The sequence below is a fragment of the Limanda limanda genome, chromosome 21 (assembly GCF_963576545.1).
Source record: "Limanda limanda chromosome 21, fLimLim1.1, whole genome shotgun sequence".
NCBI classification, from domain to species: domain Eukaryota; kingdom Metazoa; phylum Chordata; class Actinopteri; order Pleuronectiformes; family Pleuronectidae; genus Limanda; species Limanda limanda.
In genome coordinates, this window is record NC_083656.1 from 12,710,828 (window position 1) to 12,827,610 (window position 116,783).

General features: G+C 44.8%; 1 protein-coding gene across 2 annotated transcripts; it reads left to right on the plus strand.

Moving 5' to 3' along the window:
* The first annotated feature begins 35,566 nt into the window (after positions 1-35,566).
* raraa (retinoic acid receptor, alpha a) lies at positions 35,567-111,353 on the plus strand. 2 transcript variants are annotated; one of them, XM_061095109.1, is made up of 8 exons: positions 35,567-35,720; positions 97,497-97,645; positions 104,246-104,387; positions 109,532-109,692; positions 109,781-109,957; positions 110,095-110,299; positions 110,506-110,664; positions 110,915-111,353. In XM_061095109.1, the coding sequence occupies exons 1-8, from the start codon at positions 35,567-35,569 to the stop codon at positions 111,109-111,111; spliced, it is 1,344 nt and encodes a 447-aa protein (XP_060951092.1). In that variant the 3' UTR covers positions 111,112-111,353. The 2 variants fall into 2 exon arrangements, with proteins under 2 accessions (XP_060951092.1, XP_060951091.1); XM_061095108.1 differs by lacking the exon at positions 35,567-35,720 and adding an exon at positions 74,030-75,126.
* The last annotated feature ends 5,430 nt before the right edge of the window (positions 111,354-116,783 follow it).

A 116,783-nucleotide genomic window follows, 5' to 3' on the forward strand; every position in this document is an offset into this window, starting at 1 on the left:
CACCCCCCACCCCCCAACCCCTAACCTGCAGTATGCACAAGCCTGGATGAGCTGATGATGCTATAATGCCAGAGGTGCAGGTAGAGCAGTTTTGATGTGTGTGTATATATATATATATATATATATACAGTATATTTTTATCTTTACTTTTTGGGGGCTTGTTTTTTGTTTCTGACATTACCTCTCTCCTCCAGCGTTGTTTCTGGAAGAGGATGTGTACCCAGTACTTGATGTACTGTCTTCCTCTCTCCCTCCATCCCGAGGGAGTGTCTGTTCCCTTTATATTTCAATGTTTTTTGTCCCCCCCCCCTACTCCCTCCTTGCTCATCGTCTCGTGTTGCATGGCGGTGTCAGATTCAGTTATGTATGCACCCCATGTCTTTGATCCCCCCCGCACACTGTGTTGTGTACATTGCATAACCCCCTGCTGCTAAACCTAGATGTGTACCTCTACTCTACTCTCTCTCTCTCGCTCTCTCTATCTCACACACACTCTCATCCCTCTTTTCTTGACACCCCCTCTTCATCTACCTTTTGCCTGTTGGCAGCAATCCAGGTCATCCATCCATCCCTCTCCCCTTCAAGCTGCCCCCCCCTTCTTCCAATCCCAGAACCTTGAAAGTTTGCTCTCCTACTCTCTCCGTGCATTTGTCTTTTTTCTCGCTATTGCTGCTCCTCTCATTTCCCCTCGCTATTCCTTCCTTCCCATCCTCTCTCTCTCTCCTCTCTCTCGACCCATCTCCCTGCCTCCTCCTGCTCTCTCCACTCTCCCAGTGGTCTCATTAGGCGTGAGGGAGGTTGCCTGGTGTTTGTGTGTGTGTGTGTGAATGTGTGTTCTCTCTTAGGCAAAGTCTCACTTGACTGAGCATGCCACTTGCACTAGCAGAGGTCCAGGCTCCATTATTACCACAAAGCTGTCACAAACAGTATATAAAGTAGCCTCCTGTTGCTGAGTTGTGGCTGAACACAGGGCACTCTCTTAACAACAGTATAGCAGCCACTGTACTGCCCCCCCCGCCCGTCCTATAGCTGCAGAATGTGCGTGTGAAGAATGTAAACAGAACTGTCAGAAATATATGCACAACCGTGACCGGCCATAGTTTTTCCAGCACCTACGGATCCTGACACTGAAAATCACATACCAGACACATCTGTCTCTTCTCTGTAATGACACCCCACCTATGTGGTCCAACCTGTGGGATGTCTGATGCCCCTCTGTCTCCCTCTGTACTGAGTCAGTGAGTGATTATGTGTGTGTGTGTGTGTGTTCGCACAACTGTTTTGCTAGTGTCTAGTTACAGGTATGGGGCCATGCGCAGGAATGAGCCCCCGCGCTGCCTCGCTGGCAGGCCTGACCCCGACAGGTCATCGTCCATTACCACATGAAACCTAAATGTCAAGCAGGCCCCCCACAGCATGGAAATATCCCTTTGTCATGATTGCCCCGATACATAAATATAATGAGTAGTAACAAGGGATTTTTTTTTCTTCTTGCTATTGGCTGACAGAGGTTCACTGGACCCAGCTGTTGGTTAGCAGTTGTTTAGTTTTAGCTTATCTGTGATCAGGCCGAATAACCTTTGGTGCTGATCTGGCCACAGTGACATAGGGCTCAGATGCAGCTGGAAACGTCTTTAGGTTTATTTCATCTGCTGTCTGATGATTATGTTAAACGGCTTAAAACCATAAAAAGGGAAAAATGTAGGTTTCATATCTTACTAGCCCTTCATGGTCTTTGTCTATTGAACTTTTTGTTGCAAGGTCACATCATGAGAGCGACGCATTCATTATTCAAGGATGTGTTATCTTGGAGGTGATTAAGCACGGAAAACATCTTGAATAACTGAACGTTAAACCTCATTTGTTCCCAGTCACCTCGTGCATTAAGTCCTCTCCACCAGGGGAAAGAAAAAGCATTTTTCCTCCTGTGTTAAACAACCTGAATCTCTGTCTACAGTGATGAGTCCTAACCGCTGTTATCAGAAAGAACACTGGCCGACTCCATCACCCGGTCCCCACATTACTGAGCCGCACTCATCCATTTTAATAGATAAAGGACACAGAGACCAAGCACTTGGGTGTGTGTCTCTCTGTGTGTGTGTGTGTGTTATGATAGCTTTTGTAAATGCTACAGTGAGTGTACATACACACACATGCACATACATAAACACACGACTTGTTTACAGGAAGCTGTCAGCCATGTGTCCTTATGATAAATAAACAGGGACGCGTCCCCTTTTTAATGATGGCATCTACAGGCCTGCACGCCGAATATTGACGGAAAGATTGAAAGCGTTCTCAAGGGCCTTTCCAACATGACGTATGGCTCTTGCTCTGTATTTTTTCTCCCCTGCCCTTCATTTTTAAACCCCCACCCCCACCCCCCCACCACCACCACCACGTTCAGCTCTTCTTTTATTTATCTTAAGACGGCGGCTTGCACAGGCGTTTGTTGACATGAGGGATGCTATAAACACATTCATCAAGGGAGACTGCCAATAGGGGAAACATCAGGTTTGTGAATGAAAAGAATGTGATAATAAATGCATAATGCATAACAGAGAAAATTGCCTAACAATGAGTTCCTCGGGGATAGCAGAGGGCATCCACACAGTACAGTGCCGAGAGGGAACAGGTTGTTTGCAAGTTTCGTGCAAACACGAAGCACGGCAGCTCATTGTCTGTGAGCGGTGGCAGCTCAGGATACCACAGCAACAATGCCACCTGCATTAGCAGTCTGCCCGTGCACGGAGGAAGATGCCGCACTCCTGGCTTTGATAAATGTTTCATTGTTTATGCTGTCTCCGTCTCTCTCCTTTCTTCTCTCGTCTGTCTTTCTCTCTCCTCCTCTCCATCCCACATGCACACCGGCGAGTCTGTTCGAGGGACTGGAGACAAGCTTTTTGCCGAGTGTTGTTTCAGTGTTAGTCACCCGTTTGATGTCCGTCTCAGTTGTTGTTCATCGGCCTCCCTGAGCTGAGATCACACGGCGCATTTATTAATCTGCAGGTTCAGACTCACAGCCGAGGGGCCGCCAGCAGCAGGTCCTCCACATGCCTGCTTCTTTTTTTTTTTTTTTTTTTTTTTTACTTAAAAACTGTATGCTACCCCCACTTTTTGACTGTTGGCAATTGACCTACTTTTTTGATCTAAACTTAGCTTCTCTCAACACAGGGCCATGGAGTTTTGCTTGTGAAAAGGAAAGTGGGGGGGGGGGTCAGAGTGTTTTCTGTACTCCACAAAGACACGGGGTTAATTGATGCACGCTGGTGTCACTGTGCTGATTGCTCACTTTTTTGCCTCTTTGGCTTTTTTTCCCAACTACTCTATTATCTTATTGGCTGTATGTGTGGAGGGTCAGGGAGTATTTTTGAGTGTACGTGTGTGGTTGTCTCACAAAAATGAAGAGCTCTCTCTCTACCTAAGGGGGATGGGGTTTGACAGTACTGTAGCGCCCCTAGCCAACCTCCATCCTTCTAACAAAGACCCCACCTCCCCTCCGCACCCACCACCACCACTCCACTGCTGATAAATGTGTTTTTCTTAAAGGAAGGAGGTGGTTGGTCGAGAGGAGTCTCTTTCTGTGTGTGTGTGCGTGCGTGTGCGTGTGTGTGTGTGCGTGCGTGTGTGTGTGCGCGGCTTGCTAATGCAGTGCAGGGCCGACGTGGCGCGACTACAGGCAGGCTGACTCGAAGGCAGGCCCGCAACCTCGACCCCAGCATCATTTGTTTGGACGAGGGCCGTCAGCGCCTGTCGCGCAGCCCATGATGAAGTGTCAGTCGGTAATTGTCCCCACGAAGCATCCACATCTCAGGGGGTGATGGGGGAGGGAGGGAGGCCGGGGAGGCAGGGAGCTGACAGAGAGAGAAATGGCACCCTGGGCTCCTCCTGTTCTCCCTCTTTCTCTCTCCCTCTGTCCTTTTCACTCCCCCCTTTTCTCTCCAGCCTCTCCTTCCAGTCCTCCTTCACCAGCAGCTTATACCGAGGTCTGCCTCAGACCAGTGGCCCCCCCCCCCGTGGAGCTTCAGCTGGGGCCAAGTGGCAACATAATGTGTGGTTGTGCATCTGCTGTACATTTGTGTGTGTGTGTGTATAAAGTTGCTCAGAGCAGGACGGAGTGCCTCTGTGTACGCACATTATCCACAGTGTTTAAACCTTGCGTATGTTCCTTCCTCCATTATCCATGAACCACTCCTCCTCCTCACTCAGCCCTCCATTTTCCTATCTTTATGCTCTCCACATTCCAATTAGCCCGCGTGCCTTGTACTTTAAATGGGCCATTTATTTTGGTAAGCATCCTTTTGAAACCTCTTTGGTCAAAACAGTGGCTGCCTGCGCTTCCCTAACCGTCCAAATACATATATATTTTTTAGCTCTGGTCGTTTTGGTAATTAGATTTAGTTACGGGCTTATATTGATTGAACGGTGTCTCTATGTAATGAAAAGCTTTTACAGGACGCACAGCGGCTATTTATAGTGCGAGCCATAAAGCGCCACCGTACGGCCGGGGCCCTAATGCTCTCCGCCCGGGCTCCTGTACATAAATTGCCAGCGGAGGTTTGACTTCAGAGCCGAATATAAGTGGCTCCATGATGGAGGAGTGGGGGTCGAATAGACAGATAAGACAAGAGAAAGAAGAGATGTAGTCGAAGAAATTAAAGGAAAAGGGATGAAAAAGGGCAGAAGATCCAACATGGAGAAGAAGAAAACAATGAATACTGAAAGGTGGGCAGGGCAGGAAATGGACGTGTGAAAAAAAGGAAACCACCTTGAAATACGAGTCATATAATTCCTTTTTCCTCCATAAAACCCCTCCACCCCTCCCACCACCACCATCTCTTCGGTGATGGGATGAATACTGTAATGCATGCTAGATCACTGATAAGACTGCCTATAGGGGAACGGTGGGGAGGCAAGAACGGCTGAATTGAGGATAGGAGTGTAAAGAAAAATGATGAAATATGGGACAGAAGCAGAAGTAGAGGAATACAAAATGATGTAGAATGACAGAAGAGGGAGACTCCATTGTTTTGGCGTGGGGCTCCCGATGACGCCCCGAGGACAGCAGGTGAATTGGGAGGAGGCAGACGAGGAGGGGGCCTCGCGAGTCTTCGTCCCACTGTCTGTCTGTCTGCTGGTGGCAGGTGGAACACAGCCTGCCACTCCTGCTGTCTAAATGAGGAGCCACGCTTCCATCCCTCCTTCTCACACTCCTCTCTCTCTCTCTCTCTCTCTCTTTCTCTTTAATGGGGCACTGGCCTGAGGCGCTGAAACAGCTCCCTCCGGAGTGGCACACACACAGCATGCACACACACTGATCATACATTACAGACACTACTGGATGCCCTTGCACATGGTGTGATGTGCACATGCACACACATACACACACACACAAGGGAGAAGCAGAAGCAGGGGGAAACCACAGCCCCCCCCCCAAATTATGCCTGAGATGATGAATCTGGCTGGTGATTAGTTAGTTGAGGAGAGAAGCACACTGCTTAGGCCCTTTAATGGGCCATAATTTGGAAGATAACTGTATTGTACTATCTCTCTTGACATTTAAATCTAATCAGACCCTGCTGGTTAGCACTGTGGTCCAAGACGAGGGAGCCAGGGACGGGTGGAAGGCTGCTAGCGGAGAGGGATTGGCCCATGGAAGAGCAAGAGGGAAAACAAGTCCCACACGCGTGCACACGAGCAAGTGCACACACACACACACACACACACGCACGCACGCACACACACACACACACGCACACACACACACCTTCCTGCGTTTCTATTTAATTTATTTTTTATTTACCTACAATCACTTCGTGGAGCCTTAAATTGAGCAGCAGAGGAGCACAACAGATACACACAGACACTCTCATATCACTAGGGAGCCACTCCAAGGCCTCTTGTGCGCTCCTTATTACCACAGATGAGATGTTCAGTTTGATTAACACTTCTCTTTCATCCTCTTCATTAGCAGAGGAGAAGCCACTGCCGCAGCCGCTGCCCATGAAAACGGGGCATGAATTAGAATCCACTTATTCCATACAATGGTGGTTAATGGTGGGGAGTAATAGGAAAAGGGTGTTTCTAATTGTTTCTTTGGACGGTGCCGTGCGTGCTGCAGCAGCTGTTTCCGTACAGCGGACCCAGTCGCTCAAAGCGCCTGAACAAAGGCCAACGCCGGCATTGGAGGGCCCACACGACTCTATTCGATAGAGCTCACTTGCAATAAATGCGTGTGGAGGAGCCAATTTCCTCTGGCAAAGCATCCTGCTGAGTGGAGGAGCTGGGCCCCAGTCAATGAGAACCACCTGGTGCTGAGGGAAGTGATTAGGGTTGGCACCACAGTGAGCAAAGAGCTGTTTTGTTAAGGAGGAATGAGAGGGGGCGCTCACCCGCGTTTGGTCTGTTGGAGAAATATTGACGCAAGTCAGATTGAGATCTGAGACACAGTGTTGTTCTGTTGGTGCTCAATTAGGGGGAATTATTTTGGTTACAACGTGTGTTTTGGGTTCTGACATTTGTCCTGATTGCCGAGTTGGTTGGAGTGCATTGGACATGCCACAACAGTGGGGTTGTGGGTTTACCCCCCACACAGAATACACACATACCAAGCAAGAAGTCTAAGTAGTTCAGCGAGTGGCTAAAACCATGGAGAGGATGAACACCTAACACACACGTCTACTGTTTATAAAAAATGTGTCAGCAAAAGTACAGAGAGTAGTGAACATGGTAAGACGTTCAGTTGCAGAAAGTCCCAAGGAAAATACAAACAGACTCTACTGAACAGTTGAATTCACTGTACTTTATTACACCATGTCACCACGAAATTAAGGCCCTGTCTACACTACTGCAGATATTTTTGTAATGGTTTATCTTTTCGTTTTTATATAGTTTTGTTCATAGTTTTTGTCTGTTACATAATGACTGTACTCACCAAAGTAGCAAGAACATGGCAACAGTGCTACAACAACGTCAGATGATGGTTGCAAAGAAACCAAAAGGACAGTTTGGGTTATAATTTTACTGCTTCCCTTCGTTTCATCATCTGAATAAATTTGATCACCATAGGGGTTTGTTTAAAAGTCAGATAATCATCTGACTGCTTGTGTTTCCTGCTCGGTCTGATTTCTCTTTTAGTGATGTGGCCGCGTTCCCAGATCTCAACAATTAACTCGGTGAGCACAGTTTTGTTATTAGCCATAGAAACAGCGGCCAAAACTATAAAAACGAGACCCAAGTTGTAATAAAGTGGAATTATCCTTTAAATTATACAATAAATTATATTCTAGTGCTGCTCATTTTCTTAGAGACAACCCCCTGGAGCTCCGCCTCTGAGGCGCTGCACTACTCACTTTGATGTTTATTTAATTTATTTGACCTTTTAATTTACCCAGGCATGTCAGATCCTTCTCTGCTACCTAAGCACACACAGTGCCCCCCCCTGTGTGTGCGTGTGTGTGCCGTGGGAGCGTTATCACAGTTGAGTGAATCTTGGCTCGTGGATCGTAGCGCTGATCACATTTGATGATGGAAATGCACACCACAGGGGGTCCTGTATGTGTTTATGTGTTTTTTGAATGGGTGTATGTGTGTGTATACAAATGCAGAGCGATGGCAGCCAGGTGAAGGAGGTCAAGGAGGTGATGGTAGCCCTGGTAGTGTGTCTGGCTGGCATTCATCTATTTCCTCTGCTGGATCTACCATTCTTGTACCACCACCTTCATATCCTTTTATCTTTCTTCATGCATATCATCGTCCATCTCCCATATTCAGATGTTCCATCTTTCTTTCTTTGGAATTTCCATTAGGAGATCTATCTATTGTCTATATCCTAACCCTAACCCTATTTCAATTTTGGCCTACTTGTCTTCTGCTGTCCTCCTATCAGCCTCTGTTCTGTGTCCTCTTTGTTCCCCCCCTCTGTCTGTTTCTCTTTTAATCGCTGTTCATCTCTGTTTCTTGGCATTTAGGGCCTCTAATTGAGCTGGCGTCACTTGAATACTTGGTAAGGCAGGAACGGCAGAGAATCGCATCATTGTTTTCTGTGTCCTGCACTCGGAGAGAGGGCAGGGCTGCTCCCTCTCTCCCTGTGTGTGTTTGTGTGAGCGAGAGAATTCTACTGAGAGGGAAATAGAGAATATAGAAGATAAATATAATTTAAGACCGCAGTTTTATGGAGATGGATTGTATGTTTATGTGTGTATTGCGCGTGCATATTCATTCAAAGATGGCAGTTTTATAGCTTTCATTTTCTTTACTCTACATTTTCACGGAGCTACTCTGTGAACTGAATGCACTTTTGCAGGAACAATACAATCCACTATAACCTTTATGAACAGATTATTGCCATAATAGATCTTAAAGTAGGTTTGGAACATTTTCATATACATTGCTGTTGGGTTATATCGACAGACAATTTAATCTGCCTTAAAAAGTCTTAAATTTGAATATAAATAACATTATCAAAAACATTTCAGTTTCCTCTGTCACACATAAAATAAGTTATATTAAATGAGAAATGTTTAGCACTCCTACAGAGTTTTGTATGTTTAGTTCTCACCACTCGAACAAATATTATTACTCTGTTATAAAACTACATCCAAGACAACATGGAACTGCACTACACTCAGCGATGTCTGAATAGAGATGGAGAATAGGAATTAAAAAAATAAATCAAAATGAATCAAAATCATTCCTCACAACTCACATTCTCCTCCTTCAGGTAATAATTAAAATGTCTGCGTAACATCCCTTGTGAGAAAGTAGATCCGAGAACAAAACCCTGAAGGTACCAACCTCCACTGTTAAATCACCGGCTGTTCCTCCTCTCAGCTGACAAATCATCCCCAACGCTGTTTCCAAAAAGTTGAATGAAGCAATAGTCTGCTTCTTTTCCAAAATGTGTTTGACAGCTACCTCTCTACACTAACAAATCCCAGCACACACACACACACACAAACACACACACACACACACACACACACTGCCGAGTCACTGATCAATCAGGGTGAGGTTGTGGTCTCTGTTTTTTTGATGCAGCACATACTGAAGCCAAAACTTCACTATTCACTTTCTGCCTGCAACGCCTCAGGTTAGTGTGTATGAATGTGTGTATGTACGTGTGTGTGAGAGAGAGAGGGAGAGGGAGAGAGGTTGCTGTACTTGGGGCTCTCAATCTTTCAATGTGTTTGGAGAGGTAGAGGAGGAAAGAAATAGTGTGACTGAGAGAGAGAAAGATGGAGAGAGAGAAATGAGAGAGTTCTCAAGTTGCAAACAGAAAAAGGAGCCACTGCAGGATGCCCTAGAGGCAATTAATGGAGCCAACACACACACACACACGTATTGAGAAAACCTGGTGGAAAAAAACCAACAGAAATATGAAACAGTGACAGCACACGTCAGCACATACAGTAAGAGATAGAGAGCACACGTGCATGTACACGCACGTTCACCCAGCAGTGTGTGTGTGTGTGTGTGTGTACATGTCTTTGTTCTGTCTGGCTGTCCTCTTGGCACGTAAATCATAATGGATCTCATTATCCAGCTGGGTCGCTTGGTGGGGCCTGTCTGGCGGGAGATGATAGCTGGATGGCTGAAGGGCTGCCACCACACACGCACACACACATGCACACACTCAGAGTGCGTGTTATTTAGCTTATATTGCTGTAGGTGAATACACTGCTCATTCTCACTCACAGTACATCAGCAGGCCATACAACTACTACACACTCACGTGCACATTCACATGCACGCCCAACACTCGCAGCCCATCCAGACACAATGGACATTAGTGGCTCAGCTTGCCGTCAGACAGAAGGCGAAGTGATGCAGAGCGGAGGGTGTGACGGATGAAAAATGAAACTTATCGTCTTACTCCCTCGCTCTTGTCACCCCCCTTTATTTCTTTTTTTTTTGCTTTCCTTCTTGCTTACTTTCTTGCTTCCCTCCTTCCTCCCCATCTCCTCTTCGTCACTCGCTCGGAGGACGGCGGCAGATGTTGGTTTGTCCCTGGAGGTGAGCAGGGTTTGTGTGCTGCCATCTTTTTTCCTCCTTATCGCGGCGCAGTCTCCCACACAGGACACCAGCGAGTCATGAATCACTCATTCGGAACGCATCAGTTGTGCGTCTGGGGTAAAAAAAAAGCAAAGTGTTGCCCCAGTAAATCACGTGTGTTGTAAGTGTTGTGCACAAACACACATGCGCGCCGCAGCCGCTTGGTATCCGGGCAGCGCTGGCTCTTACACTGGGAGCACAGGCGGAGCAGTTGGTTGCTCGTAACACGGTTAGGGCCTACACCATTTGTCTGGACATGACCATTACCCAAGCCAATTACTGACTGGTGTACAGGCGACTCGCCAACAGTCTAATGTTTTCCCGTCATGCCTGCCCCCCCCCCCCCCCCCTCCCCTTAACACACACACACAAACAGAAGGGGGGGGTGTAGCGGGGAGAAATGGATAGAGCGGAAGGATGGAGGGCCTGAGGCATAACCCCCCCGCCCCACCTGACTGACTGATACAGCTAATAAACTTTCATTTAAGCTAATGTTTTTTCTGTTTTCTCTCCCCTCCATCCCTCCCGTTCTCTCTCTCCTTCCTCACTTTTCTGTCCCTGCTCTATTTTTACACCTCTAATTCCCACTTTCCTCCCCCCTCAATCTCTCTCTGTATTTCTGTACGTGCACCAGAAGAGGGGCTCGACCGAGCAATCGATGCGGGCGGTCCACCAGCTGAAAGCCCAGTTGGCCAAACGGCATAGCACTCAATCAGTCTGAACAGCAGCACACGGGGCTGCTGGCGACCAACAGAGGTAGATGCACTCTGTGCACACAGCAGCACATCCTGAGCTGAACTCATTTTATATAAACGATGCGCACACCTTGCAGCGGCAGTAAAAGTGATGCACTGTTTTTATAAATCAAAACAAAGCCGACTTAGTCAACAGCAGCACATTAAAGATTCAAACCCATCTGTAAAACAGCGCTGACAGGCGGGAACACTTTGGCTCACGTCTCCTTGCCACTGCCAACACTTCTATCTTTGCATACTGTAGGTGCTGTGCTAATTAAACTTCCAGACAAAGCAACCGCCATGTTTCTCCTCTGTTTTTAGCAGCTGAGTGGTCTTTGTCTGAGACCACAGTGAGCACACGTGTGGGTTTCCCTGCGCTGGTTACGGTGTTGGTACGTGTCGACAGCGGTCACACTCCCTACAACCACACTGCTTCTAATTTCCATGGTTTGGTTGAAGTGTGTTTGCAACCGATGTAGTATGTGTGCTTTCTAGGTTCCGTTGCCTTGTGTGTCTATGCTTTTGTTGGAATACATGTGATGCCTATGTACACCGGTTAAACCCATAAACCGCAAAGTCGTTTTCAGACATGAACTCCTGAAAAATGTCGGGAAAAAAACCGCTGGAGAGATCCCTTGTTTTTGTTTTCAGCACATTAACACCAGCTTTGGCTCTATCGCAACAAGCTCTCAAATGTTGTTATCGCTCTAAGTTGACATCTTTGTCTTCTATATGTATTTCTCTTCTTTTTCATCCTGAGACATTTAATTAAATTGTCATCAACACGCCAGATCGCTCGCTGACAGTTTCCTGCTGTATTGTGGTCTCTCTGACAGGAAAAGTTCCATAAAATTATGTTCTCACGTACATCCCCCACCACAAACTCTGAAAGCGGCTTTTAACAAAATCTTCCATTAAAAATTGTACTACAGTGTTCACAGATGCTGTAAGCTTGTTATTCGTGTGTGGTGTTTCACCCTGCAGGTTCATATATGCTGTTTTTTAACTTTCAAATTATTTATTTTTTGTCAGAAGAGCATCTTAAACCATATCACAATTGATCTTCGACCATAATCTAATAACTATTGGTTCTCCAAGACCTGAGTGTTTAATAACGTGCAGGCGTATCCATTTAGAAAAACAACAACGTCCTAAGTCTCACCAATTTAAATCAACTCATGTGCCACAAGTCAGGATCCATTAAGTCCGATTATGCCGCAGCGGACGGTAAACTGAGGCAAATTAGGGTCATCGTATGGCGTGGCCCGTCTGAGAGGAGAGGTCCCTGTGCACGTGCTCTCTCCAGCAGAAGGACAGCAGAGATGTGTTGTCAGGGAGCGAGTGGCACCAGTGCGGCTGTTAAGTACACTGTCGAGTTCACTCCTGTCAAGAGTCGTAACGTTTGATATGTGAAAGCAGAGTGTTTGAGTGCACAGCAGCCTGGAGTAGAATTGCCTCTTTCCCTCCTTACCCACTGACCTACCGGCGGACGCTCACCCCCGTCACTCTCTGTGCTCTATTCCTTTCCCTGAACTGCTCCTGATGGTGGAAGTGAGAAAATAGAAATGGCACCCTCTGTCCTTTCTGGAGAAGAGAGGAGACGAGATATTTCCCTGTTGTGAAATCGTATGTTTTCTTATGTTAAAAATGTTGCATCCAAGTTTTATTATGCAACCTTCATGTGGTGCCATCCTGGTGAGTCCTCATTCACCCAGAAGTGTTAGGGGCCAATAGAGCTTAACAGTGTGGCTCTGGAAATAGAAATCCTATAGATTTTCTGAATAGAGATATTGATTATTGGCTGTAATGTTGTAACCATTCAGTGTAGAACTACCACAAGCTACGAGACTGTGGATCCATGTTTTGTTCTGTTGTTGAACCCACAAGTCTGTATGTTATCAGCTGTGTTTCAAGAAAAACGAAGAAGGACTGCATTACCCACAATCCTCAGGTGTAGTAGCGACATCTCTGATTGGTTGAACTTGCTGTTACTATGGAAAGGTTCACTACAACCGTGAAAATCATGACATCTATATTATGGTTCATCATTACTGCATTAGGTTACTATACTATACACTTTATGAAACGCTTTTTGCACACATATAAGATACAAACTACAATATATTGCAACACTGTATAAAATTTAAGAAGAAACTCTGGAAGTCGTTGGAAAGGGATAATTTGCAGTGGTTCCTTCACTCTTGAAAGACTTATGTGCACAGTCTTAATTTTCCAATATTTTTTGATCTGAATCAAAAATGTAATGGTCATGAATCATCTTGGAGCTGGTCGTCCTGGTTCCGTGCTCGGAACTCTTTTTATAAGGATTCTTCAGAGATGTCAATGGAGAAAATTAATGGGAAATTTACTTTCGATACCAGAAAAGTGGGCGGTCACTTCTGCACTGGTGTGCTACAGTAGGCGAGGCAGACAGTCTTAGTATTTTTTAATAAGACAGGCAATAACAATAAATCCTACGGGCTAATCACCCACTCACCACTCTTCTTCTCTTCGCACCCCCCAAACCCAGAGCAATGCAGCATTACCCTGCCGCCGCCTTCAATTACGCCATTCATCATGCGTCTTATCTGGCCGCTGCTTTGATTGAGTATGCAATGGGAGGCGTCGCAATCCCCACACTCTCTACACAAACGTGTGTGTGTGTGTGTGTGTGTGTGTGTGTGTTGGGAGCGCTGACAGGAATGGAAAACTGCATTGAGGGAGGGTGGGGGGAGGTGGTGGGCATGTGGCAGTGAGTGCATGTATCGGGATGTATGGGTGTGTGAAGAGAGGTTGAAATACAGAAAGGGTGTTTGTATGTGTGTGTACGTACATGTGTGTGTATGCACGTGTGTGTGTGTGTGTGTGTGTGCAGGCCACATCTACAGGAGTGTATAAATCAAACCAGATGATCGTCCCCGACTCTGATCTGCTCCGTCTCAGCAAGAACCCCCCCTCCCCTCCCCCTCCTACTGTCCCTGTACTTCCTTCCCTCTCCCTCTCCCTCTCCCCCTCTCCCCACCTCTCCTTCTTCTCCTCCTCCTCTGGAACAGATTTGTCTGGGGGCCCCTGTCTAATCTCCAGCAGTGCCGGGTGTTGGGAGACGGGCGACAAATTTTAATAAGCAACTGGGCGCTGTAATTTAGCAGCCTGGGAGGGAGATTAGGCTGATTGATGCCGGGCTTGCCTAATGGTCCAGCCTACGGCTTCTGGCCCAAATTGGTGGTAATGAAAGTTTTGTGCAAATTGAGATGGAGGAAAATAAGGCTTCCTCTCATCCTCCCTCTCAGCCTCTATCTTCATTCATTCTCTGCATTGCTTTCACTGCTTTCCGTCTCCCTGCTCCTTTTCTCCTCTGCTCTCTCAATCTCTCTGACAAGGTGTGTCTTTCTCTCTTTCTCTCTCCATCACATCCTCTTTCTTTCCTCCCCACTCCTTCTGTTCTTCATCTATTTCATGTCCTCTCTTTTATGTAGTTCTCTATTTTCTACATCTCCCATTTTGTATTTCCTTCTTTCTTTCATTTGTTCCAGTTTTTCTCAGGCACTGAGAGTCTGTCAGCCCCTGTTGAATTTAATGGAGTAGGTTATTTACCTTCACCCCACCACCCCTTTCTTGGCCCAGCTTGTAGGAGGTGTGTGTGTGTGTCTGTGTGTGTCTATGTGTGTGTTCAGACGGCGCAGGAGGTGTTTGTGTCTGAGTCACTTCTGTGTTGTCAGGACAAATTAATCTCGATCTACAGAGAGATGGGACGACGGGGCTGATGACTTGTCTCCCTTTACCTCCACCTCTTTTTGCTTGTATTCCTCTGATTCACTCTCACTTTCTCTCTCTCTCTCTGCGTTTTCTCTTCATCTCACCAAATCGTTTTCAGCAAGGCTGCCACTCTGACAAGCTCCGCCTGCCATGTGTTATTAGGCTGTGGAGATTTTCAGGACACCTCAGGATAAAGCAACTGCATGTTGATGTTCAACAGCCTGTCCCACCACTAAACTTTGTATTATTCCGTGCATCTGCTGCTCTCTGTTCCGGTTACAAAGGCCTACTTTGAATGAGAGGATAACATGGCATCAGAAAAAAAGTTCATGTAAAAACACAAACATATATGGAAGGGAGAAGACATTGCATCACAAGATACTGCTACTTATCTTTGTGCTGCACAGCAACGAATGCTCTGCGGCAAAGACGTCAAAATAAAGTCCGTGGAGATTTTTCGCTTGTGGCACTGGAAGCCAAGATTTTTTGAATGAGCAAAGGAGCATCCTTACTGAATTTCCTAATTCCTCTGACCACTGATACGTCAAGAAAGACAAAAACAGACAAAGTAAATCTCATGAGTACTGAACGCAGGGAAGCCAAGAGAGCGACTTTAGGGAACAACAAGATTTAGCTTGTAGAGTGGATAGGGCTGGCAGTCATTCAAAATCCCTTCACCTTGATACTGAATTGAATGATACTATTTTCAATCCCAAATATTTAAAAAATATTCGAAATATAAATCAAAATGATAAAAATACATTGCTTAAGACAGTACATATTTACTCTGGGCGTGACCTGCATGCCTTTGACCTGTTTGGGTAATGTTACGTTAAATAGCCAGCAGTGCTAGATCTTTGTACAAGCATGCTGCATTCTTACTGGCATCCCGTCTCTGATGAGATTTACATGTTACTATTAGCTTTTAAAATTTGGTTGCAAATGACGAGGCATTCAATAGTATCTAAGCTGTTTGGTTGGTGCCATAAAAAGGTTGGTAACTCAGCCATAGGGTTGGGCAATGCTAAGCCAGTGGTAATAGAAGACTACAGCAAATGTAGCATTTGATATTCCAACTATTATAAAATCCCCTGAGAATGGGTTTGATGGTGTAAACTCGAGAGACTTCTGGCCCTCTAGGAGTTCCGCTTATGCATGTACTGAATACGTTTGTGTGTGATGTGTGCACTTGCAGTTTGGCTCATTTGTGTCTCACATTTCCCTGTGTGGGTGCGTAAGTGTGTTAGCCAGCTATCCAGCTCTGATTCCCCAACAACAGAGCGAATGTCTTCCGGCACTTTTCAGTCCCCTTTTCTCTCAACTCCCACACAGCTCTCGACTCATTTTTTTTTTTTTTTTAAAAAGACGATGCTGCCGACTCGTCCTCCTCCTCCCTAGCTGCCACCTTGAGTTATGCACTGATCTATCATTAATAGCTTCATTAACATTTTTATCCCTCTGAGGTGCTGGTGTATATAGTTCAAACCGCTGCACGGATGTTCACATCATTAAACGAGCTGAAATCTTTCTATAACTAAAGCGGAGGTGGATGATAACACCAATACACTTGGACATTTTACAGAATTCTGTGCGTTCACTGTCCTCGAATAAGCATTCCCTCCGCTGTTCCTCCTCAAGGCCTCCTGTGAAGTGTGTTTCCTAACTCATATTGCACAACCTGTGTCCTTTTGCGATATCCTGGACAAGATGTGAACAAGAGGAGCGATTATTTCAAACCCAGTCCGCACTCCTACCGAGGCTGCAGAGAAAACCAAGTACAGAAAACCAGTTTGATGCTCAACAGCAACAATGCAGCAGAGTTGAACAGCCGAGCCTGCAAATGAATGGCGACCGGCTGTGAAGTTTATCTAGGCGAGAGGCGGCCCTTGTTGATTGCTCACCAAAGTGTGTGGTTGAAATCCCAGACAACACAATACAGTCTTGCCACCGGAGTCTCAACAACTGTCGAAATGCAGTTTGGTCGGAAAGCTGGTGTTGGTAATTTTAGATTGGATGTGGCCTCTTTCCTCAGGAGCTGTTAAGGCTTTGTATGGTTCACACTTGACTGGCCAAAGTGGTTTGTCGGAGTTGATTGTTTATTTTTTGGGGGGAAAAGAGAGTGAGAGAGAGAGGGAGGTTTGTATGAACGAGATGGATGACGGAAACATCGAGTGTGGTTTGGACCGTAAACTAGTGGGAATTTTTATTTCCTGGTTTCCCCTTTTTTACAGCTCTTGTTTGCTCAAAATGTCCGGTGGTCAGGCATGCAGTAATTTGGCTCCGTTCAGCATGTTGCACAAGTGTCTCTGCAGGCCAGTGTACCGAGTTGTTTCTGGGAGAGGCAGCAAGACGGGGCCATTTTAATAAATATACCCGAGGGGCAGCAGGAACAATGGATAATGCTTGGCTGCTCCCTCTACTATTTTCTCCTGCCTTTGCCTCACTGGATTTTGATTTCTGCATGGTGCGCTTGAAGGTTCTTAAAGATATGGAGCGATAATAGATAATCTTCCTCCCATGATACAGGCTAGTGGAGGGGCAATAATGCAAGAAACCGAGAGCGTATGAATTGCCTCTGTTTGCTGAATGCTCTCCTCCCACCTCATAGTTATATGGTGGGTGATGCTGTGAGATATTAAATGGGCTGACAGAGTGCCCTGATGTTCAAGTTCCCCTTCATATGATAGTGGGATATGTCTGATGGTATGAGGTGCAGGGAAGGGGGGGTTGTCTGCTCTCCTCGCTGGTGTCGGAGATGTGAAGCATGGGAAGGGGGAAAATGAGGGCTGCATGGTGGAGGAGGGAAGGAGCAGGGCGAGGTGCTGATGGGAAAGAGACAAATGGCGTGCCAGTGTCAGAAGTGGTCATGTGCCGAGGAAAGAGTAGGGGAGAATGAGAGGGAGGATGGAAGGAGGGCTTGACTGATTAACCTGTTTACCTCCCTGAAAATGCTCCAGGCGCCATTCTGATTAAAGTTCAGTCTTTCATCTATCATCGCCGTGGCTGGCTTGAACCTTCAGAGCTGCCGATACCAAACACCGGCAAAACGGTCGCGCCTCCGACCTGAGCCACAACCACAGCACCCTCCCAACAGTAAACCTCATGCTCTCAACCAACACCCTTCATTTGCATCTCATCCTTCTTTCTCATCTCTTGACTTTTCGGAAATCCACCTGCCCATAATTTTTTTTTTTCCTTCTGCCTCACATGCTGAGTTTCTATATATGTATGAGTTTTGCATCGTTTCCTCTCACTCTGCTTCTCAGCTTCTTGCTCTCAAGACTCAGTGGGAACGGTGCTTGTGTGTCTCAGTCTGTTTCCTCCAGTGACGTGCTTTCCCAACTCAAGGCTTTTAGCACCTCCAGCATAATGCGATTACACCCGTTTGGGGATGTGATATTGTCAACGGCTTTCTATAAATATCCCTCCAGTCCAGTTGCAGAGGCACAGCAGCACATGTGAGTGGACTGGAGGCAGCGACGGGCAGAGGCAGCGCTGCACACAATGTTCTGGCCAGTCAAGCACAAATGTTAGCCCTTTTAAAAGCTTTTTGCAACGTCAGAAGTCCAGTGTGTAGGTGTGTGTGGTTGTGCTTGTGTGTGTGTGTGTGTGTGAGTGTGTGTGTGTGTGTGAGGACAGCCATATGGGAAAGTAGAAGACAGGAGTTAGCAATTAGATCCAAAGTGGCGAGTGAATCTGAACAGGTGCAGTGGACAGGCAGGCTTCACTCTTTCTCCTCCAAGATAAACAAAAGCATCAGTTATTCCTTTTAACACTCAAAAGCGACAAAACTGTATTTTCTAAGTTCAAGTGATAAAGCCCTCTAGCATCTGTGGTAATTATGAGTCTCAGGAGAAGAAAAACATCAGTTAACAGTCAGTCTGGGAAGGATAGACATTTCCTGTTTCCCATTATATTGCATGTTTTATTTTAAACCATAACCATGTTTGCTCCCTTATCTAACCAAGTGGATACTATTTGAAACAGGTCCCCTAATTTGTATTAGAGCAAGGGATGCTAATCCTGGAAAAGTCCAGGCTGTACAAAAAATGGTGCAGATACATCCCACCCTTACCTAGCAGCACTCTTGTCAAAGTTACGCCCCCAAACCACATGCATTTCAGCACCAGGCTGAACTGCCTGTCTTGTGGTGCAGAACAGAGTATTAGTTTTGTTTCCATATTGGGCTACGAGTTATTTTTATTGGTTTTTATATTTGCTCCATAATGTAAATGTAAGGGGATGTTAGAAACAGGCCCAGTTTGGTAACAGCCCAATATAATTCAAATTTCACTGGGGTTCTAAAAACCTTTGTGTATGGCTGGGTGTTCTCTCCACCAGTTATCCCCCACCACCTCTCTTGGAAACGTCTGCTGATGTCCACCCTCCTGTTTGAAACTGTGAAATGTTGGCCTTCTCCAATTTCAGCTCCTTCTCTCCAGTGTTGAGCTTCTTGGATCCCTCTCTCTTTTTCCTGCTTCTCAGCGATGGCAGAAAATTAGGTCAATGCTGTGTTTGATCACGCTTTCGCTCATTCCCTCGGAGCCTTCCCCGCATCCCCTACCCAACAATCTTATTTTAAAACTGCCTCTTTGTTTTCTTGCTCATTCTCTCTCTTTTTCCCTAAGCTTTGTCTCATTTTACTTTCCATGTTCTTTCTCTGCTTCTGCCAAGGAAAGTTTACTGAAAACACATGGGCATGGGTCCGCCTCGCCATGCCTCAACACACAAGCCTTCAGTCACGCCAAACAGCTACACAGACCAACTAAAGTCATGCTTCTTGCTCAGTTTTTCTCCAATGCAGAGGTTTTTGTAGTCTGTGCTATAGTGAGGGTTTCTGATAACGAAACCAGTTTCAGAAGTGCCTCTGATTGTGCCAAAAATGTTGGGTTGGGCATTGGTGAATCTACGTATAGGCTACTGATCCGATAGAACGTCATTAAAGTTTCGCCCGGATAAAGGTGCAATTTTCTTTTTACAGAAATCGCTTATTCTTCTCCGCTCCAAAACAGCAGGGTTTAACCTGAGCCAGGCCGTACAACAATGATACCAATCATCATTTCCATACAGGGTTACAGCTGTAAAAATACTTTATATAAGTTGTTATTTTTTAAATGCATTGGTATCTGATCGGTACTCGGTATTGTCCGATTCGTAAAATCCAGGTATTGGAATCAGTATCAGGAAGGGAAAATGGTATCGGAACATCTCTAGCTACAGGGAATAAATTAGTTTCAAATAGTTACCATGGATATGAGATGCATAACTTTGTTGAAGGTTTTGTAATATACAATTTTCTGAAGTGATTTAATAAGTAGGCTGTATAAATGTTATCAATTATATATGGCTTATGATCTGCTGAAAAACCCTGGGATTTTTTTACATGTGTTGTTGTAGATTTCTCTATTTAGCTGTCTATTTTCTCTAACTACCGTGAGCGCACACAAACGTGGCTGTGTCGTGCGTGGCTTTTGTTCCATCCCGAGCCAAAGAGCACATATGTCCACGCGTATCCACATCTGTGTACACAAAATTAGCTTAGAGAGTGCTATTACTGGTCTACGTGGACCCTAACCCCGGGGGCAACTGGAGAGGTTTAGGTGATTTCACTTCAGCCCAGACAGCCTATATGGTGTTATAGCAGCCTGTGATGGACTGATTTAATCCCACTGATGGTGCTCGTAAGACACAGGAAGAGGGATAGACATGCACACACACACACACACACACACACACACACACACACACACACACACACACACACACACACACACACACACACACACACACACACACACACAAATGCACACACAAAGTCACCCTTCAGTCATACATGTGGACATAACAGGGGTTGTGGGCGTGTGAGTGTGTGTGTGTGTGTGTGTGTACGTGCGCGCGGGTGTGTGTGTGTGAGAAAAAGGGAGGTCAGCAGGGCTAACACAGTCCCCTGGCTGTTCTCAAGGTTAATGTGAGACTGACAGCGGCTGCTATTAGCGGCCTTCAGATGGCTTCCACCCCCATCTGCGGAGCTGATTCATCCCGGTGGCAGCGGTGCATTAAGATGTAACAGCTCCACTCTCAGGTGTCACTCACCCCTTTAGACTGTGCCCTTCATCATAATTTTACATTTCCTATTAACTCCTATTGTCTACCGCTGTGCACTAAAAGGATAGGTGCTGTCGTTACCGCCTGACGCTCACGTGTCACTCAACACTTTCTTAATGTCATTATTTCATGTCGCCCCATTGTGTGTTAATTGAAATATCTCAGACATTGTCTATATGGTCCATTAAAGGGACAGGAGCCTTGTTCCTACGTGTCTCCAGTGCTTTGCTCATTCGTTTATATATTCATGGTTTCACTTTCTACTCGCATAAAGTGTAGCTGAGAAGACGGGGGGAAAAATACCATCAAGAAGAATTGCACTCTGGCATGTTGTCGTCTGCACCCAAACCATCTAAACCTCATTTACATTTTAATTCAAAGACATTAAGCAGATGCTCTTATCAAGTGCAGGTTGATGTTTAGTGTCTTGCTCAAGGACGCTTAGGTGAGGAGGGTTGTGCAAGTTAAGTGAAAGCAATCAAACAGAGATGTTGTCTTTTTTCATGCTTAATAGTCAAATTCTATTTGTAGTTTCTATTATAGTCCCCAATTTTTTGTTATTCCATTTGATCTAATGACCAAAGTGGAAGCTTTAGAACAAATTAGGATTCAGCTTTGGTGGGAAAGACAGAGATACTAATTATATTGCATTTAGAAAATAACAATCAACAGCATACAGACCTAACCATTCAATTAATGTATAAACATTATTTAGATGGATTATTGAAAACAACTAGCATCAGCCTCAGCTACCAGTGTAGAACGTAACATGTATAATCAATTACAAGCGTTGCTGACCTTGTTTTCATTATTAACAGTTGCTGTTACATTTTGCATTTTACAAGGATTTAACCGTTTACATGCTTAGGAGATGAACTAATGTTCCAGCAATCTGTGTACATGGAAACATGCATGCCCAGTGTATGTCAGTGGTCACATGATATACGTTTTTTTAGCATGTTAGTATGGGCGGGGATTAAAACTGATACAGAGCCAACATGTTAGTAAGGACAGAGATAATTTAAATCTGGAAAGTTTGGAAATTTGAAAGCATCCTGATAAGCAGGGCTGGCAGAGAGTGGAGATGAGGTGGGTGGGGGGGGGGTGCCTGGGCCCATATGAAGAGTGATGATGTTGTTGACTCACTGTCGGCCGGATGCCAATCAATCAATTAACCAATCAATAGTCATCTGGTGAGCGCCTAAGGACTCAGGGGAAAATCTCCCAGAAACACTCGAATCAATTACTTTCCGCCACAGCCACAGGCTCACACACAGGTGCACGGACCCATACGCACATACTGTATACACATTACTACACTTACCTGGTTTACATAATAAGGCCACTGCCTCCCGCCTTTTCTCCCACATGCCCAAATGCCATGGCCTCAGATTGCAGTGCCTTGGGAAAAAAGAAAAATTAGGAAATTCTCTCTTTCCCCTCGTTCCTAATGCCTCATCCCTTTTTGTCTGCCCCCTCTCTTCTTCTCTGTCTCTCTCCTCATAATGGGCAGCAGCATCACCGGCTGCTGTCAGCAGCTATATCCAGCTACACTATACCACAGTTCATAGATAGGCCTGGCAGCTTATGGAGCCCATGCATTTTTAAATGTAAGTTTTATGACTCCTGGAGAGGAAGTGAGGGAAGAGAGGGAGGAATGTGCTTGATATTTGTTCCTTGAGCTTCTATATAAGAAAGTGTGCCTGGAAAGAGAGAGGGAATATGGAGGACAAGAGCAGTGGAGAAGTTGAGCATCAGTTTAGCTCTTGTTTGCTTTCTCTCTTTTTCTCTGTGGGGCTTTTTTATCTTTTCTTTGCACGGTTTTATTTTTACCTCCTATCTCTCCCTTTACTTAGGTGCAGTACGTAAACACACACACTCACACATACAGGCCTATCTATAAGGTCATTGCGGTCATGAACCCTGTTATTAAGCAGTATATAGCTAAATCCATCCAACTGTTTTTTTCATATTTTGATATTGTCCCGCATGCTTCCAGATGTCAAAAGGGATTTATTTTCATACATATACTGCATGTATGTAGCGTATGCATTAGGCTAATGTGAGTTTTTTAATCTTGCAGCTCTAGATTAGTACAGTGACCTTTGGGAATCTCCAGGCAGCTCAATCTCATACACACACATGTTGTATGCTTACATATGCGTGTGTCCTAGAGAGGTCATAGCATGTTGACCAACAGACTGTAGAGTTCATCTATGTATGGCCTGACCCACAAACCCCTGCCTCCACTCTGGTTCTCACATAAGCACAAACACACATGACTACACACACACATGACTACACACAAACACACACACACACAGCATCAGGCTCTGAGTGATCTCACTGTGCCCCACATTCTGCCTCTGTTGGCGCGCTTGTCTCGCTCATGGCACCAGTGGTGAGCTATGAAGATATGTGTTTCCCCTTCGGGGGGGAGAATGGCATGCAGAGTGTGGCGCAGTTTGCTCGGGGGTGTTAACCACAGACCAGTACACCGCAATGGGCAGCAGCACTATAGGTGATGGCAATTCCATTCCATATTGACATGCGGGTACAATCATTAGTGACGGTTGAATTACTGCACTGTACTGAGATGGGTGTGTTTGATCGCTGACATGTTCTCGTTCACATCGCCACTCTGCTGCAAATGGTGCTAAAGCTGTGACCCTCCGAGTTAAGAAGAAGGGACTGCAGCTTCATTCTGTTGTATTATTCATTGTAAACTGCTGAGTGTGATATAGGTTATAAACATGAAATGTACTGTGAGGCCTACGAGGTGATATAAGGTTAACTGTGCCTGCATATACTACCTGCAATATAGTGGGGACTGCAGTATCAATTTTTAAACAGTGTAGCATAAATATATTTCGTTTCCAAGGGCCCTGCTGCAACTTTTTGTTTTATTCTGCAATACAAATCCTCACTTTGTTTACAGTAAAGTCCTTTATAAGTGATAGCGGGTCATTTAATTTAGAACAAAAGAATTTTAAATTTATTGTTATTATTTTTAATTACAATGATTTAAAAACCTGGCTATATCTTCACATGACTGGTTCCATTTTGCTGGTATTCATTCAGTTGGCCCCAAAGCAATCCAATCTCCAAGTTATTGCAATTACTTACAACATAACTACAACATACATTTTGTGTTGGAAATGGCTGACTGGCTCATGTTCCCAGGTAAAACTACAACACAACTTGAAATCACCTGCCAATCGATGTGGCAGCCAGTCAGGTACATTCATCTACTGTATCCCGCTCATTAGGGCTAGGGGTTGAGGATGAGATAGGATATGTAGGATATTCTGCGCGCTCTGGGTCTAGCCTGGGTTCTCCTCCTGGTTTAGTGTGCCCAGTAAACCTTCAACGTCAGGCGCCTAGGAGGCATCATGACTAGATACTCGGACCACCTCACCTTTCCCTTTCAACGTGCGGGAGCAGCAGTTCTGCTCCAAGTTCCCTCCGAATGTCTGAAGTCCTCAACCACAGAGAGAACTTATTTCGGCCAATTGTATTCGCAATCGCAATTTTCTTTCGGTCACTACCCAGAGCTCATGATCATTGGTGATAGTTGGTTCGTCGACTGACCGATAAATCAAGAAATTTGTCTTGCATCTAAACTCCTTTTTTACCAAATTGATCCTGTACATATTCATCCTCTCATATTTCTGCTGTTTACCTGGTTCATTCATTTCGTAATGAAAGAGAAAACACGTAATTTGTCCATGAGATGTTATCCACTTCTCTGCAGTGGTGTTGAGTAAGAGTCATTATTTGAAAAGCTTATCAAAACATGGATTTCCTGAATTGAATTTTATCTTTTAACATACACCACTTGTGTCGCCCCATGTGTAGTCATGCTGGTCTTTTATTGGTTTGAACAAGGGACAACAGCGCCAAAAGATGTACCAATTGTAAGTCCACCTAGTCACTGTGCTGCTCATAACTGCATGTATTTTTCACATCTTGCCTATTGTAGCTCTAAGCCTATAACAGTATGTTTGCAAAGGTCAAGTTTGAAGAAATGAGCCCCTGGTTTGTTAACGTGGTGTGAGGGGAGTTATCAATTTGTGCAATGGAACCTTTTTATCCAATTGCCTCTGTCAATGAGAAACAAAGATAAAGCTCTGTGAATATGCAGATTTACTCAGTTTTAAACACCCAACGTTTGATCATTCAACTGATTTAGACTTATAAAAACAAGAAGCTGATGAGCCCTCTGGAAATAAAGTGACATTTAGGCTGGTGAGTCAAACTAGCTTTTTGCTACACACACACTTACATGTATACACACAATGGTTAATACAAATACATCCACACTTCCACAATCATGGCTGCAGCAAACAATGAATTCAAATCTAAAGAGGCTCATATGGGTACACACTGCTGCACAGAATAGTTGTCTCACACGTACAAATACACACATTTAACCAGACAAAAATATCCACCCATACATACAGAGGCAAACACTGAAGTATTACTATGTGTGACTGTACTCTTACTGAAATACTGGTATTATCAGCAGGGGCTGCCTGGAGGAACCACACACTGTCCTTGTTAAGACGGCACACCCGCTCAAAGGAGCAGATCTTGTCTGATCCTCTGGCGGGCAAGTGGCGGCATAAACAGGAAGGGGCCCTGCACTTCAGTACGTCATTTGCTCTCGTGTCATTGGATCTTCTGTGTTGAAATGTGCTGAAGTGTTTTGCATAACATTGTTCGCCCGATATCCTGAGTAGGTACACACACACACACACACACACACACACACACACACACACACACACACACACACACACACACACACACACACACACACACACACACACACACACACACACACACACACACACACACACACACACAGTGTGGAGTGCAGCAATTAATAACTATATATTCCATTTATCAGATGCCCTCAATTTTCTCTATCTCTGAATGGGATCTAATTAATTTTATATATATAAACATTATTGACAATGGAGACTGTCCTTCGCTCTCATAGAGATGTTCTACTTCCTGAAGCAGTAGTTGAGGATAAGGCATCAACTAGTCTCAAGAGGAGACTGGCCTGTGTAGAGTATCCATAGTTACGTGTAATTATTAGGTGACCTCCAGCAGCTATAGCTATTATGATGGCTGCACTCCTAAATCTTAACTGTGTTAGTTATTGTAAATATGATGTTGAAGGACGTTAAACCTTTGATTGTACTTATTTGAAACACACACTGGCATCTGGCATGTGCACTTTCTTATTGTGTTATTTTGATTGATCCTGCACCAGTTGGGACTTGGCTCCAGGAGAATTTGGGCAAAATTGGCCTTCAGGACATTGTAATGGACATTTTTACTATTTACAGACAATGATTATCAAGAAAATCATCTGCAAATTAATCATAAGTGAAAATGATTCTTAGTTGCAGCCCCACGTTGTTAAAAATTTGTTTTCATTTTCATAGCAAGGATAATAATAATAGCATACACAGGTCGTAATATTGTGAAAACTAATGAAATATGGAGTTATGCTTGTGTGGTGCTCGTCTGATGATTATCGGGCCACTTCCCTTTAAAGAGAACACAAGTCTTGTCCTTGTGATACTGTAAATTGTCATCCCTGGGCTCTCTTGCTGCCTTTGTGAAAAAACGCATGAACCCACCACGACTGGTTTTTAAAACAAGTCCAAGTAACACATCAAAGAAACTTTATAGCCTGAGGTTTTGTCGGATGAATTATTAAAGTGGGCAAGTGAAAGACCTAAGGAAGCGCGGGATCGTCAGGACAGCACCAGAGGGCTGGTGGAAGGAGCAGAAGCGTAGTGTGTCTGCTGGGGAATGAATAACATGCACTACAGACCCCAGACCGCAGGAGGCATGACTCCTTTACCACCAGGAAACCTCAGGGCTTTCTGCTCTGTGTTCGGTTTGCTGTCACTTTACTTCTCATTTAGTTTGCCTCTTCTCTTCTTCCGAGATTTAGTGTTACCATGTTATTTCCTTCTCGCTCACTGCGTTGTTTCCTTTAGAGTTTTTACCACCCTCTCTCCCAGCATGCTTCTCTTACTCTATAGCCCCCTTTCCACTGGTCAAAAACCCCACCAACACCCATGAACATCTGGCTTTTCTCCGGAATGGGAATGGATACAAACCTTGAAGTTCAAGGTGCGTTATGATGTAAATAGCATAAACAGTCATTAAAGTTTGTTTAGTTATTGTTTTTTAAACCTTTTTTCTTTGTATTGTGCAAGATGCAACCACTGGCAAGACGGCGAGGTGAGAGAGCTTCTCAGTTTCTGGCGAGTTTATGACATCAAACATGACTCACCAAGGGAAAAACAAACAGAAAGGCAAACTTTACTGACAACGGGAATTGAGTCAACCACCTTCATTTAGTGGGTTTACCCCATGTTTAGAAAACATGCTTATAACTGCTAATTTTGTTGTAAAAGAGTTTCTGTATATATCTTTATTGCTTACTTCCAATGTCGCCCAATCCAGAGCATGTTCAGCCTTTAACTCCCTCTCTGCGTTGGCCCTTTTATCTCCTCCCACCCCACCCCTCTCTCTTGGCTGCCTTCCATTTTTTCTTCCCAGCTCTCTTGCTCTCACCTCTCCACTCTCTTCATATTTCATATTAAGCAATCCTTTCCACGGAGCAAGCTGTGTAAACAATAGGGACCCGGCCCTCCATGTTTTCTCAGAACGAGGGGAAAATGCCGGAAAACCTGGATGCAAGGAGCTCGCCACACGCCGTCCACACCGATGATCTATGGCCCTTTGTCTCCACGACCTCCTTTGAGCACGAGTGGGACTTTCTGGGCAGTGTGTTGATTTTTGTGTGTGTGTGGGGCTGAGCGTTAAGCACACAGCGCAGTGTGTCTATGCGGGTGTGGGAGCTTATCTGTTACCATAGCCCCCTGCAAATATTGACCAAACTGAATAGCTACAGTGAGTAGCTCGAAAGCAAATGCAGCATGTCCTGCTCCGCCACATACGCCTGCAGTTTTTTTCAGCAGCGGCATTCTCACCGGAAATAAACTGGCTTGCTTCATGGAGAATTTAGCAAGAACACCCCCTATACCCCCATTACTGATAAATAAAGCAATCTCAGCTGTGCTTCACATTCTGCAGCTGACCCATATTTAGCAGCACTGGCTCATGCTCCTTGTCTATGTATAGGTCTTTAAACGGTCAACCTATGCTGTAGGCAGCCTATTTGTACAGGGATGTTCCTAGAAGCTGCTGGTGTTCCTGTGATTTAACACTCTTCATCTGATACTCTTTATTTAATTGGTGGGTTGGCTGACTTACTTTGGTGGACACGGTTAGCTAAAGTGTGGGTGTGCATCTGTCAGGGGTTTGCTGTGTGTGCGTGTGTGTGTGTTTACGGGACTACACGCATGCATGCAGGTGGGCAGATGGTCCAGTTCTGCACCGACAGCCACAGCAGCGCTCATTTTGTGTGAAGGAAGAAGGCTACCATCTTACCCTGACACACACACCACTCATCCCTGGGTTTATTTTTTGCAGGTGCAGTGCTTGTTGGCATTTGAGATCATTAAAGGCTGACCTTTCTGAGGTGAGGCAGAAATGTCACCTAGCCTTTGCTGACAAGTGGACTCACCCCATAGGGGGCCGTGGCAAAACGGCTGAGGCTTCTCACCTCCCTGGATGTGCACTTAGCACCCTTTAGCCCTCTAGCACCACACTGTCTGGCTGTCATCGAGAAGTAGCTCCCACCTCCGGCGCTCTCACCCGCAATGCCTCAACTCATGAGGAATCTGACCATCTCGAAGCAGCGCATGTGGAAGGAGCACTGAAGTGGAAATATTGTTGGCTCACGTAGTTGCAAGGTTACCTTGCGAGGCAGCTGGATTGTCCGACATTGGCAAGATCATGTGAGAATCATTTCTGTCAGACCAATCAGCAGAACTGTTGACAGCTACGAGTGTGTGATTGGTTAGCCGAACCCAGGACATCGCCGATACATGTTGGACACATGAGTTTGCTGATACACCAGGACAACTACATAACATTTAATCTGGGGAAACTCCTCTAAATGATTTTAGTTATATAATTAATGGGCTACTCGCCTCAGCTAACTAGTACAATCATAACTTTTCAAAGTGTCCCTACCTGCCACCCACACACACACTCTGCTGCACATGTGATATGTTCTTTTGCGAAACTCACCCAATCTGAACTAGTAACTTACAGTAAATGCAGTGTTCTGTAAGTCTCTCCCCAATGGCACATAGATGATATGCACTTGTGGTCCAGGATATGACTTGGACACACACAAGAACACACAAAGGCTGCGTGCGAGGCTGCACACAGCACCCTTTAGCTTAGACACTTGTTGATACACACACAGTATACAAACTTGTGTGTCTCACACATGTACATCACGGCACATAGAACTAGACACACACGTACATCACTGCACATAAAACTACACACACACACACCCACACACTTGCTCTCAAATGTGCAGTATGCACACACTGAAGCGTGCACACATGCTCATTCCCTCTTGCCATGTCCCGTCTCAATTCGGAGGTACAGTATATGTCCACCCACGCTGCTTTGCTCATAAAAATTTGAGTGCATCGTGCTTCAGCGACTTCCATTATATGTACCACTGCAAACCCAGACAGAGCCAGAGTCAGAGCTCACTCTGTGCAGTTAAAGACTGACAAACCACTGCGGGCCAGCAACCTGTGGTCTTACCTGTGGAGAGATGTTTGTACAAATCCATGTGGGTTTTCTGCTCAGGACATTACAGTGAAAGTGTTAAGTCTTCATGTTAAATGGTGAAATACTGTTGCAACACATTGACCATAATCAAATGACAGGTTCAGGAAAGCAATGTTATTCATAAAGTATCATATACAACACAGTAGCACTTGATTTGATGTTGTGTTTATAGTTTTTTTAATATTTGTTAGTGACTACACAATAAAGGGGTGAGAATAATTTTACTGTACCGCCTTGGTTTACACATAACATCCAATAATGCTGTAACATTCAATAACATATCCTTAAAAAACAAACACTGACTGTATTGTTTAAGCAGCTAAGCTTCTCTTATCAGCTGCTAACGGAATCAACAGTCATGCTTTGTGTAGCATTGACATCACCATGTGACTAGTTTTAACTCCTTAGTACTGAGGTGAAGTGCTGCTGCCATGGACCACCAGCTGCACACATCGGTGATATGTAGCGCTGACAGCACCCATGTCAGAGATAATTGATTATATAGGAGAGATATAGATTATAAATCTATGTGTGTGTGTGTGTTGTTTTTATCTCATGCTTTGCGCTGTGCTTTTCTCAAGCTATTGAGAACAAGTGGTGTGTGTTAAACTTTCTGCCACTGACCTCTCTGAAACTTGGACAGTATGTGCACGCACCTGTTAACATGTGCGCACATGTGTGTGAGTTGAACTGCGTGTATCCGTGGTCATGTGTGCGTTTGTGCTTTTTGAACTGTGTGCACATCCAAACATGCACGCCCTTGTCCATTTACGCGCACGCCGGAGCGTCTTGTGTATGCCACGCGTTGTATCTCCCGTCCCCTGTGGCTGCGCTCGCCGCGTTATCTGCCCATCCACCGCGACCTCATGCTGCCATTTGCTGCTTTTCCCGATTATTAATTCAGCGTTTGCTGTCACAATCAATTACCGTCTCTCGTGCCCAGCGACCTCTGACTCTCCCTTCTCTCGGCCCGTTACATGCCAAACACAGAGTTGAGACCAAGTGACCCAGATTGTTTGTTTATTTCTTCCTCCTGCTGTAAGTGATCACATACATTCCCTCAGGAGGTGTCCTCTGTACAGCACCTTGCCTGTTTGCTCCTGAGTATGTTGAAATTAATTTGGCAGATATAGGTTATCTGTATATGGTAAAGGGGACAGATAAAGCTATATAAGTAAAGGCTGTAGAGGAATTGTTAGGAACTCTTTGAAAAGATGTACATTAATGGATCCATTCCTGGCCCCAGGGTCCCTGCAGTGCACTTCTATAGGCTCAGCTATTGCATTACCTCGTCATCTCAGACTCCCGTACTCCATCATGTCTGTTTTTAGACTACGGTCTGTGCATCAAGCCAGCGCACGAGTACATTTTTTAGACGTACATGTATCACAGGCGTTCAGAAAGTGAACATTCATGCATGCCTTACCATCCTCAGTGTTTGTACTCATGCATGTTCATATGAGATGTATCATGTCGGCCTCGACAGCACTCAGGAACATCTATACTACAAGAGAGACCAGCAGCTGCACGTCATTATACACACAACTGCTCCCGTTTCTTCTTCTCCATATCAACGACCTTGTGTGTCAGCCGCACCATATAGAACACATACATCATACAGTGGGAGGCTCCTGCTGCTGAGATTCGAGTGCGCCCTGTCAGAGGAAGTGATGAGAGATTAGTGTGTTTGCGTGAATGCAGTTGTATGTGTGGGTGTGTGCTTCTGCATGTGTTAGGGTGGGTGAAGGACAACAGGAGAGAAGCGATGTGTGCACGATGAAAGATAAAAATTATTAGATGTCTGTTCGTGTGTGTGTCTGTGGGTCTGTGTGCATATGCTTTATATTTATGCACATATAAACACGTGTATGTACAAACTTAAAGTGCGTGTGTGTATGTGTGATAGGACATGTTGCATGTTAACGGTCGTGTGCCAGGATTTCAGCGGACACTGTCCAATGCAGGATCAGAACATCCAGCTGTTTGTGAGAATTGTGATTGGTTTGTGTGCGTTGACAGGAAGGAGGATGTGAAGTGCATGTCAGCAGCTTTACCCAGCTTTGGTGTTGCGTGTGCGATTTTCACAGCAGATTATACTGACCCCCCCAGTTGTGCCTTGATTCCTCATAAAGTGGCGTGTGTCTGATCTTTGTGCCTCCGATGTGAGTGCGTGTGGTTTGTCCGTTACTGCTGGTGAAGGGATTATACAGGTGCTCAGTTGTGTTCTGCTGCTGTCCAGCCTCTGTCGTGTGTGGTTGTGGTTTTGTGTGTGTGTGTGTTCCCCTGTGCATGTGCAAAAAGGACTTCTGTTTGTGTTGGCCTGTCTGAAATGCTTCAGCTGTACCACTCAGACATTGTTTACATCATGCATCAGAAAATGTTTGTCTTTTCCCAGCTGTGGACACTGGGCCTCATTCATGGAAATCTCTGATGCCACAGATTCAACATGAACTCATATATATACTTCTATTGGGATTTTTTGTGGAATTAATCAATATTTACAAAGGTTTAAAGGTACTAAAATAATAAAATGGGTCCACAGATGCAATGTAATGCAGTATACTATAATAAATTAAACAATGTAAAATGTTAAACAATTTAACAATGATGTCAAGCTTGGTTCTGACCTTGGTCCTTACTTTCAGGTTTGAAAACACCCTCAATTTAAATCAAAATGTGAGTTGGAACTTTTCGAACTACCTTTACGTGTCTGCACCTATCCCTCAATAAATATATAAGAAGCTCCAACAATATCCTTCGCTATCTCTGCACTCTTACACAAGTACAAATAATCAGTTATGAAGGTACCACAACAAAGTTACTGCAGGTGTAAGTGCATGGTAATGTGTGATGCTGCTTATCATTCAGAGTAGCCTCTCATGGTGCCCGCACTAGATGCTGTAATGATAACGATGAAGGAAGTGGCCCATTTCCAGCCAGTCAGTCCTCTTGGTGTCCCAGTGAGTGGTATAGTTCCTCATTAAAGACCCAGTTCACCATCTGTAGCCTCTGGCTGGTGCATTAAAATACATTTTATATGGTTTTACATCACTTCGCTTTATATTTTTGACAATGCTAATGCATTTTACATGATCGTGAAAGTGTACAATGTGGAGTGTATCCAGGCTTAGATTCATAACGCTAATGGTTGTGTATTACTCTGTGTTATAGAACCAGAAATATTATTCTTATATATTCTCTTCCACTCTTAACTCTCTTCTGGTTTAATGGGGGGCTGTTCAGGAGAGAGAGAGAGAGAGAGAGAGAGAGAGAGAAGGGAGGGGCTTTAAAAGCAAATAAAACTATACCCAACTCCTGTGAGCTTTAAAAAACGCTAGTAAAGCTTTTGCACTAATACAAACTCGTGCAGCTCTCAGTCCTGATCACCACACACACATGACAGCTCACCGTGACAGGGTGAGGACAGAGCAACAATCAATAAAAACAAGGCGTGTAATAGAAAGCCAAGCCAATAAAATCGGCTCTCCATCTGATTAAGGGACATATCGGGACTCCACATCCACTACCTGCAGTATACACACTCATACATGCACAAACTCACACATCTACTGCAGTTTGGTGCCTCGTTCCCATAAGTAATTACTCATTTCTCTTATGTGCAGGTGTATAGTTACACACATGCACACACATGCTCAGGTCCTGCACTGAGCTCATATGGAATCAGCTTTCAGACAGATACACCCAAAGAATGTCCCTGTAATCAAAGATGGTTATGATGAGCCTGGGCCGCTGCCTAGACAAAGACTCACAACACCAACATTGTTTGTTTAAAGATAACACGGTTTCATTCATAGTTACTAAATGTTTTTTAATACATCAAATGCTCCAGTGAAGATGGTGTTCAGTGACAAATAAGTGTTCTAAAACATTTTTGGGGGATGTATTAGGTTTGTAAAAATGTACAGTTTTTGTTAATATTGCTTTACTGTCATTTAAAATGATTGAGTGTGCCCGAAAAAGCTCATTTTGAAATAACACACGGAAATAGATTTTATTAGCCATCCATTCATTTTATATACAGCATATCCTGTTGTGTCGTAGGTCTCCCATGGCAAGCAACCAAGCAACCAGTCGTGGGAGAAACCCACTCCCAGGATTCTAAAGGATTATAACCAAGAACTTCCTTTTAGTGAGATGACAGTGCCAACCACTGCCCTGTTAGAATCATCTCTAAATTTGAAATTGTTTTGTGTTTTTGCAATATCGACAGACAATATTTATATCACTGCGATAGAGGGTTGCATTTTATTCAGACTTTATATTTAATTTTCATAAATACTATTATTTTTTCATGAAAAAGAAGATTGTCTGGTTTATAGACACAATTGAAGAGTTAAGTTTTCGAAGTTACCACAAACAATGATGCATCGAGAAAGTTATTCCTCTTGGTAACTATTGAGTTGTTTCTCGACAATTATTTCATGACTTTTACTGTTTTTTGGACTTTTTGGACTCCACCACATTATTAAAGCACCAAATGATGCAATATATTTTGTAAGAACGGTGCTCACCTCTCCAGTAGAGTTTCAGAGGAAGAGATAAATTATGCTTTTTTTCCTCTCATTTGTCACCCATCTGCACAATGCTGCCACCAGCGCTCCCTGCTCCCCTGTCATACCCTGATGCTTTATGCACATCAGACAAGTGGGAACAGGCTCACAAACGTATCTGACTTGACCCCTCACTCTTTGCAGGAGTTCATCCATGATGTCCTGGTGTGATTCATGTTAGAGTAGCACATTCCTGAGCAGAAATACTGCTTGTGCAAAAGACACATTCCCCCTGCTTATTCAGCGTGTGTGTGTGTGTGTGTGATGAAATGCTTCTTAGTTTTACTGCTGTGCATTGCATCCACTGACTCATAAAAGGGTCATTACAGTAAAATATAAGTTATTCTCATGTTATGACAAGCTGTTTGGAGACATAGCTCATCTCTTACTGCTGCTTATGTTGCGGTGCTTGTGATGGGCTTTATGATAATTGTGCTCTCAGGGTGTTTGTCAGTGCCCTTGTGTGAGCTCATGCTTTCCCCGATGATCACAGGTCTGTTTGTACATGTCTTGGTCCTAATTTGGAAGTAAACTACGTAGCAGAAATCTCTAGTGGTCCCAGAACGGCGCTTTGGGTCTCACCTCTGGCTCCTGCAACTGGTATAATTAGCAAAGTTTTCTTTTGTGTTGCTCCCTTCATTTATGTTTTGGCTTGTCTCACGCAGTATTTGTGCTCTGTTACCGTTAATGAGCGCACGTATGGGCACACAAAGCGGCGCTGAGACATCACACGCCCGCTGCTCTCCTCACAGTTTTAACACTCCATTAGATAATTAAGGCGGATGGGGTGTTTTTGTAACATTTCTGATGAGACATTACCATTAATTAGCATCAAAAGACAAGCGCTGCTTTGCTCAAGTGCTTAAGTACAAAGGGCAAATGATCTCTTTACCTTGTCACTGCAGCCACCAAGATGATCTCTCTCTTTCTCTCTCCCTCTGTGTTTTTCCATAGGCAGAGGCTGTGCAACTGCAAAGAGGAAGCCCGTCCAAAGAGGAGAGCTTTGTTTTGGCATCATGTGATCTGCGCATTCCCGAGCACAACTGCAGTGGAAGAGTAAACCTACGCTCCCGTGGAAGCAGCGCAACCACTAGCGCCCTTATCACCACTATCACCCCGCCTCACTGCAGTCATCAAAGTCACCTGTTCCTGACTCAACTTGCCTCCTGTCTCTTTCTGCTCCTTCATCTTGAAGATAAGGAATGGCCGTGTTACTTTCCAGCCTCCCCAACGCCTCTCGCAAATAAGGCTTTTCAGTTTGTTTCACAATACCAGAGAAAGGAAGGATAAAAACTCTCTACAGTCCCCTTTTATACCTCTACCCCGGATCTCTTTTTATCTTTGTGTCCTGAGTAACTCAAGCCTGAACACACACAAATCGGCAGGATTTTAAGGACCAGTTTCCAATCCATAAGGGGATTTTTACAAACTTCATCTGACAAGTCTTTTGGAATATCTACTCATGCCGCCTCCCTATGGGGGATTAAATCTGTCCAGGAATCCACACTGACTCCTCTTTGGTGCTATTAGCTCTTGTTAAGGTGGTTTTTCAGTGAAGTCTGTTTGTGACTGGGGGTGGACTGAGCCATCATGGCTGGGAAGGGCAACCCGCTGCCGGGCCCCCACCTCAACGGCTTCCCTATGCCCACCTACTCCTACTTCTTCCCCCATATGTTGGGGAGCCTATCGCCTCCAGCCATGCCAGGACTGTCCCTCAGTGGGTACAGCACCCCTTCGCCAGCCAGTAAGTAAACTATGCCTTTTCCCTTTTATTTCTGGTTCATGTTCATGCTGTCGTTATTGTGCAGGTTGGCTTACTTTCCCTTGTGTGTGTCCTCGTTTGCTCGTGAAGCTGTGCCTCACTGTTTCCTGCATAACTCCCTAACAATGAGTGTGCCCATATATATGCGTGAGAGTCTGCTTGTAAAAAGACACTTTCATCTCATCCTGTTTGGATCATTCCTAAGTAAAAATGTGTCTGTGGTAACAGAGAGTGGGACACGCACACGCACATCGCCTCCAGCGCTAGCCTTAATTTATACGCCCACACACATCAACACACACATAAACCCTCAGAAACATCACAAGCAAATGAGGCAGGACAGCCAGAAAGGAGCATTGTTTATCTGGGTAACACAAATTTGGCAAGAGTTGTAAAAATAAATCTCACAAATGCCATCTCTGCAACCGACCTTCATGGTGCAAGTCCTTTACATAATCAATCAAAAAGTCACTTGCAAACTTTCTTATTTTGTAAAGGATAAAGAAGCTGCTCTGTAATTTATTATTTATACTCGAGAACATTTGTTTAACCATGAACGGTGGTGGAAGAAGAATTCAAATCATTTGCTCAGGTAAAAACACCCGAACCAGTAGTATTTATTAAGCACAATGGCCCTTTGCAGTGTTATAAATGGAAAAGAATAGCACACATTATTTCTATTAATGATGTAATGATGTATGAGCATTATCTTTATATTATGGCAGGTGGAGCTTTGTAATGAGCAATTGTATCAACCTTATTGTATAGTGTACATGGTGCAGCATAGCAATATAAGTATACCCTTTGCATTATAAGAAAATGTTTAAATAATTGTTGAGTCTTGATGAATAATAATTTTCATACCATGAAACACAGACTAAGAGATTACGTGATACTTCTTTCACCACAGCAGATCATTGAGCAACACACTGAATTTAAATTTGAAACAGAAATGATTGAAGCATTTGTATTGGAAATAATCGTAATACTCTGCCAGATCTTAATGTATAGAAATAATTTTTGTGCTGTCTACAAACTTTAAAGTTGAAACTCTGCAAAGCAACTCTTAATTATAGATGACACGTTTATCGGTTTAATAATTAAATCATGCAATTGGAACTCTAGTGGAGTGGAAGTATGAATTAATCCAGTTTAATATGAAATGCGCCACTGACTGCAGATCAGAATCCCATAAGAGCTTTGAAACTCTTCCGCTGGTACAATCCCTGCCTCTCACAGCACACTGAGTAACACCGACAAACAGGCAGATAATCAATTAAACGGCACTGGCAGCAGCAGAAATATGAACTAAGGGAATGCAGTTAGTGGTGCAGATGTACAATCAGGTGGTGTGTATTGGCGTGGACAGGCCTGGCAGACCGCTGCCGCACTCTCACAGGTTCAGAGGGGGTCAGTGTATTGACTTTCTATCTGCTGGAGTTTGTGTTGGCAGCCAACATGGAGGGAAGTGAAGAACAGTTAGGGCCCAGCCCAGTCACTCCCACTTCCCCAATAGCATATACCCCGCCTCACTCACAAAGACTGGAATTCCCATCAGGTTCCTCTTTTTACACTGCTGCGAGCGTGTGTGCTTCTGTTTATGTCTCTGTGTGTGGTTCGTGTGTGTGTGCGTGTGCGTGTGTTTGTGTGTGTGTGAGTGTTCACTCTCCCAGTGTTTGCCATGCAGGGCGGCAAGGTTCCTTCCCTCTTGCCTGGACAAACATTTCCTGTCTGTAAACATTGGAGAGGCATGGACACCACAGCTTCCTGACGAGCACGACAACAAACACACACACACAAACTCATGCTGGCTCATTTTATCTTACTCCTGCTCCTCCTCGCATGCAGATAACTGCAAACATAACTCACACATGGTCTCTCTCACACACACACACACACACACACACACACACACACACACACACACACACACACACACACACACACACACACACACACACACACACACACACACATATAGCAACAGAACCACATGTGTCTTCCTTCCCTCACTTACACTCCCTGTGACACAGACACACTACTTTCCCCACTTTCTCTTCCTCCTCTACCTATCCACTTCTCTGGCAGATCATTTCTCTCACCCTCCCTCTTGCTCAAACACCTCTTCTTTTTTTCTATTTCGCTCACATTTTCACACACTCACACTTGAAGCCAAGCCATTACCGACTCCGGTCAATGCCGAGCAGTGACGAAAGAGAGAAAGACAGAGAGTGAGTGCTGAGGGAGGGGGGAGAAGAGAGAGAGGGAAAGAGAGAGAGAGAGAGGTAATCTGTTTGTGTGGAGCTTACAGAATGTCAGATTGGAAGCAAGAAAGCCAAGTGTTTGTCTGGAGGAATTTCAGTTCAGGCCAAATCCACACGACTACCTGTTTGTGTGTTTGTGTGGAATTTGTGTTTGTGCAGATAGTTGATGTAGCTTGACCTTGCGATTGTTGATTTTTCCTGCTATTGTCCAGAATAATAGTTTTGTCCTCGCTATTATGACTTTTCACTGGTCATGTTGTAGATGCTGTGCAGTGCAGTTACGATGTTACAAGTTACCATGCACTGTCACTCCGAACAATGCTTGTCCGGTTTGTGAAAACCAACATTTATCATTTATTTATTTGAATCAGGGGAGAGAACCAAATGAGAATGATTAATTAAAATGAAATTAAAGTCACGAGCTTGGGATCTGAAGCAGACTTCCATGGAGCCTATAGACACTGGTGGTGGTGATGAGGAGGATTGGAGCACGTAGTTGGGAAGACTCATGAAGGCTTCTGATGTGATGGTTGAAAGGAGATGACCGGTTGTCTAGAGTTGAGGTGGTTCAGGGGTGGAGGTGGAGGTGGAGGTGGGTCACCTGGTGATCGATGTAATGAGTCTAAATGACAATTAATGTGAATGAGCAGCGTTTCTGTTGATGCTTGCTATGAGCTAGAAGTATAATGGATAATGTAAACAGTCATAGAGTTTAGATGCTTTTTTCTGTCTTCTTTTCCATCTGGTCTCTCACTCATCTTCCTCCAATGTGTTCTCAAAGTCCTCCACCTCTTCTTCCTCAGCTTCTTTTAGCAAATCACAATAGACCAATTATTTGGACCATGCAGAGAGCAGAAGGTTAATGTCAGCCTCTCACACACTCTTTATGTGTGTGTGTGTGTGTGTGTGTGTGTGTGTGTGTGTGTGTGTGTGTGTGTGTGTGTGTGTGTGTGTGTGTCTCCAGCTAGAGACTCCTGGGTTATGTCTTCACGTCACATTATCTGGAAATCATCAGGTTAGGTTATGCACCAGAGCAGATCGGTTTCAGATATTGATATTACATTTATTGCCTGAAGCTTTATTAGTTAACTGAATATTATCACTATCGATTGATCACACGCACACACATACAACGCTGCTGCATTGAACAAATATCCACATCCAACAACATGGGCTCATTACGCCCACACAGATATGCACACATTTCATTAGCGTTTTTGATTAAATCCTTGACGCCACACGCCTGTATGAATACAAAACTGTCTTCCCATAGCAGCCTAACTATTGATCCTGTTATTATCACTAAAGCCCTCTGCTGTCTGTCACCAGCTTGAACATGGTGCTATTACATTAGCATGGTGTTATGAGGGATCATAATGAATGGAGCCAGCTTGCTACCTGCTGCCACAGCGGACTAATTGGCTTTTCCCCACAGAGCGCTCTTGTTTCCGCAGCCACAGTAATTGCTTGGTACAGGAGCGTTTCCTACTGTGGCTAACACACATAAGCACCATCGCCTTTGACTTATTAGGGGGCACAAAATGGCATTTATGAATGTACTTTTGGACCAGTAGGAGAGATATGAAAGGATATGTTCAGACCTCAAGGAAGCTTGTGTGTGTGTGTGTCACCTATCCCGTATCCCATTAAGCAGCCGGTGGTGGAAAGCATTGACCACGGGTAAATATGGATATGGTAATGTTGGCCAAAGTGTGTGTTTGTCAGCGTGTGTGCGCTGGTTTCTGGACAGACAGGTGGTTCCTCTCTGCCCCGGTGGTCTGCAGGAATCAAGGGAGCATGTCAGTACACTCCATGGGTGGCAAAAACACACACACACACACACACTCTGACTTACTTTAACATACACACACAAGGCTCGTGGATAAGGATAATGAGTTGAGGAACTCTTGCGATGTGCTTCCCTTTGGCAGCAATCCAAAGTGTGTGTGAATACCACGCAGGCATGCACTCTATTGACTGAGGCAATTTTTTTCAATCAGGCTACCAGGTACCAGCCGTTTAGCCACTTCAGAAGGACGCACACACACACTCACACGGAAAACAGCACCTCTGGGGAGCTGCTTGTCATTATTGGAAAGTCATTTGAGGGGTGCCGATACTCTTGATGGTGGGGACGCAGGCTTATTAAACATGGCGTGTAAAACACATCTAGCATGGCAGCGTAGCACTCATTCACCCGAGCTTAATGACCTTGTTAATTAACTGCAGAGCACTGGGAGGCTGAGAAATGAGCACAAGGACTGTCCTATTCTTACATTTTCAAAGAAGTAATTGTCTCTGATGCTACTTTGAGATAATTGCCACATCACAAGTAGCTGAAGTAGTTGTATCCTTTGTGCTGAACCAGATAAGAAATAAGTTAGTTTCAAAAGGTTTAATGCATGTCTTAATTGTAACAAATCAAAACATAAAGGCTACAACTTTCTCCACCGACCAATTAGATAATTCTGTTCCTGTTTCTCTGAAAGCAGACAAAAACATGAATAGTCTTTTGATGTTTTTTTAAATTAATTTATCAAGAATAACTTGATTATTATAACCATATTTTCATTATTACTGAATTATTGTAGATATGTTAGAGAAATGTGTGTACATTAATGCACTGCACATGTAACTGCAGCATCAACCAACAGGAAAATACAGCAATAAGGCAAATAAGTGAATTCATAACAAATTATTAATTTAACAACGTTAAGACAAAGTTTGCATTTTAAAGCACAGCTGACGTGTGCATAAAGGCCACATTGCTCAAAACTAATGTAATTGTAGAGGACACAAAGCTGAGGCAGGAAAACACACTCCATCTTGTGCAGATATTGAAAAAAAGATGTAGATGCTATGAATGCTATACCAAACTGAATTAGACAATAACTCAGTGCTGCTCTAATCAATACTGATGCTCTAGTAATTACAAACTAGGTTATGCTCCTGGCCTCACGTCTTACTGGCAGGAACAGTCCACACGGATACACCAGTGTCACTATACATTATGTGGAGCTGGTTTATGTGTACATCTGATTGTGAGGGGCCAAGATGGGGATTCTGTTGTGGATCAAAGTGTGTATGTGTAGGAACACGCCTGGCAGAGAGAAGAAATAGGGTGAAAGCAAAGGGGTGAACAGAAATATCAGAGAGGCCGACAGAGAAGCAGGGAAATAGAGATGCAAGCCTTTCTGTGCAGATGTGACAGAATAGAGAGCCCTGGGCAAACACACACACACACACACACACACACACACACACACACACACACACACACACACACACACACACACACACACACACACACACACACACACACACACACACACACACACACACACACACAGGCTTTGGCAAGACCCGTGTCCTGTGCCAGCCTCATGTGCCAGCAAGCTTTGCCAAGAGGGGCTCCCTCAAGAAAACACATCACCTTCTCCACCGGCCCTCTGGTCTTCCCCCGTATCTATCCCTCCTCACCCCCTTCTCTTTTGGCCTCTATTTTTCTCTTGTTCTCTCCCCCTCATTTCTTCAGCTCCAGTCTTCTTCCCTCCCGAGTATTTTTCCTCTTTTCTTGCCACATTCATCCACACTTAGCTTTCTTTCATCTCGTAAGCTCAGATAACGTAGGCCAGTCTTATATTTTCAGCACCTGAAAGTGTCTAAATGAATAAAAGAAATGAATTGAAGTGTTAGCACACAAGGGTTCTGTGTGATGTAAAAGTCGTCATCAGAGTATGTACATCATCTGAGTTTTTCCAGGTAGTCTGGCTTTCTCTTAAGACTTACAGATTTGTGTTTTAGGTTAATTGGAGACCATCGGTAGGAATGTGAGAGTGAATGGTTGTTTGTTTCTGTATGTCAGCCCTGCGTTACACGGTCAACCTATCCAGGATGTAATGGATCGGTGCAAGGGCTCTAGCTGTCACTCTCCCTTCCAATTAGTTCTCCACGCAGACACCGGTTCCACGACAAGGGTTCTAGCTGCACATGAGTTGAAAAACAAAAATGGATGCTAAAACTCAAGTGAATCCATGTGAGGACATCTTGTACTACGCCCAACACTTCATCTTTAATAGAATATAAAAACATCAATGTATTGGCTTATGCATTGGTTTTAGGCTGTGCATTGATTGCCATTTGACTTGATTCATAGTGCGTATGCCTAGAATATGTACTGTACAATAGACTGTGAACTACTCCACATGTGGAACGTGGACTCAAGTGGAGTCTAACACATACAACTTTGTGTCTATGATGTCAGCAGCTGTTCGTTTACATGTCTGCAATGGAGTATAACCCAGGGCTCCCCACCTCTCTCTCTCATTTACTATGATCCCTCTTTCTTCCCACCCTCCCCTTCTCCACCTTAGGACTTGACAGAGCTATCATTACCCTGCCACCTATTTACTCGCAGCCTGTTATTTTCCATTTGCTTTGAGGAGACCCAGGGCCAAATCGCTGCCCAGAATACTAGATCCTTGCCACAGGATTTATCCCAGAGTGGCTTGGCAAGTGTGGTCCACTATCCCTACAACCCCCAACCCCCTTTTTTCTCATCCCCCCTCTCTCTCTCTCTCTCTCACTCTCACTGCCTGTCTTTCTTTCTATAGGTTTTTTCCCTTCCATGGCTGCTTATGCAAATACTGTCCTTCCTTTTTAAAGAGCTGTCTACTCATAATCCGATGGATGGCTCCATTTTCAGAGTGATACACACACACACACACACACATACACACACGCAAAGAAAGGCAGATTGCACCACTCGCTCTATTAGAAATACAAGGACACACCCTATCTCTCATGAACATTCACACCAACTGGCACATACATGCACACATGCGTATAGTTACACACACACGCGCTGACAGGCGAGCACAGAGAGAAACCCTCCTCTGCAGCATGGGTGTTATGTTTCGAGCGGCGAGCGCTTTAAGCTGTAGTCGGGCCATAACAGCTTCACAACTAGCAGACTGTCGCCAGCAGCCATGCAGCACTCAGTTGGGTAAACACTGGCATAATCTAAATCTCTCTCTCTGATGTGCCAGCGTATCTCTATTTCGGCTCTCTTCAAAGGCCCCGCAAGGAAGTCAAGACAAGGGTAAAACGATAAGAAACCCCCCCCCCCCTTTTTTCCCCCCTCTCTCTTTCTCTATGGCTTTCCTATCCTTTGCTTCAACCCACTCTCGCACTGACCCTCTTCTCCTCCCTTTTATCTCTTTTATTCCCGCCCCAAAACACACACACACATACACACACACACACACACTCACACAGGCGTACACGCACACATGCATACACACAAATATATCTATCTTCTTATGCCCTTTTTGCAGCACCCATTGCACACAGCCATAATTCACACTGCCGCATACATTCAAATGTCAATGGCTCTCTCACAGGCATCATTCCTCTATTGTCCTTTGATAAGCAGCAGGAATGACAGCATCTGTAAAATATAGGCCAGTTACCTAATGGAAGGAGATGAAGGAGGGAAGGAAAGGAGGGAGCGGAGGAAAGTTTCTCGGAGGTTATGCAGTTTTGCCCTGCACAGCTCAAGAGAGTGATTGAATTATCAAGCAGAGCTTTGCTTGTTGTCCGAGGGGGTTTCAGAGGAAAAGCCCTTTTCTCTGCGGCTAATGTGCTTTTTCAGCCTAGCACAATGGCTAGCTGTGTTGCGCAAAGGGGCTAAGAGAGCTCTGTTCAGCCAAGGCTTATGGGGCCACCAGCTCTCTTTTGGCAACTCTCTAAGGGGCCCCTGGTTACACTTAACCTCAGGCTTGTTAGCTAGCATTAGCACATAGCCACCTTTGAGTGCAAATATAATGCACTTGAGGCAGCATGAGCACATTGCAGGGCGAAGCGTACCACTTAACCAATGCAAAATGAATTGTGCTGTGTTTAGATCCTCCTTAGTATTCCGGTGACTGGAGACCACACACGCATGTAAAGCTGTGGAACCTTCTGAATCAGTCTGGTGTACTCATTACTCTTTTCAGTTTAGGTACAGCTTTGTTATGGCACCTTTTTTCTCATCCTAATGCTCATGCTGCCTTTTCCCGTCTGAATGTGAAGTATCATATCAAGTTGAGTAGGGAACTCTTCGAAACAAAGTGCTTCAAATAAAGGAACCCTCAAGGCAAATTAAATGTCATCTCTAGGAACATTTCTCATTCATTGTTAAGAAAAGACATCACTTTCCTCATACTGTACATCCCTGCACCTCCTCTTTTCAGTCTGAAACCCTCTGTTCTAGCTCCTGTCTCTGTAAGCCCCCCCCAACCTCTGTTCCTATTGGCCAGCTGGCCCACTCTGGAGGGATTGGTCAACAGCTTCCAGTGCGTGTAGGAAATGTTGGGGGGAGAGCCAGACTAGCTGCCAGGCGTACATTATGGAAATGTTGGGCATTATGATGTCATGTGACATCACACTGGTGCAGACGTATTGGTCAGACTTTGGACGAGGGGTCTTAGGAGCTTCAGGAGCAGTGTATTCTGGGTATTGCTTTAGAGTTTTACATGAACAAAAACCTATAAAACACAAAAGGAAAGATAAACTGAAAGAAAGTCTCATTTAATGTGCTGTGTAAATACAGTTGGTGAATTCAGTTTATTTTACTTAAATAAAGAAAATCTAATGAATGTGCCAGAAATTAATAGATATTTGTTTCTGTTGTTTTTACTTTGATCAACATGGACACATGTGCTCCAGATGGGATTCAAATCACCAATCAACACTTGCAATATTAAAATCAACGAGCTTTCCCCTGCATTAATAAATCCCATGTGAATAGTGTTTCATCTGCGAATGTGCTGCGTGAAACACAAATGTGGGGTCTAATTTCTTATATTATATGAGGTCCACAGATGATTCTGGTTTCATTATACTGAGCAAAATATGACTTAACTTTTCCACTCTTTTCCCTTTGAGTTATCAAGTGTATGTGTCGACAGCCTGACATTCCTGGAAATCAATTTCTGGGCTTCAAAACATTAACTGCAGCCTCATTTTCTCTCTCTTTGGTCTTGACTTTGCATGCTCTCTTTTCACTCTGTGGCCTTCTCTCCTTTTGTGTTAACCTGTGTGAATTGGTGTGAAGATGCAACTAAAGCCTGGACTGACACTCTCGACATCTCATTTTCATACTTGACTTTGCATTCACACAAGCACAACACAGCAGGAGGTTCTCTGCACAGACGCAAAAAATCCTCTACATTATTCAGACGAGAGGTGACGCAGCCGGTTGCAGCAGGCAGTGGCAGAAAGTGACGTATTAATTCCGCTGCTGAGATCACATGATCAGGTTTAGAACCGTATTCAACCCCCTCACTCGCTGGCTTTGTTCACACATCAAATTCTCCTGACTTTCTATAGACCCTATACCAGGGGGCCAGGCAGAGAAAATCGGTAGAAACATACACATTCAGGAAGTATGAGTGTGATTAGTGACACATCTTTACTCTCCATTTGAAAATTGCCTTTGAAACAACTGGTGTGCATTATGCCTTGATTAGTGCCCTAATTTGGCCTGTCCCATGCAACAAACAGATGTTCACACACTCTCACAGTCGCAGCAGCTACAGAACTGTGTGCCAGGAGCACGCTGTTACTCTGGAGTTTTTAGTCCTCTGCTGTTTTTTTTAACTGTCACTGTCATAACCTAATTATTCTGAGCTATATAACAAAAAATGAAGTGACCATGACATACCTCTTCAGTGGTAGCCTCCCTGCCATGGATTATGTCTAGATTATCGTCTGTTTTTAACCCAGTGTTATATTAGATGTATTAGACTGTGAGTGATTTTCAGTGTAGCTCTCGCACACAAACTGTTGATGGTTGTGAAACTGATCCGATCCGCTGGAGCTGCCTCGGAATTCCTCAGACATTGACAGAGGTTGATCGCTGACTACCAAACATTTTCTTTGTCCACTAAAACAGACAAACATGCGGTACTACTCAATAACAGATTGTCCAAATTGGAATTGCTGCAGACAACCAGCCCGTGGTTTTTCGCATATCTCGTCTTCCTCCTGGCTGTCGAAGCTTACACAATACCCATTGACGAAGCACCAGCACTGCATAGTTACACAACAACCGCAACAAGCCTTTTGATCAGCCGCTTGTTTTGTGTACACTGTGCGCTGAAGAAAAACCATAAACAAGGTATTCAAGGAAAGCTGCGGTTTGTCATCGGAAACGTTCTTCTGAGGGTGAGGAGAGGCCAGACCAGCCGCACTGTCAGGGGTCATCATGCTTCAAATGAAACGCTTGTTGGACGGTTCCAACAGCATCGGAAACCTCTTCCCCTTGAAAGAGGAGGAAACAGTGTCTCAATGTGTGCTCAAGTCGCCAATTTTAAATGATTATTGCTTCACACCACCTTCAAATGTGACTGTTTGCAAAAGCCATGAAGTCATTATCGTTTACCAAACTTATTTGGGAGAGAACAGATTATCTTTAAAGTTTTGATCCAAGCTCTCTTATAAACATGCATGCTTTCCAGCAAAATTTGGCTCTGGCTAATGCTACACTAAAATAAATCACTTATTCTTCACTGCTCTAAACAGTACCGTACTGACTAGAGACAGTGCAGCGTAAATGCTGTTGTGGAGCCGTGAAGAAATTAAATTATTTATGGGAAAAGAAAAATGCTGTTTGGGTGAAAATATACTTTAAAGAAATGGTATCAGATTGATGCATAGATTTGCGTACTCCCCTGCATTTAGGGCAGTGTCAGAGGCCTCTCCGGTGCTGGTATCAGTATCATAACATCTCTACTTAAAATCTGACAATAGAAATGATGGCTAGAATAAAAAAAAGGTCCAATTTGTGTTAAGTGAGCACTTGCTCTCAGGCTCTGACTCACACATACTCATGTCTGTGAGTCTGTGGTGTGAGACAGTATTTAAAAGAGGACATGTGAAAGGTGACTGATCACAGAGAAAGTCACAGACCGACACCGCATACCTAAGGTCAAACTCAAGACCTGCCTCTCTGACCCTGAGCCCCCTCTAATCGTTCATTCTTTGAAAGAAAGAGACAGGACTGAAGATGCGGTTAAAAGGAGGGAGAGAAAGATCAAGCGCGAATGAGGGAAGTAAATGGCCCCTGCAGGCATCCTAAATCACAGCAGGCCCAGACACAGCCTTCACCGAAGAATCAGTAGCAGATTCACATGTTACACAAATGACCACGGACTTTACTCAAATACCTCCAGCAAGATGCCGGGGAGCGGGGGTAGCTTTTAGTTTTTTTATCTTTCTTTATTCAAAAAATCCACACAATCCTGAATGCTTCTGTTTCTTTGATGTGTGTCTGCATGCAATTGTGCAAATGCCGCTCTAAATGATGTCAGCTGACTTGTTTATGCCCCAGACTGTACGTTAAATGTCTGTGTTTACTGTTAACACAGAGAAGAGGAGGAACAGAGGGAGGCAGAGGTCAGGCTGTGGCGGAGATGGGATCTCGCTGATTCAATATTTACTCATCAAACAGAACTATTTCCTGTAAGCACTTGGCCAAACTCTTGCTCTCAGCACCTCAGATCTCAATCCACCTTTGGTTTTATCCCACTCAGGTCGTCTTTCCGGCCGGTCTTAGACTTTCAAAGTACTTGTTTTCCCTTTCCCCAGCCTACGTATCTTCTTTCTCCTCTCCATCTCCCCCCACTGTAAGCCCTTCATCTTTCTCTTCCTTTATATTTTTCATTCTTTCCGTCTTTCCATCTCCGTCCCCACCATCCAAAAGAGCAGCATCCATCTTTCCACCCACCCGCCCACCCATCCAGCCAGGCATTCCTAGAGGCTGTGAGATTCAAATAGGGACGATAGCTGAGCTGTGTACACAGTGTGTGAGGGAGTTGGTTTGCCTTAAGTCTTTTACCAACTGAGGTTGTCATGGGTGTGTGCAGAACAAGTGTGTTTTAGCATTTGTCCCGGAAAAGTCCACACCTTTTAAAGTTTGTTTGCAGTTTTTTTAATCTTTGAGGTTTGGTTGTTAAACAAAAGTGGTATATACTGTATTTCTGTGTGCATGTGCTACAGTTGTGAACAGAGCAAAGCCAGTAAGTGCATGTTTCTGGACTGCATTAGATGTTTTTTTTTGCTGGGAAGACAAGTATATGGCCTCTCGGCTCCTCCCCCGCCCAGTGCTGAAAAAAGAAAGCCCTCAGTCCTGGCAGATGTGTTGTCAAAGCCAGCGCCTCTCAGGCCTTTGAAAAATAGCCTTTATGTCAAAACCAGATCACTTGGACAGAAGGTGCACATGGAAAGTAGTGGAAGAGCTCCAGGGGAAAACGTTTTGAGGGGAATATTTTAAGTCTTTATCATGAAGGTAGTCGTCTGTCTGTCGACACGTTTGCTCTGGCTGCTCGTACTGTATGCCCAGAAGCTGACGTAGTTTTCCCTTTTGGTGCTTTGTGTGCGCGTGTCTGTGCACGGGCATGCACATCTGTCCATTTCTTACTTTGTGTGTTTGGCTCCGGACTGAAAAAACCATCCTGCCCAAAGTTGAGCCATGTTGCTGTAGCTGAATAGACTCGTCGAATAGGCCTCGAACGAGAAGGAGCGTCCTTGGACATTCATTTAGAGACCTCTTCCATTTTTCTCTCCATAAACAGTGCTGTTGTTGTTGTCTCTGAGGTCAAGAGCTCTTACTGCTCTTAGCACTCGCTTCCTTTATTTTCTCTCATGTTAATGGTCGGCCTGTGGAGATGGGGAATTAATTGTATGGACAAAATGTAATACTGGCACTAATAAGTACTCTTTATATAGCAAAAGCAATTTTGTATTGCTCAACTATAGTGACTGGAAACAGGGGTAATCACCTGAGCTTAGTTTATGCTCGCCGTTCCTACTTGTACACAGCAGCCCGCACAATTTACATTATTTCCCCTAGTGCGCTGTGTCGTTTTGGATGGTTATGTACTTTGCAACTTTTTTTAACCTTGGCGTATACAGCTCCATTAGCGCAACATGGATGGAGCTGGAATCTGCAAACAGGTCTTTGGAGCATAGAGACTCTGCAATTTCTCCTGGAGGAAGATTGCAGAGACTCTCGATAAAGACAAGGGTAATTTGAAAAAAAAACACTTCAACTGGTTTGTCAAGGCAACAAGCTGGTGCCAAGACTTTTCTGTTTGTGTTTCCTCTTCTTTGCCTTTTGCCGTTGGTGTGGTTTATTTTTTCTCAGCGGCGAAACCTATCATTTAGAAAAAGACTGCACCTAGCGCGAGTATGAAAAGGAGAGGCCTTATGTCGTCATCACTGTTGGCGCGTGCAATGACCAATATATCAAGCATATGGACGGCTTCAGCCTCGGTACAGAGTTAACAAAGTCCACCTATTAGAACCAGAAGTTCACTAATTAATGTTTTATACTCATAGCACTTAGCATCTCATATATCTAACCATCTGCTGACAGTAGCTTCATATTTACCAAACAGACATGAGACTGATATTAATCCTCTCTTCCAACTCTCTGTGAGACAACAAATAAGCATATTTTCCAAAATGTTAAATTATCCCTTTAATCGAACGTAGCAATGAGTCATGTTCCTCTTTTCTCTTTTCAGTTAAGTTATGAGTTGGTCTTGTTGCCATGACAAGAATTTGATTGTGGGTTTGTTTGTATCGTTTTTCTGCCTCCATCCGTAGCTGTTTTATTTGCCGGAGCGACCACATGCAAAGGGCTTCACAGGGCTTTGACTTTGGTCAGGAGCACCTCAGGTGTTGAGTTTCAGGACTTTGAGAAGGCAATGGAATGACTGCTTACACACAGACACACACAGACACACACACACACTGAGGGACGTTCGCTCCTCCCCTCGCAGACTTCAAAGCTAGCTGTCCCTTGAGAAACTTCAAACGCTGGGGAGGCCATTAAAAGACAAAAATTATTTTCTGTAAGGTCGTGATTTATTTGATTGAAAAATGAAACCACTAACCCAACAGACATTATTTTTCCTTCCCAGAGCCTGCTTTACCAGGCACAAACTAAATTGCTACCAGGTGGGAATCCTCTTAAGAGCAGAGAGGCTCTGCTTGAGGAGCCGGAGCTTTTTTGCTTGCTCTTGTCTTCCAGCCTCTCCTTAAATATATAGCCCTTTATCCCTTTATTTAGTCTCTTTGCCTCTCCATTTTTCATTAGGATGTCATTCCCTCATAACTGAATACAGCTGATTCAAACTGAATTTACAAACACACAGGAACTTGTTCGTTTTAAGCTCTTTTGTATGGTGTCGCGTGAGTGAAGTCTTGGCCTGCACTGCTTGCAACAGCCCCCCGCGACCATCAGTCAATGGAGGAAAGATAAAAGAGGTGGAGCAGGAGTGTGCTGAGTGTGTTTGAGAGAAATGGGGCGGCTGTGAAATTCGAGTGAGAGAGCAGCGGACTTGATGGAGTGCGTGTTGTGAGACAGGTGAAAAGTTTGAGGGACTGAATTAAGAGAGTGGATGGGTATGGAGTGTCCTCTCAAGGAGAAGAAAAGAGTTGGGAGGAAAGAGCACTTGAAAGAGATTAGAGATTGATGGAGACAGGGATGCAGAGCGAAAGGAAAAAAGTAGATGATAATAGGCTCAGAATGATGAAATAGAATCCTTGCTAACTGAATGTTAATAGTCACTTATATAATAATAAAGGCTGGAAAGTATGGCTTTGGAACAACACTTGAAATAAATACAACATTTGTTACTCACAAGGACGTGTCTTTGTCACAAGCAAATGTGTGTTTTGCTCCTCTCTGAAGACTTTGAAGGCAACTGTGTTTCTAACATTTACTTCATGTTCTGCTAACGTTCTGTACACCTGCTTAAGGCTCATTTATCCTGTACTAAAAGTGATATGTCTGCCAACATACGTCCATGTGTCCTTTAAGTTGGGCAGTGTAGAGGTGAGAGTTTCTGCCAACAACAAATGAAGGTGGAGGTGTTTGTGATGTGGTCTGTTTTATATGAGCATAATTGTGTGTCTGATGTAACAAGGCACAAAGAAGAAGAAGACATTGAACCAGCGAGAGGAATGTAGGATCCGGCAAGACACTGCACTAGGTTGTGCAGTCTTGTGATAAATATATCTAAAGTACAGTAAGTATATGGTATGCAACCTTGGATATACAACATGTATTTTTGAAAAAAGAAGCATATGCTCTATGCAGAACAATAGGTTATTGATTCCTTTAGTGGTTAGTCTTTCTGTGAATGTAGCCTTGGGTTTATTTATCTGCGTGTTTGAAAAGGGGGGAAAAAATCTCTCTCACATCTTAAAGGCCCATATTATACCAGCTTTCTTGCGGTTTGAGCGCACTGGCCTCTCATCACATGAATCACTTATTTCCAGTGTGCTGCTGAGTCTATTTCATTCTTCCATGTGGATGTTCCCACTGTTTGCCTATGAGTGCGCCTGTGCGTTCCCTAGGTTTGTGTGCGTGCGCCCCACTGATGAAATTGCGTCCCCCTCCTCCCACTTCTCCTCCTCCTAATGTTATCTCACTTCCTCTGGGCCCCCCGACAAACCCACCAAACAGGGAGAAAATAGAGCGCTTTATTGGTGCGCCTGTCAGGACTCCCCCTGGATTTATGGCCAACAGACAGCGTTTATCACTCAGTGGAGAGAGGCGGAGTAAAAAGGGGCGTGAGCGGGAGAAGAAAAAACTGGGTAAAGCAGCAGAGTACTCATATCAGACATTTGCATAGAGTCCTGCTCAAACTGAGTGGAACCAGCTCTGGGAATGGATCATTAAAACATTACACTGTTGCTGTTACACATCTTGAACACATTCGCAGGACAAACCAATGCCACTGGAGATGTTTGTTGAATCTATTATGTCAACTGTTCACCATTGTTGAAAAGTAATTGCACATTTTTGCTTGTTTGCAAAAGACAAAGCCAGGGGAATAAACATGATCTCTGTTGCTTTGATTTATCAATAACTGAAAGTGCTAACAGAGATGGGATTCATGACGTTTTTAATTAGCATCTGTTGGGACTTATGATTGTATCTGCAAGACTTTTGTCCACTTCACTTTGTGTTTACATCTCCACTCTGTTCCTGGATGTCCTCGCAAATGGCTTGGGACGTTACTGAGTTCCAACCGCAGTAAATCACCTCTGTAAATAACTTTGAGCTGTGCTGTGACGTTGTGTATATAAATTTTATTGAAACAAATTCTCCAAACCAGACTGAAATGATCATGTACTCAGAACTCTGGGATACATTAGGTGCTCAGAAGAAGTGCTACCGCATCTATGTCTTTCATGCCAACAAAATCCGCAGTTTAGTGTCTTTATTTTCACTTTTTTTTATTATGTTAGTCCTCTGTTGGTTAGTTCTTATATTGAGGATGTTGCTCATGATCCAGTAAGAGCTGGTATTCATTGGAAATATGTGCTAACTGCATAGCAAGCTGCTGCTGACTCCTACGCTTCGATTGCAGATTTAGATGATTGTCTCTGTAATCTATCTTGTGGCAACTGTGGTCACCCAATTTGTTGTTATCTAGGGACTGTCCCCATGCTGTGTTCCTTTTTTAGAGATATATTTTAGGCATTCCACCTTTATTGATTGGATAGTAAGAGTGAAATGGGGAGAGCGAGCGAGAAAGACATGGCAAAGGGCCGGCAATAATTATTGCATGGCACATGTAAAGAATGGGTTTCAGAGTGTAGTGGTACTGCTGTAGCATTTTATATTCTAATATATTGTAGTAAAATTTCCCAATTTTCTGGTTTGTATGCTTCTTATTTGTGTTTTATTTTTCTATTCATTATTATTCTGAGGTCTGTCTGTATATTTTTGCATTCTTATTTGAAGCCACTGTAACAAATCCTAATTCCCCCCCAGGGATCAATAAAATACTTGGTTTCAGATTCTGTCACATATCAGTACCAATATCCATCCTGCTAAGCATAACAACACCATATCTGCTCAGTGCAGAAGGCACATCATGTTTTAACTATCCATGCACCTTGAAATATGCCAGGTAACAACACCTAATGGCACATAAGCATCAGTGAACCTGTCACCCTTCCAGTCTGTGCTACAACTACAACTAGCAAATGAGAGAAAGCAGAAATGACAGATAAGAGTCCATGGCGGCAACACAGCGATCAACCAGAATGACTCGCTCTGACATTGTAGAGAAGCCGAGATCTTATTGGCAGAAACTATTTCTAAAAGAGTCTCTGGAGAGGAGTTCACATCCCTTCATCTTCTACCTCCCTCCACCGTCTCTCACCATCCTCTTTCTCTGTCTACCGAGAGGATGAATTAGGGATGATGGAGCCTCTGCACAGGCTTTTAGTGAAGGGGAAAGGATGAGGGAGGGAGGGAGGGAGGGGGAGAAGTGGGTTAACAGAGTCATTAACACATGATGATTTAACTGGTTTGATTTAGTGCTGCGTTCTGCTTTTCTGGCATCTTACACCATCCTCACGTGGATTGGAGAGGAAAGAATTTTCTTTTCCCTCACAACATCCTTCCTTCGTGCCCCTGAGGAGTTCCCCTGTGTGCACTTATGCAGCTTCTCCTCGCTCACCTTCTCTCTTGCTCCTCTTCTCTTTTAGCATCTTCTTCATCTCACACAACTCCTCCATTTCATCATGCACCCCCCACACACCTTTTAAGCAGACTCTCATTTTCTCCGTCTCCTCCCCTGTGTTCCCGTGTATTAAGATTTAATGCCTCCAAACAAGCTTTCTGTGTCGTCCCACTGAGAGTGTCAGCAGGGGCGCTCTGTTCCCCCTTCTGTCTCTGCTGTGAGAATCACTCTGAAAGCTGCTTAGGGACACAAACTCACTCACAGGGCACTTGTGTTGTTGGCATGAACATATGCACTCTCAGTCATACATGCATTCAACCCCGCTGACTTCAGAGGGCTGTTTTCCTGCATACTGCGTCTGAGAGAGGTGTCATGAAGCGTCTGACCAGGCCTCCTTTCCGGTGTGTGTGTGTGTGTGTCTGTGTGTGTGACCAATCAACTACCCCATGGTTCCCCTCTCTATAGGCGGTGGGACTCCCTGCCTGATGATCAGGAATTAGATCATGTAGTCTCATGATTGGATCTGAGCTTTGATACATACACATACACCTGCAAACACACACACAAACACACACACAGGCTTGACACTCCTGCTGCCTTAGCAAGAACTCGAAAGCCCCCTTTCCACTGGTAACACCCACTACAAAGCCACAAACAATTGTGTACTTTTTTTCTTTTACGATCTTGGCTACAACATGCAACAGGACATAGAATAACACGAATAACAGAAAGGCAAAATCCTCTATGGGCAATGAGAAAGGAGTCAATCATCTGTTTTTATCAGGTTTATCCACGTTTAAAACCCTTGCGTATACTTGCTAATTTTGGTGGAAAAGAAATAAAAGTCTTTGCCATGTATTTCCACGTGCTGCCATGACTACCTGCTGTTTCTCCATGAGTTCCAAACCCCACACATACTGCTGCCCCATCACCACTTGCTCACATGCAAAAAAGACAAGAACTAGGGCAGGAGGTGTAGCGCTAATCTCCCCCTACATCTCCTCTTTCTCTCTCTTTGCTTATTCTTTTTTTTTTTCCCTTTTTAGTCTTTTTTCTTCCCCAAAGCCCTTAATCAGAGGGACCCCCATCCCTCCGTGTACCACCCGCGGGGCGTCCCTATTCACCAACCTGGTGAATAATTAATGCCGGCAGGGCAAGTTGATTAAAATAACACATCAGGTCTCCTTCATTCAGAAGAGGCATGGCTCCTCTGTGATGTTGCCACTGGTTTGGGCAAAGTCACAGCAGAGGGGAGAGTTATTCTTCATATTCATTTTGATTAAGATTTTATGGGGTTAAGACCATATGTGGGCCCTTGTGATTTTCATATGGTGGTTTGGGCATCTTGGTCTAGAGTTTCCCATCTTAACCGTTTGCCTCTTTTTTTTATCCTTTAAATATGTTTATTGAAAGTTATGAGCTCAGAAATGTGCTGAGAGAAACATTTTAAAGTTGAAAACTTTTCTAATTAGAATGGCACTTCGAGCACATACCTCTGCTACAAGGCTGAACAACCCTGCACAGTAACGGCCTAGATCTTATATTAGAAATGTGAAATTCAAAAGAAAGTGGTCTGATAACCTAAATGATTTACAGAGTCGTATATCTCCCTTCTCTTCCTCCTCCTCCCTCACTGTCTCCGCCTGTGTTATTCCTCTCTTCGTAATGTTCTAAATTGAAGCAGATGGCATTCATGGGTGACACATGATGTAAGTTCATGTTGGCTAATTATGTCTTTGCTGTGCCATTGGCCTGCCTGCTTTGATTCCTCTCTCTCTGACAGCTGTACAGATGTTCGCTCACCAGTGTCTGTTAGAGCTGATTTACAACAAATATGAAATATGGAGGAAGGGCAATTGCGCATATGTGGGTGTGTGTACAGCTTTAATAAGGCACATTCCTTTTTTGGAATACTGTCTCATACAGGCAGAGGGTGTGTGTGTGCGTGTGTGTGTGTGCGTGTGCGTGTTTGAGTGTGCGTGTGCGTGTTTGAGTGTGCGTGTTCGTGTGTGTTATATTGTTGAGTGGATGCTCAAGTGAACTTGTTTACGATTCTTTGGTGCTGTGAACTGTGAGAGGCTGACTGACTGACCAAACACTCCTAATTATACGCTCACACACACACATACACGCACGCACTTACGCATGCACACATGAACACTTGTGGATGCACTGACACATCAGTGCATCCACTGGGGGTCATTGTTTCCCATAGCTCCTGCTCAGACTGATCTCTGCTGTTGTTCTGGTGTGTGTTTGTGTGTGTGTGCCCCTGTGTGCCTGTGTGCGTGGTCCACACCAGCATCAGTGCCCACCAGTCTCACACTGTTCACCCGCACCGATTACCACCTATTATTAATACATAACAACACACGAGGCTGTGAAAGGTCTGAATAAAAGAGCGACATGAGGTCACTTTTTTCTTTTAATGATTTATTCATTTTTGACCTTGTTTTCCCGAAAAGCACATTCTGATTCTGAGCATCTCTACTGTTTTTATTCACAGCGGTGCTTCACTTCAATGCTTTTTTTCCAGATCATTCTCCTTCATCTGTGTGTTTTCTCTCATTGAGATGCACCATCTGCTCTGATCTCTTTCGTTCGTTACCTCTGCCTCACTCTTTCAAGTTTCTCTCTTTTGTTCCTCTACTTTTGTCTAGTTAGCCCTCTTTTTCAGAATGGGAATTCTACTGGCTTTGACTGCCTTTAAAGTTTCTTCTATAGATACACGTTATATGATTTAAGCTTGTTATGAGACCTCCCAATAATCTTATATTGTATCTTATTGTCTTTCATTGGGGTTAAATACGCTCTGTGTAAGTGGCAGTTCCTGGTTTATATAATGCTGCTTCACTGCTACTAAGAGTTACCTGTGAGTTGGACGTTCGTACCACCTGTTAATGGTATTACCATCTGACCTTTGACCCCTCACAGCTAGTTGGCTAAGTAGAGCGCAAGCACATGATGGCTAGCGGATTAATTCTTGATCACTGGATGTACTAAAGCTTGTTTGGTCAAGAAACTAACCCTGCAAAGGCATTGGTCATATAGAGTGCAAAGGCAGGCACACACAAACATGCACCCCCCTCCTCTTCCTCCTCGCTCTCACTCTCTTTCTCTCTTTTTCTCTTTCTCACTCACACACACACACATACACACACAGACACACAAATAGCCAGCCAGGAAGCAAACTGACACCAAGTGACCGTGCGTTGTTTTTACTGTCAGCCTTCTCTGGATTGCAGCTCAGACAGCCCTCCTCCCCATCCTTCTCTCTCTCTCTTTTCATCTCTCACCTTCTCCCTTGCTCCCTCTCTCTCTTATCACAAAGAGCGGCTGCTTTACGAGGGTCTGGCTGCAGTAAAAGCCAAGGGTTGTAGGGGGGCACAGAAGGCTGTCAGAGAGGATGTAAATTACACAAATAAAACTCCACACTGGCACTAAGCTTCCCCCAGGAGAGACAGACAGAGAGAGGGAAGGGGGGATGTGGAAACAAGAGATATTTACTATAACTTCAGAGAGGAAAGGGCGGGGGGTGTCAGACAGAAGGAGGGGAGGAAGAAAATAGAATGAGAGGGTATGCACAGAAGAGGTGGTATGAGTTAAGAGAATCAAGGAGGAAGCAATGGTATCACAGAAAGATTCGATCTGATTGTAGAAAGGAAAAGAGATGGAAAAAAACATGATTCAGCAATTCAATATTACTGTCAGAGCCCTGTGCATGTGTCTCACTTGCACAATCGCACGTAACTATGGCACCTGTCTTCCTTTCCCGCTCTCTATAACCTCCTCCCATCCTTCCTTCAGCTTCCCTCCCTTCCGTCTTAAGGGGTTTGACTCATCTCCTTGTTGGGGCACCTTTTATGCAATGAGGGCGTCGTCGCCTGCATTGTAGATCTACTGTTTTTTACACACAACATGTTCCTCCAACGCAACAGCAGCTGTCACCAAAGTGAGGATGTGACGTGTGAGGTTGAGTAGGAAACCACAGGGCATGCATTGTGATGTAGGCATCATTTGGTAGCTTGGCAACATTAACAGTGAGAGGAAACCTGACTTGAACCAGGACTTCCTCTGTCCCAATGTAGGAGAGCACCCACACACCCACACACCCACACACCCACACACACACACACACACACACACACACACACACACACACACACACACACACACACACACACAGAGAATGTCACTTTTAGTCAGGCTCTTATTTTGTAGAGCATGGTCTAGTGGGAACGCTATTGCTACCAACTGCCCATTTAGTTGATAATTGTATTGTATATATTTTTACAACAAATATAACATTTGTATTGGTGTTAAATTTGACAATGGTCACTTTTTAGTTAAGCATCTTTTCCTTCGTCATCTTTGCTACGTGATCAGAACTTTAATACTTTAATACCTCATCAATGAACATAAATTGTGCCTAAGCCAAGTCCGGTAGATTTTCATTGATAAAAAAAAGAATGTGGACGTACATTATAGAATATATTGTCTGTTAAGCTAAGATACATGCAGAAGAAATCTTCTTTTGTTCGCCACTCAGTCAGTGTAACCAGCAAAAAAGGGAGAAATGAGCGGCAGCTGGCTCCTCTCACACTGTGTGCCCAGGCCCCTGGCTGCTGCACCATGCACGATAAGCTGCAGGACTACAGCCGTGTGACCAGTAAACCTCATGGCAGCTCAGCATAGTGGCAGACGGCAAAGCGGTTAAGTTGATTATATAGAGTTGTACATTTCCTCGGGGAACTAAGGGAGGAAGAGATCAATTGGAGGGGGGGAAATCGATATAGTGTAAGATATGCACAGACGGGCACAAGAGAGGAGTGGGAAATTATGTGTAGCGACAGTCAGAAGAGTTTACGACAAATATATAGAAGGAGGACAGTCTGGTAGAGAGAAGTAGAAAAAGAATTAACAGCAGTCCAGATATGAGTCAGTACATTTTTGTTAAGTAAAAATCTGGATAGATGAAGGAAATGTGCGAATTAGCCAACACAAACCAGCCTGTCTTTACACCAGGCAACAATACCTGATCTGAAGGGCCCATGTCTGAGCAAGTAGTTTTAGTAAAAGCTTTCCATAAGTAACAAATATTTTGACGAGCTGTTTTCTCTGATAAATACATGCTGCGTTGTCTGGATGACAAATTGACACACCAGTCTTAATTCCCTATACTTTTGACTTCTTGATCATCAATAACTTCACTTTGATGTTCAGGAAAATGGTCTCTTGTTAGGACCCATTATACCTCAACTCTCTGCTCTGTTCTGTTTTTGGAATTAAATGCTTACTTCCTTGAAAACGAATGCTGCCAAGTTGTTTTCTTTTTCGATTCACTCTAATAGCTTTTGTTACCATGCCAGCAATGGTCTTTTACAGGAAATGATTTGGTGTTTTTTTCCCGTCTTTTTGATTTTTCTACATCTAAAACCATTGATGGACACTCTAATCTGACTGATCTTCAGACATTGAAGGACATGCTGGTGTCAACCTTAGCTTTGGGGACGGCTGTAGCCTCTAGTGACGCATCTGCTTCTAAAAAGGAAAACAAAAAACTCTCTATGCACAACATCTGTTATGTCAACCAATAAGAGTATAATACAAACATTAGATTTCAAAAGTGCACAGATTTTTGTTCATGATATTTTTAGTTTTCGAACCCTGTCCATTGGTTTGTTTGTTTGTTTGTCAGCAGGATGACACAAACACTACAAAAGGATTTCCAGGACAGGAAGGATGGGATATTACATTCAGATACCACACAGGATTTTAACCTTGGCCCAATTTATCTTTCATAAAAAAGAGTATTTTATGAATGTTAAATGATGAATCCTATATGTTAGGGTTCATAAGGGACAATTGTATGAGGGCTCCCAAACTTAAAACAACTTTTTATGTATATAATAAAGTGAATAATAGTAATAATTTTACACTTTAACAGTAAAACTGTCGATTTATGAAGAACCACATTTTTTCACCGGGTGAAACAGGCTGCTGGGCCATTGTTGCTGCATGTGTGTGTGTCAGCCATATTGTGTGGCTCTGCTTTGGGACAACAGACATGCCCTGGATGATGTGTCCCACTCAGCTGTTTTGCCAGACTACTGGGTTGTTGGAACACACACCCACACCCCCACACCCCCACACACACACAGACACACACACACACAGACACACACACACACACACACACACACACACACACACACACACACACACACACACACACACACACACACACAGGGAAAGCGAGAGAGAGAAAAAAGGGTGGTTTCCATTGTTGTTACTTTGCTGGAATAATCTTGCACCTGCATGTTGCTGATGGTGGGGTTTGCAGCACGTATCTGTGTGACAGTGGTGGACTGTAACAAAGAGCCTTGTGTGGCTTGATGGCTGCCATTATTCTCATTGAGTTGCCAGCTCGTTTTTAGGAACTGTAAATCTGTTATTAGTTTTGAATTAAAATACCAAACAAGTGAAATATTCTTTCAAATTCTTCTGCTTGAGAAAAGCATGTTGTAAATATACGTGTTGATCTTCTGGTAATGGGTCGGAGCAGTTAGCTTCTAATTCACATCATCAATTGTTTGCACACATCTATTGACTCAACCTCCTTAATTAGCCTGAGTCTATCTTGACTCACGTGGAGCGGACTGTCTGTTTACAACCTGTGTGCGCCTGGGTCTGACTCAGTTTGTGTGTGTGTTGTTGTGTGTATGACGCTCATTAGGTAGCATTTGCATGGTCCTAACTATGGGTGTAACATGCACATGGACTCTGGCTAACTGCCTGGGTTTGACCATTGAGCCCTCGGGGGTAGTCTAGCAACTCCCTCAGCAGCTCCAGGCCTGCAGGGCATCGAACGTGTGGGAGTGGTGCATGAGAGACAAACAGAGGTAGAGAGAGTGTTTTGTGTACAAGCTGGCTGCGTCTTCGCCTGATCATAGGAAACTGCAATAAAGTGTTGCACATGCAAATATATGTAAATCCACTGCACACATATTACTGTAATAAAGACACCGTGTGAAAGTTTGTACGTGTGCCGCGCACGCTTCTTTGTGCTTTAAAACTTGTGTATATGTTGTTTTTATTTAGCCTCCATTTGTGTGTATTTGAATGCTGCTCCATACTTGGTGTTGTTTAATCTGAATTTTTTGGGGGGAAACAGCTGAATGTCGGCAGATCCATTATCCTCTATCTGAACTCCCCACAGCAGATAAAGATAAAGAGAGAGAGGGAGAGTGGATGAGCCTGGTTGAGTAGATGGATGGATTAATGTCAGTGTCTTGTCGCACACTCTTGTGTTGCTCTCTGTAATTCATGAATTATTCACCCACAGTCTATTCACTTGTGTCATAGGTGCGTTTCCCCTCCATTAGAAAAAGACTCTATTACACACACACTACACTTATATATATTTCTTTTTTATATACTAAAGGTAGGACAGTAATTGTTATTTATATCGTGATGTATTATAGATGATGATGATCTCTTAGCATGTTGCATATTGCAGAACTGCCTTTATTGTGTTACTATTATTGCCGTGGTCAACATATCACAATAATACCATGCAGTACATTTCCCTGGTGTTCATATTGTGAAAAAATAACAGTAAAAAAACACGCTGTATTAGATCCATAGAGGATTTGATTGCCCATAACCCTGGCAGGTCTCAGCTATTTGTGTGTATACTGCATCTAAACCTACTTGTTAGGAATGGGCTGTGCTGCAGTAAATGAGCCGCAGCAAGAAAATGTCTGAAGCCATGATGGCTGAAGCAGCACCACCACCAAGCCGCTGCTATTACAGAGAGCTGGTCACCCGTTTATTCAAAGTTTAATAATATTGAACGAACCAGGTGTCCGAAATTACACCAAATTCAACACTGTTTATTTGGGCCCTAAACAATACAAATGCTAAATGCGAGCCGCATACAGACAAGATTTCTGGAGTGATCAGATAGACTTGTGAAGCAAGTCCATTTGAGGCTTTAGACTGGAGTGGATGTGCAGGGGGATTGTTGCTTTGTAATGTGACGGATCAGACAGTTCCCGGCCTCTCACAGCAACAAAACAGTGGAAGTACACTGGGTGGAAATTCAAACAAAGGAGACACAGAGGACACTGTGACTGACCTGCTGACATTAACCATTTGTCAACTCTTACCACACATGTGTAAGCACACAAACCGAGGAGTTGCGTGCAAATGTTCGACATATCAATGTCAACCATTTTGCAACATAGAGAAGTAACAGTAGAATGAGGGAAGTTTAGAAACCTTTAGTCATCACTGTTATTGCTCATATGTTTTTCCCCCCATCACTTACTTTATAATGCCTCTGGGCAATCACTGCTATTGTGTCAAAGCTGCAGTTACGGGGTTGCAAAATCAATTTCAAAATGCTTTTATCAGTACAGATTGGACCAGTCCACTCCCTTTTTACTGATGAGTCGAGCCGTGATGCCGGAATCCAGTTTAGAGGCCGAGGGGTGATGGTGCTGGGGCGGAGGAGGGGAAAGGGGGAGGGGGCAGCACCTCCCATCACAGATGTTTGGTTGAATTGGACCCCCGGCACAGACCTGCAGCAGTAGATTCTTTTATCTCTGAACTCTTAAACCTTTTCGACTAAACTGACTGTTTAGCTACGACTAAAGGTTGTGATGTTGTAAGAGAAACCTCCTGTATCCCTCGTATCAGATCGTCCCTCCTGATAGCCAGATGGTCAATTTTGGGACCATTCATCTGTTACATGTAGATGCTCTCTAACATAGAAAAGTCTATTCTCTGGTGTTGATAAGATACCAGAATTAAAACTGTCAAGAAAATAACTATTGTCTTTTTTATGACCTTGAAACTGAAAACCATCACTCTTTCTGTTTTATTTAGTCACCTCATCTTCTTTCTGAAGGCTAATACTCATTTTCCTCACTCTATATAAGATGAGTTTGAATCCATCTCGTCGTGACCGTTATCTTTAATAACAGCTGTATTTGTGGGGCTAATGATGCTGGAAGAGCGAGGGAGTGTGTGATGCGTGATCCATCCAGAGAGTGAAAGAGATGAAGAGAAGAGAGACGGGCTTTTGTCCAATGAGGTTTTGCTGTTGATGTCTGCTTGGTTGCATAGTGACTGCCTCACATATACACACAAACCTGAGAGCATGCACACCTTACCTGGTCAAACAGAGTCTAGACAGTCTGACGCTTCGCCTGTGTGCGAATTGAAATATGCATCATCCCTTGTTTATTCGTACCAACACATCAATGACTGAGGACACGTAGGAAAAACCCTTTAGAGTGAGAGTTTGAAGGCAAAAAGCCTAATGGGGACATCACCACATTGTAAAAATGTATAACCTCAGTGAGACGTGAGGAAGCTTAGATTCATTATATTTTAAAATCTAAATGTCTACATTAGATCTGAAGCTACAACAACAATACAGTTGACCTCGTCTACATTATTCAGCTGCTTTCAGACATGCACCGAACTCTGGACATTTTCCTGAATTGTTCCTGAGGTGCAGTAAATTAGAACACAAATGTCATAATCAGTTGCTCCGGGACATTTTCTGAAACTTTTCCTGCCACTCCAGAAAATGTCTGTGCGCATGTGAGATTACATCAAGAATATCTCCACAAATTCAAAGCGAGCGAGTTGGCATGTTGACAATGCATCTAACGCACCACAAATGCAAAACTTGTGTCGTTGTGCTGTAAACAAAAAACATGAGATTTCCTGCAGGAGTCAGGAGTTCATGTCTGTAAACAGCGTATGCTATGTGCAGGTCATTGATGGTACAGCATGAAAGCATCTCTGCAGGTTGAGCAAATGTGCACTATTGTTATTGTTATCAGAGCTGCAGAACAGAAAGGACGACAAGTGGAAATGGTGAAAGAGGGGAGAGGATAGCAAACGGAATAATGACAGGTTTTACTGATAAGCTTTGACATGCCAGGCTTCCCAGCAGCCCCTGGCACTTCTGTTCTCACCTCTACACATGAGCAAGCTCATCTGTCAACTCCTCCTGCACCTTTTTACACATTTCACTATGGCACTTCTTTTTTCCTGATTAAACATGCAAACGCTGATACACACGGATCCATGCCAAGGACCCAGACACACACACACACACACACACACACACACACACACACACACACACACACACACACACACACACACACACACACACACACACACACACACACACACTCACACACACACATTGTCTCTGAAGCTAAGCCTTCACTTTTCTGCAAAGATTGTTGGCAACAAGGAGGGAAAGACAGGAAGAGCTCCAGAGACAGCGGGGAGAGAAAATAAGAAAGGGAGGCAGAACAGATCTCTCCATCATGCTGCCAGTTCAGCTGCAGCTTTTGCATTAGCGGGGAGTAAAGAGTGTTTTTTAAAAGGTGCTGGGAGGCGCAGCAAAAACAAGTAGGATAAATCACTTTTCTGTTTTTCACTCAAAGACCCCACAGGGTCACTCTGGGTGTGTGTGTGTTGCCTTGCTTTCTCTGAAGAGAAATGTACACATTCTCTGAAGAGAAATATACATCAAACAGTCAGCTGAATTTCACTCTCCTCTAGTTGGTCACTTTGTTGCAGACAACACTTGGAACATTAAAAATAAGACCTAGGATTTCTGTTCTTGGACCAACATCTAGGTGGAACTGTGGAAAATTACCCACTGCTTTTCCAAAAGTCTCACTTTAAGGGGATCTAGAATTCCGGTGTTGTGTGGTTGCCAAGTGTAAACGTCGCAATAATTATGCGTTATAAAACTCAAACGCATCAGTGTGGATGTAGCCTAAGAGTGTGTGTACAAGGCGAGAAACTGTGTCAGAGTTTGAGCTTGAGAATGCGTGCCAAACCCTGACTTTTGCCATGGCTCACTGGCGTTTTTGTTACTCCTGACACTATAACATATTATGTTTTTTTCCCCCCTCTGGCTGTTGCCCATCTCCTTTCACCGCTGAGTGGGAAAACTAATGTAGTTCAGGGGGAGCATGTTAGGTGGAACAATAGCTCAAAAATATTGAATAAGGAGTGAAAGGGAGCCTGGGTTTGAATGACAATAGGCCAGAGCTGGGGGTGAGGACTGATGACGGCAGGAGGGGTGGCGAGTCCAGATTGATGATAGATCTCCACTAGTTAAATATTATCAGGCTTCTTTTTCCATGTATTAACCGACCCCCTCTGCTCCCCCCACCCCCTGGTATCACACAGAGAATGGTAAGATGTGGACAGCTAATGATCTGCCCTCCGGGGCCATTCACTTTTTGTATTATCCTATTTACTTACTATTGAGATGGTCTCGGCTCTACAGGCTCACAACACAGATGGTTTGCGTCGCCATAGTGACCGCCGAGCTTTGTTTTTATCAGCCCAAAGGCCCTAATGTGCTTTTACTTTTACTTTAGAAAGTTTTCTCCTCAGATGGAGTGCTCGGATGATTAGTCCAGCTGCATATTCGGATCAAGTGTTTTTACTTTTAGATTTCAGATCGTTGACATTAGAGGCCTTTTCCTTAACTTTCTCCAAGAAAGTAAAATGGTGAAAAGAGTCAAGCCAACATCCATACTGATATGTTTTTAAATGTCGTTTGAAAACTAAAACAGTCTCTGTCCACACAAGGGATTTTAGATCTGCAGTAGTAATTATCCCCGTCCAAAGCAACAAACATAAAATCTCCTATCATCATACCATTCTCATACACTGCGCATTTGAATGCCGGTATCTAGGTTACAGAGAATACTACAAACGAGAAACAACAATGGCATGATGTAAGAAGAGGGAGTTAGCAAAGCTTTGAATTCACCACTAGTTTTCGAGTGGTGGCTCATAACAAACAATCAGGAAGTGGATGCGGGTGACTGCGACATTGACTGCGACCGACCTTCTCTGTTTTAGGGCCTTAAAACTGATACGTGTAAAACCAAAGCAAAACAGGTTCGACGTAGCCTAACTTTCTCACCTTTGAACCTTCAACCTGTTTGTGAAACCTTGTGGTCAGTGTCAGTCATGTCACTGAGATTGCAAGGAAATGTGTAACACTGTTAGGCAACAGAACTGCAGATAGATATTTTGGCAAATACGTGATGCTGGTCATGTTTTCAGTACTTCCCTATTACCCACTGTGTTAGTTGTTTCATTACTTCCTAAATATCAAGGGCAGGACAAGCCATGGCCAGAGGGCAGAAAGTTCAGTTTTCCGAGCACTCCTCAGGGTTTGTTGTCTGAGCCTGACAAAAGGACAAGCCTCTTCCCTGCTGCTTGTGGCTAAGCTGAATGAATACAGAAACATCCACAGCGCAGGGAAGGTCTGTGCTCCGAGAGGGCACTTTCTACTGTCAGGGTTGTCCTCAGCTTTCAGATGAAGCTGACCTATAAGGACCTCTGGGACTTGCGGGTAAAAGGGGCTGCCTCTCATCCAATTAACTCCTCTCTTTCATACACATAAATGCACACACACACACACTGGAGCTGGGGTGTGTGTGGTGGACAGTAACGGAGAGGGTGAGAGCTTTCAGAGAAAGAGCAGCAGCTTCTCCATCTCCTCTCCCTGCGCCCCACTCTTTTGAAATGTCGACGACCCTCCTCGCTCTGCTCCCTTCTCTCTGTTAATGTGGCATGAGTCATCCATTCCATTAACCCTCCTCCTGCTCCTCTCTGCAGGTTAGAATGAGGCAGATCCTCCACCCCCGGCCTCCACCCCCCACCTCCGTATAAAAGGCAGGCCAGCAGGGGCCACAGTATTGACGATGGCAGCGGGGGCATTTGTCATGCTCTGAGCCCTCAGTCTGTTGCTATATCCCGGGAGCCTTTGTTGTCCCCACCTCCCAACTTGCTAAGCAGGGGATTTCACATGTTTCATTAACATCTGAACCAGCTCTGCACTTTTGAACATCTCACATCCCTTGGCGGGACCGTGCAGGAACACAGCCAAGCGCGCACTTGAAACATAAAAAGCAGGATGCCACAAGCACATGGTTATAGGCCATGAGAGCCACGATCGCTCTAATGAAAGATCGAGGGCAAGACTAGAAGTGTGTCACACGAGCACACGCGTAGGCAGCTGTTGACATGCACATTCCGCCTGCAGTTATTCAACCTCTGCGCGGGCCGTGGCACACATTCGCTCTTTGTAGTAAGAACAACAATCAGCGTGCCCTGCCTGGCGCTGGTGTTGGGGGCACCACTCAAGTGGAGGTCACTTGCCGAGGCGTTATAATGCTCGGGCCGGGCACAACAACACTGAGGGCAATCCACTTAAAGCGAACCACCAGCCCCCCCCCCCCACCACCACCACCACCTCCTCCTCCTCTCGTATCCCCCCCAGGCCACCCCAAGCATCACACTTCTGAATGGAAAATGGGAAATAGGCCCTCTGCAGCACTTCAAAATCTGGACAGAGAAAGCAGTGAGGAGGAGGGCGGGAGAGGGGAAAATACAGTGTTCGGAGGGGTGGATGTGGGGGGAGGGGGGTCAAGTCAGTGATACAGAGCTGCTTTTCAGACATGTAAACTCGCCACCCAGACAGCAGTGCCCAAGATCTCTGTTAGAGGGAGAAACAGTTTGAACCAGGCTACATAAGCAAGAATCAAAGCGTGAAAGATGATGATAAAAGATGGTTTCGTCCTATATTTTTAAACTCAAACCTAAAGCCTTGAGGGCAAGGCTGTGATCAAGAATGTCGATATAGGAAATGGAGAAATACATAACATAATACATGGATAATCAGTGTTTAGCAACAGCATCAGTGGCCCTGTTCAGACCTGGTACTAACATCTGTCCTGAGACATGATCACAAGTGGTCAGCTCTAAGTTCATCTGTTCACACCTGATGTTAACATGCATCTAGAATTTGTCTCCATGGGAAAACTTTGAAACTTTCCCGCTCAACATGCAAGTAATCACATACTTCATTTCAGTTTTATTTGTTAATTATCAAGTTTCTACTCAATCTGAGTTAACTGATGTGTCTGATGACAATGATTTTGTGTGTGTTGGTCTGTGTGTAAACAAGAGCGAGCGAGCGGAGTCACGAGGGGCGGAGATAATCAATCAGCTGCACGTAGATCTACTATGAAGAAAGATTTTACCCATTTGAAAGCAAAAACAAATGTTTATGTGGTAGTCAGCGTTGATATCATGATAAAACAACAACGTTTGAATCATTGTGAAACTGTAGAGGGTCTGAGGAGGTCAGAGGAGGTCAGCTGAGTCGGCGCTCCTTTGTTTGTGGGCCGGGACGCATTTGCAGTGAAAAGAATTAGGCCACATGCGTCCCAGACCACATCAGAATGTGGTTTGGGGGCACGGCTCTCAGGACGCATTGAGGACACATCGGGGTGCATTCAAACCTTAACTTAGCGCCGACCACTTGTGATCAGATCAACCAGTACAGATGTTTATACCAGGCCTGGTCAGTAATGCCAATTTCTCAGTGAGTTTTGGCAGTGCAGAGATGTGGACCAAGCTCAGAGCTCTAACAGTCTCCACCATCCTCTTCCTGCTCTCCTCTTCATATCCTGTTCCTCTCCTGTCCCTCTCCCCCTCTGTTTCCTGCAGGAGGTTATATCAGCCCCTATCATACTTTACTCGATGTTCCCTCTTGTATTTCCTAATAGAATTAGTGGAGTGTCCATCCGTATGAACTAAACATCTCCCTGTCCCTGACAGCTAATGGGGGCCATTCCTGGTGCGGGATGACTTATGTAGGTATATCCTTCCTCCAGGGTAACATCCATAGCAATTTTCCCTTGATTTGCTGAGTGATGGACTCAGTGCAAAGGAACATGGACCTAATGATCATTGCTGAGATCGTTCTTTCTAACTCAAGGCCGTAGAGTGTGGATGATTACAAGCTATACAATAAGCCATGTCTCCTCCCTCCTCCTCTCTCCCCTTTCTCTCCCTCTGCTGAGGTATTTCTAGAATGCCGCCGGCCATGATGGATTTATGAGCAGGCCATACTTTGGTAAACACCGATGGTGGGCAGCTTTGTCCTCCCCCCTGTGATATAGTGAAGGTCCCCATAAAAAATGGGAAAACCAGGTTACGGCCACCATAGAACTGGGCTAAACAATAAAAGGCTTTATGGGCAGATATAGGCCTATACCATAAATGCTGGAATCTGCTGTCGGAGGGACATTAAAGGGATAATGACAGGGGGGGGGGGTAGCTTTCACAAAGATGCCTGCAGGCTCTAAGAGAGCCTTTAAGAAGGAAAAAAAAAAGACACACGCACAAATACAGATAGCAAAGCACTGAGATCTATAGAACAGTTTAACTTTAGGTCAAGCTGTGTGTGTGCTTGTGTGTGTGTGTGTGTGTTTGTAAGTATGTAGATCCAGTAGATTGACAGAAAGGAGGTGGAAGTTGTGCCGCGTTCATCGATAACTGCAGCTTGTTCTCACATTGAAGGGTTGGGCCCTCATTACACGTTGGCACGTTGTCGGGGAGCACAGCTGTTGGGTTTGGCTGGTGCTGCCTGTACGGTCTGCACAAAACCAGCTGTGCAAACAAACACACTCATACACACACACACACAAACCGTAATGGCAGTGAGGGGAGCAGAGTGGCAGCGGACAGGTTGGAAGGCGTTTCAGGTAGCAAACCTGCACGTAGACACAGGCGTGAGCAGGGAGTGGTAAGAGAAAGGTGGCTGCTGGGACCATGTTAGTGGTACAGGTGGGGATGGGGGGGATTAGGGTACTCATCATCACACTCATAAGATAATGCTGCTAACATGCAGACAGTATGTTTTCTCCCACAGCATGACAGAGACCTGGACAGATGCAATCGCTATCTTATCATCCCCTGCTGCAGCTTAAAATAGAACACATTGCTAACTCCTTAAAGCACTTCCTCTCCAAATTTCTCTTCTGCGTGCGTCCCTGCTGTGCTGCGTTATTAGGTCGCTGGGAAGATTTAAGAAAGATAGAAAGCTTTGCCGAGGTTTCCAAATTCTTTATCGTCTGGGCATTAGCCATCTGCTGGCTCATGTGCAGGAGAGCTCGGGAGGGTTGGGGGGAGCAGCTTTGTGTGCCTGTGTTTGTGTAGTAGTCGCTAAGGCAGACAGGAACTCTAAAATTAGGCCCGGGCCATTTTAACTCGAACACGTCTGCCCTTATCTCGTCAGGAGATAGCTAGTAGGTGAGCCAAGTGTTGTCCGAGCGGTACAGTCGGATCAGTTTTTTCCTTGGCCTTTGGTGTGTTTAGTGTTTCCAAGCCAACCAGCACTCAGTCGACTTTTCAATGACTTTGAGACAATTTGATTTTATTTTTGTTTTGATTTGACCGTCCACCCCGATAAAGAACACACTGTACAGAATCATTACCATTGAGAAAAAAAAGATGAATCCCGAGTGCAGGAACACAAGACGCCAGGGACAGCTGATCGCAGATGTTGGTGGATAGTGTCCAGAATCTGCTTCACATTCAACAAAAGTTCTCCCTCATTAGTTAAGATCTGCTCTGACTGTTTGTGTGTTTACAGAGAAGGCACTCTTCCTCCTCTCTTTTATCACGCACAATAATCCAAATGACATAATGACCTATTGTTTGTTCTAACCTGTCGGCTCATCTCCTCGGGGGAGGAATGGCAGGGAGAGCAGCGTTTACTACTTCCTAACACCCCTGATTGGGCTAAGAAAGAAGGAGAGTGGAGCAGTAAAAATAGTTTGACACCCTCAAGGTCCAGCCAGCAATCTCCTCTCCGCCCTTGCCCATAAAACTCTTTGAATTCCCTCCTAAAATCCTTCTCCCCTCTCTCTTACCCTCTTTCCCTCCCCCATCTCTCTGCTAGACTCTTAAGGTGCAGCTTTGCTCCAAATCAAGGACTCGTCTACTGCCCGCTGTATCCCTCTATTTCATTTATACCCATAACCATCTATAATATGGCCTACAAATTAAATGCAATTATTTTGTAGACTATGTTGCAATATATGTATTTATTGATATTTTGAAACCTGCTCTTAAATGCTCATTTTAACAATACGATGCATACAAGTGTTATAATGTCTGCGTTAAAACAGTCTTATTTGTATTCATTAGGGATTTCTATTCTAATCATTTTAAAGTTGCCTGCAAAAAGGAAAATAACAACCAATTTAAATTTAACAAGACAGCTTTTGATCAAATTCAATTCGGCATTTACACATAAGCTTTTATCTTTCTCTGGGTTTCTTTAAAGCCAGAATTGTAAATGGCTCTGTTCAGACCTGTAAAACGCCCTGAGTGTATCCTCATGTTGATTCCCAATATGTATTTACTAGTTCAATTGAGTGAAATCTTACGTCATTGTAAAGCTGTGTGAGGTTCAGTTATTTGCTCAGCCCCTCCTGGCACTGTCTTTCTCTCTCTCTCTCTCTCTCACACACACACACACACACACACACACACACACACCATCAAACACATTGAAATCAGACCCATCTGTAAACTGTATAAAATCTGTATCATTTGGTCTTCGCAATCACAAATGAGAATATAAACAAGAATGTTTTAATGCACACACACGTTCATTCAGCAGTTAGTGCATTAAAGGGAAATGTGGACACTTCAGGCCTCCTTTTTTTTGTAGTGGGTAGCATTTCAAACCATGAATGAAATGTGTGGTACTTCTACCTTTTGTGGCGATGACTTTGCAATATATTTTGCAGACAACTGTTGTTCTTGCTTATGTCACACGAACCACTTGCAGAAGATGGTTAAAGTGCTTTGTGCGCTGTTTCGGAACACAGAACAAAACAAGCCTTTTTCAGACAGGAACTCACAATATCTGGAAAATTGGGTCTGGATATATCAGTGACTGATAGCAGTTTATTTGTCACACACAGTGGCCCAGGTGGGGGATCTAAGTGGGTGGGTGAGTGTGTGTTAGGTAAATGTGTCATCATTTATGAGTTTATGTCTGAGAGGAAAAGAGCTGTAATAGAGAGCTAAAGAGGCAAAATATCAGGACTGATGGCCCTTATGTGACAATTGGTACTCAATGTGTGCAATGTAGTCATTTGCAACATCCAGCATAGCTCATGCTGTTATAAATTGAGTATATTTGAGATATTGCCGTCTCCTCCTGAGAGGCCTCCACATCTGAATGGTGCTTAAATCGGGCCCCCTGGCTGGTTTACATCAACTTTATGCAACAACACTTAATTTAAAGTCTCCAGCCTCGAAAATAAGACTGTCCTCCTCATGGTGACAAGTTACTGGATTGAGAAACAATGTCGTTCTCTGTGGCTTTGCATCGTGCCAGAGTACTTTTCCATGTTCTCAGGAGTGTAGCGCTTATTGATGCTGGAGCAAGAGCAGCCACCTGGACTGATGTATTAACGTGGGCTGAACCTCCCGTAACTCTCCTTACACAGTCGTGAAAATGCAGCAGGGACCTCAGATCACATTCACTCCTCCTATATTTACAGCACCAATTGTCATGTGCACTGTGTATGTCTTGTTATGTGTGCACAGTGACGAGTCACTCTCATGTACAGGCTGGACACCATCTGGCACTAGACCAGTGCTCATTTTTCCACTGATGTAATGGCATACACCTAATTCCCAAACTGTCTGGCCTGAGGAGCCCTCTGTTCCCCTTTCTCTCCTCCTGTGAAATAAAAAACAAACACATTTGTTTAATCGTAGGCGCCTTGATATATTAGGTTTTATTAAGCGAGACGGAGTAAATGTAAATGTGAGAAAGCTGATGTGGGAAAGGGACGTTTTTCAGGTCTAATCTTGTATTCTTCCCTCCCCCTCTTAATAACGAATGATCAGCAATCCGTTATCTCTTAGCTTGTTTTATGCAATCACAGGGTATTACCCGAGGATGAATGCTCCCCCCTTGGAGAAGAAAACAGAGCCACGAAAATTAGCATTTTCTGACAGCCATTACTCATAGTGCTAATCCTGTCAAGGAATGTGTGGCTGTGCTATCAGCACAGGCAAGGGGTCGCCACGGCCCAGGCCTGCACACTGGGCTCTTATCAGGCAGGGTAAACACACAGGGGTCTGCATTAAATAAGTGTCACAGTCAGTGGGAGCGGAGCAGCCCAACCCCCCCCCCCTCGGCTCCATACAGATAATCCCTCTCAAAAACTGTGTTGGTCAGACCCAGCTGTGGCCTGTGGATCAGGTACAGGCAACATGGGGGAGGAGAGGCATTGTTCACGGAGAGGAGCACATTACAACACGAGTCGCACTGGTTTTTGGTCACGTCTCCATTCATGTAGATGTGTTTGAAAAGGCACAATGAGATACCACATCAGTAGAGAAATTCTTTAAATTCCACATCCACTATAGACAGCTGAACCATCATAGACACATACCTCTCCTCCTCTTGACCTTGTCTCAGGCTTCCCATGCAGTCATGATTAAATATACTGGATATGTTCAGATGTGGGCTTCTATCTTGTGTTTTTCATATAATGTGTGATAAATCCTAACAAAATTGTGGTTTGTCCTTAATCTCTACCACTGCAGGCAAGTTGAGGTCAATGTTTATCAAAAGCTCCCTGTCGCCACCACAACACGAGTATGATGTTTGATTGTTGAATGCGTGCCCTTATTTGCCACTATATTCTTTCTGCATTGATATTTGCGTCAGTGAATCTCACATACCATACAGTTGCGCTGTGATAGCTCTGGCACGGCCTCACAAATGAGACAGCTGCATGTTACCATAACAAGCTGCAACAATGTTGCATGGAATGCTGCAGAGTAAAGGTGGAGTAACCTTTTCAGAAGGAGGCGATGCAGCTCTGAGGCAGAACAACTTCCTAGACGTTCCTACACTGTGGGAAAAGTTAAGTGTCACTTACCATGACTGGGTGACTTTGCTTTTGTGGCTTTGTGTGTGCCGGGTGAACTGAGGCGCCTCTCTGGGCCGCTCTCGAGGAAGTGAAACGGCGTTACACTGAGAGTGTGCAAGGTGGGAAATCTTGAATAATGTGGGATGAGAGCGAGCCAAAGAGGCGAATCCGAGTCAGCCAGTGGGTCACCAGGAGGTGAGGCTGCCTTCTTCCCTGGGTTCAGGAAAAGTTCAGCCGCATAGCATTAGGCAAATTAGGGAGACAGCGGCTGGGGGAGAAAAGGAATCGAGGGGTAGGGACTGATGAGAGCATGGGGGAGAGGGTCGAATTAGTTGGAAGGAGGAGCCCAAATCAAGAGTGTGAACATAGAGGGAAACTTCCATGACAAAAAGAGCCAGAGAGATGCCCATGAACTCTGTGTAAAGATATGAAAGACTCATTACTGAGCTTATATAACTTAATCGTGTCCTCAGATGCATTCCCATTTAAAGTCCCCGCACCTCAATTTGAGGGAGGGCGGTCCTTGGTGCGGGGAGAGGGAGATCCACGGTGACGTCCCTGAAGGGGTTAAGCGGAGGAGGGGCCACGCATGAGAGGAGATCGAGGGAAGGCAGGAGCAGAGGAGAAAAAGAGCCTGGTGGAGGTGGAGCTAAAGCCCTCAGCTGCTGAGCCTTGTCACATTTCTGCAGAACATGATAGCTGCTCGGTTCGGTGCGGGAATGATTTAGCCTCCTCTCGGCTCTCCTCATACACAAACCTCGGCGGCGGTGCTGCTCGTTGAGTGCGGAGCTGGATGTCAGGGAGCCGGGCAGTGAGCGAGGCCGGCCGCCGGTCGTTGTAGCCCGGGCGCACGGAGCCAGGCAGACCGCTGACGGGAGTCCACCTCCACCCACGGGACGACCGAGCGCAGCCCATCAGGACACACCGCCACCGGGCTGGAATCCCCTCCTCTGATACCTGCGCCTTCTCACCCATCGATCGTTCATTTTTCTTTTTCGACTTTGGACATTTTTCCTCTTTTCTATTTTGTGTTCCCTGGGATTTAATTCGGCTTGTGGGGGAACCAGCCCCTAATGTTGCCGTGTGTGTGCGCGTCCTGAGCAAGGCCGACAGGAGCGAGACATTCTGCTGAAGTTACCCGGGCTCGTTTTCCGATTGAATTAGTATTTTTTTGAAATTTTTGAAATTGTCCCTGTGCAGACGTGTCCCCGCGTCGGGCACCATGCTGCAGACTGTCCCCTTGAATCATGTTTTCAAACTGAGCGCAGCAGATTAGGGCTTTTTCCAGACACTGATCCTCCTCCTCCTCCTTCTCGGTGCGCTCGTTTGATCAATACAGCTCGGCAGGAAGATGCCAAATGTCCCGATGTCCCCGCTGTGTTTGGATTTACCACTTTTCCTCCGATTTTAATGCAGTTTCCTCCTCCGTGTGGCCCCCGTCACTTTCTACCTCTGCTGGCGGACAGCTGAAGACCAACCAGGCTCGTGTGTTGCCGTCCACACGACACTGTCGTAGTTGGTTGTGTGTTTTTTTTTTTTGTGTTTCTTTTTTTTTGCATATAATCCCCTGCTGTCGTCCTGCGTCGTATGATGTATGAGAGTGTGGACGTTGTGGGACTGAATCCCAGCCCGAACCCGTTTTTAATGATGGATTACTACAACCAGAGCAGAGGATGCTTGATCCCGGAGAAGGGACTGGTGCCCGGTGCGCCCCATCCTTACAGCACGTCCATCAGGAACCAGCACTGGAACGGCTCCAATCACTGTAGGTGTCTCCTCAACTTCATCCCACTAATTGGTGCTCGAGTTAAAACCCTCACTGTCCTCGCGTATAGATGCATATTTCTCAGCTATATTCCATTTTTTGTGTTGCTATTTCAACCAGGCCACACAGTCCTTAATATAAGGCCTTTTATTTCCGTGTTATTTCAATAATTGACAGCCCATAACATGCTCCAAACAGCGTTGCATGTTCCCAGCATCATTGAGCTTCATATCTGCATAATATATACTTGACCCACTTTCAGTTCCCTCTCTTCTCTGCGCCCAGGTTGGGTTATTTTTTTCTTGTTCAGAGGAAAACCTGTGTGTGACTGCGGCGCTGTGATCCAGGCCGCGTTATCCAAAGCTTTTTGTGTTCCTAAAATATGCACTAAATACAAACAAGCTTTTGCAAGCCATGCCAGCGTTAATCAGATCAAACTTTCCTGCCAGTTTTATCCCTCGGCTCCCCTGGTTAATCTGGATAGCGGCACCCACAGTTTCCTGGGCAGCCGCGGCCTTTTAAACTGGACTGTCTCGTCCATTTGATGCTCCAATCAGGACCTTGCCCGAATTAAATGTATTTTTAAACGAGCGATTAATGTTAAGTCAAGCTGGAGAAACAATTCTAACAGCGTGCTGTGAGAATTAATTTAATTTTGTAGTGTTTAAATCACATTTTGAACACATATTTTGCTGTGTCACACATTATAATATTGGAATAAATATTTAAACCCATAATCTTCCTGGAAATAATTTTGGTTGGCTGATGTGCCCAGCAGTGAGGATGACAGGCTGCCCATCATGTCTAAAAATAGCCCGGTGGTTTATAAATCTCAGTAAGACTTAGATTGGATAAGTGTATTTGGTGTGCACATGTCCTTCTTTGGTGTGTAGTTCTCCACCTCTGCCCGGCCAGGGGATATCTCCGACCCACTGATACTGTAGCTGCTGCAAAAAGAGAGTTTTATTGCAACAACAAAGTATCACAGAGGCCGTCCTCATTCTTTACCTCAAAGGAGCTGCACTGCACAAAGCTCGGAGCGGGCCTTTATAGAAGAGATAGCTCTGTTGTCTTTCACAGCTGAAGGAGCGTAAAAAGGCAGGAATCTCCACAGGCTCTTAAGGGCCAATTTCCTCCTCGTCTCCAGACTATAGAAACACATGACAAAGGGGAATTTTAAACAGGAATTTCTGATGTTTGGCAGTAACAACAAAAGCGTATTAAAAAATGGTTATGTTTGCGCTGCAGTCTTTCTCTCTCTCTCCCTCCCTTTCTCTTATTTCGCTGCTTATTTTTCAAAGTCAGATGAGATTAGAAATTCCTCTCGACTAATGGGACAATCCGCATAGATTTTTATTCCATGCAGATAGCGGGCTTGATAATATTTATCAAACTGGCTCACTAAAGAGCTCTAGTGGCAGCATTGATTCAAACCATGTGAGCTCGTCCGAGAGAGACTTTGTGTGTGTGTGTGTGTGTGTGTGTGTGTGTGTGTGTGTGTGTGTGTGTGTGTGTGTGTGTGTGTGTGTGTGTGTGTGTGTGTGTGTGTGTGTGTGTGTGTGTGTGTGTGTGTGTGTGTGTGTGTGTGTGTGTGTGTGTGTGTGTGTGTGTGTGTGTGTGTGTGTGTGTGTGTGTGTGTGTGTTGGGGGCGGTTGTAGGCCCAGGAAAAGACCTCTGATCCCTCACTCGACTCCACATTGTTTGGCTGAGCGGCAGGGTTGTAGGTTGGGAGGCTGGCTGGGTGCATGGCGGTGGCATATCTGCTCTGTGCCTTACTGCTTGAATGTAATGAAAAATTTAGTGCACAACCAGGGAGCAGTGGCAGTAGGGGGTTGTAGAGTAGAGAGAGGCACAACATCCGTTAGTGTCATCACGTGGCTCGGAGGCTTATTGGATCATAGGGGCAGAAAGCAACACAACAGGCAAAACGGACGGAGCAAGATTTTCGTTTTTCACCCCCGTTCTTAAGCAGGATTCCAAACCAGCCAGGCTCAAAAGCACGAGGCAATCCCCAAAACATCTGCTGGCTTTATCTTTTCCTGGTCTTTTTTTCCCCTTATAATACTAACTTCACAGACAGCGGTCTCATGGTGTCTCATCCTCTGCACGTGGGTTTAGAAACAGATTGCTGGTGGTGTTTAAACATTTTTTTAACCTCCTCAGTGCTTTCCCTTTTTGGTTCTCTGGCTTTTTTTTTTAACCTCTCCACGTTGGATGTAACTCTTCATTATAGGCTTTGCAGACGAGCTCTCTAGCTTTCAGAGTGCACTCAGTGACATCTTCGCCTCAGTCGATCTGGCCTAAAAAAGGCTCCCGAACCCATTAAATGGCCGGGCACACATCCAGATCATATGGCGGCCTTATCCCTGACTTTAGTAGCTCCTGTAAGATGCTGCAACTTTTTAATTGTTTGGCTGTTTTCATGTTTTCTGCTGTCTTCTGCACAGGTTTTCTCAGCCGCAAGCAGAGTCAGCCAGACACCTGTAATCCGGTTATGTTCAGAGAAACAATGCAAAATCTTTATGGTGAAAAGGCCCTAACCCTGCAGATTAAACACACTTGATTTTTCACTGAGCGCCTGTCAGAATCTTTACAGCAATTATGGGCTCATGCATGAAAGAATGTGCATGGCCTTGTTCACATGACTGTCACACACTAAAAAATGGGGCTATGAAGGAAAGAGGGATTGCATGGTGGGTTCAAACACTCACTAGTGTACAGGCTTCTTGCTCTTTTGTTTTTTTCCCAGGCTCTCTACAGTACGAAAGAAAGCGATCTTTTGGGGGTCCCCAAAGAGAGAAGCAAGGAGAAGAGCCAGCTTTAGCTAGTTTGTCTTCAGAAGACAGGGCATGCCAAGTGGGCTATTGGACTTGAGTGTGTCTGTGGGTCCGGCAACTGGTAGCTTAATCTGACTCATGGTATTTAAGTGCATAATTCCTTTTGCCTAGCAGGAGATGAGGCCCAAGAAAAACCAGATGGTATTTTATTGTTTTTCAGTGCAATGGGCTGTAAAAGCAGAAGCAATTTTGGGCAATGAGTGAATTTTTGTGCAAAGAAAAAAACCAGAAAGTTTGAGCTTTGCCGGTGAAGCGTAAACCCATGTGGTTTCTCTTTTGGCCTTTGAGAGGCTGCAGCATCTGACAGCACAACAAGAGCATGTTTATGCTGTTAGGCAGCAACATGGAAAACTGTGGGTGATGCGTTTGGACTTTGTTCAGGCCAGCAGATTGGTGTTGGCCTTGCGAAAGAACTGAGAATATCACTCCCCCCCCCCCCCCCCCCCCTATTTATTTATATATGCAGATCTTATTTGGCAAGTGTGTGCTGAGATTTGGGAAAAACACGAACAACGTAGAATAAACAGAGAGGGTCCTGTCCCGGAACAGATGGGCTTGAGTACTGTCAGTTTCTGACAGTGAAGGGGGGTTGCTGTTGTAAACAGCAGGAGAAAAGGGTCACCTATGAGGGCAGAACATAGAGTACCAAATGTATTTTCTTGATCAACCCACTCAGGATTTCTTGGCAAAGCTGCTTACAACTTCAGTAAAATTACAGCTTGTGACTTTGTTGACCTGAAGCAGTAATTCAAATCCCAGTTTTTAATACACTGCAGTGTTTGTACTTAATGTCAATTCCATGTCCCTGAGCGCTGTTACATTTTCTGCATACTCTTTAACATCCATAAACATCAGTGGTTCATGGACAGACGGATGAGAGAGCGGATCATTCCTCCTGGGATTTTGTTGATCCCAACTTGATGGAACTGGCAGGATGGATGGACAGCATTTAGGCAAGGTCCCCTGTTCAAGGGAAGCGTCAAGCAGGCTTTGTATTGCACCACATCGGCCTCACCCCTTTCAGCCATTGGCGACAGTGATTTAGTAGCCTGAGCGCCTGGAACGCCACAGCAAAGTGTGTGTGTGGGAGAGAGAGAGCCGTGTGTCCACAGAAACCCTTCTGCTTTCACCTTCAGGTGAACATCAATAACACATTTTGTCATCAAGGTATGTTTGTAATGTCAAAGGCTGAAGGGAGTTCAGTGCCGCTGCCGCCACTCTCCTGGGAAGGGCCGCAGGGCAGCATTTCACAACCTGCCATCACTTGCTCCCAAAATGGCAGCAGGCCACCACCCACCAGAGCAGTTGGTGCCGTTTTCAATGCAATTCATCGTTTACTAAATAGAGATGCCCACAGACATGGATGCTCACCACGGGACAAGGTTAACAGGAGCAACAGACAGACCTGTTTTTGTTTGATAGTGATCGTTTTTCAAAGCATAATCAGTGGGTGTGGTCCATCGCATCAAACACTGGTAGAATAACTGCCCCTTGGACACACACAAACAATGCTAAAGCTGACTAGCAAGGTTTATTTTCTCCTAGGGGTGACATATTGCAATGTCATTCCATATGGAGCATGTCAGAAATTCAGCATACTTTTGTTGGGGCCGTTTTTTTTGTGTACACATGAACACGCTCAAACCCACCGATGGGCCCCAGCTTGTTTGTAGAGAGAATTAGCCGGAGGCATCAGTCGGAGAGCACTGTACACCGGGTTGGTTTGACGCTAAATCCCCAAACAAGGGTCGGTGTACACTGCAAAGCTCAATTTGATGAACAAAGCAGGGCAGGCAGAAAAGATCCAGGCGGTGTCATTGATTCATCAGGGCTTAAAGAAGGCAGCTGATTGCAGACATTGTCACAATAGAGCTGTAATCTCCCTATCAATAATTACATTCTCACCTGAGTTTGTATTGTTACATAGGTGTGTGCCTGTGTGTGTTTGTGTGCACACGCTCATCATCATATATATATACACACAGGACTGGGGGGCGTCGAAACACTTCAGGTTAAAGGGAGGTTCTACCCTCTAAAATATTCATAGCTTCTTCATTTAAATCAATTCGGCTCTACGGGGGCAGTCAAGCATCAACTGTCAGAAATTGAGCTGGGCCTGTTGTAATCACTTCTTTACTTATCTCTACAGATGGCTTGTTCGCTATGGGCTCTGCATGGCTAGCTCAGCAGCACACTGAGAGGGGGCTCTCTCTGTCTCTCCCCCCTTCCCATCTCGCAGCCCTATCTCCCATGTTTCATCCCCACTCTCTCATAATAGAGCACACATAAATTCATCTGGGTATTGAACCAGGGACATTCATCACCCTAGAATTCATCTGCGAGCCATTTTCATTCCCAAAGTGTCTCCTTTCTCTCCCCCACTTTATCTCTATCTCCCTCTCTGTTTCCCATCTCCACGGTGGCATTCTCCACATGGCAACCCCGAGCAGGGCAGTCAGTGTCACTATTAATCTTTAATGCTCGCCTGCCCTAATTTTTCCTCATATTTTACAAGATTTCCTGCCCTCCAACCCCCCTTTTGCCGGCATTCGCTATATATAGAGTGATTACATGGAATGTTGCCTTGTTTCATCAGTTGCAGAGGACCACTGGCTGCCTCTGTCTCTCCTGTGCAGTCAGCCACACTCGCTCTCAGGCCACTAGCTCTAGGCCAAAGCACAGAACCTCTGCTTCCACCGACACACTCATCCCCAGTCGGCCTCTGGGGAACTGTGTTAACATCTCATGGACGGCAACTGTGTACACCTCAAGTAGCCCCACAAACACACACACACACACTACAATGGAATGCCCGCCTATTTAGAGAGTGGGATAACCGTGAAAATAGGGTAGAGGTTAGTATGCTAAAAATACAAGAGGCTGGCAGTTCTCCTGCCGTCTGGGCAAAAAATAGCACTGTGTTGCTGCCGTCTCAGTCAGCTTTGTTAACTAAGGAGCAAGAGAGCACTCTGCCTTTGCTCATGTTTGGGTTTCATGCCAGAATAAAAGAGAGGGGGCTCTGAATCACACACACCTACCTTATTTATTTGTGCACACAAAGTCCCCTCGGCTACAACTGTGCTTTTAAAGAGGTAGCAGGCCCAACTCTTAATATAGGAGACATGTTTCAGTGTCTCAGATGATCTAACAGCGGTTAATAGACGGAGTCCTTATTTGCCTGGCTCTCGTAATACCTGGTGTTGGTGTCTTTAACAGGCCTCCAGGGTGCAAACAAGGCACGTTTTTGGAGGGAGACAAACCCTCTCTGTTTTATTCTTGATTTATGGAAGCTTCTTTCTAAAGTAACATTAGATATCCATATTGTGTATCCTGCCCTCTTTGATCCCTGCCCAGGCCCGATCAGACCTTGTTCAGTCACGTCCCATTTGATGACTTGGAGCTCAGTCTGTCTGGACGCCACTATCGTCTCTTTCCCACAGCTCCTCTGAATCATTTCATACTCATTGAGTGTCTGGCTGGAGCCTGGCCTATGACATTTGACTCTTAAAGGCCCACCTGGGACCAGGGATGGAATAGACTCCCAACAGTTCAGCAGAGGTGGGAAGAGTGTCCTGCTGGATAGTGATGGATAGGACAACATGCTAGACTGAAGTAGGCAGACAGGCTCAGGTTACAGGCCACTTGTTCCCTGTAACCCTGTTTGTGATATTAGTATTGTGTGAACCGAGAGATGCCCTGTAGCTGAGCAGCTCCGAACACGTGTAGGTTAAGCGAGGTGATTGAGAGGAGACTGAAACAACTGGATCCTGTTTGTTATGAATGGAGCCTCTGTGTGTTGAAAGGGAGGTATCCTGATATCAGGAAGCCCCCTTCTTTACAGAGTGGTGCATTGTCTAACCTCTGCTGCGACCTGTAGCGTCTTATCTGGGCCATTGTTGGTGAAGTACCTTGGCTGGGAGAGAGATAGTTGCTAGGTAGATATCACAATAATGAAGTGGTCGTGTCAGATTCAGAGGAGCAGTCATTGTTCTGCGACAAATAAATAGGCTACCATCTTGGCTAGGGTTAGAGACCTGGTAGGGTTAAGTTGGTGACCTACCAGTGTTTTATGAATGTTTCAAATACGGAGATAATGCTTCGGGAGAGATACGGAGATAAAGCCATCAGGATAGCATGAGCCCTCTTTTCTGTACGAAGCCAGACAAAAAAATGTCTTAGTTGATTCCTCATTCCTAGTAATCTTTTTTAAAAGCCCTGCTGGCCTGAATGTTCCCTCAGATTGGATAAGGGGGGGGCAGGCCGATAAGGAAACATGCAGCCATGCTGGACTTAGAGTGCAGCGAGAACATTCTGATAATCCACAGGATTTTTCACCGAAACCTGAGGAATGCTTTTTATAGTTGGCTAAAAAGATGAAGGGAGGGTGGGAAAGAGATGTCCAAATTACTCAATGATTATTTCACAATACGGCCTTCGTGCTTTACCCTTTTGATTGATTTGTGCTCTGATGACAACTATGTGACCAAGGCAGAAGCCTCTGCTGTGCTTTGTACAAATACAAATGATAAGTACACACTGTGCGCTACATTCACAGCAAGGATTTATCCTCCTCTCCGCCTCTGCTGCTGACTAATGGAAAAGGTGGCAACAATTTGAACCACAGTTGTCAAGTTACGCAGCATGGCGCCGCGTAGTAACAGTGACCAGGCCCTTCGCTTGTCACGGTGCTGTTCTGTGCCACCGCCCCGACGTGACACCCTGCTCTGCCTTCGCGCCATACGTGGGAAACCTTTGCACAGTGCCGCTGCCACTGTGGCGGTTCCACAATGGAGCTGGATTATTGTGTCTGGGCTGTCAGCACCTCTCAGCTGAAAGAAAACGACAGAGAGAGGGGAGGGATGGGGTTTGTCTCAGGCACCAGGAGAGTAGGGGGGGGGGGGGGGACTCCAGGAGAGCTGGCATTTTCAAACCATAATCTCTGTGGAGCCTTTTAGTGGATTTAATGTCATTTTTGGCCTCTGGATTTTTGCCCTTTTCTCCTTTGAACAAAAAGCAGCGGAAAGCGACTGGGGAGGAAAAGAACGAGGAAATATGTAAAGGGAGACAACAGACAGACGAGGTGGCGAGGGGGGGGGGGGGCTTGCTTGGCTGGGTGACTGATATTATTAGTGTTCTAGTATGACTGATGGAGACTTGGCCTGCATCCAGAGGCTGCCAACAGGCCAGCGTTTGCAAATTGAGTCTGTTACAGGATGACCTATATCCTCCGTCCTATTTAGCACGTTATAGCATCTTTTCCCTTCTCTTTACCCATTTTTTTTTTACTTCTTTCATCTCTTTATTCTGTATCAAGTGTCATTATGAGACAAAGCTCTGTATAATCTCAGGTTCCCCACAGTTTTTTCGATGACCTTAATGTGTGTTGTCCAGTTGCCATGCCATCACGGCCCAGCCTCATCAGTTTTTATCTGACTCAAAACAGAGACATTTTAGCTCTCCAGAGGTTAAACAATGCAGAATAGACGTGACACTTATGCAAAGACACCAAGTGCTTTTTACATACCTTGCATGCAATCTGCATCACTTCCCAATTTGTCTCTTTCCAGATACAGGCAAGAGTAGCAACCCTAGTTTTCTATCCCCAGTGTGAATTATGGAATGGATGTACTCCAGCAATTATACACATGCACATACACATGTCCCTCTGACGAAGTGGTGATAAATTAGGTCCCCTCTTGCACCGAGAGAGGTTTATCGTGGCTTCACAAAAATATGTAGCCCATACTGTAACCCAGCTCCGGCTTCCCTGCTCACCTCTAATCAACCTCCATAGCTACATACATCCTGAAGCTACGAAGAGAAGAAATCTGCTCCCGCACATATGCTTGCTAAAGCCTTTCATGGTTGTAATCCCCAACGCCAGGAGGAGATGCATGGGAATCTTGGTCAGCTGACTTTAAAGAGGCAGGAAAGGAAGCGAGGGAAGGAGGAATAGCAGCAAGGTTGAAGGTCCTCCCCCCCCTCCCTTCCAAATTCCCCAAAGCCTGCTGGGATGCTCCTTGGGCTTGACATACCCAACCCCACCTGCCCTCACTGCTCAGCGGGATGCTTCATCACCGGCTTCTCCTGAGCTGGCCTACTTGGGACTGTTTGATCTCATTGTGGAAGCAAGCGAGCTCGCCCCGCTGCCTGGCAGGCAGAGAGAGCTCCTTGATGCTGAGGGTTGAGGAGGTGGAGCAGGCTTCAGTGGAGAGGCTTAATAACTGTATTAACGTCGGTGGCTCCCCCAGGACCTACGCCTACACAGCAAAGGGAGGAGGGGGTATAGCACTGCCAAGCTGCTTTCTCTCACTTTGAATACTCTGCCCTAATTTTCTCTTCTCTGCTGCTCTCTTGAAATCAGTGTGATTATTAAATCAGGATGTGTTAGCGTAGTAAAAAAAAAACATGCAACATCTTAATCTTCATGTCTGCATCACATTCTGTTTTCTAAACATTTTTTCACAACCATTCTTCGCTTCTCCTGCATTGCAGTCTCTCTCTTTTTATCAGTTTGTCATTTTATACCTCCCTGTGACCCCCAATCACTTAATTTTCTTTACTCTAATCGTTCATCCTCTCTTTCCCCCCGATCTGTTTATTTATTCATTACAGATTGACATTAGTATTGTTGCTCCATCCCAGCTCCCCTCTCAACACACTATGATGTGTCATGTTGCCTAGCAGACGGCAATATTACAAAGAACTTGAATTGAAAGTACCGTACTCTTTCCTTACCTGTGTGTGTCACCATTCATGACAGTCCCCCTAATCCCCTGAATTATACATTGGAAACTGCTGAATAATTGATGAGCCCCACTTAGCGTAATGGACAGAGTTAACCGGGAGAGGCGTGCATTCCTGCTCACAGTGGAACTGGGTCGCAATATACGGCACCCAGTCACCCCGAGGGTCATAATGAGGCCCCGGTCACGAGGCCAAGAGACGGCAGAGCAGTCGGCAGAGGCCAGCCAGGGTTAAATGGACCCCAGAGGGAAAGAGGAGAGGAGGGAGAAGTGGGAGTGTTAACACCAGGCTTACCTGGGGGCTCAGCTCAGGTTACGTCCTCTCATTGTTTTTGGCAGGCGTGCTTACTAGTGTGTTCATAAGCAAGCAAGCATAGTCCTGTATATGCATGCAAACATACATGTTGTCTTTGCACACTAGTACGTTTCACACACACGTTTGCACTTGCAGACAGAGGAGGCATGCTTAACTCTTCCACATGGACACACATGGAGTGTTTCTTTCATGTTCCTTATAAATAATAACCTGCTCTGTTGGTTCACTCCTTGAAAATCAAAGTTGCAGAGTTATTTAAGCGTAAATCCACCCTGCCTTACATATATTGAGGCCATATTTGAAGGTGTCATATTCAGCAAATAAAAAAAAAAACTAGTAATAAAAATCTTGACGTCAATTAATCATAACTTGCAACCAGATTTGTAGTGATGAATGGCACCCATAACAAAATCAATAAACCAGTGTTTTTTATTCTTAGCTTTGTCAATATATCTGAACAGGCCGCTGCTTCTGTGACCAATAAAATAGTCAACATAAATGTTTGTATCCCAATTATATAAGACATTTGATTCTATGTGAGAGACCATCTGTTTAGATAGTGGAAGATCAACATGGTCGCACTAAAAGTCAGTCCACTGACTGGTGGGCTGCCACATCACAGGAAGTGGTGTGTTTTGTGTGTGTGTATGTGTGCGTTGTGATCAAATGGCTCCCCCCAGGCCACACTGAAAGGTCAGGGATCCATGCAGGAAATTAGTGTCTGTGGAGGCATAGACAACACATGCACACTCACAGAGAGAAGTTAGAAGCACAAATTACAGTCGAGGAAGCTAAACATATCCTTCATTAAATTCTAGTAACATCCCACTGCGTCCCCTTGATGACTCTGCCTGCTTTCATCAGCCATTTTTCCTAAGCATGGAGCAAACTTAACCTCCTGGTGCTATCGACAAGCACCTCACTCCTATTCTTTTCTCTCGTTTTTTTTTTTTTTTTTTGCATTTGCGCTGACACTTAAGACAAATGAGTCTGCCTCTCCCCCGCCCACCCGGTCTCCCCCTGCCCTGCCCAAATCTTCTACTAAGGAGCCCCTTGACATTACACATCAGACAGCGGAATCAAATGTGTGTCATCAGTCATCATTAGGGGGCATGAGTAGAGGAGCCGTGGCTGGCGCCGCAGTGTTGAGGCCAAGATGTTTAAAGCTACCACTGACATCTTCGGTGGATTCAGCCACTTTGCAATACAGCCAGGACTCTGTCCAGGTGTGCGGCCAAGTTAGAGACGGACGTTTCAGCCTTGGAATCTAAAGAGTAACGTCCATATAGGTTTGAATGATGAACAACTAGAGGGGTTGTTTTGTCAGCGACTGTCTCATCGATGTGCAGCTAGCGTTTTTTCCACTGCGTCTCGCTATTCTAAATATGTCAGCTGTCTCCTAGGGGTCTTTAGGCCATTTTAACCCCTTCGCTGACCTAGCAACCCCCCCGAGTCCCAGCATTACTGAGCTCTGAAACAGAGTAGTGACGGGATAATCACCTCACTTGCGTACATCTACTTGTCCGCACCTTGCAAATACCTCCACTTACCTCCACAATAATATGTTTTGAGCTCCTGGCATTGGTACTCGTAGCTAATTTATGAAGGGGAACCAGTGTCATTATGGGTTTCGTGTACAGTAAAGGAATGCATGTCAACCCTGTCGAGGCTTGAAGGCAGAGGTAAATTACAAGTGTGTTTTACTATTAGCTCTAACTCATTTTGACAAGTACACGAAGTGACAAACCTAAATGAGGCTCTGGATTTAAGAGAAACAGCCCTGACGAGGAGGCACATTATTTAGCATTGTTGAGCACACGCGAGTCACGCACACACGCTGCACTTGCGACCTCTCCCCCACCTCCAGTGCCATTCTCCTTCTCTGAAGTTGAGGAGATCAAACCCTTGTAATCTATTCCCCTGTGATTGACTATTGTGTTATCCACAGAGAGGCAGAGAGGAGGGGAAAGAACATGGGGTCGAGAGGGGCAGTTTAACATGACAAAGCCTGTCCCTGGTGATCCCTCTCTTCTCTACCCCAGATCCTCATGAGCCTCTTCTCTTTCTATACTTTTCTCTTGATCCCTTGTTTCCCATTTTTTTCTCTCCACCACCTCCTGGCTTCTTCAAGTCCATTTCAGTGCTATAATGCAAATAGCTCTTTGCTCCCCTCCATATTTATGACCCTCTTCCTCCTCTGTTGAATATGCGCTTAAGAACGGAGGGCCATGAATGCTGGCAGTCACATTGGATTAGTGGGTATCAATGGGCAGATAACCTCTCTGTTAGAGTGAGTTAAGAGCAAACACTCGAGAATAAGCATTCGTGAGGGGCCTTTGGCTTTTCAAACATTAGCTCCCTTTACATAGCCTGTTCAAGGCGGGAAGGTCGCGCCTTTATTCTTCCTCGCCGTTCTGTACAAAAGGTAAGAACACACCATCCGTCATGTCACAAATTCCAGCATAGTATCTGTAATCATACACCAGGTTGGCAATATGCCAGCTTGTTTTTGTAAACAAGCAAAGGGAGCATGAAGATTGGGTCATCTTAATGGCCGCGGGATCTGAGGATGAAAGGGGCTGCTGAGGCCATGTGTGTGGCACTCAGCCCATTAAAGATGAATACGTCCGGTTAATGGGTATGGATGTAAATTCAGTGCCAGCGGAATAAATCATGGTGTATTTAATGCAGTTTCCAGTATTTCTTCACCTGTTATTGTTTGTAAATGCTGAGGGCAGAAATGTGTTCATGATTTCTCTACTAATGCAGATCATCTGTCCCAAATCATTTAGCTACGGTGTTCTTTATAGGCAAACCTCACAAACCCTGTTCTCAGAACATTTATATATCCCGTCCAGCACCAGATTATTTCTAGACCTTTAATCCTTGGCCTCCTTACAACTGGTTGCTTGTTATGTAGTTGACCTTGGACTTTACGGGAAAAATTGGAATTGAAGCTTATTTGCCTGTTGCACTCTCTGAAGTGGAAGAACATCAGTCAGACAACTAAACCTTCAAGGATTTTGTTAGCCCACATGGTGAGTTTCTGCCCGGGTTTAGTATTTCTTTGACATATTCCTGCTCCTAATATGCTTGAGTGTAGTCTGTTATCGCAGGAGGGAAAAAGCATGCACACAGTAATTCATTCACACACAACTCTATAATTAACCAAGAGAGGCTTAATGTTTTATGAGGCCATTTTCACAGTCAGAGCAGTTAACAGTTTTGTGTGTGTGTGTGTGCGTGTTATGATCCAATGACTTGATCCACCAACCTTGATCTTGAATTATGTGTCATGAGGTATCGCAGCTGTAAGTCACTCCGGGAAGGGTGTAGTAATTCACCCTGAGAGAGTTGACCGAGGGAGGTTATGCTGTGGTTACACTTTCTCCCTTTCTCACTCTGAACACAGTCTACGAGCAAACATGCCTGCATGCACAGCTTTTATTTGCAGCCTTCTTGCAAGTTGTTTGTCTTGCCTGTCATCGTCCTCCAGTAGGCGTGTCACTCAGCTCCTCTTTCTCCTTAGATGCCCCCCCCTTTATCACCCCCTGTTCCTCTTGCGACTTGTCTCCTCCTGCATCTCACTATTACCCTCCTTCCAGCTCTTAAATAGTGAAAGAGTGATGCATTTTAAAACTAAAAGGTATTAATGTGGCCGCAACCTTAAAGTGGGTCACTCATGTTGATCGTAGACAGCTGCGTGTGACCTGCTTCCTAACCACAATTCATAATGGCAGGTCCACGGTGGGCAATCACTGCCTATATTCATTGTTTGGATTAGCCACGGAAAACGCTCGCTAATCATTGGCTTGCATCTCCAATTGAGTTTACACTCCTGTCTTTAGATATTTTGTTGTGACAAATCATTTAGTCTGGCCTCAATGGCCATAATGAGGACATTTATCCCTGCTCAAGAAAAACACAAACTCCACGACCTGTCAGATTATCTCTCTCTCTCTCTCACACACACACACACACACACACACACACACACACACACACACACACACACACACACACACACACACACACACACACACACACACACACACACACACACACACACACACACACACACACACACACACACACACACACACATATGCTCTTTCAAGGCCCACCTTCTAGGATAACATGTATTACAGGTCGACGATACACACAGCTGCGACTGTCCACATCCTGGCATCCTCTGGTCAACACGGGTCGCCTTTTGCCCCCTTGTGAACCACCACCATGTCCCACACCATCAGCTCATGCCAAATATCTGCAGTCGCCCGGAGCAAGTGCCAGCTCGCATAGTCCCACTGTCAGTCAGCCGACAGACAGCTGCTGGCTAAAGTTGCACCGTGTTACTCTGTGTTGCAGGGGAGTGCTGTTGCCACGGGAACTTGTGGTTCTTTTCTGCAATGAAGCTGTCTTCAGTGGATTTTCTATGTTTTTTTTCCCCCAATTAGATCCATAAACATTGGATTCCTCTTCAGATTTATGACATTTATTTGTGGTTTAGACATCCTCTGCACGCTGCATTTGTCAGGAAACTCATTGCTAAGGGCTAGCATGTGGCGGTGCAGAACAGATACGCTGGTTAACTTGGAGTTGCCGCTCAAAGTCTAGAGCACCCTGTAGATCTCACCTTTGCCATCTGCTTGATTATTTGCCGCCCCACCCCCCATTCTCTAGTTTGTCCACACATGTTCTCAGTTCCAGTCTCCATTTGCCGGAGTTGCGGTGATAGGAAAACCTGGTGTGTTGTTATTTCAGAGGCCTGGCAGCGTAGAGAGGGAAGTTATCTTGAGCCCCTGGAGAAGGGCTTGGGAACATGGTGGGGGCCGCTGGGCTGATAAAAACCAGGCCTCACCGAGACAAGAACACAAACGAGAATCCTGCACACACACAGAGCAGATACCCCTCGACATGCGCTCAATTATATGAACAGGCAAATGTACACGTTTGCTCAAACATGTTCATTTTTGTTGGTTGTTTCTTAAAGTGCTCAAGGGGGAAAATGCATGTTTCGACTGCCGTATCTTACCCAGATGTAAAGATGACATAAATTACTAATACTAAACACAGCCTGGTGTTTTCTCCACCTCTGGCTCAAGACAAACACCACCATTTCCTGGTGCTGAGGGAGGGAATCGTCATAACAGGCAAGAAAGACTCCTTACTCTGCACCGCTTTGCCCTTCGGCCTCTGCTCGGACCCTCATCTATCACTTGCGTATGTGTTTTTCTTGCCGCAACCCTCTACACAGGGGAGTTATTTGGCCCCAATTTGGAGCGCTATCCATCAAAATTTTGTTTCAGACTCAGTTTAGCCTTCAAACATATACTGCACAGCCCTTAAAGAACTCTGGCTGTCACATCCATTTCTGCTCCCTGTGCAAAATTTTAATAACTGCAATGGTTGCGAAACCCTCGGCTGTCATTTCTGTGAAATGTAGACCAAAGCATGCTCCCTTAAGTGGAAGTGAAGTGTAATTTGCCACGGAAAATTATATTAGAATCAGATTAAAAGCTCAGTTCGTTTATGCCCATCCCGTCTTTACACCAGGAAAGTCATAGTGTCAGATGTATAAATTATAAAATATGTTGTGACTCTCTTAGAAGTTGTATGTCTTGCTGAAAATTGAATTTGTTCTCCCACTGCTGTTACTTTTCCTCTTATTACCGTTGTTACTGTGCAACCCTGCAAGCATGCAGCCTTCACAAAACCGCAGCATTAAGAAGGTAGACTGCACCATTGACATGGAGCAGCTTAGGTAGCACACAACCATGCAGGGAAATCTTCCATAATCCTCCTAACTTGTTGTCTCTGAAGCAAACACACACATTTCTGCACTTCTAAACATGCATGATATTAATTGAAGCAGCAACGATAAACATCAGATTTTGACCCCTTCTCAAATCTCACTGCTGTGATCTGTTTGCATCTTCACGTGGAACATGAATCAGATATTGACAGTCCTGTGACGTCAGACCGACTAACGCTTCTGGATTGAATTTTTTTCAATTAAGCAAGCTGACATCGTCGAGGTTGGACTTGTAATTTCAGCTCAGTCTATGATATGTATGAAGAACTCTGATTCGGCAACTGTTGTCCAGTCTGAGACTCACTGTCCCTCAAAGGAAGTAGAGGATGGAGGGAAGGATTCAAGTGACTTTCTGCCTTGCATAGGATTGTCAGGCTCAGTAACAGGGACAGGCAGGAATAAGGGGGAGATGAAGGGTGAAAGTGGCGGGAGATCGGGGCTGGAAAGCCTGGATTTAGTTACAGTGAATACGGGCGTGAGGCTCGCTGTCTGCTCTCCTGCCTCATGTTAACCTCCACGGGCTCGCCTTCCCCTATGAGTGTGTGTGTGTTTTCACTTATGCCTGTCTGCCCTGCCGCCAGATTCCTCCCCCTCTCTCATCCAATAACTGTTCACACTTTGTGTTTGAACACAAACACACCCCACTGTCGCTCTCCTTACAGCTGTCAGTCTGTGCACGCCGGCCTTGTGTGTGATCGCGCATGCCTGCCGTCACCCCGGCTCACATTCAGATGGCGTGCGTGGCGTCACTGTCAGTAATCTGTGTAATGGCAGCGAATGGAGTCACATCCCTTTTCAGCAGAGAGCTGTTATGACACTTTGCTAGAGAATGGCAGGATTTTCCTGTAAGAAAGGAAATAGTCCCATTTCCTCCTTCAGTAATTTAAGAGTGCTGACAAAGCATAATTGTGTGTGTGTGCGCGCGCCTGCATCAATTTCCCTGCTGCTTACCGTTCCTGACAGGGAAAACAGGAATAAAGCCTGAACTTTTAGCAAAGTCATTGCACATGAAAGCGCTCGAGTCGCTGCCAGTCGTTTTTATGGACATGCATGATGCATTGGCCTACAACTCCCAGGGTTTGCAAAGCTGTCTCTGTCCCTGGAGCTGTTCCATTGGCCGTCCCACTTCATTATTTTAGGCCGACTTCAAAGCGAGCCTTAATGCAGCAGTCTGTGGCATGGTGGTCTTTCTGGTGTCTCTTCTCCTGCACACTTACTGCATGGAAAGCAAAATTGACATTTATATGTTCTTCTATGTATCATCATCATGGCAAGCGTGTGCGTGTGTGTGTGTGTGTGTGTGTGTGTGTGCATGCGCTTGTGCATGTGAGTTCATCCAAATAACCTAATAGAAGCCAGAGGAGCACAATGGCCCGTGATTGAGTAGGATTCAACAAAGTGAAAGACACTGTCAAAGCCGTCCCTCTCCTCCTTCATCCGCTCTGCCTTCATTTTCTCCAGCTCCCTTTACCACAAACCAGCCAGCCTGCTAATGTAGTTAGCCTTCCTCTAATGATGGTGAATTCTCATTAATATGCTTCACAGCTGGGCCCAGTAACCAGTGGGGATGAAGGTAATCAAATCTCAGAGGACTAACCTAGAGCTGAACCTCAAGAACTACTCTGCAGCTCTGTGCCCAGGCAGCCCAGTGTCTGGAGGCTTGATAATAGCCGGTGGGCTTATGTGTGTGTGTGTGTGTGTGTGTGTGCATGCACGCGTGTGTCTTGGTCTGTGGTCTTTTGGTTGTGAGGGCTTTGAGGTGCTGATGTTTACCAGGCTATAATATGTCAGTAGTGCAGTGCGGGCTACTTTATCATCAGAATAGATTTCATTTCAGTCCTGTGCATATTTGTCCATTTAAGTCTAGCCATGCGGTAATTGCTTATGGAGGATGTGGCTGCAATAGCGCAGCTCTGCTCTTAGTGCACTTGTGGCTCATGATGTATGTAAAGTGAATCTGAAAAGCGGCATTACAGACCACTCACACTTGAGCTTAATTAAATCACCGGTGCTTTGGCTCTGAGTTTGAGAACACCACACCATGGTACATTAAGATATTAAGATGTCTTGGGCCTACACACACACACACACACACACACACACACACACACACACACACACACACACACACACACACACACACACACACACACACACACACACACACACACACACACACACAGAGAGCTGTTTAGAATACTTGTGTGTGAATGTGACGATCACAGGAGAAATCTAAGTATATATTATATTATGAGATAAATCTGTTGTTAATTTATTGCCAAATCGTGCATTGTTTAGACCAATTAATAATAAGAACATTCAACACAAGAAGCATAATCATTTTAAATACTTCACTACTTGAAAAAGCCTTTTCTGCCACAGCAGTGGTCAGATGTGGCACAGGCACAGCTGCCCGTAAAATGGACTTCTGGTGTCAGGTTTGTTTATGCGGGTTACACCTGACGCCCTTTGGACTGGACTGGTCTGACAACATACTTGGCTGACGTGTTCACCACAACAACCATTGTGGTGGGAGTATGGTTTAAGCAGTTTGGGTTTCACCTCTTCACGTAATCACGGTAGATCCCTTATCAGTAAATCCTCATTGTTTTTCTGTTTAGCGTTATTTTCATGGTTGCAGGTTCCTGCGCCTGTATCCCCGAGCAAAGCAGGGCATTATTGTGTATTCATGCTTGCTCTCTCTTGGCTAAAAGAATGATATTCTAGCTGTAGCTCATTTATTAGTTACTGTGGTGATTTTTGCCGGCACTGGATGGGCTCTGGCCAGGAAACCTTGCCCGACTCACTCATTTCTAGTGTTAACATGTTGCAAGGATATCGAGGGAAGCTCTCCAGGCCAGTATGAGTCAGTTCCTCCAGTGTTTGTGCGTTTTTGATTTTGTGGAGCACACAATAGACAGTGATGGTCGGTGTTGATCAGAGTTTGGATGCAGGTTGGCGTTGAATAAAGCCTCGGTTAGGGCTGCTGAAGGGCTAAGTAGCTCCGTCCTCTCTGCTGAGCCGCGCTGCCTCTCTGTCCACAGGCCTGCCATTGTTTTGCTCCATGCCTCAGCTTGACGGGGCTCCAGAAGCCAGCCATTGTATTTAATTACAGTCGCCAGCCCCCTCACAGACTCTTGTCCTTGTGTCCCAGATTTCCATGGGTGCTCTCATTAAGAGAGTGTGTATGTGTGTGTGTGTGTGTGTGTGTGTGTTGGTGTCTGTGTGTGTGTCCAACGAGGCTCCTCTAATGGTTCTAGGAAAGCCCTCAGCCTGCGTAAATGTCAGTATGGATGCCATTTTTGAGTTTATGTGTATGTGTGTGTGTGACACATCTGTTTGTCTATGTGTTTGTAATGAAGGCAGCTTTAATGTGGATGAATAACTCTGTGGTCGCGCTAATAACGCAGGGCTGTCGTCAGGCTACGTGAGGAGAGGCAGAAGAGCACTGTAAATTGTGAAGCTAATGAGAAAATATGCCATGTTACGTAAGGGCTGCTCTATTTACGTTTAATTTGTTTGACATGAGTGTGACGATGGCATCGCCAAGGCATGAGGCAAGAGGTGATGAGAAGCAAACTGCCCACAGTGTGTCCTCAAAATCAACCTCTTGTCACGTTGAGTCCAAATCACTAAATCACTGCCAATTTCTCCTCCACAATTTGACCCTCCATTTTCAAAAAGTAATTTAAGTAAAACAAAGGCTTCAAATTGAATCTGGACAGGTGTGTGGGCTGAGCACTACTACTTTGTGGTCTTTGCACATCAAGTCAGTATTTTTTCTCATGTAACAATGAGGCTGCGTGTTACATGGAGGAAAACTAATTTCTGTGATCTAGTTGATCCCAAACGGCTGAAAGAACTCTCTTGAATGCATTTGGCAGTATCAAACCTCTTCTGAAAACAAACGAAAGTTTCAGAGTTGATGTGAGGTCGTATTTATTAGAAAACGTCCAACAAATTTCATACATACTTGATATGCAGAGCCCTTTAGGGTAAGGGCAGGTTTAGGTTGAGGCTGGAGTAGTGACTAGAGGTTTGGCAAGTTGTGCATAATATCCTCTGAAGTCATGGAGACACAACTGTTTGTGTGTGTGTGTGTGAAATAAATGAATCTAAAAACCCGGGAGAGGAACATGAAACAGTAATGCAGCCTTGCTTTTACTCCCTGTGTGTTCCAGTTTCATCTGTTTTGTGTTTTTGTGTATTGCTCAAGCATAATAGCTCCCTCTGTTTTTGCATCCCTTATTTCCACCCTTCATCTCCACCCTCCACCCCCTGCTATTACTGAATAAAAAATTATTTTCACAAAACACGTCTGTTGAATGGGAAAAATAAGCTTTTGGAAATAAATAGTAAGTTGGTCTCACTCCTAGCTCCGGTCCTTATTGTTTTAATTCTCCTGGCCTGCCTTTTCTCTTCAACATTATTAAAAATCCGTTCTGTCGCAGCTCGTAATCCCTCCGTTCAACTCTTGACCCATATCAGCCCATTTACACCAAGAACTTAAAAGGTTGTAGCTGGTGTGAAAGTGACATCTGACATCTGGGCCTCATAAATGAAATGTCTTAATATCCCAGGCCTGATTGGGTGTCACTGTAAGGTGTTGCAATGTGAGCTTTATTGCTGTTCAGCTTAACTGTCCCCGTCACCTGAAACCCACTTGGATATGCGGCATGTTTTCCTGACGGCTGAGATAGCAGGCTCGTTCAGAGAGGCTAGATTTTGTTGTTGTTGCTGTGCGTTGCTTGTCGTTTATTTTTTTTCCAGGACGCCTATCTGGGCATCAGGTTGGTTTATTTTAGTTGTTCTGAGTGTAATCTTCCCCAACAGCATCTGCTGCATGTGCATGGAGATTGTCAAGCCGAGACCTGCACACCAAAACTGTAATTGGAGCAAAGTGTGTGTGTGTGTGAGTGAGAGAGAGCCTTCATCCTTGCTTGATGTTGCCTAATGTGGAGTGCAATTACGCTCGGGTGTGTTGTGTCGAGATCCAGTGCAAGCGCATGTGGAGAATGTTCTCGTCTGTAGTACGGTCGTGCTGCACCAGCCCACTCTGCTTAAATATAGATGACATAGTTACACATCCTCTGTGGGCTGATGACGCTGCGTTGGGCAATGGGGCTGCAGAGATGCACACATGCATATAATGTACCTGTATGGACATGGTCTGAAATACACACATGCATCCCTTTTTTAAGTTTGATTTGATAAATTGGAAAAATAGATAAGACACATACCATAGATAGATATAATGCAGTACTGTAGGATATATACAATATGATAGATATATATACGATAGATAAGATGATTACAATAGATAAATACGATATAATAGACCCGATATTATACAATAGGGTAGATAGATATGATACAATAGATACAGTAGATTGATACGATTCGATTGATAGAGAATACAATAAAAGATAGTTGCTCTTGGGTTATTGCAGATAGTATAGTTGAGAATGCAGATGGTGATATAGAAAATATTTTAATTTAAGAATAGATTCATACTTCATGTTTACAGATGTTGATTGATTTATAGTCTTTAATTTATCCTCCTGAATAATAAATAACCTTATCATAAAGGTAGAAGACTCAAGTTCATAGAGTTGCAAAACAGGCATTATACACTTATTGGTTTCCCAACAGACCACAGGGTGCTGGTCTGCTCTCTCTCTCTCTCTCTCTCTCTCTGTGTGTGTGTGTGTGTGTGTGTGTGTGTGTGTGTGTGTGTGTGTGTGTGTGTGTGTGTGTGTGTGTGTGTGTGTGTGTGTGTGTGTGTGTGTGTGTGTGTGTGTGTGTGTGTGTGTGTGTGTGTGTGTGTGTGTGTGTGTGTGTGTGTGTGTGTGTGTGTGTGTGTGTGTGTGTGTGTGTGTGTGTGTGTGTGTGTGTTTATTTGATTTAAGAGCCTTGTTTTGTAACACACAGGATATTGAGGTCAAAGTCCAATACATATTACATGAAGGCAACAGCAGCAGTTTACTACCCCGCAGTCCTAGCCCACTTTGTTTACCCTGTATAAGTGCACCAAATGTGGACACCTACAAAGTGCTTTTGTGTTTGTCTGGTAATGTTATCTGTTGTTGGAGGAAGACAAGAATATATTGAGCCAGTTTGTGGTCAGAAGCAGACGGAAGCTTTGCCTTCTCTGGCATATCTGCTGCTTAAGATTTTTCTGATGATGATGTGATGATTTGTCCTTTTAACAATTTCAAGCTCTCATCCTGCACGATTAAAAAATAAAAACAAAACTCCAGGTTTGATCAGGGGAGAAAACCTGTCTTTGAACCTTGCCGGCAAAATAGCTCATATCTGTATTTCACAGACACACAACTTCCACTTTCAGCAGTAAGGAAACCCGCCAGATGCTGCTTTCATTGCTGCTTTGATCATCTCTGGATGTATGCGTGTTGCCATAGCGGATCTGAAAACGCCTTATGAAGAAGTAGTCCTTGTTCTTAAAGCTTTTTTTTCCCCCCAAACACATTGTTGGAAAGTGAGTTACTTCCTCTCTCGCTGTAATTTGTATAAGATGTCGCCAGCAGTGTATCTCTCTGGACTTGGATGTCGATTAATGCTCCACATCTGTCAGTGCTCCATCTGATTATTCTTGTCTAACCCCCCTCTTTTTTTTTGCCCCCTTCTCTCCACAGCGATAGAGACCCAGAGTACCAGCTCAGAAGAGATAGTGCCAAGCCCGCCCTCGCCTCCCCCGCCGCCCCGCGTCTACAAACCCTGCTTCGTGTGCCAGGACAAGTCCTCAGGGTACCACTATGGTGTCAGCGCCTGCGAGGGCTGCAAGGTGAGACTCCCGGCCTTCCCCTCAATCTGCCAATAAAGCAAGATGTTCGTCAATCTTGTAACACTAATGTGATTTGCACTGGGGGGGAAAATTCACAACCAAGGCATAGGTGATGAAAATAAGAAGTCATTTGGCAGATGAATGTATAAAGTTAAAACTGTACTTTTCTGCGTGGAGAATGATTTACTATTATTATTTGTTGCTTTATTGAGCTGCCTAATCAGCTGTCTGGCCTGACCGAGTTGGAACGGCGTCTTACAACACGTTTACCCATGTACATTGGAAAACAAGATAACATATATGATGGACCTTCCCCGTATCATGTACAGTTTGAGAAACTTAGTCGTCCGTGCAGGTATTTTTTTGTCCTTTCCGAGAGTTGTTGCTCCACATATCTTTGCTGACGTGTCCACAATGGTTGTCTGTTATCAATACAGCCATGTTACACAGGTGCCGAGGAGGCCTCGTAACCCCCATCTGCTCTGTTATCAGTCGATAGTTCTTTTGTGCACGCATACATGCTCTCCTGTTCATGTGAGCACACAGACCTCTTTATCTCACTGCTCCCGACACTCTGAGCCAGAGTTGTGTAAGTTCAGAGGAGGGTAGGAATGAGATCCGTGGAATCGAATGTAGTGTTACCGCCAGGTGCACACCTCATATCTCTGCAAGGTCAACATTTCAGAAATCACCTTGTTTTTTCTTTTTTGTCTTTGGTTCTTTCTTGGCAATCGTGCATTCCTAAATCAGCCAAAGAGAATTTCCTCATTTGAAGACTCTCAGGCCACATCCACACTTCTGTGTATCGTTGGTAAACGACCCAGATACACCTGGCATTCACACTACACTGGATTTGTAGGCAGACGTTAAGAAATGCTGCTGTCTTTGCTAATAATTGTTGTGCAGTTAAGTCTGCATTTTACAAAGATAGAACTGCTTCCATACATAGGAGACAAGCTTTTATTGAGCAATTCCTGTTTACACCGGCACACACATGCTTACCTGTGCAATGTACATGAACAGTCAAGTGATTTGCGTTTTCAGGTCGGTTAGTATGGACAGGAATTAAAACGGATTCTGAGCCGAAACGCTTGTGTCGACAGATGCGTGTTTTCAAACTAAATCGTAGTAGTATGAAAGTAGCCTTATCCAACAACGCAGGATGTGAATCCTACTGTTCCGTGTATACCAGGTTAAAGGAGGCAGTTTGTGGTTAGATGAACACATGCAAGGTGTTGCTGATGGTGACAGGTGCCTACTCAACCATCTGACTTATTGACTTCAGAGCCAATACTGTGGTCTGTGTTTCCATATGCGCAGGACCAGGAGAGGTGAGAAGGAAAGGGGCACTAGAGCAGAGAGAGAAAAAAGCCACAGAGACGAAGGCAGGGGGCAGTAGCAGTAACAAACAATATGAAAGAATAATAAAGGGCACGGACCCCAGGGGGGGTGTAGAAATGCAGACAAAATGATACAGAGATGAGAGAGGCTGCAGGGAGAGGGGGAGAGGAACGAGTGAGAGGGCAGACTGTGCTCCTGGAGGCATGAACAGCCAGAGAGAGAAAGAAGTGAGTAGCAGATTAGGCAGACGGGGTTACAGCTGAACCCATTGACACCAAAAGAAAGACGGTCAGTGCACCAGAACACAGAGGGGGGGGGGGTTAAAGAATGCACAAAGGGAGGAGAGCACGGCAAAGCTCTGAATCTGGCACACACACACATACATTAATATTAGCCTTCAACACGAGCCCTCTGAGCGCTCTGTGAAACTTAACCTGCTCCCCAGTTGTGACTTTAAATAATTTAACAAAGTAAATAAAAGCTGACCCCTGTGCTGTTTTATTGGGGCAAACCAAACTGCTGCTGGCTGCGCTGCTTAGTTTCCCCTCTGCAGTGTGTGATGGGCCACATTTTTCCTAAAAATTAAATCCAGTTTTATAACTGTCTGAGTTTAGCTGCTTTAACTTCAACTTGACAATTTAGTATTTCAAAACAGTTTCTCACAGGTAGGAGAGTTGGTCATGAGAAACCTTGGAGCATGGAGAACATGTTTGTCTGCATGTGTGACAGGATGTTTCCCTCCTTTTGCTCAACGCTCAGACTCCAGTTATTGTTACAAATTGCAGTTTTCATGCTATTCATCAACACTTCATCTCAGAGCCTGTATTAGTTTTTGACACAATGCATAGTCTCAACCTGAAATCATTAAAACACATAGGTTCACGCTGTTGCACAGTGAACAGTTACCTAACTATCTGTTATGTGTCGTGCATTCAAAAGCATTGACTTTGAAAGTCTGCAGCCGTTTCAAGCTCTAATCTGCTTTTACTGCTGCCACTGGACGTTGCTCATCATTATCTAAACAGGGTTATAAGTGAAATAATGTTAAAATCTCAACTCCTGATTAGAGCGTGTCTGTGATTGTGTTTGACTGTTATAAAAGTACAGTGTGTGTGTGCAGTGGATGGGAAGTATGAAGGCTTATTTATGCTGCATTTATGTACGAAACATAAATGAAATGTAAATGTGTCTTTTGTCTTATTCGTAAGGTTTTAAAAGACGTACACAAACCAATAGAGACCACAAACCGAAATCTCTGCCTGTTTCTATACGTTCCTCACGTTGAGTGTAAATGAGCTTTAAGGACTCACAAAGTGGCACTGAACTGGGGGATGTTGGATTAAGTTATGGTTGTTATTGTTGTTTGGATGAAAATCTAAGCAGAATTAATGCTATATACTCAAGTTAATCATCTTTTATTTATTTATAGCTTAAAAATTGGATGCATGAGGCATCACACTTGTGAGTGGAGGGCAAAGTCTCTGCAACAGTGTGATAAACACCGAAGGAAAGGCAGACAATAGATGAGCCGTAAACTTGAGTAATTAGTTGTTTCTCCTTTGCGATCACGGCCTTGTTCCCTCCGACAGCACAGAAATCGTGCCAGACTTGACAGTGTAATTAGCTTTTTGAGGCTATTGTTCATCAGGGACGTCGCTGATGTTTCTATCTGTCAGCCAGCAGACAACGTGCGGCGCCGATTATTTAAGAACAATGACATACAATAATTTGATACATAGGTTTTATCACCAGCTGTTGACTCTCTCTCTCTCCCGCTCTCTGCCTTGTGAAACGTGGACATGCTGCATCTCAGGTAGAATTAACAATTTCAGCTACATCGGATTTTGGCATTGATTTTATTGAGATTTTTCTCCTCAAACCACTAGCGAGCTCTGCACGTCTCCCCAGCTGAATATGATTAGTTTCCAAGATATATTATGGCTCAGGTTGATTCTCTTTAACTTCAGAGAACAAACGACTACAAATTGAAACACATTTACTTTAATGATACACTGAATACGTACGATTACACTGATTAACCACAGAGGGAAAAGGATGAATGTGAAATCAAAGGTGATTAATGCAAAACTTTCCATTGTAATTTCAGCATGTTTGTCTGTGATAAAGTGTTTTAGGTCAAAGATAATGTTGACCGTTGCTTTCATTGCTGAATAAATGGTTTAGAGGAGTTTTTTAAACCGAGAGTTGTTTTAAATCTGCCTGTCTGCACACGTCTTGCCCCACTGGACTCTGTTCTCTTGGTTAGTAAATAGCTCATTAGGAGTAATCGTTACAAAATATTGGCTCCAACTACGAAAACATCCCCAGTCAGACATCTAGCTGCTAGTGCTCGGTCCTCGAGCCGTCTGCCTGCCCACTCGACAGCCGCAGTGCTAATTTGAAAAATTCAGGATGCCTTTGCCGTATCTCTGACTTCAGAGGAGATGACTGGGCATAGCACGCTCAATAATTCATCACTACAGGCATGTGAACGTATATGGTTGCCTCATCTGAGACTGGGGTAAGTCGAGGGTTAGCAGCGTCTGCTTTTGCTGCAGCATGCCAAACTACAAAGACGTTTCCTGGGGGCTGCAGCGAACAGAGGAAACAGGAGGGGGATGTTGAGCTCTGCTACTTGGAGACAGCTCGCTCGTTTGTTGTTTAAGTTCTGCCGCCCGCACATACTCACCGGCGTTGCATTTCTTTTGCCCCTGCAGATATTAGCACTAAAACATTAAATTTGCATGGCCACCCTGTCATGTTTATGTTTTTGTCTTGGAGGCACAGGAGCACGAAGCAGATAAACCTCCTTCTTATCAGCTGCAATGGGAGGCGGGCGACCATATTTCCAAAACTCCTAACTAATACGTCTTGCCCGAATGTTGCCTGTTTGCTGTGTTTCTATAATGGACCTGGTACCAACCATCCATCTTATGAATGTGTTGGCTGTAGCCATTGCTGCATTGTTGCTCCTAATAGTGGAAGGGGCACAGACACACACACACACATGCACAGACCCAGTAGGAGGCTGGGAATGCTGTCTTAATCTGGGTGTAGTGTGAAAGTCATGTTAAGAGGGGATTCCTGTGCTTCCCTCTGAACTCTCCAACCCCAAACCCCCCCTCACCCTCACCCCACCCACGCTTCCCCTTTAATGAAGCATTTCCTTGCACACAAGCGATCGGGAACGCACTCGCTTGCTAGCAAATGCACAAGGCTCATTAGGTTCTCCAGGTAGCGGGCTAAGAATCGAAGAGCAAGCGGCACATGCATTGACTGTTATCGTTTCCTGCTCTTTTCTCCCTCCCTCCCTCGTGCTACCGCTCTCATCTCTGAACCCTGCAGGGCGGCTGACAGGCCCGCTGAGGGCTCTTGTCGCCGGGTGGATTAAGCGGTGATACAAAAAGAGGCTTAAGGGCCGCAGGAAGCAATGACTCTTAAAAGAAGGAGGTGGATGGGTTGTGAGGGGGGTGGTCAGGAACAATCAACTGGCCCACGAGCCAGCGGCAACGGCCAATCAGGAGGTGCTTTGAGAGGGCACCTGAGCCTTATGGTGTCAGGAGGGAGTAGGTTAATCCCCTGGTGACATTGGGGTCAGGGTCGGGGCACTGTTGGATCAAAGAGGACATGATACACAAATACACACAGTTACACACAGTTACACACAGGCAGACAAAGACTGCAGACTTGCCCCCTAAGCATCAGCAGCTGGAACGAATGTCAACCTGCAGGTCTTGTTCTTTCCCCTTTATTCTCTGGGAGGTTTTCTGGAAATATTTTGCAGGTGTCTGCTGTTTTCCAACAATAATAATGTATGTAATGTTCAGTGAAGTCAGCAGGCGAGGGTTAGATGAGGTGACCGTATGAGGGCCGAAACAGCTCCTCCACCAGCTGGAGGCAAAGTCTGCCATGTGTAATCAGCGCCATCACACACACTGGCGGCACCAGCCCAAACAGATGCATGACAAAGTGTCGGCCCTTCCTCGGCGGAGTTCAGCAGAGGCCGCCTGAATCATCTCCGCTGCATGATGGCGGGAGGGAGGCCAGAGGAGAGGCCGGTGATCCGGGAAGGACAAATTGCGGGCTTAGGTCCACCGGCCATCTGTCGGGCTAGAAGAGCTAATCCCCCCGGCATGGGCTGGGGCTCCGTAGCAGCTACCACACTGCACCACACCCACCTCCCTCCCTACCCCCAGGCCCAACCCCACCCACCCTCCTACCCAGCAAAACATAACCCATGTCCCAGTGCGTCACATCAACACTGACTGACATTGACCTGTATAGCATTTGTCCCCGGCCTGTGCTTGCTGAGAGCTCACTCGGTTGTGGTTGATTTGCATTAACCTCTTTTTATCTTTCTGACACACAAGGAATGTTAAGCAATAAGGGCACAGAGGTCAACATTGATTTTATTGGGGTTGAATGGAATTGAATAGAACGCAGTCGTGAATGGCGTTCCAGCTGGTTTGTCACTGTTGTTTATATATAACACACTTCTCGGTTTCTCCATATCATAAAATCACAAAATACAGGTTACGTGATTAATGCTTTTTGACAGCGATATTGTAATTTTATTTCCTTCCTGTCAAAAACTCCAGCTGTTTTCCCGCTTCAAATTTGCCTCCCCAGTAAGTTTATGTCCCAATCTTCTGAGCTTATTTTTGGCAGGTGGAGCTGCTCTTAAAAGAGAGTTTTTAAATTATTACTAAGGGATGTGGGTTTCGTGTGGGAGGCATATTTTTGCTCTGTTCCTTTCTCACTTTTGTGCAAAACATATTTTGTCTTTGAGGGAATCTTTCATTTCAGCCAAGTGACCAAACATAAGCTCATTAGAATTTATCATTTGCTTCATATGACTAACCTTTTAAATGTATTCTCTTGTTTGTTTTGATCCAGTTATATTGAAAAGGGAAATGAGGGGGTTTTGGTTCTCCTTCCACATCATATGGCCTGTTATAATTTAATACATTTCAACCTTGTGAGTCATGGAGGATGGATGAAAAGGGAGACTGTAAACATGGCCTAGATATTTGCAATACCAAAATACATACAGTAATGAAAGCAGTGATGTTGGTAGATAACCATATGACAGGCGGATTCACGAGGGCAAACAGCACAATTATATTTGCACAGCAATTTAGCAATTAGCTGCTCTGTTTGCAGATACCGCCAATTTGCTGCCAATCCCTCCATCCAAACCTGTAGTGCCTCTCTCTGTTTCTTCTCGTCGCCTCATCTCTCTATCCCTTTCTCACGCAGGGCTTCTTTCGGAGAAGCATCCAGAAGAACATGGTGTACACTTGTCACCGGGAGAAGAACTGCATCATCAACAAAGTCACCCGCAACCGCTGCCAGTACTGCCGGCTGCAGAAGTGCCTGGAAGTCGGGATGTCCAAGGAGTGTGAGTGTAAATACCCCAAGTTACCTATATTGCCCTGCTCCCAGGGCGTTCTTGAGCATGATTGTTTTTGCATGATGTCTTTGCATAAGTGTTTACTAGTGATGCACATCAGAGCGGCGTGAAATTCCGTCATAATTTATTCACAACTGCTTAAGTATTCCAATCAGATTCCATACTGCTTATTACACGCTGTTGGTTGAAAATCCCATCTTGTCATTTCATTCATTATAAATAAATAAAATTCCTTGACTTCTTGGTGGCTATCATAACTGGTAACAGTAACATCAAAGCTGTTTCTATTAACTATCCCCTGTCAGCCTTTGAGTTGGCTGTTTAGGTTGTGAGGTTTTAGTTTAGTTTGAAGAGAATCTCTGCGGTGAAGGCGAGACAAAGGGCAGCCGTGGTGCAGGCTGTCAGTAGCAGTCAGGGTGTCGCCAGGCTTGGCAGGCCTCCGTGATGAATATGTTCTCACCTGCCGAGAGTGAAAGAGCAGGCGTCTGCTTCCATCATTGCACCCCGGGGGCTGTGTGAACATACACACTCGCACACACACACACACACATACGCACAAGCAGTCAGACTTGATAAAGTAATTGGTAGAGGTGTGACCGCAGAGAACTCCGAGGCCAGCAGGGTTTATTTTTTTACGTCAGCCAAGTCACATGACACAGACACTAACAAAATGTGTATTGGATACAGTTGTACCTATACATACAGTAGAAACACTCATTAATAGGGCATGTGGTATATTAAAAATAGATACGCTACTAAAAAGTCTAGCCTCTCCTCCTCTCACGGGCTCACACCTGTAAAAACACACATGCATACATCCTCCCTGGCTCCATGTGTCACTGCCTCCCGTCTTCCCAGCGCTATTTACCTCATCTTTCTGGTACGGAGAGAGCAGGGAGCGCTCCCCATGCCACAGCACTGTGGTTTACAGTAAAAGAAGTTATCCTCCAAGCTCCTTACCTTTGAATGGGGCCATTAATCATGGTTAGAAGGATCACAGCAGCCGGCTCTTTTAAACACACACACACACACACACACACACACATACACACACGAGTGCACACATTAAAGGAATACACTAGAGTTGGGGAGCCATCTAGTGGTGAAGATGCAGTAAAGAATAAGGGAACAGTTTGGTTTTCAGACAGGATTCTAGGCTAGAAATTTAGTTATGGGATGGATATTGACCCTTTACTCAGCTGCTTTTTAATTAATAGCTATTTTCTTCTATTCAATTGTGGTCACATATTGTGCACAGATTTTTCATCTTGTGTCGGCCAGCAGTGACTTTGACAAGTGAAACTGGTCTTAGCTGGTGAGGAAGGAGAGACTGACCATCTGGGGCCAGCAGGGAGTCTATCTGTCCCCCTTACACACACACACACAGAGAATACACAAACACAAAAATACATGCGCATGCATTATTTCATGCACACACACAAATTATGTGCATACAAGGTGACTGACACAAACTGGTATTTAGAAAAAACAGCTTTAACCTAAATACATTGAGACAGCTCCACTGAAACAGCATACAGTCTCTGTCAGACACACACACACAGAAGGTGGACCCCCCTGCCAGCTCTTGGGGGACGTCTGGGTGACCTTGCGTCTGCCGGCAGACAGCTCCCGACAACAGTGCCAGGCCTGCTGCCAGGTGGCAATGCCAAGCAAGATGGCGCATAGGAGAAAGGGAAAGGGGGTGTTTGGAGTAAGAGGAGGGTTACAAGGAAACGGCTGTAGTGTAGGCTGGTGGCACATTGTTATTAACCTGACAGTGTGTGGTTAGATCAATTATCTTCCCATAAATAAATCATATAAGTTAAAAAAAAACATTATCTATAAGTAGCAGGGGAGTTGGAGCCAATCCCAGCGGACATTGGGCAGGAGGCGGTGTGCACCCTGGACAGGTCGCAAGCGTATTGTAGAAAACTCCAAACGGAAAGAACCAGGATTCAAACCAAGAACAATCTTGCTTAGATGCAGCAGGGCTAAAAAAAAAAAATTACATTTCATATCTAGATATCAAAAATTACAATAATATTACAAAGTAACATTCATGCTCACTTTGCCCTCAGGCCAGTGACGTACTTTGCAGCATGGATGTGGTCATGAGATGAGTAACAGGTTGGGAACAAACGCGTCTGTTACATAAAACAGTTGGACATTTCTTTTGATTTGCATTTTCCTCTTCGGATAGTCTGTAATTTATTTAAATTTAAATAGGGGAAATAAAGTATGCTAAGTGCTCATAGATATATAAGTGGTTGCAAGCCATGCAGATCCTAACCTAACCTTTGCTGTGTTTTAAAGGATCACTAACCCACCTTAAGTAGCCTCTGTGTATACAACGTCTAATTTAATTAAAAGCATATTCATACTATAGTTAGTTAATTCCCACTGCTGACATTTGCCTATTTCAAGTTTTTTTTGTTCCTGAGAGGTGATCACATGGTTCAGTTGCACAATCCTCCAGTGATAGCCAAAAGTAAAACAAGTAAAATAAGATGAAGCAAAGAATGATGTAGAAGTGAGGAAGGGGGAGGATAACATCAGCCTGGAAGGCAGGATAGTGGAGTGAGATGAAGGCAGAGGGAAGAGTACTGAGAATGAAACTCAGGAATTGAGAGAGAGGGAGCAGAGGGAGGGAGGGAGGGATGAGAGAGGCTGGAGGACAGAGGGAGGGAGGGAGAAAGTTTCATCACTGTCGAAGGTGGCTCTGCGCTGCGAGCAGCAGGAGCGGGGGGGAACATTGACATTTTTATCTTTCCATTGAATTTAATCTGTGTGATGGACGAGCTGCCAGTGCTTTAATTTTCCTCACACGAATTATCCCTTTCTGCCCACCTCTCTGTCTTGTACACAGACACAAACAGGCACACACACACACACACACACACACACAGAAATACATACACACTGAGGCACTAACAGAAATTGTCTATTAACTGCACGTTGCAGCTAAAATCCAGAATGAGAACAAATGATTGAGTTGTGTGTGTGTGTGTGTGTACACGTGTATGTGTACATCTACACTCTTACAATATTCTGTACACGTTGCACACTGGCTCTTGTAAATCATTTTTATGCAATGAACATGTAACCACAAACAATTCAGGATGCAAGTCCCCCCATTAGCATTCATATTCTCATAATGCATTTTGAAAGATGCATTGCTTGAAGTAACACCCACACCAACATAAAAATGCACACACACACTCGCGTACATAATAAAAAAGCAAGGCAGTATTTCTTTCATTTGAGCTCCCCTGCCACAGTCCCCCCCCCTCCTCCAAGTTATTGCATGTGGCAATTCGCCATGACAGATCGCCAGTCGTGCCTAATAGTTCTTTAATGACTTCATTAAATTGTGTTGTGCGGCTTATGATTGTGCTGCCAATTTGTCAGTGCGGGTAATGTCTGGGCACTAGGGATGCCCCACTTTTATTTGTGAATTAATTGGACATCGATTGTTTTGCGGCCCACCCGCCCCCCCCTCCCCTCGCGGCAGACAGGACGCAGATTCCCAATCGGTGCCACGAGCAGAGCCGGCCCAGATACGTTCAGCAGCTCTACTACCATTTTATGTAACTGGCCTCAAAAGCTAACGCTTGTTTGCGAGGGTGTTCCTCCGCTAACTAAGTCATAATTAGCGCATTACGGCTGTGTACTGATCTGCTTGTTTTCACTAAAATGATTTACATCCTGAAGTAGTGTAAAATATCAGTTGTCACACTTTACTGCTTTGTTTTCCACTGCAGGACTACATGTGTATGAGTGACTGTGGTTACGCTAAGCTACCACATGAGTAGCAATAAAATGCCGGAAAATAAAGCATTACCATACTCCATCTGCACAGCAGGGTCTTCTTGGTGTCTTGTTTTGGCGACAGTGCTTAGCAGTAACATAGTGCAGCATCAGACTTCCAGCCCCCGCCTTCCTCCTTCTCCTCATGTTCTCCCAGGCAGGGAGGCCTGTCTGTGGGCTGATGAATGAGCAGCAGCTCCAACTAGTGCATCCCTGCCTGGCCCCGGGCCAGGCCCCCCTGTCACAGACACTGATCTCCCATCAGCCTGAGCTCTCTGGCCCTTAATGGTAAAGGTTAGGATTAAGACGAGGAAAATCTGATCTCAGGTCAGCAGCTAGGGGGAGATTCAGGTACCCCGAGGGGAGGTAGAGATGAGAGAAATGATAGAGAGGATTTTAGGGAGGGATGGGCCGGGGATTTTAAGCTAAAGCAATACAATTTTAAAATGGAGACATAGCGTGCGCCGGGGAGAATGGAACAAAATGAGAGTACAACGAGGCAAGCGAGAGCGTGTTGTATAACCAAGAGAGAGGGAGAAATTTGTGACAGAGAGAGAAAGCTGGAAGGTTTTTTCTTTAGCTGAGCAGCCGAGCCCTTTAAAACCATTAGAGGCAGGATATTTGTCATATTATGTTATTAGATTAGCCGGGAACCCCTAATGAAAGCTGTGGCAATTTGTCAGCCTTATGGATAGCTCCATCCCCCATCACTATTTATCAAGTAGCACCCCATCTCACCAGACCCCCACCCCCACCCCCACCCCCACCCTCAACACACACATACACAACCAAGTCATAGCTAAACTGCACCCCAGCGTGGATAGGCCGGGAGAAATGGATGGAGCCTGTAATGGGATTCCAATGCTAAACACCCTGCCTGGTGTTTTTTGTCATTTGGGGTGAGCAGACTATTCTCAGCCAGATGCCCGGAGGGAAACAACACTGGATTATTTCAAGTTTTTTTTCCCCTCACTCCCATTACCATAGCTGTCTGACAACATTTATCTTATGGCCGTAGATAAGAGACAGGCTGCGGTTGCTGCTGCTCTTTGACAGAGAGGGAACATCCTTCCCCGCTGATGACTTTGATCATGATCTCAGTTTTCCTTGAGGTGGTGTCAGGTGGTGCTAATGTCTGACACATAGCAACCAGGTTGTGGTTGCTACACCCTTTCAAGCCATCTCATTAGCATTGCTGTTTCATTGCTTGCTTTTAACAGAGATACTGTAATAATCACTCTATTTAAATGTAGATGAATATAGCTTAGATGTTTGGTGCGACCACCATACCAATCCCTTTGTCCCCCCTCCTTTTTTCCCTTTAGCTGTGAGGAATGATCGGAACAAAAAGAAAAAGGACGAGAAGAAGCAGGAGTGCACGGAGAGCTACGTGCTGAGTCCCGACACGGAGCAGATGATCGACAGGGTTCGCAAGGCACACAAGGAGACGTTCCCCTCTCTCTGCCAGCTGGGCAAATACACTACGGTGAGTGGTGTGACAGGCACTCAGTTACAGTTACCTGTAGATTTGCGATCACCTGTTAATATATAGAATGTATATTCCCTTCCTGCAGAGTAACAGCTCAGAACGACGCGTGTCCTTGGACGTAAACCTGTGGGACAAGTTCAGCGAACTCTCCACCAAGTGCATCATCAAGACGGTGGAGTTTGCTAAGCAGCTGCCCGGCTTCACGACGCTTACCATCGCTGACCAGATCACTCTGCTCAAAGCCGCCTGTCTGGACATCCTGGTAAGAACAGCCCAGATTTCCCTCCCACACACAAAATGCCACCAAACACTACCTAGATCTGTAAAAGGAAACAGCGTAGTGGTTAGAAATGTCTCTCCAAGTGTCTGAACAATCTGTTCTGTCTCTGCTGCCCACAGATTCTGCGGATCTGTACACGCTACACACCGGAGCAGGACACCATGACTTTCTCAGATGGACTCACGCTCAACCGAACTCAGATGCACAACGCCGGTTTTGGTCCCCTCACCGACCTGGTTTTCGCCTTCGCCAACCAGCTCCTCCCTCTGGAGATGGACGATGCGGAGACGGGGCTGCTCAGCGCCATCTGTTTGCTGTGTGGAGGTACAACAAAAAAACCTGAAAAACCTACAACCAAAATGTTGCACGTGAATCCTCTTAACACCTAGTTGAAGGACCGGATGTCCCCTCTATCTATAAATGAAGTGGCCATGCTGTGTTGTACTCTTTCATTGAGCACCACCTAGTGGTTCTTGTTGATCATGACAGTAGGTGGGACACACAAACATTTTCTGTGTGTTCGTCTACAGATCGTCAGGACTTGGAAGAGCCGGAGAAGGTGGACGTCCTGCAGGAGCCCCTGCTGGAGATGCTCAAAATTTATGTAAGGAAGAGGAGGCCCCACAAACCGCACATGTTCCCCAAGATGCTGATGAAGATCACTGATCTGAGAAGCATCAGCGCTAAAGGTTTGTGGTCCACACTTGTTATTCGTGGTTTATCTGTAAATTGTGTTAGACGGATACTTTCATCAACCTAAGATTTATTTAGGCTAAAACATCACTGATAATTCTGAACATCTGGACATTTTAGAAATGTGTCTTGCTTTTTTCCATTTCCTATCAAGTTTAAATGGAGTACGATAGAAAGAATGAATTGGTATTTAAAATTGGTTTTGTCCGAACTTTGAAAGCTTATATTTTCTTGTCCCTTCTCCAGGCGCTGAGCGTGTCATCACCCTGAAGATGGAGATCCCCGGCCACATGCCCCCTCTCATCCAGGAGATGCTGGAGAACTCAGAAGGTCTGGAGAGCGCTGCCGCGAGCAGCCGGCCGAGCGGCGCCCCCCCGGGAAGCTGCAGCCCCAGTCTGTCCCCTAGCTCTGCCCAAAGCAGTCCAGCCACACAATCGCCATAGTAACGGCCCACCTTTTAAAAAAAAAAAAACATGTCCTCACAATGCTCTGTCTCCTCCCTCGGTGTTCTGAAGAGGAGGAGCGAGGGAGGGGGGGCCTGGACTCTGACTGCTGAGCACAGGAGACTGGCTGAGCCGTGCTCCTCCTCTCCCAGGACACAAACCCCCTTCACCTCCTGACCTGCTTTCCCTCACTCTGGAGCACCGTCTTGACTCGAGGGGAGGTGAGGCCGGGCCAGGGCAGGCCGGGGGGGGGGGGGGGGGGGGGGGGGGCGTCAGGATGCCTCCAGAGAGACCACACCGTAAACACTGCTGATGACTCCTCCATCTCCCTCCACTCTCCTCTCCATCGCTGCTCCTCCCCTCTCCACCTCTCTCCAAAAGACTGAAGAAATGGAATCTGGATGCAGTGGAGACCAGTGTTGAAAGGAACTGAGACTGGGCGGGACATCATGGGACAGATATGTGGACGAGGACAATGCATACCGACTGATTTGACGAACACCAGACACTTTTTGTTGTTGTTGTTGTATTCTGAGGCAGACTGCGAACTCGGGACTTGTCAAAAGACCCCCCCACCCCCCTCCTCCTCCTCCTCAAAGACTTTGGGTCTTTTTTTTTTTCTCTTTTTCCAACTTAAAAAAAAAACAGATTTCATACAAATATATATAAATATATATAGAAAAGATAAGGAACTATTGTGTTTGACATGTCCAGAAGAGAATGAATGGCAGATTGAAATGAGGACATGTCTCTTGAGATTAGAAACTGTTGTACTGCTTCACTGTTTGAATCGTTTCATACCCTTCACGAGTATTGAGAGAGATGTTTCCGTTTTATCACATTTGTACAACAATTCTAATTAACAAAAAGCAAAAATATGATAAAATGTCTCTCCAGTCTACACATACAGTACAAACACACACACACACACACACACAAACATACACAAACGTGCACAGAAAACAAGTCTCAATGAATATCACCTACTATTCCAGGTTGGATTTGTTTTCCTTTTTTGTTTTTCTTTTTTTTTTGCTTCCAAGAGAATGGATAAAAATGATTGTATGAACTCGGTTGTATGATATGGTCACAGGTCCTTTCAAGAAATCAAATTAATGAAGATTCATTATTAAGGTGTATTTTAAGTAGCCTTTGAGTTTGTGTATATAAGCTGTATTCATTTCTTTAAAACTATGAAGAGTTTTAGGCTTCACCTGATTTTTTTTTTTTTTTTAAGAATACCTTTATGTGTTTTTTTTGTTTATAGGTTTGTGATTCAAGAAAAGACATTTTGAGCACATTTTACTGAAGGAAGTTCTTTCGTGTTTCGTGTCCTACTAAATACTGGACAGACCCTTAACCAATCACTGGCTGTTCAGAATGTGGCTTTCACAAACAATTTCAACCTTTGCCCCCTTCCCCCTCACTTTTAAATCATGTTTTTACGTACAGTAGATAACAGAGTAGCACTCCACTCGGGGCAAAGCTTTTTTTTGTTGTTTTTCCGGCCATGTAGCAGAAAGAGATGGTGTTTCATGAAAATGGTGGCCACATGCAGCCAGCCAGATTCACGTGAGCTACAGCAGCCCAGCTTCAAACGGGAGTTAAATGTGAAGAATGGTGTACATACACACTGTATTAAACACAAGTGATTCTCCGTTAGTCCCTGAATGGATCGATAATCTGTAGTGGTTGGGAAAAGACTAGATAGTAGTGGTCCCTCGACGCTGTCAGTGGTCAGGCAAGTGAAGGTCCCAAATGTGATGTTTGTCAACCAAGTCCTCACAAATCTCCCTGTGGTAGAAACCAATATGTGACTTTTTTTGCCGGATCCAGAGCAACCTCGCACCCTGTGACTCACTTTTTACGCCAAAACGCCTTCACCGTCAACACACGTCATCGAGACCATCATTACTGTACACACGCCAATGTCTCAGGAAGGAATCATTTTTTGTGCTTGGCCTGTTCTTTGTATATGTTCTGTGCTGCACCCCGTAACCCTTCAATCACAGACGCACACACACATAAACACACACATACACACACACACACACTTCTGCTACTGAGCCCCTGGATTTTACTTCAATCACTCACTTTCGTTAGGCCTGGCAGAGCAGGACTTGCGCAGAGAGACTCTGACCACGCAACGTTAAGACATAGGATGCCAGTGTGGAGTCTCTCCTCATGTGTTACTTTAATTTGTACGGTCAAAGCTGCTTTCATCATTTAGGACTTAACATGTCCAGAACGGCGCACAACGTTTTCCCTCCACAGCTAATCTGGAATAGCAACAGACACACCGTCAGTTTGAGAAGTATGGAATATGTTGCAATTTTGTCAAGATTATCAAGCGACTTTGAAAAAAAAAAAACAACAAAAAAAAGATAAAAAAAATAAATAAAATGAACATTTAATAATTATGAAATGTGTCTGTGTTGTCCATGTGTCCTTCCTTGTCATTCGCTGCACCAGGGTTGTCCTCTAGGGGGCATTTGTTACACCCTATTCATATATTCTGGAGATGTTTTGAGATATTCGGATCATATAAGTTTCCTGGAAGCCTCGCAACCACTTTTATCATGATTAGCTATTGAATAGACTGATAACAAACACAGATCTACAGATGATGGATGAATCATAAATAAAGATGAATAACAGTTCAATGTTGTGAATTTTAAATAAGAAATTAAACGTTATTTCTCCTAAACGTTGAACTTCTACATCGTAAAACACCCTCGCACAATTTAAATATTCTGTGGTTTCGCAGCTACGACTTAACTGGTTTGGTTTGACCGAGTTTATGACCAGCTAATAAAAGCAGAGTGGGTAATTTTGCTGCATCATAGACCTCAGAGAATGAGTATTCAATATGTTTTTTATCCTATGTTTTAGAAATTGCCATTATCCTGAAGAAAGTCAAAATATGAAATCCTGGATCCACCACCTACTTCCTATCCATAGCTAAATTGAATGGTTTCCTTCTTCCCGGGTCTCCTCCCCCATAAGGTTTGGTTGACATTTTTGTAGTTTTGGGGTGATACTGCCAACCAACAAACAGTCAGGGGTGAAAACAGAACCTCTGTGGCAGAGGTGATATAAGGATATTATGTTTTGGAGGAAATAACATAAACAGAAGCTCTGTAGCTCTGTCTCTCTAGCAAATGAACCACACTGAGGATACATTTAAAGATTGACTCACCTCCACTACAGTGCACAGTACAATGATCATTTTCTAACGCTCATGTTCGTGTCTTGGGAAAACAACTTTATCAAAGACTGATTGTAACTTGAAGTTGTGCATTAGTCTCAAACAGATCAAACTGTGCAAGACTCAAGGTATTAAACTGAAAATAACATATATTCAGGGGCTCCTTTGTGCCATTACACAGCACAACCACAGCCCACACGGTCAAACACTGTAATCCATAGTGAAAGAATGACTGCTGCTCATAAAGTAAATTACAATGAATTTGGACAAATTGCTCAAATACACAACCTTTAGATAGATAGATAGATAGAGTACTTTATTCATCCCCGAAGGGAAATTAAGTTGTCATAGCAGCCGGTATATTTGAATACAATTAAATACAATACAATACAATAGAATAAAATTAAAAGGTAGAAAGAATAAAAAAACAGAAGCACAAGATAAAAATACAATAAAATAGGTAGATAAGGTGCATTGGCAAGATGATGGTAAAAGTACTGATGATATGATGGTAATGGTATTGTTAGACAGTATATAAGTATAGTACAGTATATATAGTATATAATATAACATAATATATATTTATATATGATAGTAATTATACCAATATAAAAGCAGTATATGGTAATAATGGCAGCAACAGTATATATAATAATAATAGTAATGGTGATATAATAATAGTAATTATAACATGTACACATAAATAAATATGTGTATATAGACTTATGTAAACAAGAATATACAGAGAGTATGATATGATACATAGTAGAAGTATGAATATGAATATAAGTATTTGACTATACAATAGGTAATATAATATACTATGAATCTAAGAATATGTATACAGAGTGTGCAAAAGACAATATTATTGTATAAAATGATATATAATATCAATATGGTTTATATGCACACATATCACATATGATGTGAAGTAAGTGTATATGGAGCGGTTGTACAGGTCCACAGTGCAGGAGACATGTTTAGTGCAGTTCTGTGATGGAGGCTCTGACAGAGGTAGATGAGTTGAACAGTCTTATTGCAGTTGGGAGGAATGATTTCCTGTATCGTTCCTTAGAGCAGCGGGGTTGAATGAGTCTGTGGCTGAAGCTGCTCCTTAGCTTGTCCAGTGTTTTGTAGAGGGGGTGAGAGGGATGGTCCATGATTGCCAGCAGTTTTGCCAGCATCCTGTCCTCCACCACCTCCTCCAGGGTGACCAGCTTAGAGCCAACCACAGACTCTGCCTTCCTGATGAGTTTTCTCAGTCTGTTGGCGTCCTTTGCCTTGATGCCCGCACCCCAGGACACCACAGCAAAGAAGATGGTGCTCGCCACAACAGACTGATAGAACATCTGCAGCATCTTGTTGCAGACGTGGAAGGACCTGAGCCTCCTCAGGAAGTAAAGCCGGCTCAGGCCCTTCTTGTAGACGGCCTGTGTGTTGGTGGACCAGTCCAGTTTATTGTCCAGAGTGACACCCAGGTACTTGTATGCCGACACCACCTCCACATCCGTCACACCGATGCAGACAGGAGAGGGCAGGGGCTTGTTCCTCCTGAAGTCCACCACCATCTCCCTCGTCTTCGCCACGTTGAGCTGCATGCAGTTCTCCCCACACCACTTCACAAAGCGGTCAACCAGGTCCCTGTACTCAGCCTCCCCCCCGCCCTCAACACACCCCACAATGGCCGTGTCATCAGAGAACTTCTGTAGATGACACGACTCAGTGCAGTGCTGAAAGTCAGCAGTGTATGTGGTGAAGAGGAAGGGGGACAGTACAGTTCCCTGGGGGGCCCCGATGTTGCTGATCAGACGACCAGACACACAGTTCTGTAATCTCACAAACTGCGGTCTGCCCGTCAGATAGTCATCGACCCAAGTGATGAGGGGAGCACTCACCTGCGTGCCCTCCAGTTTGGCCTTCAGCAGTCTGGGCTGGATGGTGTTGAAGGCGCTGGAGAAGTCGAAGAACATGATCCGGACTGAGGTGTTGGGTCTGTCCAGGGAGGAATAAGCCTTCTGCAGCAGGTAGATGATAGCATCATCAACCCCAACATGGGGCTGATATGCAAACTGCAGGGGGTCTTGTGATGGGAACACCAGCGGCCTGAGGTGTGCCAGGACCAGTCTCTCCATGACCTTCATGATGTGAGAGGTCAGTGCCACCGGCCTGTAGTCCTCCAGTGCAGCAGGACGTCCTTTTTTGGGCACTGGGACCAGGCAGGATGTTTTCCAGAGCACTGGCACTCTCTGAAGTTGTAGGCTCAGGTTGAAGAGGTGCTGGAGAACTCCACAGAGCTGGCTGGAGCATCCCTTCAGCACACGAGGGCTGATGCGGTCAGGTCCTGCAGCTTTCCTCTGTTTGAGCCTGTCCAGCTCTCTCCTCACCTGGCTGGCTGTGAAGTGGAGTCCAGACTCGGGGGTGGGGGGCTGTGGGTGATGTGAGGATGTCCTGGGGGTGGGAGGTG

What these genes read in the sequence shown, in the direction of transcription:
- raraa (XM_061095108.1), top strand. Translation starts at nt 74,949, where the DNA reads ATGATGTATGAGAGTGTGGACGTTGTGGGACTGAATCCCAGCCCGAAC. An exon ending in AGCTGGGCAAATACACTACG is followed by an intron (nt 109,693 to 109,780) that starts GTGAGTGGTGTG and finishes CCCTTCCTGCAG; the next exon opens with AGTAACAGCTCAGAACGACG. An exon ending in GAGAAGCATCAGCGCTAAAG is followed by an intron (nt 110,665 to 110,914) that starts GTTTGTGGTCCA and finishes TCCCTTCTCCAG; the next exon opens with GCGCTGAGCGTGTCATCACC.